Here is a 144,179-nt window from a genome sequence, read left to right on the forward strand (position 1 = left end):
ATCATATTTATTGAGTGCTTACTGTGTGCAGAGCACTGTACTAAGCGCTTGGGAAGTACAAGTTGGCAACATATAGAGACAGTCCCTACCCAACAGAGGGATCACAGTCTACTCAGAGAAGACCACTCCCTGACTAAGCCCCCCTTTCCTCTTCTCCTCCTCCCTTCTGCGTCACCCTGACTTGCTCCCTTTATTCTAGACTGTGAGCCCACTGTTCGGTAGGGACCGTCTCTATATGTTGCCAACTTGTACTTCCCAAGCGCATAGTACAGTGCTCTGCACACAGTAAGCACTCAATAAATACGATTGAATGAGTGAATGAATGAATGAATTCATCCCCCAACCCAAACCCCCAGCATTTATGTCCAGATCTCTCATTTATTGATTGCAATTAATGTCTGTCTCCCCCTCTATAATCAATCAATCAATCAATCAATCAATTGTATTTATTGAGTGCTTACTGTGTGCAGAGCACTGTACTAAGTGCTTGGGAAGTACAAGTTGGCAATAATAATAATAATGGCATTTATTAAGCAGTTACTATGTGCAAAGCACTGTTCTAAGTGCTGGGGGGGGGATACAAGGTGATCAGCTTGTCCCACATGGGGCTCACAGTCTTCATCCTCATTTTCCAGGTGAGGTAACTGAGGCCCAGAGAAGTTAAGTGACTTGCCCAAAGTCACACAGCTGACAAGTAGCGGATCCGGGATTTGACCCCACAACCTCTGACTCCAAAGCCCATGCTCTTTCCACTGAGCCATGCTGCTCTAGGTTGCAAGCTCATTGTGGGCAGGGAGTGTATCTATTTATAATAAAAATTGTGGTATTTATTAAGCACTTACTGTGTGCCAGGCACTGTACTAAGTGCTGGAGTGGATACAATCAAATTATTACCATTATTGTACCAGCATACCAGGACTATAATTATATCATATTATACCATAATAATTATGGTATTGTTAAGCACTTACTATGTGCCAAATACTGTTCTAAGTGCTGGGGTGGATACAAGGCAATCAGGCCAAACACAGTTACTGTCCGACATGGGGCTCACAGTCTCGATCCCATTTTATAAGGTAACTGAGGCACAGAGAAGTAAAGTAAAGTTACCCAAGGTCACACAACAGACAAGTGGCAGCGCCAGAATGAGAACCCAGATCCTTCTGACTCCCGGGCCTGGGATCTAGCCCCATTATTATTTATTTTTATGTTTATTGTATTCTCCCAAGTGCTTAGTACAGTGCTCTGCACACAGTGAGCACTCAATAAATACGATTGAATGAATGAATGAATAAATCCGATCAAATCAATCAATCAATGGTATTTATTGAACATTTTCTTTATTTATATTACTGTCTGTCTCCCCTTCTATACTGTAAGTTCACTGTGCGCAGGGAATGTGTCTGTTTTATTGTCTTACTGTACTCTCCCAAGTGCTTAGTACAGTGCTGTGCACACAGTAAGTGCTCAATGAATACGATTGACTGACTGTATGCAGAGCACTGTACTAAGCACTTGGGAGAGTACAGTATAACCCTAAACAGTCATATTCCCTGCCCACAATGAGCTGACAGTCGAGAGATATTTGAATTCAGATACCGTGGTCCCCTGGCAGACTTGGGGCTGGGGGAGGCGGGAGATTGAAGCCCCCATGGGCCCATAGGGAGAGTCAGGCGTGTTTTTGTTTTCTTTTAGCACTGCCTTCTTTTCTTTCGAGATCTGAGTTCTCTCCCCTTACGAGCTGGTGGTCTTGGGTTTCCCAGTCCCAATCTAACAGAGCCTGGGGTCGAGGAAACCTGGAATTTGGGGGCTCGGCAAGGTAGGATGCTGAATGTGACTGGAGGTGTGGAATCGGAATTGGGACCGAAGCTTTGAGGAGTCCCATGAGGGCTTAAGAATCCCAAAGGGGGCTTAAGAAATGACATACTTATTCCTAAGCTCTGCCATTTACCTTTTCTGCAATTTATTTCAATCAATCAATCAATGGTATTTGTTGAACACTTACTGTGTGCAGAGCACTGCATTAATCACTTGGGAGAGTATGATATAATAATATAGAAGACACACTTTCTGTGTCTCCCCCTCTGGACTGTAATTTTTCTCTTTTTTTGATGGCATTTGTTAAGTGCTCACTATATGCCAAGCACTGTTCTAAGTGCTGGGGGGGATACACGGTCATCAGGTTGTCCCACATGGGGCTCACAGTCTTGATCCCCATTTTACAGATGAGGTAACTGAGGCACACAGAAGTGAAGTGACTTGTCCAAAGGCACAGAGGTGACAAGTGGCGGAGTGGGCATTAGAACCTATGACCTCTGACTCCCAAACTCAGGCTCTTTCCACTGAGCCACAAATTTTTTGTGGACAGGGATCATGGAGCTAATAGTCCTATTAACAGCATGGCATAGAGGCTAGAGCCCAGGCCTGGGTATCAGAAGGTCACGGGTTCTAATCCCAGCTCCCCCGCTTGTCTGCTGTGTGGCCTTAGGAAAGTCACCTCCCTTCTCTGGCCCTCAGTTCCCTCCTCTGGAAAATGGGGATGGAGACTGTGAGCCCCATGTGGGACAGGGACTGTGTCCAACCCAATTTGCTTGAATCCACCTCAGCACTTACTACAGTGCCGGCAAATAGTAAGTGCTTAACAAATACCATCGAATGGGTATTGGATGCCCATTTGCCGGATGAGGAAGCTGAGGCACAGAGAATCCCCCCCTCCTCCAGTGGGGCAGTGGGGCTCTGTGTGCGCCATCCTCATACTTCATCTCATTCATTCATTAATTCATTCAATAGTATTTATTGAGCGCTTACTGTGTGCAAAGCACTGGACTAAGCGCTTGGGAAGTACAAGTTGGCAACATATAGAGTCGGTCCCTACCCAACAACAGGCTCACAGTCTAGAAGGGGGAGACAGACAACAAAACAAACTCTTTCTTGGGGTGCAGCTTGTCCCATCCAGCCCCGTTCCTTTCCCCCACACTCCCAGGGTGTCTCAGGGGGGGCCTGAAGCCAAAATGGCTTTGGAACCACCCATCCCAGGTGGATGTTCCTCCCTTCCAGGCCCTACTGAGAGCTCACCTCCTCCAGGAGGCCTTCCCAGACTGAGCCCCTTCCTTCCTCTCCCCCTCGTCCCCCTCTCCATCCCCCCATCTTACCTCCTTCCCTTCCCCACAGCACCTGTATATATGTATATATATGTTTGTACATATTTATTACTCAATTTATTTATTTATTTACTTTACTTGTACATATCTATTCTATTTATTTTATTTTGTTAGTATGTTTGGTTTTGTTCTGTCTCCCCCATTTAGACTGTGAGCCCACTGTTGGGTAGGGACTGTCTCTATATGTTGCCAACTTGTACTTCCCAAGCGCTTAGTACAGTGCTCTGCACACAGTAAGCGCTCAATAAATACGATTGATTGATTGATTGATGTGGGGTCCCAACCCATAGACCTCTCCAGGGAGACCCCCGAGAAATCAATCAATCAATCATATTTATTGAGCGCTTACTGTGTGCAGAGCACTGTACTGAGCGCTTGGGAAGTACAAGTTGGCAACATATAGAGACAGTCCCTACCCAACAGTGGGCTCACAGTCTAAAAGGGGGAGACAGAGAACAAAACCAAAACCAAACAACCGTTCCCATTGGCCATCTGAGACCCCCCGGCCTCCGGGTATCGTCCCCTCCTTGGTGCCATTAGGGGGATCCGAGCCAGTTTCTGGCCAAGATCTCTCCTGTCTCGCCGCCACTCCTTGGCCCTCATCCTTCCTTTTCATTCAATCGTATTCCTCTGGCCTGAAACACCCTCCCTCCTCAAATCCCACAGACAGTGACTCTCCCCCCTGCTTCAGAGCCCTACTGAAGGCCCACCTCCTCCTCCAAGAGGCCTTCCCAAACTAAACCCCACTTTTCCTCATCTCCCACAACCTTCTGCGTCACCCTGATTCGCTTCCTTTGCTGCTCCCCCGTCTCCCCACCCCTCAGCGCTTAGGTATATAGCTGCAATTTTATTTATTTATATTGATGTCTGTTTACTTGTATTGATGTCGGTCTCCTCCCCTTTAGACTGTGGGGTCGTTGTGGGCAGGGATTATCACTCTTTACTGCTGAACTTTTCCAAATGCTTAGTACAGTGCGCTGCACACAGTAAGCGTCCAATAAATGCCATTGAATGAATAAATGAATATTGTGTTTGGCTCTGAGTGGAGAGCAGCCTGAAACTCCACCAATAAGAATAATGATGGTATTTGTTAAACACTGACCCTGTGGCAAGCACTGTTCAAAATGCCAAGGTGCATACAAGCAAGTCGGGTTGGACTCAATCCCTGTCCCACTCTGGATTCACAGTCTCCACCCCCATTTTACAGAGGAGGTCACTGAGGCCCAGAGAAGTCAAGTGACTTGCCCAAAGTCACACGGCAGACAAGTGGTGGGGCCAGGATTCAAACCCATGACTTTATAACTCCCAGACCCGGGCTTTATCCAGGCAGGAGGACACTAGTAACAGTGCCTTCCTGCTCTCAATCAATCAATCAATCACTCACTGGTATCTATTTTTATGGTATTTGTTATGTGCTAATTATAATAATAATAATAATAATTAGGGTATTTGTTAAGTGCTTAACTATGTGCCAAGCACTGTTCTAAACACTGGGGTAGATACAAGGTGATCAGGTTTTTCCACGTGGGGCTCACAGTCTTAATCCCCATTTTACAGATGAGGGAACTGAGGCCCAGAGAATCAATCAATCAATCAATCAATCATATTTATTAAGCGCTTACTGTGTGCAGAGCACTGTACTAAGCGCTTGGGAAGTACAAGTTGGCAACATATAGAGACAGTCCCTACTCAACAGTGGGCTCACAGTCTAAAAGAGAGAGACAGAGAACAAAACCAAACACACTAACAAAATAAAATAAGTAGAATAGATATATACAGGTAAAATAAATAAATAAATAGAGTAATAAATATGTACAAACATATATACATATATACAGGTGCTGTGGGGAAGGGAAGGAGGTAAGATGAGGGGGATGGAGGGGGGAGGAGGGGGAGAGGAAGGAAGGGGCTCAGTCTGGGAAGGCCTCCTGGAGGAGGTGAGCTCTCAGTAGGGCCTTGAAGGGAAGTGAAGTGAAGTGACTTGCCCAAAGTCACATAGTTGATAAGTGGTGGAGCTGGGATTAGAACCCACAACCTCTGACTCCCAAGCCTGGGCTCTTTCCACTAAGCCACACTGCTTCTCATTATGCACCAGGTACTGTACTAAGCACTGGGGTAGATACAGGCCAGTCAAATGGACACAGTCCCTGCCCCTCATGAGGCTCACATTTTCCCCGTTTTCCAGAGGAGGAAACTGAAGCACAGAGAATTAAAGTGACTTGCCCAAAGTCACACAGCAGACAAGGGATGGAGCGGGGATTAGAACACAGGTCCTTCTGATTGAGCACTTATGGTGTGCAGAGCACTGTACCAAGTACTTGGGAGAGGACGGTGCAAGAGAGTTCGTGGACACACTCCCTACCCCCAGTAGGGAAGCAGCAGAGGGAAAGTAATCATAATAATTATGGAACTTGTTAAGCGCTTACTATGTGCCAAGCACTGTTCTAAGCGCTGGGGTGGATATAAGGTAATCAGGTTGTCCCTCGCGGAGCCCACAGTCTTTATCCCTATTTTCTAGATGAGGGAACTGAGGCACAGAGAAGTTAAGTTGCTTGCCCAAGGTCACACAGAAGACAAGTGGTGGCGCCGGGATTAGAAAGTAGTGAGGCCTAGAAAATTACACAGGCCTGGGAGTTAGAGGATTTGGGATTTAATCCCGGCTCTGCCAGTTGTCTTCTGTGTGACCTTGGCTTCAGTGACCTTGTCTAACAAGGATTAAATCCTACTCCTTTCTATTTAGACTGTGAATCCCAAGAACAGTGTTTTGCACATAGTAAGCGCTTAATAAATGCCATTATTATTATTATTATTATAAGTGGGGCCTAAATTAACTGTTGTTGGGTGGGGACCGTCTCTATATGTTGCCGACTTGTACTTCCCAAGCGCTTAGTACTGTGCTCTGTACACAGTAAGCGCTCAATAAATACGATTGAATGAATGAATGAATGAACTTGTATCTACCCCAGTGCTTACTTAGGATAGGACTTGGCACTTAGAAAGTACTTAGCAAGTACTATTAATAATGAGTTTACAGTCTTTTTACGTTGATCTGTGCCCTCTGCTTTTATCATGATTCCTGTGTGTTACCATTAAAAAATGAGCTTACGGTCTTGTGTTCATCTGTATCCTCTGCTTTTATTGTTGCTTGATTCCTATTTGTCTGACCCCACTCTCTTCTTCACACTTCGATTCTGAGTCCGGCCTCTAATTCTCACCTGGGTATTTTCAGAAGGACATGGGTTCTGCCTCTTGTCTGCTGGGTGACCTTGGGCAAGTCCCTTCACTTCTCTGGGCCTCGGTTACCTCATTGATAAAATGGGGGTTAATAATAATAATGATGGCATTTATTAAGCGCTTACTATGTGCAAAGCACTGTTCTAAGTGCTGGGGAGGTTACAAGGTAATCAGGTTGTCCCACGTGGGGCTCACAGTCTTCATCCCCATTTTACAGATGAGGTAACTGAGGCACAGAGAAGTTAAGTGACTTGCCCAAAGTCACACAGCTGACAATTGGCAGAGCCGGGATTTGAACCCATGACCTCTGACTCCAAAGCCTGTGCTCTTTTCCGTTGAGCCACGCTGCTTCTCTGGGTTAAGACTGTGAGCCCCGTGGAGGACAGGAATGGTGTCCAACCTGATTAACTTACATTTATCCTCATGCTTAGAACGGTGCTTGACACATAGTAAGTGCCTACGTACCATAATAATAAGTCATTTCACTGCCTTAGGCCTCAGTTCCCTCATCTGGAAAATGGGGATTAAGACTGTGAGCCCCATGTGGGACGGGGATTGTGTCCAACCTGATTTGTCTGTATTCCCCCCACCTACCCAGTGCTTAGTAGATTGCCTGGCACATAGTAAGCGATTAACAAATACTACAATTATTATTTTTTTCCCATTGCTTAGTCCAGTGCCGAGCACAAAGTAGGGGCCTAATCCACGCAATGATCAGCACTAAGCGCATGTGATGAATAGCCCATCAGCAAACGGGAAAGAACGTTTTCATTAAGGAGAAGCAGCGTGGCTCATCATCATCATCATCATCAATCGTATTTATTGAGCGCTTACTATGTGCAGAGCACTGTACTAAGCACTTGGGAAGTACAAATTGGCAACATATAGAGACAGTCCCTACCCAACAGTGGGCTCACAGTCTAAAAGGGGGAGACAGAGACCAAACATACTAACAAAATAAAATAAATAGAATAGATATGTACAAATAAATTAAATAAATAAATAAATAGAGTCAAAAAATATGTACAAACATATATACATATATACAGGTGCTGTGGGGAAGGGAGGGAGGTAAGATGGGGGGATGGAGAGGGGGACGAGGGGGAGAGGAAGGAAGGGGCTCAGTCTGGGAAGGCCTCCTGTAGGAGGTGAGCTCTCAGCAGGGCTCAGTGGAAAGAGCCCAGGCTTTGGAGTCAGAGATCACAGGTTCGAATTCCGGCTCCGCCACATGTCTGCTGTGTGACCTTGGGTAAGTCACTTAACTTCTCTGAGGCTCAGTTACCTCATCTGTAAAATGGGGATGAAGACTGTGAGCCCCACATGGGACAACCTCATTATCTTGTTTCCCCTCCCCAGCACTTAGAACAGTGCTTTGCACATAGTAAGTGCTTAACAAATGCCATTATTATTATTATTATTATTATCAACATTGACCCAAAGACCCTGCTTTTTCGTGTTACTGTTGCTTGAAAAGTTTCTGCTCTTCCCTCCCAGCTTAACGCCAGGAAGACCTGCAGAAGGCTTGCATTTTTATTGCTACCACATTGTGACCTCAACTCAAAATAACCGTCTGTGTTGCAAATGGGATCGGAGCGTGTAAATTTGGGAAACTGGAGCATGTCTGCTATGAAGGGAAAGAAGCTGGGTGGCTCCTTTGACTCACTCACTTTGTGAATGAAGTCGCCTAAGACCATGCATTTTCCCCGTTAAACCAGAAAACCGTTCATTTCTTTGCCCTGAAAGACTCTCAAGCACTTTCTACTCAAGCCCGATCTTGTCTTCTCGCCCTGGCTTTCGCAACAATCAATCATTCAATCAGTGGCATTTATCGTGCATTATGTGCAAAGCACTGTACTAAGCGCTTGGGAGAGTACAAAACAACGGAATTAGCAGACACATTCCTCACAGTCTAGAGTAACTGTTTTGTGTTATTTTCAGAGTCCGATAGATTCCGTTAGTGAAGACCAGACTTCTGAGTGAGCTATGGTAAAGATTAGTCAAATGAAGGACAATTGAGCCAATATTATTGCTTTTTTTTAAAATGGTACTTGCTAAGCGCTTACTATGTGTCAAACACTGCTGTAAGCGCTGGAGTAGATACAAGTTCATCATGTGGGATTCTCGGTTTGCAGCTGAATTTTTCTCTTCATCAGGGAAAATATGTTGGCTGAAAATATGTTTCACGTTATCATCAACCCGTCATCACTCAACCAGTGTTGGTTTAGTGCAGCAAAATCCCTTTCAGATGGGCTTGGCTGCCGTCTTCAGCTTATGTGTTTGTTCACTTGCTTGAATCAGTTTACCGGCAACTGTTCTTTCTCCAGTGGCTTCTTCCCCACTGCTTTCAAACATGCTCATTCATTCATTCATTCATTCATTCATTCATTCATTCACTCGTATTTATTGAATGCTTACTGTTTGCAGAGCACTGTACTAAGCGCTTGGGAAGTATAAGTTGGCAACATATAGAGACAGTCCCTACCCAACAACGGGCTCACAGTCTAGAAGGGGGAGACAGACAACAAAAGTGAAAAGAGCCCGGGCTTTGGAGTCAGAAGTCATGGGTTCAAATCCCAGCTCTGCCAATTGTCAGCTGTGTGACTTTGGGCAAGTCACTTAACTACTCTGTGCCTCAGTTCCCTTATCTGTAAAAGGGGATTAAAACTGTGAGCCCCCCATGGGACAACCTGATCACCTTGTAACCTCCCCAGCACTTAGAACAGTGCTTTTCACATAGTAAGTGCTTAACAAATCCATCATCATTATTATTATTATTACAGTTGTCAAGTCATCAGAATAAATAGAAGTAAAGCTAGATGCACATCATCCTCCAAAGCCTCCCTCGTCCCCTGGGGCTCAGGAAGGATGGATCCTCTCGTCCCGAGTGGTGGGCGGACCCGGATGGGTAGGGAGGCGTGGGGCCCACGGGGCGGCTGTGGGGTTCTTACTTTGAATCAAGGAACAAATCTGGCAAACTCCTAGTGCCATTTGTTGATGGTCAAGGTGGAGGAACTGATTAAGAAAGGACTCCAGATGTTCTCTCTCTCAGCCAGGTGTGCCATGTGCCCACTCTCCCCCTTCTAGATTGTGAGCCCACTATTGGGTAGGGACCGTCTCTATATGTTGCCAACTTGTACTTCCCAAGCGCTTAGTACAGTGCTCTTCACACAGTGAGCGCTCAATAAATACGATTGATTGATTGATTGATTGATTGTGCCCATGTCTCCCCTATCCTAAAAAATACCCTCCCCTGACCCCACGGGCCCCTTCAGTTATCACCCCATCTCCTTCCTACCCTTCCTCTCCAAATTCCTTGAGCAAATCGTCTCCACCCACTGTCTCAACTTCCTCTCCTCCGATTCTCTCCTTGAGCCCCTCCGATCTGGTTTCCGTCCCCTTTGCTCCACAGAAACCACCCTCTCGAAGGTCACCGATGATCTCCTTCTTGCCCAATCCAACAGCCTCTACTCCATCCTCATCCTCCTCAACCTCTCAGCTGCCTCTGACACTGTGGGCCACCCCCTGCTCCTGGAAACATTATCCAACTTTGGCTTCGCTGACACTGTCCTCTCCTGGTTCTCCTCCTATCTCTCTGGCCGCTCCTTCTCAGTTTCTTCCGCGGGCTCCTCCTTTCTCCCACCCCCTAACTGTTGAGGGCCCTCAAGGTTCAGTGTTGGGTCCCCTTCTATTCTCCGTCTACACCCACTCCCTTGGAGAATCCATTTGCTCCCATGGCTTTAATGCAGATACCCAAATCTACATCTCCAGCCCTGATCTCCTTCTCTGCATTTCCTCTCGCCTTCAAGACATTTCTACTTGGATGTCCTCCTATCGTCTCAAATTAACATATCCAAAACAGAGCTTATCTTCCCCCCAAGCCGTGTCCTTCCCCTGACTTTCCCATCACTGTAGACAGCAGTTCCTCCCCATCTCACAAGCTTGTTACCTTGGCATTATCCTCGACTTCTTTCTCTCATTCAACCCACATAATCGATCCATCACTAAATCCTGTCAGTTCAACTGCCACAACATCGCTAAAATCCATCTGTTCCTCTCCAACCAAACTGCTACCACATTAATCCAGGCATTTATCCTATCCTGGCTTGATTACTGTATCAGCCTCTTTGCTGACATCCCTGCCTCCTGTCTCTCCCCATTCCAGTCCATACTTCACTCTGCTGCCCGGATCATTTTTCTACAGAAATGTTCCATCCATATTTCCCCATTCCTCAAGAACCTCCCTTGGTTGCCCATCCACCTGGTTTTGACACCTATCAACGTGCTTTGTTTTGTTGTCTGTCTCTCCCTTCTAGACTGTGAGCCCATTGTTGGGTAGAGACCGTCTCTATGTGTTGGCGACTTGTACTTCCCAAGAACTTAGTACAGTGTTCTGTACACAGTAAGCGCTCAATAAATATGATTGAATGAATGAATGAATCCACCTCTGCATCAAAGAGAAACTCCTCACTATTAGCTCTAAAGCCCTCAATCCCCTTGTCCCCTCCTGCCTCACCTCACTACTCTCCTCTTCCAACCCAGCCTGCTCACTTAGCTCCTCTAAAGTTAACTTTCTCACTGGGCCTCCATCTCATCTATCTCACCACCGACCCCTCACCCACATCCTGCCTCTGGCCTGGAATGCCCTCCCTCCTCATATCCTACAGACAGTGACTTTCCCCTACTTTAAAGCCTTATTGAAAGCGCATCTCCTCCAAGAGGCCTTAACTGACTATATCCTCTTTTTCTTTTCTTCCACTCCCTTCTGCCTTACCTTGACTTGCTCCTCTTATTCTGTCTCCCCCTTTTAGACTGTGAGCCCGCTGTTGGGTAGGGACTGTCACTATATGTTGCCAATTTGTACTTCCCAAGCGCTTAGTACAGTGCTCTGCACAAAGTAAGCGCTCAAAAAATACGATTGATGATGATGATGATGATCCCTCCTCAGCCCCCAACACTTAAGTCCATAACTGTAATTTATTTATTTATATGAATGTCTGTCTAACCATCTAAACTGTAAGTTCGTCATGGGCAGGGAATGTGTCTGCTTTATTGTTCTATTGTACTCTCCTGAGCACTTAGTAATTCTGTTTGTTCTGATAATAATAATAATAATAATAATGGCATTTATTCATTCATTCTATCGTATTTATTAAGTGCTTACTGTGTGCAGAGCACTGTACTAAGCGTTTGGGAAGTACAAGTTGGCAACATATAGAGACGGTCCCTACCTAACAGTGGGCTCACAGTCTAGAAGATTAAGCATTTCCTATGTGCAAAGCACTGTTCTAAGTGCTGGGGAGGTTACAAGGTGATCAGATTGTCCCACGGGGGCTCACAGTCTTAATCCCCATTTTACAGATGAGGGAACTGAGGCACAGAGAAGTGAAGTGACTTGCCCAAAGTCACACAGCTGACAATTGGTGGAGCCGGGATTTGAACCCCTGATCTCAGACTCCAAAGCCCGGGCTCTTTCCACTGAGCCACACTTCTTCTGATGATATTGACACCTGTCTACTTGTTTTGTTTTGTTGTCTGTCTCCCCCTTCTAGACTGTGAGCCCGTTGATGGGTAGGGACCATCTCTATATGTTGCCAACTTGTACTTCCCAGGCACTTAGTACAGTGCTCTGCACACAGTAAGCACTCAATAAATACGACTGAATGAATTGAATGAATGAACTTAGTACAGTGTTCTGCACACAGTAAGTGTTCAAAAAGTGTGATTTATTTACTTATGCTGCATGAAGCAGCGTGACGTAGTGGATAGAACCCAGGCCTCGGTGTCAGAAGGTCATGGGTTCTACACCCAGCTCTGCCACTTGTCTGCTGTGTGACCTTGGGCAAATCACTTCACTTCTATTGGCCTCGGTTCCCTCATCTGTAAAATGGGGACTGAGGTTGGGACCCCCATGAGGGACAGGGACTGTGTACAACCTGATGTGCTTGTATCCACCCCAGTGCTTAGTACAGTGCCTGGCACACAGTAAGCATTTAACAAATACCATTATTATCATTATTATTATTGTTGTCATTATTTTCCAGTTTAATTCCACAGTCACGGTCCGGCATCTGCCTGCTTGTACTTTGAACAAAGTAAGCACTCAGTAAATACGATTGAGTGAATCAACGTCCAGTCCATTCCCTGCCTGGTTCAGATACGGGGCTGGATGCCCTTCTATTTTCCTTTCCAGCATCCAGCCACCCTCTAGACTGTCAGCTCGTTGTGGGCAGGGAATGTGTCTGTTATATTATTCTATCAGACTCTCCCAATCGCTTAGTGCATTGCTCTGCAACACAGTAAGTGCTCAATAAATACAACCGACTGACTGACTCCACCTCAACTCCAGTGTTCGAGTGCCGTGGCTCAGAAGCGGCATCTGTCTTTCCAGGGATCTTCCCCATAGGACACGGACCCTCGCTCTGATTCCCCAAGAGCATTGTTCGGGAATTCTGAGTCCTTCCTGACTCACCGGAATTCCAGAAAATAATTATAATAATAATGATAAGAATAATGGTATTTGTTAAGTGCTTACAGTGCCAAGCACTGTTCTAAGTACTGGGGTAGATACAAGGTAATCAGGTTGTCCCACATGGGTCTTACAGTTTTAATCCCCATTTTATTATTATTATTATTTTGGTATTTATTTACTGTGTGCCAAGCACTGTTCCAAGCACTGGGGTAGATACATGGTAATTGGGTTGTCCCTTGTGGGGCTCACAGTCTTAATCCCCATTTTACAGATGAGGTAACTGAGGCACAGAGAATAATAATAATAATAATAATGGCATTTATTAAGTGCTTACTATGTGCAAAGCACTATCCTAAGTGCTGGGGAGGTTACAAGGTGATCAGGTTGTCCCATGGGGGGCTCACAGTCTTAATACCCATTTTGCAGATGAGGTAACTGAGGCCCAGAGAAGTGAAGTGACTTGCCCAAAGTCACACAGCTGACATGCAGTAGAGCCAGGATTAGAACCCACGACCTCTGACTCCCAAGGCCATGCTCTTTCCAATGAGCCACCCTGCTTCTCTATCTGAAAAGCGGTTCCATTGATTTTTTTTAATAAAAGGTATTTGTTAAGCGCTTATTATGTTCCAAGCAATAAACTTAGCGCTGGGGTTAACACAAGATAATCAGGTTGGACACAGTCCATGTCCCACATGGGGCTCACAGTCATTCATTCAATTGTATTTATTGAGTGCTTACTGTGTGCAGAGCACTGTACTAAGCGCTTGGGAAGTACAAGTCTTAAATTCCATTTTACAGATGACACCTCTGAGGCCCAGAGAAGTGAAGTGACTCACCCAAGGTCACACAGCAGGTAAGTGGCAGAGCTGGGACTAGAACCCAGGTCCTTTGGACTCTCAAGCCCGGGCTCTATCCACTGGGCCTTTATGTTGGGGGACACTAGTCACCGGAGTAGGAAAGGTGTGGAAAAAGAAAGAGGTGCAGTTGGAGCACTATTTGAGTTAGAGAAATTGGGCAGCGGGCTGGTTTAATACCTAGGCCTAGGTTTCATCCTTTCATTCATCCATTCAATCGTATTTATTGAGCGCTTACTGTGTGCAGAGCATGTACTAAGCTCTTGGGAGAGTAGAATAGGGCAATAAACAGACACATTCCCTGCCCACCAGGAGCTGACACTCTATTATGTGTAGAGCACCACACTGAGTGCTTGGGAGAGGACAACTGAGTAGACACGATCCCCGCCCTCAAGGAGCTGGCAGTCTATTATGTGAAGAGCACTGTACTGAGCGCTTGAGAGGGAACAGTAGAATTTGTAGCCGTGATCCCTTTTCTTGAGTGTCTTCCAATCCTGCAAGGGAGACGGATGCGAAGCAATTTATAGGAAGAAAAATCGATGAGTGGGTAGTTAAAAAGAAGGTTGATGAGTTGGTATGGGCAGAAGTGCTCCAGGAGCACATGAGACCCTAAGTTCAGAGGTGGCGTAGATAAAAATGCATCAGGGAAGTCCTCTTGGAGGAGGCAACCAGTTTTTCAGGATAAAGTCGTTCAGTTTTCCAAGAGAGAGAACCAGTTTGGCTTAGTGAAAGAAGGCCTTGGATTCTAATTCTGACTCTGTCATTTGTCTGCTAGGTGAACTTGGACAAGTCACTTCACCTCTCTGTGCCTTAGTTACCGTATCTATAACATCAATCAATCAATTGATCGAATTTATTGAGCACTTACTGTTTGCAGAGTACTGTGCCAAGTGCTTGGGAGAGTGCAATATAATAGAATTGGTAGACACTTTCCCTGCCCACAGTGTGGGAATTAAAGTTGTGAGCCCCATATGGGACATGGACTGTGTCCGTCCCGATGATCTTGTATTTTTCCCAGCGCTTAGTGAAGTGCCCGGCACACTGTAAGCACTTATCAGATGTTATAAAAAGAATACATTTAATCCACTTTGTGCTTTAGTTCAGAGAAAGAATTATTACTAATTATTATTAAGAACCGTCAAGTCATTTCCAATTCATAGAAATTTCATGGACATACTTTCTCCAGAACGTCTTGTCCTCTGCCGTAATCTGCAATTTTTCTAATGGCTCTTCCATTATCGTTGTTACGATCTCTATCCATCTAGCTGCTGGTCTGCCTCTTCCACGTTATCCCTGGACTTTTCCTAGAATTAGTGTCTTCTCCAGAGATTTAGTCCTCCTCATGATGTGTCCAAACTATACTCATCTAAGTCGAGTGATTTGGCCTTCCAAAGACCACTTTGGCTTAATTTGCTAAAAGATCCATTTGCTTGCTTTTCAGGCACTTCATGGTATTCCGCAAAAAAAGAGCACCCCCAAATAAAAGGTTGAATCTGGGTCTGTGAAATCTCCTTCTCAATTTCAATAATAATGTTGGTGTTTGTTAAGCGCTTACTGTCTGCCAAGTACTAAGCGCTTAGTACAGTGCTGTGCACACAGTAAGTGCTCAGTAAATACGATTGAATGAAGTACTGTTCTAAGCACTAGGTAGATACAAGATAATCAGATTGGCCCACATGGGGCTCACTGTTTTAATCCCCACTTTACAGATGAGGGAACTGAGGCACGGAGAAGTGAAGTGACTTGCCCAAAGTCACACAGCCGACAAGTGGCGGAGCCGGGATTAGAACCCATGACCTCTGACTCCCAAGCCCGGGCTCTTTCATCATCATCATCAATCGTATTTATTGAGCGCTTACTGTGTGCAGAGCACTGTACTAAGCGCTTTCCACTGAGCCTCACTGCTTCAATCATACGGATAACCCAATGCATCACATTTTCCGAATTCAGATCGGTTTATTGGTGCACGAAGTAAAAACCTAAGGCCACAGAGAGACCAGGAAGCTTTCTAACACTTTCCTTTTTCCAGAGCATTTCCACATCAGTGATCTCATTTTAGCCTTATATCATCCGTGTGAGATAGGGAGAGGCAGATATTAATCAATGAATCCGTGATATGTATTGAGTGCTCACTGTGTGCGGCACACTGTACTAAGCGCTCGAGGAGAGTACTTTACAACAGAGCTGGTAGACGTTCCTTGGCCATAAGGAGCTGACAGTCTAGAGGATATTAAGAGAAGCAGCATGGCTCAGTGGAAAGAGTCCGGGCTTGGGAGTCAGAGGTCATGGGTTCAAATCCCGGCTCCACCAATTGTCAGCTGTGTGACTTTGGGCAAGTCACTTCACTTCTCCGTGCCTCAGTTCCCTCATCTGCAAAATGGGGATTAAGTCTTACTGCCATGGGACAACTTGATCACCTTGTAACCTCCCCAGCACTTAGAACAGTGCTTTGCATATAGTAAGTGCTTAATAAATGCCATTATTATTATTATTAAATGGGGATGAAGACTGTGAGCCCCACGTGGGACAACGTAATCACCTTGTATCTACCCCAGTGCTTAGAACAGTGCTTTGCACATAGTAAGCGCTTAACATCATTATTATTATTATTTCAATCCCCCTGTTTTTTCATATGAGGAAACTGAGGCCCAGAGAGGTTAAGTGACTTGCCTGAATCACACAGCAAGCCAGGGGTAGAGTTGGGATTGGAATCTAGGGCTTTTATGCCAAAACCTGTGCACTTCTGTGAGCCCATATTGCTGCCAATCAATGAACCAACATATTGCAGAAGCAGCGTGGTTTAGTGGAAAGATCCTGGGCCCGGGAGTCAGAGGTCATGGGTTCTAATCTCAACTCCGCTACTGATCAGCTGTGTGGCTTTGGGCAAGTCACTTGACTTCTCTATGCCTCAGTTACCTCATCTGGAAGATGGGGATTAAGACTGTGAGCCCCACATGAGACAACCTGATTACCTTGTATCTAGCCCAGTGCTTCAGCGCTTAGAACCGTGCTCAGCGCTTGGAACGGTGCTTGCCACATAGTAAGTGCTTAACAAATACCATCGTTATTATTATATTACAGTTCTGGGCATTTATTATTCACCCTACCTTCAACCCCTCACCCCGTAGGTGCATTCCTTTCAAAACTCCTTGAACGAGTCATCTACACGCGCTGCCTCGAATTCCTCAACACCCACTGTCTCCTCGACCCCCTCCAGTCTGGCTTCCGTCGCCTACATTCCACAGAAACTGCCCTCTTAAAGGTCACCAATGACCTCCTGCTTGACAAATCCAACGGCTCCTACTCTATCCTAATCCTCCTCGACCTCTCAGATGCCTTCGACATTGTGGACCACCCCCTTCTCCTCAACTCGCTATCCAACCTTGGCTTCACAGACTCCGTCCTCTTCTGGTTTTCCTCATCTTTCTGGCCGTTCATTCTCAGTCTCCTTTGCGGGCTCCTCCTCCCCCTCCCATCCCCTTACTGTAGGGGTTCCTCAAGGGTCAGTTCTTGGTCCCCTTCTGTTCTCGATCTACACGCACTCCCTTAGTGACCTCATTCGCTCCCATGGCTTCAACTATCATCTCTACGCTGATGACACCCAAATCTACAATTCCGCCCTGCTCTCTCTCCCTCCCTTCAGGCTCGGGTCTCCTCCTGCCATCAGGACATCTCCATCTGGATGTCTGCCGCCATCTAAAACTCAATATGTCCAAGATTGAACTCCTTATCTTCCCTCCCAAACCCTGCCCTCTCCCTGACTTTCCCGTCACTGTTGACGGCACTACCATCCTTCCCGTCTCACAAGCCCGCAACCTTGGTGTCATCCTCGACTCTGCTCTCTTGTTCACCCCTCACATCCAATCCGTCACCAAAATCTGCCGGTCTCACCTCCGCAACATCTCCAAGATCCGCCCTTTCCTCGCCATCCAAACCGCTACCCTGCTGGTTCAATCTCTCATCCTATCCCGACTGGATTGCTGCATCAGCCTCCTCTCTGATCTCCCATCCTCCTGTCTCTCCCCACTTCAGTCTATACTTCACGCCACTGCCCGAATCATCTTTGTGCAGAAACGCTCTGGGCATGTTACTCCCCTCCTCAAAAATCTCCTGTGGCTACCAGTCAACCTACGCATCAGGCAAAAACTCCTCACTCTGGGCTTCAAGGCTGTCCATCCCCTCGCCCCCTCCTACCTCACCTCCCTTCTCTCCTTCTCCAGCCCAGCCCGCACCCTCTGCTCCTCTGCTGCCGCTCACCTCCTCAATGGGCCTCGTCGCGCCTGTCCCACCATCGACCCCCCGCCCACATCCTCCCCCTGGCCCGGAATGCCCTTCCTCCGCACATCCGCCAAGCTCGCTCTCTTCCTCCCTTCAAAGCCCTACTGAGAGCTCACCTCCTCCAGGAAGCCTTCCCAGACTGAGCCTCCTCCTTCCCCTCCCCACAGCACCTATATATATGTTTGTACAGATTCATTACTCTATTTATTTCACTTGTACATATTTACTATTCTATTTATTTTATTTTGTTAATATGTTTTGTTTTGTTGTCTGTCTCCCCCTTCTAGACTGTAAGCCCGTTGTTGGGTAGGGATCATCTCTATATATTTTGCCAACTTGTACTTCCCAAGCGCTTAGTCCAGTGCTCTGCACACAGTAAGTGCTCAATAAATACGATTGAATGAATGAATGAATACTGGGGAATTTGTTGGTGCTCATTACATGCCAAGAACTGTACTAGACACTGGAGTAAGATACAAGATAATCAGGTCAGGCACTGTCGCTGTCCTACAAGAATCTCACAGTCTAAGGAGGAAGGAGAACAGGCATTGAATCTCCATTTTACAGAGGAGGAAACTGAGGCCCAGAGAGGTAAAGGGACTTTCCCGAGCTCACACAGCAGGAAAGTGGCGGAGCCGGGATTAGAATCCGAGTCTCCTGAATCCCAGGCCTGTGCTCTTTCCACTGGGCCACACTGCTTCTTTTACGATCAGGCAGCGATTATCACGGTCATTCTCTAATGTTCAATTAAATTGGGCGCTAATCTATCCTAATTGAGCTTAATAATAACAGTAATTATGGTATTTGTTAAGTGCTTACTATGCACCAGGTGCTGGGGTGGATACGAACAAATCAAGTTGGATACAGTCCCTGTCCCACATGGGGCTCACAGTCTTAATCCCCATTTAACAGATGAGATAACTGAGGCCCAGAGAACTCTTTGAGAGGCAGCATGTCTCAGTGGAAAAGAGCCCGGGCTTTGGAGTCAGAGGTCATGGGTTCAAATCCCAACTCTGCCACTTGTCAGCTGTGTGACTTTGGGCAAGGCACTTCATTTCTCTGGGCCTCAGTTCCCTCATCTGTAAAATGGGGATGAAGACTGTGAGCCCCCCGTGGGACAACCTGATCACCTTGTGACCTCCCCAGCGCTTAGAACAGTGCTGTGCACATAGTAAGCGCTTAATAAATGCCATCATTATTATTATTGTTATCATTTGCTATTCCGTTTGCTGTCACTGGAAACCACACGGATGCCAACGTCCCCCAGAGGATTTCGGGGCTGGAATTCCCAATTGCCCACGGAAAAGTCAGGCCTCCTCCTTCCACCCGAAATACCTGGAGGCCCCGGTCGCTTACCGGCCATGGCCTCCCTCCACGGTTTCTGTTAGCGTTGGTTGGGATTCAAGAGGAGGGTTGAATTCTCTCCTGGGCACCGCGTCCTGAAAGAGACAGACAAATTGAACGGAGTTCAGAGGGGAGCAGCAGAAATGATCAAAGGTTTGGAAAACCAGCCCTGCGAGGAACGGTTAAGAGAAGCAGACTTGGAAAAGAGAGGACTGAAAAAAGGCCGTAATAACCCTCCAAAATACATAAAAGGATGTTTTCAAGAGGAAAGGGACCAATTATCCTCATTAGTCAACAAGGACAGAGCCAGGAGTAATGGAACTTAAACTCCACCAGAGGAGGGGAGAGAAAAAAAAAAACAGTTAAATATTTTGAAAACCTTCGCTGCGGGGCTAGTCAGGGGCTACCTCTGTGGGCCCTTGCAGGGGAGCGGAAATCTGTCTCCTGGGGTGGACTCTCCCAAGCGCTTAGTACAGAGGGAAGCAGCGTGGCTCAGTGGAAGGAGCCCGGGCTTGGGAGTCAGCGGTCGTGGGTTCTAATCCCGGCTCCACCACTTGTCAGCTGTGTGACTTTGGGCAAGTCACTTAACTTCTCTGAACCTCAGTTCCCTCATCTGGAAAATGAAGACTGTGAGCCCCACGTGGGACAACCTGATCACCTTGTATCCCCCCCCCCCCAGCACTTAGAACAGTGCTTTGCACATAGTAAGTGCTTAACAAATGCTATCATTATTATTATTACAGTGCTCTGCACACAGTAAACACACTTCCCCCCTTCAAAGCCCTATTGAAAGCTCACCTCCTCCAGGAGGCTTTCCCAGACTCAGCCCCCTTTTCCTCTTCTCCTCCTTCCCTCCCCATCACCCCGACTCCCTCCCTCTGTTCTACCCCCCCTGCCCACCCCATGGCACTTGTGTATATTTGTACCTACTTATTACTCTATTTATTTTATTAATGGTGTGTATATATCTAGCGTGGCTCCGTGGAAAGATCCTGGGCTTTAGAGTCGGATGTCATGGGTTCAAATCCCACCTCCGCTGTGTGACTTTGGGGAAGTCACTTCACTTCTCTGGAACTCAGTTCCCTCATCTGTAAAATGGGGATTAAGATTGTGAGCCCCAAGTGGGACAACCTGATCAATCAATCAATCAATTGTATTTATTGAGCGCTTACTGTGTGCAGAGCACTGGACTAAGCGCTTGGGAAGTACAAGTTGGCAACATATAGAGACAGTCCCTACCCAACGGTGGGCTCACAGTCTAGAAGGGGGAGACAGAGAACAAAACCAAACATACTAACAAAATAAAATAAATAGAATAGATATGTACAAGTAAAATAAATAAATAAATAAATAGAGTAATAAATATGTACAAACATATATACATATATACAGGTGCTGTGGGGGAAGGGAAGGAGGTAAGATGGGGGGGATGGAGGGGGGATGAGGGGGAGAGGAAGGATCACCTTGTATTCCCCCAGTGCTTAGAACAGTGCTGGGCACATAGTAAGCGCTTAACAAATACCATCATTATTATTATTATCTATAATTCTATTGATCTATTTTGATGCTATTGATGCCTGTCTCCTTGTTTTGTTTCGTCGTCTGTCTCCCCCTTCTAGACTGTGAGCCCGTTGTGGGCAGGGATCATCTCTACCTGTTGCCGAATTGTACTTTCCAAGTGTTTAGTACAGTGCTGTGCACACAGTAAGCGCTCAAGTAATATGAATGGATGAATGAATGAATGAATGAATAAATGAATGAATGAATGAGGAGGGAAGACCTCGTGTAAGGCCCGCAGAAGTGGCGGACTTCCTTTTCCATTGCCTCAGGGATTCCTCAGCACAAAGTAGAAGTAGTAGGAATAATAATAATAATAATAATGGTATTTGTTAAGCGCTTACTATGTGCCAGGTACTGTTCTGAGCGCTGGGGTAGATACATCTCCCACTTCCACATCTCCCTCATCACCCACTCCCCTCTGCATCATCTTGACTGGCTCCCTTTGATCTTCTCCTTCTCCCCGCCCCACACCATTTATGACCATATCTGTCATTTTATTTATTTGTATTGATGTCTGTTTATTTGTATTAATGTCTGTCTCCCTGCTTCTAGACTGTAAGCTCATCATGGGCAGGGATGGTCACTCTTTACTGCTGTATTATACTTTCCCAAGCGCTTAGTACAGTGCTCTGCACACAGTAAGCGCTCAATAAATACGATTGAATGAACAGTAAGCGCTTTATAAATATGATTGAATGAATTAACAAATGAATGAATACCAGATAGTTGGGTTGGACACAGTCCCTGTCCCTCGTGGGGCTCACAGTCTTCATCCCCATTTTACAGATGAGGAAACTGAGGCCCAGAGAAGTGAAGTGACTTGCCCAAGGTCACACAGCAGACAAGTGCAGCGTGGCTCAGTGGAAAGAGCCCAGGCTTGGGAGTCAGAGGTCATGGGTTCGAATCCCAGCGCCGCCACATGTCTGCTGTGTGACCTTGGGCAAGTCACTTAACTTCTCTGAGCCTCAGTTACCTCATTTGTAAAATGGGGATTAAGACTGTGAGCCCCACGTGGGACAACCTGATCACCTTGTATCCTCCTGAGTGCTTAGAACAGTGCTTTGCACATAGTAAGCGCTTAACAAATACCATCATCATTATTATTATTAAGTGGTGGAGCCGGGATTAGAACCCATGACCTTCTGACTCCCAGGTCTGTGCTCTATCCACTAGTACATACTGAGTACCCCCGGGGTGAGTTGTACTGTACTGAGCGCTTGGGAGAGCACAACACAAGCAGCAGAGAAGCAGAGTGAGAAGCAGTGTGGTTTAGTGGTAAGAACCCAGGCTTGAGAGTCAGAGGATGTGGGTTCTAATCCTGGCTCCACCACTTGTCTGCTGTGTGACCTTGGGCAAGCCAATTACCTTCTCTGTGCCTCAGTTACCTCATCTGTAAAATGGGGATTAAGTCTGTGAGCCCCAAGAGGGACAACCTGATCACTTTGTATCCACTCTAGTGGCATTTGTTAAGCACTTACTATGTGCAAAGCACTGTTCTAAGCGCTGGGGGGATACAAAGTGATCAGTTTGTCCCACGGGGGGCTCACAGTCTTAATCCCCATTTTACAGATGAGGGAACTGAGGCTCAGAGAAGTTAAGTGACTTGCCCAAGGTCACACAGCAGACATGTGGTGGAGCTGGGATTCGAACCCATGACCTCTGACTCCAAAGCCCGGGCTCTTTCCACTGAGCCACGCTGCTTCTCCTTGAAAAGTGCTTGGCACATAGTAAGTGCTTAACAAATATCATTATTATTATTGTAACGCAAAGAAGTGGCACATTCCCTGTCCACAAGGAACTTCCACTCAAATGGGCTGACATGGGCAGGAAGGGATAGCGTGACTGAAGAAGCAGTGTGGCCTACTGGATAGAAGACAGGTTCAGGCTTCCGCAGACCTGGGTTCTAATCCCTCTTGCCTGCTGTGTGACTTGGGTAAATCGCTTTAACAACCCTGTGCCTCAGGTTCCTCATCTAGAAAATGGGTATTCAATATCAGCTCTCCCTTTTCCTTAGATTACTACTACTACTACTACTACTACTACTACTACTACTACTACTACCATTTGTTAAGTGCTTACTATGTGCCAGGTAGGGTTGGCACTAGACTGTGAGCCCACTGTTGGGTCGGGACCGTCTCTATATGTTGCCATCTTGTACTTCCCAAGCACTTAGTCCAGTGCTCTGCACACAGTAAGCGCTCAATAAATATGATTGAATGAAAGGTAGCGTACTAAGCGCTGGGGTAGATACAAGACAAGTCTATGTCTCACACAGGGCTCACAGTCTTAATCTGAGAAGCAGCGTGGCTTAGTGGAAAGAGCCCGGGCTTGGGAGTCAGAGGTCATGGGTTCGAATCCCAACTCCACCACTTGTCAGCTGTGTGACTTTGGGCAAGTCACATCACTTCTCTGGGCCTCAGTGACCTCATCTGTAAAGTGGGGACAAAGACTGTGAGCCTCCCATGGGACAACCTGATGTCCTTCTAATAATAATAATAATAATAATAATAACAATAATATTGTTATTTGCTAAGCGCTTACTATGTGCAAAGCACTGTTCTAAGCGCTGGGGAGGATACAAGGTGATCAGGTTGTCCCATGCGGGGCTCACAGTCTTCATCCTCATTTTACAGATGATGGAACTGAGGCACGGAGAAGTGAAGTGACTTGCCCAAAGTCACACAGCTGTGAAGTGGCAGAGCCGGGATTTGAACCCATGACCTCTGACTCCCAAGCCCGGGCTCTTTCCACTGACCCACACTGCTTCTCTATCTTCTATCTACCCCAGTGCTTAGAACAGTGCTCGGCATATAGAGAAGCAGCATGGCTCAGTGGAAAGAGCATGGGCTTTGGAGTCAGAGGTCATGGGTTCGAATCCCGGCTCTGCCAATTGTCAGCTGTGTGACTTTGGGCCAGTCACTTCACTTCTCTGTGCTTCAGTTACCTCATCTGTAAAATGGGGATCAGGACTGTGAGCCCCCCGTGGTATAACCTGATCACCTTGTAACCTCCCCAGCACTTAGAACAGTGCTTTGCACATAGTAAGTGCTTAATAAATGCCATCATTATTATAGAAAGCATTTATCAAATGCCATTATTATTATTAATCCTCATTTTACAGATGAGATAACTGAGGCACGGAGAAGTTAAGTGACGAGAAGCAGCGTGGCTCAGTGGAAAGAGCCCGGGCTTTGGAGTCAGAGGTTGTGGGTTCAAATCCTTGTTCCGCCACTTGTCAGCTCTGTAACTTTGGGCAAGTCACTTAACTTCTCTGGGCCTCAGTTACCTCATCTGTAAAATGGGGATTAAGACTGAGCCCCCCATGGGACAACCTGATCACCTTGTAACCTCCCCAGCACTTAGAACAGTGCTTTGCACATAGTAAGCGCTTAATAAAATGCCATTATTATTGTCCGTGGTCATCAAGAAGGCGCGTGGTGTAGCAGAATTAGAACCCACATCTTCCTGAATCCCAGGCCCGTGCTCTTCCCACTAGGTTACGCTGCTTCACCACTTTCTATAGACGCTCTTCATTTAGCTCTCTCTCCCGAGAGCATGAGTGAATGTTAATAGCAGGATTATTCACAGTGCGCTTAATGAGTCAATAAATCAGTGGCATTTACTGAGCGCTTATTGTGTACAGAGCACTGGACTAAAATCTTGAGAGAATACCAGCCCAAGAGAGTGGGTAGACAATCAATCAATCAATCAATCAATCGTATTTATTGAGCGCTTACTGTGTGCAGAGCACTGTACTAAGCGCTTAAAGATCCCGAGCCTGCAGTTGAGAGTCAGCCAAAGTGCACTTTGATTTAAGCCATTCCCTTCTGTTTAACGCATTTTGGACTAACTTGACAGGAGTGATTAAAACGAATTCCCATTGAGCACAAGATAATGACAGATCTATTCTGCACGCATCATGGCAGATCTCTTTCTGTCAGCACCAACTGACGTTTCTGATTAGGATGAGAAAGGTCATGCTGAAAAGGGAAATATTTACCTTGGTCCAAATAATAATAATAGTAACTGCGGTATTTGTCAAGTGCTTACTATGTGCCAGGCACTGTACTAAGTGCTGGGAGAGGTACAGGCAAATTGGATTGGACAAAGTCCCTGTCCCATGTGGGGCTCACAGTCTCAATCCCCATTTTCCAGATGAGGGAACTGAGGCCCAGAGAAATGAAGTGACTTTTCTAAGATCACACAGCTGACAATGTGGCGGAGCTGGGATTGGAACCCAGGACCTTTTGACTCCCAGGACATCCACTACTACATGCTGCTTCTTAAAACCCATCTAATTAAACCCTTAACACTTATAAACCATCTAATTGGAAAAGCTTTTAGTTCCTGGGATGTATTGACATTGCTATCTGATCCTGCAACGAACGGCACTTACGGATGTCTTGAATACATTTCTATTGTTTTCTTTTCATGGAATGGATCTCATGTACCTCCACCCAATCCTGTGGAAAATTTGACTTTATTAATAATAATAATGGCACTCGTTATGCGCTTACTATGTGCTGAGCAGTGTTCTAAGCGCTGGGGTAGATACGAGGTAATCAGGCTGTCCCACGTGGGGCTCACAGTCTTCATCCCCATTCTACAGATGAGGTCACTGAGGCCCAGAGAAGTCAAGTGACTTGCCTAAAGTCACACAGCTGATAAGTGGTGGAGCCGGGATTAGAACCCATGACCTCGGACTCCCAAGCCCGGGCTCTTTCCATTCTGCCACACTGCTTCTCATAAGCGTGCTTTCCCTGGATGGTCAGTTTTCGAGGATCCTAGGACAGATGCTGACCAAAAGAGAGAGTTGTCCAAGCAGAGAGAAAAAGCTAACGTAATTGTTGTCACCCAATGCCACTTTATTTTATTTTTTGGTATTTGTTAAGCGCTTACTATATGCCAGGCATTGTACTAAGCACTGGGGTAGGTACCAGCTAATGAGGTTGGACACAGCCCCTGTCCCTCATGGGGTTCCCTGACTTAATCTCCATTTTACAGACGAGGGAACTGAGGCCCAGAGAAGTGAAGTGACTTACCCAAGGTCCCACAGCAGACTCTGTCCTGAGAACGAGGACTGTCTGCTGTGTGACTTTGGGCAAGTCCCTTCACTTCTCTGGGCCTCAGTTCCCTCGTCTGTAAAATGGGAAGGAAATCTGTGAGCCCCATGTGGGATGCCCTGATTACCCTGTATCTACCCCAGCACTTAGAACAGTACTTTGCACTGAGTAAATGCTTAATAAATGCCATCATTACTCTATTTATTTATTTATTTATTTTACTTGTACATATCTATTCTATTTATTTTATTTTTATTTATTTATTTAATTATTTTATTTTGCTAGTATGTTTGGTTTTGTTCTAGGTCTCCCCCTTTTAGACTGTGAGCCCACTGTTGGGTAGCGACCGTCTCTCTATGTTGCCAACTTGTACTTCCCAAGTGCTTAGTACAGTGCTCTGCACACAGTAAGCGCTCAATAAATACGTTTGATTGATTGATTGATCATTATTATTATTGAGAATCTGTGCATGTTTTCACCCCTGCAACATTCATTCATTCAATCGTATTTATTGAGCGCTTACTGTGTGCAGAGCACTGGACTAAGCGCTTGGGAAGTACAAGTTGGCAACATATAGAAATGGTCCCTACCCAACAGAGGGCTCACAGTCTAGAAGAGTCCCTTGCCTACGGGGAGGTTAGAATGAGCATTTAAAGACCCTCTAATAATAATAATTGTGGTATTTGTTAAGTGCTTACTGTGTGCCAAGCACTGTACTAAGCGCTGGGGTGGATACAAGCAAATTGGGTACTAAGCGCAGGCCCATGCTGATTTGCCTGTATCTACTCCAGCGCTTAGTCCGGTGCCCGGCTCATGGTAAGCGCTTAACGAATGTCATAATTATTATGGTAAGTCCTCAATAAATACCAGTGATTGGTTGGATAAATCAGGGAAAACATCCTGGAGGAGGTGACTCTTCCAAAGCACGTCTAGAGACAGGGAAATACCTGGGTTTGCGGGCTTTTCCGGCTTGGGAATATCCGCGGCGTTAGAGCCCAGCGATGTCTGACACGTTTCTAATCCCGCCGGGAAATTCTGCTCCCTCCGAGCTATATTTAGGCCATTCGCGATGTTCAGCCGGTAGGATAACGAGAATTTTCATAAATTTGTCATGGAAGAGGTCGGGTTTTTTTTAGCCAAATCCATGTTGAGACTCCGTCAAAAGACAGATGGTTGTAAGCGTGTCTGCTCTGCTGAAAACATGGGTTTTTAGGAGTTGTTTAATCAAATCCGGCTGCTTCCACAACTTCTGAACCAATATTTGGTTGAAGTAAACTCCCTTAAATGAAAAACTTATTCATTTCCTTTTATTTGTACAATTGATGCCAAATTTTCCAAGCCGCTCTCCTGGTAGGGCTCTAATGACATCCAGGAGGGCTCGGGATGGTTTATTAAAACGGTCTGAAGACAATATGTGCGGGCTGAGAATCTGGTTTCTGTGCTGTGGGCTGATTCATTGAGCTGTAGGTGCTGACACAGCGACTGGAGCCCGGGCCTGGGAATCAGAAGGTCATGAGTTCTAATCCCGGCTCTGCCACTCGTCTGCTGTGTGGCCCTGGGCAAGTCGCTTCACTTCTCTGGGCCTCAGTTGCCTCATCTGGAAAATGGGGATTGAGACTGTGAGCTCCACGAGGGACGGGGACTGTGTCCAACCTGACTTGCTTGGATCCACCCCAGCGCTTAGTACAGTGACTGGCAAATAGTAATAATACTAATAATACTAATAATTAGTATTTATGGTAGGAGGCCTTCCCAGACTGAGCCCCTTCCTTCCTCTCCCCCTCATCCCCCTCTCCATCCCCCCATCTTATCTCCTTCCCTTCCCCACAGCACCTGTATATATGTATATATGTTTGTACATATTTATTACTCTATTTATTTATTTATTTATTTATTCTACTTGTACATATTTATTCTATTTATTTTATTTTGTTAGTACGTTTGGTTTTGTTCTCTGTCTCCCTCTTAGACTGTGAGCCCACTGTTGGGTAGGGACTGCCTCTATATGTTGCCAATTTGTACTTCCCAAGCGCTTAGTACAGTGCTCTGCACACAGTAAGTGCTCAATAAATACGATTGATGATGATGATGATTTGTTAAGCGCTTACTGTATTTCATTCATTCAATTCAATCGAATTTATTGAGCGCTTACTGGGTGCAGAGCACTGGACTAAGCGCTTGGGAAGTACAAGTTGTTAACATATAGAGACGGTCCCTACCCAACAGCGGGCTCACGGTCTAGAAGGGGGAGACAGACAACAAAACAACACATATTAACAAAATAAAATAAATGAATAAATATGTACAAATAAAATAGAGTAATAAATACGTACAAACATATATACATATCAACAGGTGCTGTGGGGAGGGGAAGGAGGTAAGGCGGGGGGGATGGGGATGGGGAGGAGGGGGAGGGGGGAGAGGGAGTATGCTAAGCGCCCTTGATAAAGCCCTTAATAGATGCCATCAGGCCAGACTCAGCCCCTTGCAGAGATTGGTGCCATTTTTGCAAGCCACCCGAACCCAGAAGGGCCTGGGACTTGTTGTTGTTAGGGATTATGTCCGTTATTGTTGTATCGTACTCTCCCAAGCGCTTAGTACAGTGTTCTGCACACAGCAAGCACTCAATAAATATGACCGAAGGAAAGAATGAATGAGTCAGAGTCTTCTCCCTGAAGCCCAAAGGCTCCTTCACCTTGTGAGAAGCAGCATGGCCTAGTGGAAAGAGAACGGGCCTGGGAACCAGAAGGACCTGGGTTCTAATCTCGGCCCTGCCAGTTGCTTGCTGTGTGACTTTGGGCAAGTCACTGCACTTCTCTGGGCCTCCGTTTCCTCAACCCTTAAATGAGGATTCAATCCCTGTTCTCCCTCCTACTTAGACGGTGTGCATTAGGGACAGGGTCCAACCTAATTAACTTGTACCTATCCCAGCGCTTAGAGCAGTGTTTAACACATAGTAAGCGCCTAAAAAATACCACTACTACAACTAGTCATGCTAGAAGCAGAATGGAGTAGTGACTAGAGCACAGGCCTCGGAGTCAGAAGGTCCCGACTCCGACACTTGTCTGCTGTGTGACCTTGGGTGAGTCACTTCACTTCTCTCTGCCTCAGGTCCTCATCTGTAAAAATGGGGATTGAGACTGTGAACCCCCATGTGGGACAATATTTATTTACTTTACTTGTACATATCTACTCTATTTATTTTATTTTGTTAGTATGTTTGGTTTTGTTCTCTGTCTCCCCCTTTTAGACTGTGAGCCCACTGTTGGGTAGGGACTGCCTCTATATGTTGCCAATTTGTACTTCCCAAGCGCTTAGTACAGTGCTCTGCACATAGTAAGCGTTCAATAAATACAATTGATGATGATGATGATGATGACAAGGACTGCATCCAACCTAATCTGCCTGTAACCCTCACAGTGCTTAGTACGGTTCCTGGCACATAGTTAAGCACTTAACAAAGACCATAATTAATATTATTATTATTATTCTCCGTGCCTCAGTTCCCTCATCTGTAAAAATGGGGATTGAGACTATGAGCCCCACGTGGGACAGGGACCGTGTCTAATCCAGTTTGCCTGTATCCAACCCAGCTGTCAGTAAAGTGTTTGGCTCATAGTAAACGCTTAACAAATACCACAATTATTATTATTACTACTACTAATGATGATAATATTAATAACCTTCCGGGCCGGGGAAAAGCCGGGGTTTGGGAGGGTTCAGATTTCTCTTTGCTTCTCCTGAGGTTCTCAGGGCAGCCGAGGGGAGTCACACAAACAGACGCTTCACAGTTCAGCCGTTTCTGGTCCAGATTTAAAGTCCGATGTGGGTGGCAGGGAGCAAGAGGAGGCCGCCTTTCAGAGGGTTGACCTAACCCAGTTCAGAAACTCCTTTATTCAGTCATTCAACTGTATTTACTGAGCGCTTACTATGTTCAGAGCTCTGGACTAAGTGCTTGGGAGAGGACAATGTTTACTTTGTATCCACCCCAGTGCTTACTGGGGTGCTTACTGGCAATAAGCTCCCCAGTGCTTATTAAACAGATAAATTCATCTGTTTAAACAATAAACAATAAACAGATACATTCCCGGCCCACACAAAGCTTACAGTCTAGAGTGGGGAGACAGACATTAATATCTGTAATTTATTTATTTCGATTAACATCCCTCTCCCCACCTTTACACTGTAAGCTCTTTATGGGCAGGGAATGTGTGTTTATTATTAATACTAATGTCTGTCTCTCCCCCTCTAAACTGTAAGCTCCCTGTGGGTGGGGAATGAGTCTGTTTACTGTTGTCCTCTCCCAAGTGCTTAGTAGAGTGCTCTGCACACAGTAAGCGCTCAATAAATATGATTGAATGAATGTGAGCTCGTCTTTCTGGACCATGAGCTCGTTGTGGGCAAGGATTGTCTCTCTATTGTTGTGTTTTCCCAAGTGCTTATTACACTGCTCTGCATACAGTACGTGCTTAATAAATACGAGTGAATGAATATAAATAAATCAATTATGCGAAATGACTGAGGAGCCTCCGTTAGCTCGGATTAGAGGCCCAGGAAGGCCTCTTTTTCCTCTTCCTTTCCTCCTCCTCACACTCCTCCTCCTCATCCTCCTCCTCCTCTAGCTCTTTCTCCTCCTCTTCCTCCTCCTCCTTTCCTCCTCCTCATCCACCTTCTCATCCTCCTCCTTCTCCTCATCCAACTCCTCCTCCTCCTCCTCCTCCTCTCCTCCTCCTTCTCTTCATCCAACTCCTCCTCCTCCTCCTCTTCTCCTCCTCCTCTTCTCCTCCTCCTCCTCCTCTTTTCCTCCTCCTCCCCTCCTTCTCCTCCCCTCCTCCTCCTCCTCTTCTCTTCTCCTCCTCCTCTTCTCCTCCTCCTCCTCCCCTCCATCTCCTCCCCTCCTCCTCCTCCTCCTCTCCTCCTTCTCCTCATTCTCCTATTCTCCTCCTTCTCCTTCTCTCCTCCTCCTGCTCCTCTCCTCCTCCTCCTCCTCCTCCTCCTCCTCTCCTCCTCCTCTTATTCCTCCTCCTCCTCATCCACCTTCTCATCCTCCTCCTCCTCATCCAACTCCTCCTCCTCCTCCTCTTCTCCTCCTCCTCCTCCTCCTCCTCTCTTCCTCCTTCTCCTCATCCAACTCCTCCTCTTCCTCTTCTCCTCCTCCTCCCCTCTTGTGCTTGTGAGTGTGCCATTGTGTGTGCATGTGTGTGAGACTGAGCCTGTGCTTGTGAGTGTGCTACTGTGTGTGTGTAAGTGTGTGTGTAAGCGTGAATGTGTGTGTGAGTGACTGAGCATGTGTGTGTGTGTGTATATATCTGTATATGAGTGTGTCACTTTGTGTCACTGGGTGTGTGGGAGGGAGCCTGGCTTGTATATATGTATGTGAGAGAGAGTGTGTGTGTGTGTGTGTGAGTGAGTGATTAAGCCTGTGCTTGTGAGTGTGCCACTGTGTCTGTGTGTGTGAGTGTGTATCTGTATGTGACTGAGCCTCTGCTTGTGAGTATGCCGTGTGTGTGTGTGTGTGCGTGTGTGTGTGTGTGTGTGTGTGTGTGTATCTGTACCCGCTGTTGAGTAGGGACTGTCTCTATGTGTTGCCGACTTGTACTTCCCAAGCGCTTGCACCCAGTAAGTGCTCAATAAATACGATTGATTGATTGATCTGTATGTGACCGAGCCTCTGCTTGTGAGTATGCCGTGTGTGTGTGTGTGTGTGTGTATCTGTGTGTGACTGAGCCTCTGCTTGTGAGTATGCCAAGTGTGTGTGGTGTGTGTGTGTGCGTGTGCGTGTAAGGTTTCCAGGGAGCTGGCAATGGGGCAGACTGTTGGCCAAAGTCCCTGAGGTTGGCTCATGTCTCCTCCACGGCCCCAACGCGGGGAGGGGGGCGAGGCCGGCCTCCCGTGCCCCGCAGGCCACCCACCCACCCGGACCCACCCGGACGGACGGACGGACGGATGGACGGTCGGTCGGACGGACCGCAGAGCCCAGCCGCCTGCTATTTCCAGAGCCGCTTCCCCTCGGGCCCGGGGCCTGGTTTGGAAGGCCCCGCTTACTGGGCCGGACTGGGCCCTCGCCCCTTCCCTGGGGTCTGGGCCCGGGCCCAGACCCGGCGGGTGGGTCCCTGGAGCGGGGGGGAGACGGGGGGACGGGCCGAAGGAGGAAGAAAGGGAATTTGGAGCCACCCGCCCTGCCCCGGCGGGACAACTTGCACGCCCCGGGAAGATTGGCAGAGCTCAGTCAGAGAGGGCAAGGCTGGCAGAGACTGAAAAACAGAGAGAGAGAGAGGGCAGCTGACCCTCCTTTGCCAAGGATGGTAATAATAGAACGACGGGGGGCATCCATTCGACCCCAACCCTGAGCCAAGCCCTGTGCCCAGGACCGGATCTCTCGCCCACATCCCGTCTCTGGCCTGGAATAATAATAATAATAATGATGGTATCCTGTCTCTGGCCTGGAATAATAATAACAATGATGGTATTTGATGATGATGGCATTTGTTAAGCGCTTACTATGTGCAAAGCACGGTTCTAAGCACTGGTGGGGGGATACAAGGTGATCAGGTTGTCCCACGGGGGGGTCACAGTCCCCATCCCCATTTTACAGATGAGGGAACGGAGGCGAAGAGAAGTGAAGTGACTTGCCCAAAGTCGCACAGCAGACAGTTGGGAGAGCTGCGATTTGAACCCATGACCTCTGGCTCCCAAGCCCAGGCTCTTTCCGCTGAGCCACGCTGCTTCTCTGTGTGTGAAAGAGAGAGAGAGAGAGTGCGTGTGTGTGTGTGTGTGTGTGTGAGTGAGTGATTGAGCCTGCGCTTGTGAGTGTGCCACTGTGTGTCTGTGTGTATCTGTATGTGACAGCCTCTGCTTGTGAGTATGCCAATTGTGTGTGTGTGTGTGTGTGTGTGTGTGTGTGTGTGTGTCCGTATGTGACTGAGCCTCTGCTTGTGAGTATGCCAAGTGTGTGTGTGTGTATCTGTATGGGACTGAGCCCCTGCTTGTGAGTATGCCAAGTGTGTGTGTGTGTGTGTGTATCTGTATGTGACTGAGCCTCTGCTTGTGAGTGTGCCAAGTGTGTGTGTGTGTGTATCTGTATGTGATTGAGCCTCTGCTTGTGAGTATGCCAAGTGTGTGTGTGAGTGTGTATCTGTATGCGATTGAAGCTCTGCTTGTGAGTATGCCGTGTGTGTGTGTGTGTGTGTGTGTGTGTGAAGAATTCCAGGGAGCTGGCAATGGGGCAGACTGCGGGCCAAAGTGCCTTATTTGTTAGGCGCTTACTATGTACAGAGCACCGTTCAAAATGCTGGGGAGGTTACAAGGTGATCAGGTTGTCAATCAATCAATCAATCGTATTTATTGAGCGCTTACTGTGTGCAGAGCACTGGGCTAAGCGCTTGGGAAGTACAAGTCGGCAACAGATAGAGACGGTCCCTACCCAACAGCGGGCTCAGTCTAGAAGGGAGAGACAGAGAACAAAACCAAACATATTAACAAAATAAAATAGGTAGAATAGATATGCACAAGTAAAATAAATAAATAAATAGAGTAATCAATATGTACAAACATATATACAGGTGCTGTGGGGAAGGGAAGGAGGTACGACGGCAAGGGGGTGGAGGGGGAGAGGACATTGACAGATGACAGATGAGGTGACTGAGGCCCAGAGAAGAGAAGTGACTTGCCCAAAGTCACACAGCTGACAGTTGGTGGAGCCGGGATTTGAACCCACGACCTCTGACTCCAAAGCCCGGGCTCTTTCCACCGAGCCACGGAAGGCCCTCCCTCTTCAGATGTGACAGACGGTCACTCTCCCCACCATCAAAGCCTTAATGAGGGCACATAATGGAGAAGCATCGTGGCTCAGTGGGAAAAGCCTGGGCTTTGGAGTCAGAGGTCATGGGTTCAAATCCGGGCTCTGCCACTTGTCAGCTGTGTGACTTTGGGCAAGTCACTTCACTTCTCTGCGCCTCAGTTACCTCATCTGTAAAATGGGGATGTAGACTGTAAGCCCCATGAGGGACAACCTGATCACCTTGTAACCTCCCCAGCGCTTAGAACAGTGCTTTGCACATAGTAAGTGCTTAACAAATGCCATCATTATTATTGTTATTATTATTATTATTATCATTATTATTATTATTATTAATTAGGGTATTTTAGCCCAGTGGAAAGATCCCAGGCTTGGGAGTCAGAGGTCATGGGTTCTAATCCCGGCTCTGCCACCTGCCTGCTGTGTGACCTTGGGCAAGTCACTTGACTTCTCTGGAACTCAGTTCTCTCATCTGGAAAATGGGGATGAAGACTGTGAGCCCTACGTGGGACAACCTGTTCACCTTGTATCCCCCCCAGCGCTTAGAACAGTGCTTTGCACATAGTAAGCGCTTAACAAATCAATCAATCAATTATATTTATTGAGCGCTTACTGTGTGCAGAGCACTGTACTAAGCGCTTGGGAAGTACACGTTGGCAACATCTAGAGACAGTCCCTACCCAACAGTGGGCTCACAGTCTAAAAGGGGGATTAAAATGATAATCCCATTATAATAAGGAACTGTGACCAACCAGATTATCTTCTCCCTCTAGATGGTTAACTCCTTGTGGGCAGGGAATGTGTCTGTTTATTATCATCATCATCATCATCAATCGTATTTATTGAGCGCTTACTATGTGCAGAGCACTGTACTAAGCGCTTGGGAAGTACAAATTGGCAACATATAGAGACAGTCCCTACCCACCAGTGGGCTCACAGTCTAAAAGGGGGAGACAGAGAACAAAACCAAACATACTAACAAAATAAAATAGAATAGATATGTACAAGTAAAATAAATAAATAAATACATTTATTGTTGTATTGTACTCTCCCAAGCGCTTAGTACAGTGCTCTGCACACGTAAGCTCTCGGTAACAGTAGCAGGATGGCGTAATGGTTAGATGCTGGGCCTGGGAACCAGAAGTTCATGGTTCGAATCCCGGCTCTGCTGCTTCATTCATTCTTCAATCGTATTTATTGGGTGCTTACGGTGTGCAGAGCACTGTACTAAGCGCTTGGGAAGTACAATTCATCCACAAATAGAGACGGTCCCTGCCCACAACGGGCTCACAGTCTAGAAGGGGGGGAGACAGACATCACGTGCCCCAGTGCTTAGTACAGTGCCTAGCACATAGTTAAGCGCTTAACAAATACCATAATTATTATTAACACAAATAAACAGGCATCAGTATAATTCATTCAATTGTATTTATTGAGCGCTTACTGTGTGCAGAGCACTGTACTAAGCGTTTGTTATGTGTGGCCTTGGGCAAGTCACTTCACTTCTCTGGGCCTCAGTTACCTCATCTGTAAAACGAGGATGGAGACCGTGAGCCCCACGTGGGACAGAGACTGTGTCCAATCCGATTTAATGATGATAGCTTTTATTAAGCGCTTACTATGTGCAAAGCACTGTTCTAAGCACTGGGGAGGTTACAAGGTGATTAAGTTGTCCCACGGGGGCTCACTGTCTTCATCCCCATTTTACAGATGAAGGAACTGAGGCCCAGAGAAGTGAAGTGACTTGCCCAGAGTCAACCAGCTGACAATTGGCGGAGCCGGAATTTGAACCCATGACCTCTGACTCCCAAGCCCGGGCTCTTTCCACTGAGCCATGCTGCTTCTCTTGCTTGTATCCACCCCAGGCACTTCTCTGTGCCTCAGTTACCTCATCTGTAAAATGGGGATTAAAAGCGTGAGCCCCACGTGGGACAACCTGATTACCTTGTATCTACCCCAGTGCTTAGAAGAGTGCTCGGGACATAGTAAGCGCTTAACAAATTCCATTATTACTATTATTACAGTGCCTGGAACATATTAAGCCCTTAACAAATGCTGCGATTATTATTACTAATAAGTAATTGGTAATTATTATAAAATTAAATGCATATTTTATATATAATATATTTAATATGTAAGTTAATATATATTTAATATTGTATATTATCATATATGATGCCATAATTCTATATGATATTATTATCATTATACTTTGCAATGATATATAATAATATATTCTATATTTAATAATTCTCTGTTTGATATGTATAATATATTTACCATGATATGTTTAATATATTTACAAATAAAAAAATTAAATATAATTTTAAAATATAAATTTAGATATAAATCACAGAATTTTAATATAAAAGTATACCGTTTAAACGATTATTAATATTAACCCCCTTCTAGACTGTGAGCCCGTTTTTGGGTAGGGACCGTCTCTATATGTTGCTGACTTGTACTTCCCAAGCGCTTAGTCCAGTGCTCTGCACACAGTAAGCGCTCAATAAATACGATTGAATGAATGAATGAATTAACGACGATGATTATTAATTGATTAATAGAGAAGCAGAACAGAGAAGCAGCGGGGCTCAGTGGAAAGAGCCCGGGCTTTGGAGTCAGAGGTCACGGGTTCGAATTCCAGCTCCGCCACATATCTGCTGTGTGACCTTGGGCAAGTCACTTCACTTCTCTGAGCCTCAGTTCCCTCATCTGTAAAATGGGGATTAAGACTGTGAGCCCCATGTGGGACAACTTGATCTAATTGTATCCCCCCCAGCGCTTAGAACGGTGCTTTGCACGTAGTAAGCGCTTAACAAATGCCATTATAAAAAACAGTTGCTAATAACTTATGATCGATAATACTAATAATTGTTATTGCTAATAATGCGAATACTAATAATTGTTATTGCTAACAATAGTAACTGCTATTATTAGCACTAAAAATAATAATTACAGGTACGATCAAATTACCTCCTTCCCTTCCCCACAGCACCTGTATATATGTATATATGTTTGTACGGATTTATTACTCTATTTATTTATTTTACTTGTACATATCTATTCTATTTATTTTATTCTATTAATATGTTTTGTTTTGTTCTCCGTCTCCCCCTTCTAGACTGTGAGCCCACTGTTGGGTAGGGACGGTCTCTATATGTTGCCAACTAGGATTTCCCAAGCGCTTAGTGCAGTGCTCTGCACACAGTAAGCGCTCAATAAATACGATTGATTGATTGATTGATTGATTGTTGGGTAGGGACCGTCTCTATATGTTGCCAACTTGGACTTCCCAAGCGCTTAGTACAGTGCTCTGCACACAGTAAGCGCTCTATAAATACGATTGAATGAATGAATGAATGATTAATAGGTCAAGTCACTGTCTTTCCCTCCGTCTCAGCGCCGATCTGTAAAACAGAGATTTCGTAGCGTTGTAAGAGAATGCGGTGGGTCAGCGGCGCCATCTAGTGGCCATACACCACTAATAATAATAATAATAATAATAATAGCATTTATTAAGCACTTACTATGTGCAAAGCACTCTTCTAAGCGCTGAACAAGGCCCCTGTTTGGCCTTGCTGAGCTCCTGCTGTCAGATAATAATAAAATAATGATGGCATTTATTAATCAATCAATCAATCGTATTTATTGAGTGCTTACTGTGTGCAGAGCACTGGACTAAGCGCTTGGGAAGTACAAGGTGGCAACATGTTGAGACGGTCCCTCCCCAACAGTGGGCTCACAGGCTAGAAGGGGGAGACAGAGAACAAAACCAAACATATTAACAAAGTAAAATAAATAGAATAGATATGTACAAGTAAAATAAATAAATAGAGTAATAAATATGTACAAACATATATACATATATACATTTATTAAGCGCTTGCTACGTGCAAAGCCCTGTTCTAAGCACTGGGGAGGTTACAAGGTGATCAGGTTGCCCCACGGGGGGCTCACAGTCTTCATCCCCAATTTACAGATGAGGGAACTGAGACCCAGAGAAGTGAAGTGACTTCCCCAGAGTCACCCAGCTGACAGTTGGTGGGGCCGGGATTTGAACCCATGACCTCTAACTCCAAAGCCCGGCCTCTTTCCACTGAGACACGCTGCTTCTTCATCCCATTCCCCTTCATCCAATCGTATTTAGTGAGCGCTTGCTGTGTGCAGAACACTGGACTAAGCGCTTGGGAGAGCCCCACAGAACAATAAACAGACACAGTCCCTGCCCACAACGAGCTGACAGTCCAGCGGGGGGGACAGACAGGAATAAATAGGAATAAATTTTGTACATATTTATTCTATTTATTTTATTTTGTTAATATGCTTTGTTTTGTTCTCTTTCTCCCCCTTCTAGACTGTGAACCCACTGTTGGGTAGGGACCGTCTCTAGATGTTGCCGATTTGTACTTCCCAAGCGCTTAGTCCAGTGCTCTGCACACAGTAAGCGCTCAATAAATACGATTGAATGAATGAATGCAGTGCTCTGCGCACACACAGTAAGCGCTCAATAAATACGACTGAATGAATGAATGAATGAGGCTCACAGTCTCCATCCCCATTTTACAGAGGAGGGAACTGAGGCCCAGAGAAGTGAAGCGACTTGCCCAGGGTCACACAGCAGACATGTGGCAGAGTTGGGATTAGAATCCACGACCTTTGGCGCCCAGGCCTCTGCACTCCCGGGTATATCATGCTGCTTCTAAAATTGTGCTATTTGTTAAATGCTTACTATGTGTCAGGCACTGAACTATGCGCTGGGGTGGATGCAAGCAAATCAGGCTGGAAACTGTCCCCATTCCATATCGTCCTCTCCCAAACACTCAGTACAGTGCTCTGAACCCAGTAAGTGCTCAATAAATATGATTGACTGACTGAATGACTTTTTATGGCATTTGTTTAGTGCTTTACTATGTGCCAGGGACTGTACTAAGCACTGAGGTAGATGCACGCTAATCAGGTTGGAGACACTCCGTGCCCCACATGGGGCTCACTGTCTTAATCCCCATTTTACAGATGAGGGAACTGAGGCCCAGGAAAGTGCGATGATAATAATAATAATGGTATTTGTTAAGCGCTTACTATGTATCAAGCACTGTTCTAAGCGCTGGAGTGGATACAAGGTAACCAGGTTGTCCCACGTGGGGCTCACAGTCTTTAATCCCCATTTTACGGGTGAGAGAACTGAGGCCCAGAGAAGTGAAGTGTCTTGTCCAAGGTCACACAGCAGACAAATGGTGGAGCTGGGATTATAAGCCACATCTCCTCCCCCTCTCCATGTTTGTATATACAAACATATATAAATATATGCAGGTGCTGTGGGGAAGGGAAGGAGGTAAGATGGGGGGGATGGAGAGGGGGACGAGGGGATTGTGAGCCCAATTTTGGGTAGGGACCGTCTCTATATGTTACCAACCTGTACTTCCCAAGCGCTTAGTACAGTGCTCTGCACACAGTAAGCGCTCAATAAATACGATTGATTGATTGATTGACTAGTGGAGGAGCTGGGATTTGAACCCATGACCTCTGATTCCAAAGCCCGGGCTCTTTCCACTGAGCCACGCTGCTCCTCTCTATTAAGTGTCAGGGAGAGGACAATAGAACAGAGTTAGCGGATACGTTCCCTGCCCACAGCGAGCTTACAGTCTAGAGGGGGAGAAAGATATCACTGTGAATATGAATATCGTAAATTCAATTCAATTCAATCGTATTTCTTGAGCACTTACTGTGTGCAGAGCACTGTACTAAGCGCTTGGAAAGTACAATTCGGCAACAGTTAGAGACAGTCCCTACCCAACAACGGGCTCACGGTCTAGAAAGTAATGGTCCGGTGGGCAAAGCGTGGCTGTGGGAATCAGGACCCCAGGGTTCTTGTTGCGGTTCTGCCTGGAGCTGGCTGATGTGGCTAAAGATGGCACGGGATCTGGGATTGGGATTCCGGCTTGGATGACTGCAGCAGCCTCCTTGCTGACCTCCCAATCTCCTGCCTCTCCTCACTGCAGTCCAGACTTCACTCCGCTGACCGGATCATCTTTCTACAGAAACGTGCAGGACGTGTCACCCCCCTCCTCAAAAATCTCCAGGGACCCATCCACTTCTGAATCAAACAAAAACTCCTCACCATTGGCTTTAAAGCCATCCATCCCCTCGCCCCCTCCTACCTCACCTCCCTTCTCTCCATCTCCATCCCAGCCCGCACCCTCCGCTCCTCTGCTGCCGCTAACCTCCTCCCTGGGCCTCCATCTCCCCTGTCCCGCCGCTGACCCGTGGCCCACATCCTGCTTCTGGCCTGGAACGCCCTCCCTCCTCAAATCCCGAAAAACAACCACTCTCCCCCATTTCAAAGCCTTATCAAAGACCCATCTCCTCCCAGAGGCCTTCCCATCATCATCATCATCAATCGTATTTATTGAGCGCTTACTGTGTGCAGAGCACTGGACTAAGCACTTGGGAAATACAAGTTGGCAACATATTCCCAGACTAACATGTTCCCAGACTAAACCCCAGTTTTCCTCATCTTCCTCTCCTTTCCGTGTCTCCCTAATTCGCTCCCTTTGCTCTTCGGCCCTGCCCCACACCACTTAAATCCACATCTGTCCTTCTAGACTGTGAGCTCACTGTTGGATAGGGACCATCTTTATGTGTTGCCAACTTGTACTTTCCAAGCGCTTAGTATAGTGCTCTGCACACAGTAAGCGCTCGATAAATACGATTGAATGAATGAATCTGTCATTTTATTTATTTGTATAAATAACTTCTCTGTGCCTCAGTTACCTCATCTGTAAAATGGGGATTGACTGTGAGCCCTCCGTGGGACAACCTGATCACTTTGTAGCCTCCCCAGCGCTTAGAACAGTACTTTGCACATAGTAAGCACTTAATAAATGGTATCATTATTATTATTATTACTAAGCCCCCCCCTTTCCACAGCTCCCCCACTCTTCCACATCACCTCGACTAGCTTTCCTTGCTCTTCCCCCTCGCTGCCCCACAACACTTATGTATATATGTCTATATCTATAATTCTATTTACTTATATTGATGCCCTTTTACTTATTTGGATGTCCGTCTCCCCCGCTCTAGACTGTAAACCCACTGTGAGCAGGGATTATCTTTCTTTATTGCTGAATTGTACTTTTCAAACTCTTAAGTGTTCTGCCCAAGGTAATGGTTCAATAAATACGATGGAATGAATGAGTGAACTTGCTATATACATCATCATCATCATCAATCGTATTTATTGAGCGCTTACTGTGTGCAGAGCACTGTACACCCCAGCGCTTAACACAACACTTGGCACATAGTAAGCACTTAATGCATATCATTATTATTATTAATAATAAAAAGTACAGGCCCTGTTGCCTTCCTGCTTTTCTAGGTGGAATCACGATTGGCATGGAGTGGTTGGACGACTCTCCTCCCCTCTCCCATCCCTATTCCAATTCCCTCCAGCTGGGATTTCATCCCAATCCCTTTTCCCATGTCCCCCTACCCCCCGCCCCGTCCGGCCATCCCAGAGCCCGACCTGTCGGCGCGGAAGGGGGGACACCAAACCCTCCTCTGGTTCCTCACCCCAAGACTTCTGCCAAAACTGCATCAGCCACACAGAGTGCTAAGGAAACTTTAAAAACTTAATTAAGGGAAAAAAGCAAACAAAATAATGCCAGGGTGTATTGACTTAGCCCCCGGAGGCCTTCCAGGCGGACCACAGACTCACAAGTTAAATGTTTCTCCTCGAAGACATACCTAATTAAAACAGGAGACAGAATGAGAGGCTTCCAGTAAATTCATTTAAATACATGTTTACGCTGGGTTTGAGATTCCCTTCGGGTTAATGGAAAGCCGAACTGAAAACCAGAAAGCAATTTAGATTAGGCTGCTATTCGAACCAGGCTGGGATTCTGGGGATCTTGAGGGTTTCGGATCGTTTGGGGGTTTTTTAAGACGTCCGAATGAACTCTTTACCTCGGCTCGGTTCAGTCGGAAACTCTCGGGAAAAAAAAGAAATCTCTCGGGGGAGAGGGAGAGAAAAACAATCCCTTGGGAATTGCGCTGAGTTTTGTCTGGACTCTTGGGGTTCCCTGTGACTCTGGAGGGGTTCTGAGCTTGGAGAGGCCCATTTTTGGGGGGGTGAGGAGGAAATCTGTCACTTCTGGGAAGGAGGCGGGGGATTTATTCTTTCAGTATTTATTGAGCACTTACTGTGTGCACAGCACTGTACTAAGCGCTTGGGAAGTAAAAGTTGGTAGCATCTAGAGATGGTCCCCACCCAACAACGGGCTCACCGTCTAGAAGGGGGAGACAGACGACAAAACAAAACAAGTAGATGGACATCAATAGCATCAATAGCCCACTGTTGAGTAGGGACTGTCTCTACATGTTGCCAACTTGTACTTCCCAAGCGCTTAGTACAGTGCTCTGCACACAGTAAGCGCTCAATAAATACGACTGATGGCTGCTATTCGAACCAGGCTGGGATTCTGGGGATCTTGAGGGTTTCAGATCGTTTGGGGGCTTTTTAATACGTCCGAATGAACTCTTTACCTCGGCTCGGTTCAGTCGGAAACTCTCGGGAAAAAAAAGAAATCTCTCGGGGGAGAGGGAGAGAAAAACAATCCCTTGGGAATTGGGCTGAGTTTTGTCTGGACTCTTGGGGTTCCCTGTGACTCTGGAGGGGTTCTGAGCTTGGAGAGGCCCATTTTTGGGGGGGTGAGGTGGAAATCTGTCACTTCTGGGAAAGAGGTGGGGGATTTATTCATTCAGTATTTATTGAGCACTTACTGTGTGCACAGCACTGTACTAAGCGCTTGGGAAGTACAAGGCGGCAACATCTAGAGACGGTCCCCACCCAACAACGGGCTCATCGTCTAGAAGCGGGAGACAGACGACAAAACAAAACAAGTAGATGGACATCAATAGCATCAATAGCCCATTGTTGAGTAGGGACCGTCTCTATGTGTTGCCAACTTGTACTTCCCAAGCGCTTAGTACAGTGCTCTGCACACAGTAAGCGCTCAATAAATACAACTGATGGCTGCTATTCGAACCAGGCTGGGATTCTGGGGATCTTGAGGGTTTCAGATCGTTTGGGGGCTTTTTAATACGTCCGAATGAACTCTTTACCTCGGCTCGGTTCAGTCGGAAATTCTCGGGAAAAAAAAGAAATCTCTCGGGGGAGAGGGAGAGAAAAACAATCCCTTGGGAATTGGGCTGAGTTTTGTCTGGACTCTTGGGGTTCCCTGTGACTCTGGAGGGGTTCTGAGCTTGGAGAGGCCCATTTTTTGGGGGGTGAGGCAGAAATCTGTCACTTCTGGGAAAGAGGTGGGGGATTTATTCATTCAGTATTTATTGAGCACTTACTGTGTGCACAGCACTGTACTAAGCGCTTGGGAAGTACAAGTCGGCAACATCTAGAGACGGTCCCCACCCAACAACGGGCTCATCGTCCAGAAGCGGGAGACAGACGACAAAACAAAACAAGTAGATGGACATCAATAGCATCAATAGCCCATTGTTGAGTAGGGACCGTCTCTATGTGTTGCCAACTTGTACTTCCCAAGCGCTTAGTACAGTGCTCTGCACACAGTAAGCGCTCAATAAATACGACTGATGGCTGCTATTCGAACCAGGCTGGGATTCTGGGGATCTTGAGGGTTTCAGATCGTTTGGGGGCTTTTTAATACGTCCGAATGAACTCTTTACCTCGGCTCGGTTCAGTCGGAAACTCTCGGGAAAAAAAAGAAATCTCTCGGGGGAGAGGGAGAGAAAAACAATCCCTTGGGAATTGCGCTGAGTTTTGTCTGGACTCTTGGGGTTCCCTGTGACTCTGGAGGGGTTCTGAGCTTGGAGAGGCCCATATTTGGGGGGGTGAGGCGGAAATCTGTCACTTCTGGGAAAGAGGTGGGGGATTTATTCATTCAGTATTTATTGAGCACTTACTGTGTGCACAGCACTGTACTAAGCGCTTGGGAAGTACAAGGCGGCAACATCTAGAGACGGTCCCTACCCAACAACGGGCTCACCGTCTAGAAGGGGGAGACAGACAAAAAAACAAAACAAGTAGATGGACATCAATAGCCCACCATTGAGTAGGGACCGTCTCTATGTGTTGCCAACTTGTACTTCCCAAGCGCTTAGTACAGTGCTCTGCACACAGTAAGCGCTCAATAAATATGATTGATTCATCAATAGCTTCACTTCTCGGGGCCTCATTTATTCATTCAATCATATTTCTTGAGCGCTTACCGTGTGCAGACACTTCGAGGAAAAAGCACAGGCTTGGGAGTCGGAAGATGTGGTTTATAATCCCAGCTCCGCCATTTGTCTGCTGTGTGACCTTGGGCAAGACACTTCACTTCTCTGGGCCTCAGTTCTCTCACCTGTAAAATGGGGATTAAAGACTGTGAGCCCCAAGTGGGACAACCTGGTTACCTTGTATCCACTCCAGCGCTTAGAACAATGCTCGGTACATAGTAAGCAGATCGATCATTGCTGTCTGTTGAGCGCTTATCACGGGTAGAGCACTGAACTAAGCGCTTGGGAGAGTACAGAGTTGGTTCCAGGCTAAAGGGAGAGACAGACATTAAAATAAATTAGGGATAGGAGAAATAGTAGAATGTGAGGGTATTACCTAAGTATTGTGGGAATCGGTCAAATCTCAAAGTATTGTGAGCCCCATGCTTAGTACTGTCACCTGTATATATGTTTGTACATATTTATTACTCTGTTTATTTATTTATTTATTTTACTTGTACATATCTATTCTATTTATTTTATTTTGTTAGTATGCTTGGTTTTGTTCTCTGTCTCCCCTTTTAGACTGTGAGCCCACTGTTGGGTAGGGACTGTCTCTATATGTTGCCAATTTGTACTTCCCAAGCGCTTAGTACAGTGCTCTGCACATAGCAAGCGCTCAATAAATACGATTGATGATGATGGAAAGTACAATTCGACAACCGATAGAGACAATGCCTATCCAACAACGGGCTCACAGTCTAGAAGGGGAGAGACGGACAACAAAACAAAGCAAAACAAGTTGGTCAGTCCTGTAGAGTGGTCCCTCACACATGGCCCCCAAAAGCCTGTGGTTTCGGGGTCTGATTTGTCTCAGGGCGCTGTATTTCATTCATTCATTCATTCATTCATTCAATCGTACTTATTGAGCGCTTACTGTATGCAGAGTACTGTACTAAGCACTTGGGAAGTACAAGTTGGCAACATATAGAGACGGTCCCTACCCAACAGTGGGCTCACAGTCTAGAAGGGGGAAACAGAGAACAAAACCAAACATATTAACAAAATAAAATAAATAGAATATGTACAAGTAGAATAAATAAATAAATAGAGTAATAAATACATACAAACATAGCACTTCTTTTATTTAGGGTATTTGCTAAGCGCTTACCATGTGCCCGACACTGTTCTAAACCCTGGGTAGATACAAGGTCATCATGTTGGGCAAAGTTCCTGTCCCACACGGGGGCTCAGGATCTTAATCGTGGCTTAGTGGAAAAAGCCCGGACTTGGGAGTCAGAGGTCATGGGTTCGAATCCCGGCTCCGCCACTTGTCAGCTGTGTGACTTTGGTCATGTCAATTCACTTCTCTGGGCCTCAGTTCCCTCATCTGTAAAATGGGGATCAAGGCAGTGAGCCCCAAGTGGGACGACCTAATAACCTTGTATCTATCCCAGCCCTTAGGACAGTGCTTGGCACATAGTAAGTGCTAAACAAATACCAACATTATTATTATTACTATTATTAATCCCCATTGAGCCCACTGTTGGGTACATGTTGCCAACTTGTACTTCCCAAGCGCTTAGTCCAGTGCTCTGCACACAGTAAGCGCTCAATAAATACGATCGATTGACTGATTGATTTTACAGACGAGGGAACTGAGGCCCAGAGGAGCGAAGGGGTCAAACAGCAAAGTGGCTGAGCCGGGATTTGAATAATAATAATAATAGTGGCATTTATTAAGCGCTTAGTATGTGCAAAGCACTGTTCTAAGAACTGAGGAGGTTACAAGCTGATTAAATTGTCTCTCCCAAACGCTCAATACAGTGTTCTGTGCACAGTAACTCCTCAATGCATACCATCAATCACTCCATTAATCGTTTTTATTGAGCACTTATTATGTGCAGAGCACTGTACCAAGCACTGTGTAGCACAACAGAGTTGGTAAAAATAATAATAATAATGGCATTTATTAAGCACTTCCTATGTGCAAAGCACTGTTCTAAGCGCTGAGGAGGTTACAAGGTGATCAAGTTGTCCCACGGGGGGCTCACAATCTTAATCCCCATTTTCCAGATGAGGTCACTGAGGCCCAGAGAAGTGAAGTGACTTGCCCAAAGTCACACAGCTGACAATTGGCAGAGCCGGGATTTGAACCCACGACCTTCTCACTCCCAGGCTCAGGTTCTAACCACTAGGGCCATGCCGTTTCTCATCTCACTGGGGAGAGTACAATATGACAGAGTTTGTAGGAATGTTCCCTGCCCAAAGCTTACAGTCGGGAGGGGAAGACGGACATTACTCGTGGCTCAGTGGAAAAAGCCCGGGCTTTGGAGTCAGAGGTCCTGAGTTCTAATCCCGGCTCTGCCACCTGTCTGCTGTGTGACCTTGGGCAAGTCACTTCACTTCTCTGTGCCTCAGTTCCCTCATCTGTAAAATGGGGATGAAGACTGTGAGCCCCAGGTGGGACAACCTGATTACCTTGCATCTACCCCAGTGCTTAGAACAGTGCTGGGTATATAGTAAGCGCTTAGCAAATACCATTATTATTAGTATTATTATAACATGATAGAGTAGGTAGACAGGAACCCTGCCTATGAGGCGCTTACAGTTTACTATGTATAGAGGACTGTACTGAGCACTTGGGAGAGGATTATACAGTAGAGCAGGTAGACATGATCCCTGCCTAAAAGAAGGTTACAGTTGACTGCATACTGAGGACTGTACTGAGCGCTGGGGAGTGGAAAATACTATAGAGTAATAATAATAATAACAATGAAGGTATTTGTTAAGCGCTTACTATGTGCCAAGCACCGTTTTACGCACTGGGGTAGATACAGGGTAATCGGGTTGTCCCACATGGGGCTCGCACTGTGAATCCCCATTTTACAGATGACGGAACTGAGGCACAGAGAAGTGAAGTGACTTGTCCAAAGTCACACAGCAGACAAATGGCGGAGGCGGGATTAGAACCCACGATCTCTGACTCCCAGTGTAAGGAGCTTACTGGTCCAGCTGCCCCAGGAGAGACGGGGAAGAGCCCAACCGATGTGAAGATGTCTGGGGGGGCTCCAGGTTAGAGAATAATAATAATAATAATAATGATAATAGCATTTGTTAAGAGCTTACTACATGCCAAGCACTGTTCTAAGTGCTGGGGGAAATACAAGTTAATCAGGTTGTCCCATATGGGGCTCACAGTCTTCATTCCCATTTGACAGATGAGGTCACCGAGGCTCAGAGAAGTGAAATCAATCAATCAATCAATCAATCGTATTTATTGAGCACTTACTGTATGCAGAGCACTGTACTAAGCGCTTGGGAAGTACAAGATGGCAACATATAGAGACAGTCCCTACCCAACAGTGGACTCACAGTCTAAAAGTGGAAAATACTATAGAGTAATAATAATAATAACAATGAAGGTATTTGTAAAGCGCTTACTATGTGCCATATGTACTATACTATGTGCCCTGTATATATGTATATATGTTTGTACATATTTATTACTCTATTTCTTTATTTATTTATTTTACTTGTACATATCTATTCTATTTATTTTATTTTGTTAGTATGTTTGGTTTTGTTCTCTGTCTCCCCCTTTTAGACTGTGAGCCCATTGTTGGGTAGGGACCGTCTCTATATGTTGCCGACTTGTACTTCCCAAGCGCTTAGTACAGTGCCCTGCACACAGTGAGTGCTCAATAAATGTGATTGATGATGCCAAGCACGGTTCTACGCACTGGGGTAGATACAGGGTAATCAGGTTGTCCCACATGGGGCTCGCGCTTTGAATCCCCATTTTCCAGATGAGGGAACTGAGGCCCAGAGAAGTGAAGTGACTTGCCCGAAGTCACACAGCAGACAAGTGGCGGGGCCGGGATTAGAACCCATGACCTCTGACTCCTAAGCTCATGCTCTTCCCACTGAGCCACGCTGCTTCTCAAGGGAAGCCCCCACCAAAGCGCTCCGCCGGTTTCCAACATCCTGTGTCTTCCTCCTTCAGAAACTTTGATCCTCCTCCTTGGCCGCTCCAGACCCGATTAAAATCCTCCCAAACCCAGAGGACGGAAGAGCCACGGAAGCTCTTCGGGAAAGGCTCCAGAGATTCCCTCTGATTTAATTTCCACTGGGGCAGGAGCTGGACGTGAAATCTAATTGGCTTCATTTTCGATAAGAGGAAGATATTTTGATCCAATGATAGCGAGCACGAAATTCCTTGGAGAACCTAGGGCTCTCAGGAAGACAAAACAATTCTCCAGGAATGCCACGAACCCCGGGATTTTTTGGACAAGGAAAAACTGGGTAGTCTCCCCCTTCTAGACTGTGAACCCGCTGTTGGGTAGGGACCGTCTCTATATGTTGCCAACTTGGACTTCCCGAGCGCTTAGTACAGTGCTCTGCACATAGTAAGCGCTCAATAAATACGATTGATGATGATGAAGTGACGGCAGCTGGCTCAATTTCTCCAGGAATACCACGAACCCGGGGATTTTTTGGACAAGGAAAAACTGGGTAGTCTCCCCCTTGTAGACTGTGAGCCCGCTGTTGGGTAGGGACCGTCTCTATATGTTGCCAACTTGGACTTCCCAAGCGCTTAGTACAGTGCTCTGCACACAAGAAGCGCTCCATAAATACGATTGAGTGAGTGAGTGAGTAGGGACCGTCTCTATATGTTGCCAACTTGTACTTCCCAAGCGCTTAGTACAGTGCTCTGCACATAGTAAGCGCTCAATAAATACGATTGATGATGATGAAGTGACTGCAGCTGGCTCAATTTCTCTTGAGAAATTTAGTACAGTGCTCTGCACACACAGTCTTTTAGACTGTGAGCCCTTTCAGACTGTGAGCCCACTGTTGGGTAGGGACTGTCTCTATGTGTTGCCAATTTGTACTTTCCAAGCGCTTAGTACAGTGCTCTGCACATAGTAAGCGCTCAATAAATACGATTGATTGATTGATTGATTGATTGAGAAGGCTCAAGTCAGGTGAGCAGACATTTCGTTTGGGCAGAACCGTCACACTTTCTGAAATTCTGGCCTACCGCCCCAACAAGATTACGGCCTGAGGTTCTGTAACATGGTTTCCCGCTGCACATCATAATAATCGTAATAATGATGGCATTTGTTAAGCGCTTACTATGTGCCAAGCACTGTTCTAAGGGCTGGGGAGGATATAAGGTGATCAGATTCTAGAGTGTGAGCCCACTGTTGGGTAGGGACTGTCTCTATATGTTGCCAACTTGTACTTCCCAAGCGCTTAGTACAGTGCTCTGCACACAGTAAGCGCTCAATAAATATGATTGATTGATTGATTGATTGATTGTCTGATTGATTGTCCCGTGGGGGGCTCACGGTCTTCATCCCCATTTCACAGATGAGGCAGCTGAGGCCCCGAGAAGTGTTAGAGAAGCAGCTTGGCTCCGTGGAAAGGGCCCAGGCTTTGGAGTCAGAGGTCATGGGTTCAAATCCCTGCTCCGCCAACTGTCAGCTGTGTGACTTTGGGCAAGACACTTAACTTCTCTGGGCCTCAGTTACCTCATCTGTAAAATGGGGGTTAAGACTGGGAGCCCCCCGTGAGACAACCCGATCACCTTGTAGCCTCTCCAGCGCTTAGAACAGTGCTTTGCACATAGTAAGCGCTTAATAAATGCCATTTAAAAAATCCCCACAGTCAATTGTATATATGTTTGTACATATTTTTTACTCTATTTTACTTGTACTTTACTCTCCCCCTTCTAGACTGTGAGCCCACTGTTGGGTAGGGACTGTCTCTATATGTTGCCAACTTGTACTTCCCAAGCGCTTAGTACAGCGCTCTGCACACAGTAAGCGCTCAATAAATACGATTGATTGATTGATTGATAAGGTGATTAGATTGTCCCACGGGGGGCTCATGGTCTTCATCCCCATTTCCCAGATGAGGCAACTGAGGCCCCGAGAAGTGTTAGAGAAGCAGCTTGGCTCAGTGGAAAGAGCACAGGCTTTGGAGTCAGAGGTCATGGGTTCGAATCCCGACTCTGCCACATGTCTGCTGTGTGACCTTGGGCAAGTCACCTAACTTCTCTGAGCCTCAGTGACCTCGTCTGTAAAATGGAGATTAAGACTGGGAGCCCCACGTGGGACAACCTGCTCACCTTGTACCCCCCCAGCACTTAGAACAGTGCTTTGCACATAGTAAGCGCTTAACAAATGCCATCATTATTATTATTATTACACAGCTGACAAGTGGCAGAGCCAGGATGAGAACCCACGACCTCTGACTCCCAAGCCTGGGCTCTTCCATTCATTCATTCAATCGCATTTATTGAGTGCTTACTGTGTGCAGAGCACTGGACTAAGCGCTTGGGAAGTCCAAGTTGGCAACATATAGAGATGGTCCCTACCCAACAGCAGGCTCACAGTCTAGAAGGGGGAGACAGACAACAAAGCAACACGTATTAACGAAATAAAATAAATAGAATAGAGATGTAGAAGCAAAATAAAGAAATAAATAGACGGTCCCCACTAAGCCACGCTGCTTCTCTGCACATAGAAAGTGCTTATCAAATACCAGAATTATCATCAATATTATTACTACTCCTACTCTTATACTAACCCCCTCCCAACCTCCCTCTAGGTTTCAAATGAGAAGCAGCGTGGCTTACTAGAAAGAGCCGGGCTTAGGAATCAGAGGTCATGGGTTCTAATCCCGGCTCCGCCACTTGTCAGCTGTGTGACTTTGGGCAAGTCCCTTCACTTCTCTGGGCCTCAGTCACCTCATCTGCAAAATGGGGGTGAAGACTGTGAGCCCCAAGTGGGACAACATGCCTGATAACCTTGTATCTACCACGGCGCCTAGAATAGTACCTACCCAAGGATGTGCTCTTCTTGTCACAAGATTCAAGAAGTGATGGCAGCTGGCTCAAATTCTCTTGAGAATGCTCAAGTCAGGTGACCAGACATCTCTTTTGGGCAGAACCATCACATTTTTGGGAGTTCGGGCCTACAGTCCCAACAAGATTACGGCCTGAGGGTCTGTAACACAATTTCAATCAATCAGTCAATCGTATTTATTGAGCGCTTACTGCGTGCAGAGAACTGTACTAAGCTCTTGGGAAGTCCAAGTTGGCAACAGATAGAGACAGTCCCTACCCAACAGCGGGCTCACAGTCTAGTAGGGGGAGACAGACAACAAAGCAGCACGTATTAACGAAATAAAATAAATAGAATAGAGATGTAGAAGCAAAATAAAGAAATAGATGGTCCCCACTAAGCCACGCTGCTTCTCTGCACATAGAAAGTGCTTAACAAATACCAGAATTATCATCATTATTATTACTACTCCTACTCTTATACTAACCCCCTCCCAACCTCCCTCTAAGTTTCAAATGAGAAGCAGCGTGGCTTAGTAGAAAGAGCCGGGCTTAGGAATCAGAGGTGATGGTTCTAATCCCGGCTCCACCACTTGTCAGCTGTGTGACTTTGGGCAAGTCCCTTCACTTCTCTGGGCCTCAGTCACCTCATCTGCAAAATGGGGGTGAAGACTGTGAGCCCCACAGGGGACAACCTGCCCGATAACCTTGTATCTACCACAGCGCTCAGAACAGTACCTACCCAAGGATGTGCTCTTCTTGTCACAATATTCAAGAAGTGATGGCAGCTGGCTCAAATTCTCTTGAAAATGCTCGTCAGGTGACCAGACATCTCTTTGGGGTAGAACCATCACACTTTGGGGAGTTTGGGCCTACAGTCCCAACAAGATTACGGCCGGAGGGTCTGTAACACAATTTCAATCAATCAATCAATCGTATTTCTTGAGCGCTTACTGCATGCAGAGAACTGTACTAAGCTCTTGGGAAGTCCAAGTTAGCAACATCAAGAGACGGTCCCTACCCAACAGCGGGCTCACAGTCTAGAAGGGGGAGACAGACAACAAAGCAGCACGTATAAATGAAATAAAATAAATAGAATAGAGATGTAGAAGCAAAATAAAGAAATAAATAGACGGTCCCCACTAAGCCACGCTGCTTCTATGCACATAGAAAGTGCTTATCAAATACCCGAATTATCATCAACATTATTACTACTCCTACTCTTATACTAACCCCCTCCCAACCTCCCTCTAAGTTTCAAATGAGAAGCAGCGTGGCTTAGTAGAAAGAGCCGGGCTTAGGAATCAGAGTTCATGGGTTCTAATCCCGGCTCCGCCACTTGTCAGCTGTGTGACTTTGGGCAAGTCCCTTCACTTCTCTGGGCCTCAGTCACCTCATCTGCAAAATGGGGGTGAAGACTGTGAGCCCCAAGTGGGACAACATGCCTGATAACCTTGTATCTACCACGGCGCCTAGAATAGTACCTACCCAAGGATGTGCTCTTCTTGTCACAAGATTCAAGAAGTGATGGCAGCTGGCTCAAATTCTCTTGAGAATGCTCAAGTCAGGTGACCAGACATCTCTTTTGGGCAGAACCATCACATTTTTGGGAGTTCGGGCCTACAGTCCCAACAAGATTACGGCCTGAGGGTCTGTAGCACAATTTCAATCAATCAATCATATTTATTGAGCACTTACTGTGTGCAGAGCACTGTACTAAGCACTTGGGAAGTGCAAGTCGGCAACAGATAAAGATGGTCCCTACCCACCAGTGGGCTCACAGTCTAGAAGGGGGAGATAGAGAACAAAACCAAACATATTAACAGAATAAAATAAATAGAATAGATATGTACAAGTAAAATAAATAGAGTAATAAATATGTACAATCATATATACATATATACAGATGCTGCGGGGAAGGGAAGGAGGAAAGACAGGGGGGATGGAGAGGGGGGCGAGGGGGAGAGGAAGGAGGGGGCTCAGTCTGGGAAGGCCTCCTGGGGGAATTTCCCCCTGCACATAGTAGGCACTTAACAAATACCATAATCATTATTATTATTACTACTCAATCAATCAATCGTATTTATTGAGCGCTTACTGTGTGCAGAGCACTGTACTAAGCGCTTGGGAAGTACAAGTTGGCAACATATACAGACAGTCCCTACCCAACAGTGGGCTCACAGTCTACTCCTACTCTTAGAACAGTGCTTGGCACATAGCAAGGGCTTAACAAATACCATTATTATTATTATTATTCATTCATTTGTTCTGCACTGTACCGTTAGTGCACTGTACTAAGCGCTTGGGAAGTACAAGTTGGCAACATCTAGAGACGGTCCCTACCCAACAGCGGGCTCACAGTCTAGAAGGGGGAGACAGACAACAAAACAAAGCATGTAGACAGGTGTTAAAATCGTCAGAACAAATATTATTATTATTATTACTCCTTCTAGACTGTGAGCCCACTGTTGGGTAGGGACCGTCTCTATATGTTGCCAACTTGTACTTCCCAAGCGCTTAGTACAGTGCTCTGCACACACTAAGTGCTCAATAAATACGATTGATTGACTGATTGATTATGCTTACCCTCTCCCACCCTCCCTCTAGGTTTCAAATGAGAAGCAACGTGGCTTAGTGGAAAGAGCCTGGGCTTGGGACTCAGAGGTCATGGGTTCTAATCACCGCTCCGCCACTCATCAGCTGTGTGACTTTGGCCTAATTCCTCTGTGCCTCAGCTCACTCATCTGTAAAATGGGGATTAAGACTTTGAGCTCCACGTGGGACAACCTGATCACCTTGCATCTACAGAAGCAGCGTGGCTCAGTGGAAAGAGCTCAGGCTGTGGAGTCAGAGGTCATGGGTTCAAATCCCTGCTCTGCCAATTGTCAGCTGTGTGACTTTGGGCAAGTCACTTCACTTCTCTGTGCCTCAGTGACTTCATCTGTAAAATGGGGATTAAGACTGTGAGCCCCCCCATGGGACAACCTGATCACCTTGTAACCTCCTAGAGCTTAGAACAGTGCTTTGCACATAGTAAGTGCTTAATAAATGCCATTATTATTATTATTACTACCCTAGCACTTAGAGCAGCATGGCTTAGTGGAAAGAATCCAGGCTTGGGAGTCAGAGGTTGTGGGTTTGAATCCAGATCTGCCACTTGTCCGCTGTGTGACTTTGGGCAAGTCACTTTACTTCTCTGTGCCTCAGTTACCTCATCTGTAAAATGGGGATGAAAACTGTGAGCCCCCTGTGGGACAACCTAATTACCTTGTAACACCCCCAGCGCTTAGAACAGTGCTTTGCACATAGTAAGCGTTTAACAAATACCATCATTATTATTATTATTCTCTGGTCCTCATTGACCTCATCTGTAAAATGGGGATGAAGACTGTGAGCCCCACGTGGGACAACCTGATGACCTTGTGTCTACCCCAGTGCTTAGAACAGTGCTTGGCATGTAGTAAGTGCCTGGCAAATACCATTAAAAGCGCTTAGTACAGCACTCTGCACACAGTAAGCGCTCAATAAGTACGACTGAATGATGAACAGTGCTTTGCACATAGTAAGCACTTGACAAATCCCATCATCTTCTGTCTACTTGTTTTGTTTTGTTGTCTGTCTCCCCCTTCTAGACTGTGAGCCCGTTGTTGGGGAGGAATTGTCTCTGTTGCCAATATGTACTTTCCAAGAGCACAGTCAGTGCTCAATAAATTGTACATATTAACTATCCTATTTATTTTATTTTGTTAATGATGAGCATCTAGCTTTACTTCTGTTTATTCTGATGACTTGTCACCTGTCCACTTGTTTTGTTTTGTTGTCTGTCTCCCGCCGTCTAGACTGTGAGCCCGTTGTTGGGTAGGGACTGTTTCTACATGTTGCTGACCTGGACTTCACAAGTGCTGAGTCCAGTGCTCTGCACATGGTAAGCGCTCAATAAATATGATTGAATGAATAAGCCTGCTGTTGGGTAGGGACCGTCTCTATATGTTGCAAACGTGTCCCTCCCAAGCGCTTAGTACAGTGTTCTGCACACGGTAAGCGCTCAATAAATACGATTGAATGAATGAATGAATGAATGAGTGAATGAGTGAAGCAGCGTGGCTCAGTGGAAAGAGCACAGGCTTTGGAGTCAGAGGTCATGGGTTCAAATCCCGGCTCTGCAAATTGCCAGCTGTGTGACTTTGGGCAAGTCACTTAACTTCTCTGTGCCTCAGTTACCTCATCTGTAAAATGGGGATTAAGACTGTGAGCCCCCCTTGGGACAACCTCATCACCTTGGAACTTCCCCAGCACTTAGAACAGTGCTTTGCACATAGTAAGCGCTTAATAAATGCTATTTAAAAAATTAATGAATGAGTGAATGAATGAATGAACGAATGAATGAATAAATGAGTGAGTGAGTGAGTGAGTGAATGATGAATGAATGAATGAGTGAGTGAGTGAGTGAGTGAATGATGAATGAATGAATGAATGAATGATGAATGAAGTCTTTTAGACTGTGAGCCCACTGTTGAGTAGGGACTGTCTCTATATGTTGCCAACTTGTACTTCCCAAGCGCTTAGTACAGTGCTCTGCACACAGTAAGCACTCAATAAATACAATTGATTGATTGATTGATTGAATGATGAATGAATGATGAATGAATGAATGAATGAGTGAGTGAGTGAATGAATGAATGAGTGAATGAGCGAATGAATGAATGAGTGAATGAGTGAATGAATGATGAATGAATGATGAATGAGTGAGTGAGTGAGTGAGTGAATGAATGAGTGAATGAGTGAATGAATGATGAATGAATTATTCAGTGAGTGAGTGAATGAGTGAATGAATGAAGAAAGAAAGGAAGAAAGAAAGAAAGAAAGAAAGAAAGAATGAATGAATGAATGAATGAATGAATGAATGAATGAATGAATGAACGAATGAACGAACGAACTTACGAACGAACGAACGAACGAACGAACGAATGAATGAATGTGGAAAGGATGTGGGGAAAGGTGGGAGAACGGAACCACTTCGTCTAGACGGCTGCGTTTCCGGCCGGAGCGCCTTTCCCCGCGCGCCCCTTACCGGAAGTAGGTCTTCCGCCCGGCGTCCGTCCGACCTTCAGTCCCCGTCCCCGCGCCCACTTCCGCTCCCCCGGGGCGGGGCCGCGCATGCGCGGGGCCGTGGGCCTGGTCGGACACGATGGCGGCGCGGCCCTTGCCCGGGCACGTGGGGCGCGTGCGCGTCCTCTACCGGCGCCTGCTGGTGCTGCACCGCGGGCTGCCCGACGCCCTGAAGGCCTTGGGCGACCAGTACGTCCGGGAAGAGTTTAGACGCCACCGGACGGTGGGGCCTGACCGAGCCCAGAGCTTCCTCCAAGAATGGGAGGCAAGTGGCCACCCCCTCATCCTCCTCCCCTTTCCCCCCCAAACTCTCATCCCCTGTCTGCTGGCTGGGTGACCTTGGGTAAGTCACTTCCCTTCTCTAGGCCTCAGTTCCCTCACCTGTAAAATGGGGATTCATTCATCCCATCGTATCCATCGTAATCATCATAATCAATCAATCAATCGTATTTATTGAGCGCTTACTATGTGCAGAGCACTGTACTAAGCGCTTGGGAAGTACAAATTGGCAACACGTAGAGACAGTCCCTACCCAACAGTGGGCTCACAGTCTAAAAGGGGGAGACAGAGAACAGAACCAAACATACCAACAAAATAAAATAAATAGGATAGAAATGTACAAGTAAAATAAATAAATGAATAAATAAATAGAGTAATAAATATGTGCAACCATATATACATATATACAGGTGCTGTGGGGAAGGGAAGGAGGTAAGATGGGGGGATGGAGAGGGGGACGAGGGGGAGAATAATCACAGTAGTCATAATAATTATGATATCTGTTTGTAAGTGCTTACTATGTGCCAAGCACTGTACTAAGCGCTGGGGTGGATCCAAGTAAATAATAATAATGACATTTGTTAAGCGCTTACTATGTGCAAAGCACTGTTCTAAGCGCTGGGGGGGATACAAGGTGATCCCACATGGGGCTCACAGTCTTAATCCCCATTTTCCAGATGAGGTAACTGAGGCTCAGAGAAGTGACTTGCCCAAGGTCACGCAGCAGACGTGTGGCAGAGTGGGATTCGAACCCATGACCTCTGACTCCAAAGCCCGGGCTCTTTCCACTGAGCCACGCCGCTTCTCCAGGTGGGACACAGTCCCTGTCCCACGTGGGGCCACATTCTCAATCCCCCCATTTTACAGATGAGGGAACCGAGGCACAGAGAAGGAAAGCGACTTGCCTAAAGCCACACAGCGGACCAGGGGTGGGAAGCAGCGTGGCTCAGTGGAAAAGAGCCCGGGCTTTGGAGTCAGAGGTCATGGGTTCAAATCCCGGCTCTGCCGATTGTCAGCTGTGTGACTTTGGGCAAGTCACTTCACTTCTCTGGGCCTCAGTGACCTCATCTGGAAAATGGGGATGAAGACTGTGAGTCCCATGTGGGACAACCTGATCACCTTGTAACCTCCCCAGCGCTTAGAACAGTGCTTTGCACATAGTAAGCGCTTAATAAATGCCATCATTAAGGGATGGAGGCAGGATTACTCTATTTATTCTATTTATTTATTACTCTATTTATTTTACTTGTACATATCTATTCTATTTATTTTTTGTTAGTATGTTTGGTTTTGTTCTCTGTCTCCCCCTTTTAGACTGAGCCCACTGTTGGGTAGGGACTGTCTCTATATGTTGCCAATTTGTACTTCCCAAGCGCTTAGTACAGTGCTCTGCACATAGTAAGCGCTCAATAAATACGATTGATGATGATTACTCTATTTTACTTGTACATATCTATTCTATTTATTTTATTTTGTTAATATGTTTGGTTTTGTTCTCTGTCTCCCCCTTTTAGACTGTGAGCCCACTGGTGGGTAGGGACTGTCTCTATATGTTGCCAACTTGGACTTCCCAAGCGCTTAGTACAGTGCTCTGCACACAGTAAGTGCTCAATAAATACGATTGATGATGATGATGATTAGAACCCACGACCTCCGACTCCCAAGCCCGTGCGTTAACAGCCTTGGAAGGCTGGTGGCCTGGGTTCTAATCCCCCCTCTGCTATGAGAGTTTAAAAAAAACGACTGTAAATACACTGGAGAGTTTAGACTAAATCACTTAGAAGTACTGCGATAAAAATTTTCAGCGCTTAGAACAGTGCTGTGCACATAGTAAGCGCTTAACAAACGCCATCATTATTATTGTTATTATTGAGAAGCAGCGTGGCTCAGTGGAAAGAGCCCAGGCTTTGGAGTCAGAGGTCATGGGTTCAAATGCCGGCCCTGCCGCTTGTCAGCTGTGTGACTTTGGGCAAGTCACTTCTCTGGGCCTCAGTTCCCTCATCTGGAAAATGGGGACTAAGACTGTGACCCCCTCCCCGTGGGGCGACCTCATCACCTTGTAACCTCCCCAGTGCTTAGAACAGTGCTTTGCATATAGTAAGCGCTTAATAAACACTATCAAGCTCACTCTCTTCCTCCCTTCAAGGCCCTGCTGAGAGCTCACCTCCTCCAGGAGGCCTTCCCAGACTGAGCCCCTTCCTTCCTCTCCCCCTCGTCCCCCTCTTCATCCCCCCCCATCTTACCTCCTTCCCCACAGCGCCTGTATATATGGATATATATTTGTACATATTTATTACTCTATTTATTTTACTTGTACATATCTATTCGATTTATTTTATTTTGTTAGTATGTTTGGTTTTGTCTCCCCCTTTTAGACTGTGAGCCCACTGTTGGGTAGGGACTGTATCTATATGTTGCCAATTTGCACTTCCCAAGCGCTGCACACAGTAAGCACTCAATAAATACGATTGATCATGATGATTATTATTATTATTATCCACTACGCCTTGCTACTTCTCTAAATGGACCTGATTTTAAATAGATCCGGTAAAATAATGATGGTACTTGTTAATGATGGTATTTGTTAAGCGCTTACTATGTGCAAAGCACTGTTTTAAGCGCTGGGGAGGATACAGGGTAATCAGGTTGTCCCACGTGGGGCTCACAGTCTCAGTCCCCATTTCCCAGATGAGGGAACTGAGGCACAGCGAATCATCATCATCATCAATCGTATTTATTGAGCGCTTACTATGTGCAGAGCACTGTACTAAGCGCTTGGGAAGTACAAATTGGCAACATATAGAGACAGTCCCTACCCAACAGTGGGCTCACAGTCTAAAAGGGGGAGACAGAGAACAAAACCAAACATACTAACAAAAAATAAATAGAATAGATATGTACAAGTAAAATAAATAAATAGAGTAATAAATAAATAGAATAAATAAATAGAGTAATCCTGCCTCCATCCCTTAATGATGGCATTTATTAAGCGCTTACTATGTGCAAAGCACTGTTCCAAGCGCTGGGGAGGTCACAAGGTGATCAGGTTGTCCCACATGGGACTCACAGTCTTCATCCCCATTTTCGAATCAATCAATCATATTTATTGAGCACTTACTGTGTGCAAAGGACTGTTCTAAGCGCTGGGGCAGATATAAGGTGATCAGGTTGTCCCAAGCGGGGCTCACAGTCTCAGTCCCCATTTTCCAGATGAGGGAACTGAGGCCCACCGAATCAATCAATCAATCGTATTTATTGAGCACTTACTGTGTGCAAAGCACTGTTCTAAGCGCTTGGGTAGATATAAGGTGATCAGGTTGTCCCACGCGGGGCTCACAGTCTCAGTCCCCATTTTCCAGATGAGGGAACTGAGGCCCAGCGAATCAATCAATCAATCGTATTTATGGAGCGCTTACTGTGTGCAGAGCACTGTACTAAGCGCTTGGGAGGTCCAAGTTGGCAACATATAGAGACGGTCCCTACCCAACAGTGGGCTCACAGTCTAAAAGTGACTTGTCCAAAGCCACCCAGCTGACAAGTGGCAGAGTCGGGATTCGAACCCAGGACCTCGGACTCCAAAGCCCGGGCTCTTTCCACTGAGCCACGCTGCTTCTAAGGGGGCGTCGTGCAGTACAGTGTGAGGCTGATTTTAAAAATTTCAGTTGGTGAGGTTTCCACAGGATGGCAGAGTATGTACAGTTCAGTGTGGTATCCGGGTGCGAAAAAGCTTGGAGGAAAATTGAGAAAATTTCAGCTTTTAATTCATTCATTCATTCCTTCAATCGTATTTATTGAGCGCTTACTGTGTGCAGAGCACTGTACTAAGCGCTTGGGAAGTACAAGTTGGCAACATCTAGAGACGGTCCCTACCCAACAGCGGGCTCACAGCCTAGAAGGGGGAGACAGACAACAAAACCAAACATATTAACAAAATAATCCCTGTGGTTTGCACAGAAGTCAGCATTCCGTGCTTGTTTTCATGCTAAGCGCTTAGTACAGTGCCCTACACATAGAAAAGTAATTGCTCATCATTCATTCAATCGTATTTATTGAGCACTTACTGTGTCCTGTGTGTATCAATCAATCAATCGTATTTATTGAGCGCTTACTGTGTGCAGAGCACTGTACTAGGTGCTTGGGAAGTACAAGTTGGCAACCTATATATGTATATTGATTTTATTTGTACATATTTATTGTATTTATTTTATTTTGTTAATATGTTTTGTTTTATTGTCTGTCTCCCCCTTCTAGACTGTGAGCCCGCTGTTGGGTAGGGACCGTCTCTGTATGTTGCCGACTTGGACTTCCCAAGCGCTTAGTACAGTGCTCTGCACACAGTAAGCGCTCAATAAATACAATTGAATGAATGAATAATAATAATAATGATGGCATTTGTTAAGCGCTTACTATGTGCAAAGCACTGTTCTAAGCTCTGGGGGGTGATACAAGGTGATCAGGTTGTCCCACGTAGGGCTCACAGTCAATCCCCATTTCACAGCTGAGGGAACTGAGGCTCAGGGAAGTGAAGTGACTTGCCCAAGGTCACACAGCAGACATGTGGCGGAGCTGGGATTCGAACCCATGACTTCTGACTCCAAAGCCCAGGCTCGTTCCCACTGAGCCACGCTACTTCCGTAGAAATAATAATGATGCCATTTATTAAGCGCTTACTACGTGCAAAGCACTGTTCTAAGCGCTGTTGCGGTTACAGGGTGATCAGGTCCCACAAGGGGCTCACAGTCTTAATCCCCATTTTACAGATGAGGGAACTGAGGCCCAGAGAAGTGAAGTGACTTGCCCAAAGTCACACAGCTGACAGCGGAGCTGGGATTTGAACTCATGACCTCTGACTCCAAAGCCCTGGCTCTTCCCACTGAGCCATCATCGCTTCAAGCCCGGGCTCTTCCCACTGAGCCCCCCATGTCCCACGTGGGGCTCAGTCTTAATCCCCATTTTACAGATGAGGCAACTGAGGCCCAGAGAAGTTGTGACTTGCCCAAGGTCACACAGCAGATATGTGGCAGCGCCGGGATTAGAACCCATGACCTCTGACTTCTGCACCTGTATATACGTATATATGTTTGTACATATTTATTACTCTATTTATCCTACTTGTACATATCTATTCTATTTATTTTAGTTTGTTAGTATGTTTGGTTTTGTTGTCTGTCTCCCCCTTCTAGACTGTGAGCCCACTGTTGGGTAGGGACCGTCTCTATATGTTGCCAACTTGGACTTCCCAAGCGCTTAGTACAGTGCTCTGCACACAGTAAGCGCTCAATAAATGCGATTGATTGATTGATTGATTGATTGATTGACTCCCAAGCCCATGCTCTTTCCACCGAGCCACACTGCTACGCTTCCTCTCCCCAGGCCTCGGTCCACGGCAAGATCTCGATGCTCACCTCCTCCAGGAGGCCTTCCCAGACTGAGCCCCTTCCTTCCTCTCCCCCTCGTCCCCCTCTCCATCCCCCCATCTTACCTCCTTCCCTTCCCCACAGCACCTGTATATATGTATATATGTTTGTACATATTTATTACTCTATTTATTTTACTTGTACATATCTATTCTATTTATTTTATTTTGTAAGTATGTTTGGTTTTGTTCTCTGTCTCCCCCTTTTAGACTGTGAGCCCACTGTTGGGTAGGGACTGTCTCTAGATGTTGCCAATTTGTACTTCCCAAGCGCTTAGTACAGTGCTCTGCACATAGTAAGCGCTCAATAAATACGATTGATGATGATGATGATGCGGACCCGCCGGCCGGTCAGATGGGACGCTTCAAGAGTTGTCTCTGAAAACCTCCGTCCCGCCCTGAGCGATTCCGTCCCTGTCCCCTCGCTCCGGGAATTCATTCATTCAATCGTATTTATTGAGCGCTTACTGTGTGCAGAGCACTGGACTAAGCGCTTGGGAAGTCCAAGTCGGCAACATCTAGAGACGGCCCCTACCCAACAGCGGGCTCACAGTCTACAAGGGGGAGACAGACAACAAAACAAAACTTATTAACAAAATAAATAGAATAAATATGTACAAATAAAATAAATAAATAAATATACATCTACACAGGACACAGTAAGCGCTCAATAAATTCATTCATTCATTCAATCGTATTTATGGAGCGCCTACTGTGTGCAGAGCACTGGACTAAGCGCTTGGGAAGTCCAAGTTGGCAACATCTAGAGACGGTCCCTGCCCAACAGCGGGCTCACAGTCTAGAAGGGGGAGACAGACAACAAAACAAAACTTATTAACAAAATAAATAGAATAAATATGTACGAATAAAATAAATAAATAAATATACATATGCACAGGACACAGTAAGCGCTCAATAAACTCATTCATTCATTCAGTCGTATTTATGGAGCGCCTACTGTGTGCAGAGCACTGGACTAAGCGCTTGGGAAGTACAAGTTGGCAACACCTAGAGACGGTCCCTACCCAACAGTGGGCTCACAGTCTAGAAGGGGGAGACAGAGAACAAAACAAAACTTATTACCAAAATAAATAGAATAAATATGTACGAATACAATAAATAAATAAATATACATATGCACAGGACACAGTAAGCTCTCAATAAATTCGTTCATTCATTCAATCGTAGTTATGGAGCGCCTACTGTGTGCAGAGCACTGAACTAAGCGCTTGGGAAGTCCAAGTTGGCAACATCTAGAGACGGTCCCTGCCCAGCAGCGGGCTCACAGTCTAGAAGGGGGAGACAGACAACAAAACAAAACTTATTAACAAAATAAATAGAATAAATATGTACGAATAAAATAAATATACATATACACAGGACACAGGAAGCGCTCAATAAATTCATTCATTCATTCAATCGTATTTATGGAGCGCCTACTGTGTGCAGAGCACTGGACTAAGTGCTTGGGAAGTCCAAGTTGGCAACAGACAGAGACTGAATGATGATACGATGGAATGAATGAATCCCCATTTTACAGGTGAGGGAACTGAGGCCTAGAGAAGGGAAGTGACTTACCCAAGGTCACCCATCCAGCAGACAGGGGATGAGAGTTTGGGGGGGCCCAGGGGGGAAGGGGGAGGAGGATTTGGGGGTGGCCACTTGCCTCCCATTCTTGGAGGAAGCGCTGGGCTCAGTCAAGCCCGACCGGCCGGTGGCGTCTAAACTCGTCCCGGACGTACTGGTCGCCCAAGGCCTTGGAAATGGGGCTTGGAGGCCTGCGAAATGGCATTTTTAGACTGTGAGCCCACTGTTGGGTAGGGACTGTCTCTATAGGTTGCCAGCTTGTACTTCCCAAGCGCTTAGTCCAGTGCTCTGCACACAGTAAGCACTCAATAAATGTGATTGATTGAATGATTGATTTGGGAGGTGACTTCCCAAAGTGGAAGTAAGGGTAGTGCTTAAAGCCTGGGCCTGAGCGTCAGAAGAGCCACCGCCAGTCTCGTGTACTTGGCTCATGTACTAAGCGCTCAGTACAGTGTTCTGCACCCAGTAAGCACTCAATAAATACGATTGAATAAGTGTGTGACCTAGGGCAAGTCACCAATTTCTGTGCCTCAGTTGCCTCATCTGTAAAAGGGGGATTAAGACTGTGAACCCCCGGTGGCGCAGGGACTGTGTCCAACCTGATAGGCTTGCACCTACCCAGTGCTTAGTAATAATAATAATAATAATAATACTACTACTAATAATAATAATAATGGCATTTATTAAGCGCTTACTATGTGCAAAGCACTGTTCTGAGGGCTGGGCAAGTCACCAATTTCTGTGCCTCAGTTGCCTCATCTGTAAAAGGGGGATTAAGACTGTGAACCCCAGGTGGGACAGGGACTGTGTCCAACCTGATAGGCTTGCACCTACCCAGCGCTTAGTAATAATAATAATAATAATAATGGCATTTATTAAGTGCTTACTATGTGCAAAGCACTGTTCTGAGCGCTGGGGAGGTTACAAGGTAATCAGGTTGTCCCACGGGGGACTCACAGTCTCAATGCCCATTTTACAGATGAGGTAACTGAGGCCCAGAGAAGTTAAGTGACTTGCCCAAAGTCACACAGTTGTACAGTGCCTGGCACCTAGTAAGAGCCTAACAAATGCCATTTGAAAGAAAAAGGAGGCTTGGCGGTTCTTAGACACAGGCTTGGAAAACAAAGCTAATTCTCACTGTGAAATATTAGAATAATAATTCACTGCAATCTTGCTTTATGGAGAATAGGCAGCTCCTGAAATTAATTTCTGCATAATAAAACATGACCTTAATAAGAAGATTTTTAATCTTGGGATATTAGCACGTGGGGGCTGTGTAGGGAGGCTTTTAAGCATGTGTCAATATTCTCGTTTTATTGTTTTTCTTCGGAAGGACAGCGATAGCTCTCTCAGATTTGCATTCCTTAGGGTGAGCAGGGGACTGTAGGCCGGGGCCCGGAATTTGGAATTATCCGAGTCAGTTAAATTGGATAGTATGGGAAATGTCTTTTTAATTTGAAAGTGGAACCCGAAAAAGAGGTTCCAGCAGTGATTCCGTTGCAGAAGGCCAAGCAAGAGAGTGCTTTCTCTTTCTTAATGGAAAGGGCATTTTTCACTGACTTTTTGGAAACACCGTTATTACACATAAAATAGAGAAGGGGCCACACGTTCCGTATCAAGTTATTTTTGCAGGCTAAAAGCCGTTGTGTGTTTTCTTGTTTGAAAGCAGATCATGTACAGGCAAGACACTTTTTGGGTGATTACTGGGTGATTTTTTTCGGCAGTGGTTGGTTATAAAATGGAATTTCCCATCCCACCCCCATCCACAAAAGTTCCCATCATTAGGATCAAGTTGTGCCTGGAAAAAGGGAAGTCAGGGAAAATGTCCAGAGCCATTCCAAAGTGCAGTTCTCCGCAGACTCTCACCCCCTGCGACGTTTTCCTGCAGCGGGACTGGATTGGAAGCTCGTTTCGGGCCGGGGACGGATCCATCAGCTCGCTTATACTGGACTCCCCCGAGCGCTCAGTACAGTGCTCGGCGCACAGTCAGCAACGGAGCACGTTGCACTGAGAAGCAGCGTGACTTGGTGGCTAGAGCCCGGGCGTCAGGAGGTCCCGGGTTCAAATCCCGGCTCTGCCACTTCATCATCATCATCATCAACTGTATTTATTGAGTGCTTACTGTGTGCACAGCACTGTACTAAGCGCTTGGGAAGTACAAGTTGGCAACATATAGAGACAGTCCCTACCCAGCAGTGGGCTCACTTGTCTGCTGGGTGACCTTGGGCCAGTCGCTTCACTTCTCTGGGCCTCAGTTCCCTCATCTGGAAAATGGGGGTGGAGACTGCGAGGCCCACGTGAGACAGGGACTGAGTCCACCTCGATTTGCTCGTATCCCACCCCAGCGCCTAGTTCGGGGCCTGGCACAAAGTAAGCGCTTAACAAATACCTTCATTACTATTATTTTTAGACTGTGAGCCCACTGTTGGGCAGGGACCATCTCTATATGTTGCCAATTTGTACTTCCCAAGCGCTTAGTCCAGTGCTCTGCACACAGTAAGCGCTCAATAAATACGATTGATGATGATGATATTATTGTTATTCTCCGGTGGTCGGCCGGACGTGATGGGGGAGAGCGTCCTTATCGGTTCTGGCATTCGCGTTCCCGAAATGGAGAATGAACCGAAAAGGAGGGTCTTCCCAGTCCAAGCCCCCCTTTCCTCTTTTCCCACTCCTGTCTTCCCGGCCCCGTTGGCCGGGTCCGTTTCTCCCCGCAGGAGGTCCGGAGGGTCTCCCCCAGTGTCCTCCTCCTCCTCTTCCTCTCTTGAAGGCCTCAGCCCTCCAGTTCCCCTCCTTGCTGGAAGACTCTGGCCACCTGCACAGAGACGGGACCCCCCCGCTTTCCAAGGCACAGTGAAACCATTCATCATCATCATCATCAATCGTATTTATTGAGCGCTTACTATGTGCAGAGCACTGTACTAAGTGCTTGGGAAGTACAAATTGGCAACATATAGAGAAAGTCCCTACTCAACAGCGGGCTCGCAGACTAAAAGGGGGAGACAGAGAACAAAACCAAACATACTAACAAATTCCTTCCATTCATTCATTATGTTGCCAACTTGTACTTCCCAGGCGCTTAGTACAGTGCTCTGCACACAGTAAGCGCTCAATAAATACGATTGAATGAATGAATGAAATTCAGTCGGTAGTATTCATTGAGCACCTCAGAGCACTGTTCTAAGCTCATGGGAGAGGACAGTGAGCCCAGTGTTGGTAGGGACCGTCTCTATATGTTGCCAACTTGTGCTTCCCAAGCGCTTACTACAGTGCTCTGCACACAGTAAGCGCTCAATAAATACGATTGAATGAATGAATGAAATTCAGTCGATAGTATTCATTGAGCACCTCAGAGCACTGTTCTAAGCTCATGGGAGAGGACAGTGAGCCCACTGTTGGGTAGGGACTGTCTCTATATGTTGCCAACTTGTACTTCCCAAGCGCTTAGTACAGTGCTCTGCACACAGTAAGCGCTCAATAAATACGATTGAATGAATGAATGAAATTCAGTCGATAGTATTCATTGAGCACCTCAGAGCACTGTTCTAAGCTCATGGGAGAGGACAGTGAGCCCACTGTTGGGTAGGGACCGTCTCTATATGTTGCCAACTTGTGCTTCCCAAGCGCTTAGTACAGTGCTCTGCACACAGTAAGCGCTCAATAAATATGATCGACGATGATGACAGTCGAACAGTAAACAGACACATCCCCTGCCCACAACGAGCCGATAGTCTAAAGGCGGAGACGGACATGAATAGAAATCTGTAAGTGACAGATACGGAAGTAAGTGCTGTGGGGCTGGGAGGGGGGATTCATTCATTCAGTCGTATTTATTGAGCGCCTGCTGTGTGCGGAGCACTGTACTAAGCGCTTGGAAAGTACAAGACGGTAATAAAGAGAGACTATCCCTGCCCACAACGGGCTTACAGTCTAGGGGGGGGCGGTGAATAAAGGGAGCAAGTCGGGGCGACGACGCAGAAGGAAGAGGGAGAAGAGGAAAGGGGGGCTTAGGGAAGAGAAGCAGCATGGCTCAATGGAAAGAGCCCGGACTTTGGAGTCGGAGGTCATGGGTTCGAATCCCGGCTCTGACCGTTGTCAGCTGTGTGACTTTGGGCAAGTCACTTAACTTCTCTGGGCCTCAGTGACCTCATCTGTATAATGGGGATTAAGGCTGTGAGCCCCCCGTGGGACAACCTGATCGCCTTGTAACCTCCCCAGCGCTTAGAACAGTGCTTTGTACATAGTAAGCGCTTAATAAATGCCGTTATTATTAGGGAAGGCCCTTCCGACGGACAGTGGTCGGCCCCACTTGCCAGGAGGCAACAAAGAAACCAAAGTCAATTCCCTGGGGATATTTCAAATCGTAGTATCCTAGTATTTCCACCCTGCGGGAGCCCCACACCAAAACGTGGCTAAAAATAATGTTTCTCTAGTGGCCGGCAGATTATTCTCCTGAAAAATAAATCCGCAATTAGACTGAAAAAGGAAGGCTAGGAGAGGTGGAAGTTTTAATTGTTCCCCGGATGCCCCTTCCCCAAATAATAACTGTTCTCTAATTGGCAAAGAGAGCGAACATACCATGAGAAAGAGAGAGACCCATCCTACGGCAGAAATAATTGCTTAAAAGTGATCCCACCTGACCCTGGGGAATCGATCGGTGGTATTTATTGAGCATTAACTGGGTGCAGAGTACTGTACTGAGCACTTGGGTGAGCATAGTACAGTAAAGTCGGTCGACCCGTTCCCTGTCTACAAGGAGCTTCCAGTCTGGAGCGTTTCTAGACTGTGAGCCCACTGTTGGGTAGGGACCGTCTCTATATGTTGCCAACTTGTACTTCCCAAGCGCTTAGTACAGTGCTCTGCACACAGTAAGCGCTCAATAAATACGATCGATTGATTTGAGAACATGAGCCCACTGTTGGGTAGGGACTGTCTCTATATGGTGCCAATTTGTACTTCCCAAGCGCTTAGTACAGTGCTCTGCACATAGTAAGCGCTCAATAAATACGATTGATGATGATGATGGTGTCTAGCATTGAGAATCAGGTCTCGAGTTGGAGCGTGACCTTGTCAGGGAACAATTGTCCAGAATCAATCAATCAGAAGTATTGAACACTCATTCATTCATTCGGTTGTATTTATTGAGTGCTTACTGTGTGCAGGGCACTGTACTAAGCGCTTGGGAGAGCACAATACTGTACTTAGCGCTTGGGAGCGTATTACAGAGTTGGTAGATATGTTCCCTGCCCAGCTCTGCTCTTTGTCTGCTGTGTGACCTTGGGTAAATCACTTCACTGTGCCTCAGTTCCCTCTTCTGTAAAATGGGGGTTAAGACAGTGAGCCCCACATGGGACAGGGTCCAACCTGTTTAACCTGTCTCTACCCCAGTGCTTAGAACAGGGCTTGACACCTAAGCGCTTTACAAATACTATCATTATTAATAATGATAATAATTACCATCCCCCCATCTTACCTCCTTCCCTTCCCCACAGCACCTGTATATATGTATATATGTTTGTACATATTTATTACTCTATTTATTTATTTTTCTTGTACATATCTATCCTATTTATTTTATTTTGTTAGTGTGTTTGGTTTTGTTCTCTGTCTCCCCCTTTTAAACTGTGAGCCCACTGCTGGGTAGGGACTGTCTCTATATGTTGCCAATTTGTACTTTCCAAGCGCTTAGTACAGTGCTCTGCACATAGTAAGCGCTCAATAAATACGATTGATGATGATGATGATGATAATTATTACCATCTTGAGAATCAGCTTGTGAAGACTGGCTTCGGGGCGGAAGAGTAAGTTTCCTGCGACCCCGCATCCCGGGCGGTTTTCAGGGGTGAAAGAAGCCAACCAGAGGTGAAGGGCCACTTGGTTAGCCGCCGGGCCAGTGAAGCAGTCAGTGGTATTTATTGAGCGCTTACTGTGTGCAGAGCACCATATTAAGCGCTTAATATGGCCGGGCCCGGGCTATTTCCACTAAATCAGCCCGCTTCTCCATGCCACACTTAGGTAAAGTGATTTTATTGTCATGTTCGTGTCAATTTGTCATCCGTTCCAGGGGTGGTTGGGAATTTAAGTTTGTAATTAAAGCGAAATTTTATTTGCCCTCATCTAAACTCATAAAACCCGGCTGGAGATTATTTCTCAGCGAGCTGAAAAGGCACACTGTAATTAATGGGTGTCATTTTCCTAATTGTAATGTATGTATTTATCCGGTCGATTAGTGTGCATGGAAAAATGCTAATTAAATATTTAAAATGGGATGCTCCATTTGGAGTTTCCGACCGAGCCGAAACATTCTCCGGTGGGGTGTTGCTGTGATAGCCCCCTTCCCCGCCCCCGACCCTAAAAACCCTCAGGACCCTTGGACAGAATTCAGTCCGTTCATCCCCCCAACCCCACAGCACTTATGTCCACATTTGTCATTTATTTACTTCAATTAAAAAATTGAAATAGACGGTCAGCTCGTTATGGGCAGGGGAGATGTCTGTTCTATTGTTCTATTGTCCTTTCCCAAGCGCTTAGTACAGCGAGCCACACATAGTAAACACTCAATAAATACGAGTTAATGACTATTGAGCGCCTGTCAGTCAGTTGTATATATTGAGCACTTAACTGTGTGCAGACCACTGTACTAAGCACTTGGGTGAGTAGAATGTAGCAGACACATTCCCTGCTCACAACGAGCTTCCATTCTGGAGGGGGAGACAGATCATCATCATCAATCGTATTGAGCGCTTACTATGTGCAGAGCACTGTACTAAGCGCTTGGGAAGTACACATTGGCAACATATAGAGACAGTCCCTACCCAACAGATAGGAGTAGATATGGGCATAAGGGCTGTGGGGCTGGGAGAGGGGATGAATAAAGGGAACTTAATACAGAGCAGTGTACTAAGCGCTTGGGAGAATAGGCCTCAACAGAATCAGTGGCCACATTCCCCGCCCATACCAAGTTTACACTCTTAAGTGGGGAGACGGACATGAGTAGAAATCAGTAATTTAGAATGTAAAGTGATGTTTCTAGGCATTGTAGGGTTGGCGGGGGACGATGACTAGCCAATCATCATCATCAATCGTATTTATTGAGCGCTTACTGTGTGCAGAGCACTGTACTAAGCGCTTGGGAAGTCCAAGTTGGCAACATATAGAGACAGTCCCTACCCAACAGTGGGCTCACAGTCTGAAAGGGGGAGACAGAGAACAAAACCAAACATACTAACAAAATAAAATAAATAGAATAGATATGTACAAGTAAAATAAATAAATAAATAGAGTAATAAATCTGTACAAACATATATACATATATACAGGTGCTGTGGGGAAGGGAAGGAGGTAAGATGGGGGGATGGAGAGGGGGACGAGGGGGATGGAGAGGGGGACGAGGGGGATGGAGAGGGGGACGAGGGGGAGAGGAAGGAAGGGGCTCAATCTGGGAAGGCCTCCTGGAGTAGGTGAGCTCTCAGTAGGGCCAATGTCCAAAGGTCAGAGATTGCAGGGCCATCTCCTCCAAGAGGCCTTCCCTGACCGCGCCCTCCTTTCCTCTTCTCCCGCTCCCTTCAGCGTCGCCCTGACTGGCTCCCTTTCTTCATCCCCTCTCCCAGCCCCGCAACACTTATGTCCACATCAGTCATTTATTGATTTCTGTTCATGTCCGTGCCTCCTGCCTCTCGACTGTGTGCTCGCTGTGGGCAGAGGAGATGTCTGCTCTCTCGTTCTATCGTCCTCTTCCAACCATCTGTCAGCCGCCCTGGGTCCCCGAGTGGGTGGCCTTGGGCGGGGGGGGTTGGAGATAGAGGAGGAGGGGGAGGAGGAGATGGGCAGCCAGGACTGGAAAATGAGCTCCAGGGCTCCCACTCTCCTCCCCACTCTCTCCCTCTCCCTTTCCCAATCCCTGTCTCTCTCTCTCTCTCATTCTCTCTCCCTGTCTCTCTCTCTCACTGTCTTCTCCTCTCTATCTCTCCCTGCCTCTCCCTCCCCATCTCTCCCTCTCCCTATCACTCCCTGCCTCTTCCTGTCTCTCTCCCTCTCTCCCTTATCCTGGCTCTCCCTATTTCTCCCTTCCTCTCTCCCTTCTCTCTCTCTCTCTCTCTCTCTCTCTCTCTCTCTCTCTCTCTCTCTCTCTCTCACTGTCTCTCCCTCTCCGTCTCTCCCTCTCCCTATCACTCCCTGCTTCTTCCTGTCTCTCTCCCTCTCTCCCTTATCCTGGCTCTCCCTATTTCTCCCTTCCTCTCTCCCTTCCTCTCTCTCTCTCTCTCTCTCTCACTCTCTCTCTCTCTCTCTCCCCCTTCCTTTCCCTCTCTCTCTCTCTCTCTCACTGTCTCTCCCTCTCCCTATCACTCCCTGCCTCTTCCTGTCTCTCTCCCTCTCTCCCTTATCCTGGCTCTCCCTATTTCTCCCTTCCTCTCTCCCTTCCTCTCTCTCTCTCTCTCTCTCTCTCTCTCTCTCTCTCTCTCTCTCTCTCTCCCTCTCTCCCTCTCTCTCTCTCTCCCTCTCCCTCCCTCTCTCCCTTTTATTGTCTCTCCCTCTTCCTTCCTCTCCCTCTCTCCCTCTCTCGCCCCCTGTCTCTCCCTATCTCTCTCCCTGTCTCTCCCTCTCCCTATCTCTCCCTGCCTCTCCCCTCTCCCCCTGCCTCTCCCTCTCTCCCTCCCTCTCTCCCTTTTCTTGTCTCTCCATCTTCCTTCCTCTCCCTCTCTCCCTCCCCCACTCTGTCTCCCTGTCTCTCTCTCTCCCTGCCCCTCCCTCTCTCCCTCCCTCTCTCCGTTTTCTTGTCTCTCCCTCTTTCTTCCTCTCTCTCTCCCTCCCTCTCTCCCTTTTCCTCTCTCTCCCTCTCCGTTCCTCTCCCTCTCTCCCTCTCCCTACCTCTCCCTGTCTCCCTGTCTCTCCCTCTCCCTGTCTCCTCCAGCCTGTCTCTCCCTCTCGCTTCTCCCATGTCTCCCTCTCTCTCTCCTCAGAAGGCCCTCAGCCCCACTCCGCGGTGGGCAGTGGGCCACGGGCAATGCTGAGGGAATGATTGTCTGTGTCCAACAGCCCCTGCCCACCTGCTTCCCTCACCACCAATACTGCATCGCTCCCCAAATCCTCCCTTTCATAGGCCCCCCAAAACACAAACACATACACACATACACCCCCCCCCAACCCCGCATCCCCACTAAAGGAGACAACTCTGTCCCCGCTCAGCTCTGACCTCCGCCCCGGTCAGTAGCCGTGTCACCTCCGAATGGACGGGTCCAGCCCTGCGGCCCCTGAATTATTGATATACATGGAGCACTACCCTGTGCAGAGCATTATATGAAGCGCTTTCACTCATTTGTTCATTCAGTTGGATTTATTGAGCACTTACTGTGTGCCAAGCACTGTACCAAGCGTTTGGGAGAGGGTAGTAGAGCAATAAACAGATACATTCTATGCCCACAGCGAGCTTACAGTCTAGAGGGGGAGGGAGACGTTAATAGAAATCGATCAATAAATTTAAAAAATTACAGATATATACATAAGTGTTGTGGGGCTACTTGGGAGAGGATATTATAACAGAATTGATTGATACGTTCCCAGGAGCATGGCCTAGTGGGTAGAGCCGAGGCCTGGGATTCAGAAGGACCTGGGTTCTAATCCGGCTCCATCACACATTGGCCGTAGGAAAGTCATTTCCCTTCTCTGGGCCTCAGTTCCTTCATCTGGAAAATGGGAATTAAAAGTGCAAGCCCATGTGGGACAGGAACTGTGTCCAACCTGATTAGCTCGTATCCACCCCGGCGCTTAGAACAGTGCTTGGCACATAGTAGGCGCTTAAGAAATACCATAATTATTATTATTATTACATCTCATCGCAGAGGGATTAGAGGAAGGGGACAGGGTGAAGTCTGATTGATGAAATTTCGCGGGCAGTATTAGAGCTACGAATAATAATAATAATAATGATGGCATTTTTAAGCGCTTACTATGTGCCAAGCACTGTTCTAAGCAGTGAAGTCAATGAGCGACTCCAATGAGAAATTGGCCCGCTCACTGTATCTTTAAGATGGAAAAGTGGAATGATTTGGACTCCAATCTGAAAAACAATAAGCGGGCTGGTTGTTAATTTGACTAATGCATTCCTCCCGATACCGCGCATGAGCTTAATTAGGTATCTCGCGAAAGAGGCAAAGATAGAGAGTGGTTTTAATTGCAGAGAGAATAAGAACTTTACATTTGGATTGATTTTTTTTTTTAATGTTTTACGTCTTTGTTCTTCCCCCTTCGACTCGTGCATTAGTGTGCGTTTGAATGACCTTCCTCTAATGATCGGATTCCATTTGTTGATTAAAACCTGTCAGGAGGTCAAATATATCATGGGTCTTCGCCGCTCCCGGCTCCGTTCCTCTGGCTCGGAGTGCCCTCCCTCCTCACATCTAATAATAATAATAATGATGGCATTTATTAAGCGCTTATTATGTGCAAAGCACTGTTCTAAGCGCTGTCTGCCAAGCTAGCTCTCTTGAAAGCCCTACTGAGAGCTCACCTCCTCCAGGAGGCCTTCCCAGACTGAGCCCTCTGCTCCCCCTCCCCATCGCCCCTACTCTCTCCCTCTGCTCTACCCCCTTCCCCGCCCCACAGCACTTTTTTTTAAAATAGCATTTGTTAAGCGCTTACTATGTGCAGAGCACTGTTCTAAGCGCTGGGGGGGAGACAAGGTGATCAAGTTGTCCCACGTGGGGCTCACAGTTTTAATCCCCATTTTACAGATGAGGGAACGGAGGCTAAGAGAAGTTAAGTGACTTGCCCAAGGTCACCCAGAAGCCGTGTGGCGGAGCGGAATTCGAACCCATGACCTCTGACTCCAAAGCCCGTGCTCTTTCCCCTGAGCCACGCTGCTTCCCTTGTGTATATTCCTTCGTATTTATTATTCTATTGATTTTATTAATAGAATTTTACAGATTACAGATGAGATGTCCCCACGTGGGACAACCTGATCAACTTGTATGCTCCCCAGCGTTTAGAACAGTGCTTGGCACATAGTAAGCGCTTAATAAATGCCATCATTATTATTATTATTACAATGCAGTAGTGTCAGGAGGCACGCTCCCCGCCCTCGCCGTCTCTGTCTTGCAAGATCATTCACCTGGCTGACAGTATCGGGGGTGTTTTTGGCTACCTTTTAGCCAGTGGTATTTATTCATCATCGTCAATCGCATTTATTGAGCGCTTACTGTGTGCAGAGCACTGTACTAAGCGCTTGGGAAGTACAAGTTGGCAACATATTTATTGAGCGCTCTCTGAGTGCGGAACACTGTATTGAGCGCTTGGGAGTGTTCAGTGCAGCTTAGTTGGTAAGCCTCTTCGCCCCCCTCAACAAGCACGTAAATTTCAGAGGAAGATTTTAAGTACACCTGAATTCAGGGCATTCTCTCCCCGTTATTAATCACCCCTTCGGTTGCATTTATTGAGCGTGTACTGTGCGCACAACACTGTGCAAAGCGTTTGGGAGGGTACACTACAGCAATAAACAGCTGTTGGGTAGGGACCGTCTCTGTATGTTGTCAACTTGTACTTCCCAAGCGCCTAGTACAGTGCTCTGCACACCGTAAGTGCTCAATAAATTCGATTGAATGAATGAATAAACAGACACATTCTCTGCTCACAGCGAGCTGACAGTCTAGAGGAGGAGAAGGACATGAACAGAAAACAATCAATGATCAATCAATCGTATTTATTGAGCGCTTACTGTGTGCAGAGCACTGTACTAAGCGCTTGGGAAGTACAAGTTGGCAACATATAGAGACAGTCCCTACCCAACAGTGGGCTTACAGTCTAAAAGGGGGAGACAGAGAACAAAACCAAACATACTAACAAAATAAAATAAATAGAATAGATATGTACAAGTAAAATAAATAAATAGAGTAATAAATATGTACAAACATATATACATATATACAGGTGCTGTGGGAAAGGGAAGGAGGTAAGATGGGGGGGGATGGAGAGGGGGACGAATGATGACAGACAGTCTCCCCCTTCTAGACTGTGAGCCCGCTGTTGGGTAGGGACCGTCTCTCGATGTTGCCAACTTGTACTTCCCAAGCGTTTAGTACAGTGCTCTGCACACAGTAATCAGTCAATCGTATTTATTGAGTGCTTACTGTGTGCAGAGCACCGTACAAAGCGCTTATATTATTATTCTTCATTCATTCAATAGTATTTATTGAGCGCTTACTGTGTGCAGAGCATCGGACTGGGCGCTTGGGAAAGTACAAGCACAAAGTATAAGTAGAAGCAGTGTGGCCTGGTGGCAAGAGCCCGGGCTTGGGTTCTAATCCCAGCTCTGCCCCTTGTCTGCTGTGTGACCTTGGGCAAGTCACTTCATTCATTCATTCATTCAGTCATATTTATTGAGCACTTACTGTGTGCAGAGCACTGTACTAAGCGCTTGGGAAGTACAAGCTGACAACATGTAGAGACAGTCCCTACCCAACAGCGGGTTCATCATCATCATCATCAACCGTATTTATTGAGTGCTTACTATGTGCAGAGCACTGTACTAAGCGCTTGGGAAGTACAAATTGGCAACATATTGAGACAGTCCCTACCCAACAGTGGGCTCACAGTCTAAAAGGGTTCACTTCTCTGGGCCTCAGTTCTCTCATCTGGAAGATGGGGATTAAGACGGTGAGCCCCAGGTAGGACAACCTCATTACTTTGTATCTCCCCCAGTGCTTAGAACGGTGCTCGGCACATAGTAAGCGCTTAACAAATGCCATTATTGTTATTATGCATTCATTCATTCAATCGTATTTATTGAGCGCTTACTGTGTGCAAAGCACTGTACTAAAAGCGCTTGGGAAGTACAAGTTGGCCACATATTAAGCGTGGAGAGGGAAGGAGGGGAAGGGAAGAGTGGTGTGTGTCGCCTCTGTCTGAGGCACTGCCCCCAGCCCTCACAGGCCGAGGCGTCCAGCACACTCCTCCGCCGCCCGCCCCCTACCACCTGGTGCGCTCAATAAATACAATTGAATGAATGAACAGGGACATGAGCGGTGTGGGACTGTAGGTGAGGTAGGATTGGGGTTGGGACAGTGGTGGGAGGAGTGGGAAGCTGTGATGTTTGTCCATATTTATTACTCTATTTATTTATTTATTTTACTTGTACATATCTATTCTATTTATTTTATCATCAGTCGTATTTATTGAGCGCTTACTATGTGCAGAGCACTGTACTAGCATTTTATTTTGTTAGTATGTTTGGTTTTGTTCTCTGTCTCCCCCTTTTAGACTGTGAGCCCACTGTTGGGTAGGGACCGTCTCTAGATGTTGCCAATTTGTACTTCCCAAGCGCTCAGTACAGTGCTCTGCACACAGTAAGCGCTCAATAAATACGATTGATGATGATGATGATTAAATATCTCCCCCCCATCCCCAAGACCACCTGCCCTCTCCGGGGCTCTGAGCCACCGCGGCCGACACACCGCACCTGGTCTCACTTAAATCCACAAGACGCAAATCCTCTGATCGACAGCGACCACTACAATCGATTTTCATTTTCAGCCCCCAAGTTTTCCATACCTTCGTTCCTGGAGGAGCCGCGTCGTGGAATAATCTAATAATAACCCTCTCCCAGTAACGTCATCCAGGTCTTCAAGCCCAAATGTAAAATAGCTGTCAGGGCAGATGCAGTTTTTTTTTTTTTTTTAAGAAGTGATTTAATTTCATTTAGCTTTTAATAGGTTGCTTTAAAGTGTTTCTGGGAATATACGACCTGCTTTGGGATTTATAGATGAAGCAAAAAGTTGACTGTCAATTAACAATTCATTTGACTCACATACGGGGAGCAGAGTTTTCCATATGCCGTCCTGGCAGGAAACGTTGCCCATTAATGGTAGAGTGGGGAGGAAATTGAGGTAGAGTGGAGAGGAAATTGAGATGGAGTGGGTTTTTGAGGCGCCTGGGTGATTTGGGGGTGTGAAAGAAGAAGGTCCCGTCAATCAATCAATCAATCATATTTATTGAGCGCTTACTATGTGCAGAGCACTGTACTAAGCGCTTGGGAAGTACAAATTGGCAACATATAGAGACAGTCCCTACCCAACATTGGGCTCCCATGTTTCACCTACATTTCATCTACGTTTCAGTCATCCCCTGGTGGCTCTGGATACTTTTGTTTATTAATAATAATAATACTAATGATAAATGTGATGTACGTTAAGCACTTACGAGGCACCAGGCACTGTACTAAGCGCTGCAGTAGATCCAAGTTGATCAAGTCGGTCACAGTCCCCGTTCCCCATGGGGCTCACAGTCTTAATCCCCATTTTACAGATGGGGGAACGGAGGCCCAGAGAATTCATTCATTCTGTCATTTTTAAATGAAGTGAAGTGACTTGCCCAAGGCCATACAGCAGACAAGTGGCAGAGCCGAGATTAGGGTCTCATTCATTCATTCAATCGTATTTATTGAGTGCTTACTGTGTGCAGAGCACTGTACTAAGCGCTTGGGAAGTCCAAGTTGGCAACATATAGAGACGGTCCCTACCCAACAGTGGGCTCACAGTCTAGAAGGCTCACAGTCCTAATCCCCATTTTACAGATGCGGGAACTGAGGCCCAGATCATTCATTCGTTCTGTCATTTTTAAGTGAAGTGATTTGCCCAAGACCATACAGCAGACAAGTGGCAGAGCCGAGATTAGGGTCTCATTCATTCATTCATTCATTCAATCGTATTTATTGAGCGCTTACTGTGTGCAGAGCACTGTACTAAGCGCTTGGGAAGTCCAAGTTGGCAACATAGAGAGACGGTCCCTACCCAACAGTGGGCTCACAGTCTAGAAGGCTCACAGTCCTAATCCCCATTTTACAGATGCGGGAACTGAGGCCCAGATCATTCATTCGTTCTGTCATTTTTAAGTGATTTGCCCAAGACCATACAGCAGACAAGTGGCAGAGCTGAGATTAGGGTCTCATTCATTCATTCAATCGTATTTATTGAGCGCTTACTGTGTGCAGAGCACTGTACTAAGCGCTTGGGAAGTCCAAGTTGGCAACATAGACGGTCCCTACCCAGCAGTGGGCTCACAGTCTAGAAGGCTCACAGTCCTAATCCCCATTTTACAGATGCGGGAACTGAGGCCCAGATCATTCATTCATTCTGTCATTTTTAAGTGAAGTGATTTGCCCATGCAGCAGTGGGTAGGGACCGTCTCTATATGTTGCCAACTTGTACTTCCCAAGAACTTAGTCCAGTGCTCTGCACACAGTAAGCGCTCAATAAATACGATTGATTGATTGATTGAAGTGGCAGAGCCGGGATTAGAACCCAGGTCCTTCTCACTCCCCGGCCTGAGCTCAATCCACTAGGCCGTGCTCGGCTGGTTGGGTCGCAGTCCTTCTGCCACCGTGGACTCCTTTCTTGTCTGCTGTGTGACCTTGGGCAAGTCACTTCACTTCTCTGGGCCTCAGTGACCTCACCTGTAAAATGGGGGTGGAGACGGTGAGCCCCCCGTGGGACAGGGACTGTGTCCAACCCCATTTGCTTGTTTCCATCCCAACGCTTAGAACGGTGCCTGGCACGTAGGAAGCGCTTAACAAATACCGGAATAATTATTGCTATTGCCCAGTGGCTGGGCTGCTAGTAGGGAGGCTCTGATCTGGGGAGAAGGCAGAGTGAGTTTGGGAAATTCCCCGGAGCAGGTGGGCTTTCCGAAGCATCGCGAAGCATTGCCAACTTGTACTTCCCAAGCGCTTAGTACAGTGCTCTGCACACAGTAAGCGCTCAATAAATAGGATTGAATGAATGAATGAATGAAAGAGGTGAGGGGCGTAGTGGATAGAGCCCCCTTTTTCCTCTCCTCCTCCCCATCCCCTCCGCCTTACCTCCTTCCCCTCCCCACAGCACCTGTATATAGGTTTGTACAGATTTATTATTCTATTTTACTTTTACATATTTACTATTCTATTTATTTTGTTAATGATGTGCATCTGCACACAGTAAGTGCTCAATAAATACGATTGATTGATTGATCTAGCTTTAATTCTATTTGATCTGACGACTTGACACCTGTCCACATGTTTTATTTTGGTGTCTGTCTCCCCCTTCTAGACTGTGAGCCCGTTGTTGGGTAGGGGCCGTCTCTATATGTTGCCGACTTGTACTTCCCAAGCGCTTAGTACAGTGCTCTGCACACAGTAAGCGCTCAATAAATACGATTGATTGATTGATTGATTGATTCTAATTCCGGCTCTGCCCCTTGTCTGCTGCGAGACCCCAGGCAAGTCACTTCACTTCTCTGGACCTCTGTTCCCTCGTCTGTAAAATGGGAGTTAAGACCGTGAGCCCCATCTGGGACCGGGAACTGTATATATGTTTGTACATATTTATTACTCTATTTATTTTACTTGTACTTATTTATTCTATTTATTTTATTTGGTTTATATGTTTTGTTTTGTTGTCTGTCTCCCCCTTCTAGACTGTGAGCCCGCTGTTGGGTAGGGACCGTCTCTAGATGTTGCCAACTTGGACTTCCCAAGCGCTTAGTACAGTGCTCTGCACACAGTAAGCGCTCAGTAAATACGATTGAATGAATGAATGAAAGGGAATTATTAGCTTGTATCTACCCCAGCGCTTAGTACGGTGCCCAGCACCTAGTAAGCGTGTAACAGATGTCATAAAAAAGCCAAAAAGCAGAGGAAGCGGGGAGTGAGAAATGTGCGTCTTGCTGTGTGTGGAAATAGGTGAGTTACCCAACTGATATCAAACTAGATGATGATAATGGTATTTGTTAGGCGCTTACTATGTGCCAAGCACTGTTCTAATGATGATGGCATTTATTAAGCGCTTACTATGTGCAAAGCACCGTTCTAAGCGCTGGGGAGTTTACAAGGCGATCAGGTTGTCCCACGGGGGGCTCACAGTCTTAATCCCCATTTTGCAGATGAGGGAACTGAGGCCCAGAGAAGTGAAGTCACTTGCCCAAAGTCACACAGCTGACATTTGGTGGAGCCGAGATTTGAACCCATGACCTCTGACTCCAAAGTCCGGGCTCTATCCATTGAGCCACGCTGCTTCTCTAAGCACTGGGGTAGATCAAGGTGATCAGGTTGTCCCACTTGGGGCTCCCAGTCTTAATGCCCATTTTACAGATGAGGGAACTGAGACACAGTCATTCATTCATTCAATCGTATTTATTGAGCGCTTACTGTGTGCAGAGCACTGTACTAAGCGCTTGGGAAGTACAAGTTGGCAACATATAGAGACAGTCCCTTCCCAACAGCGGGCTCAGTCTAGAAGGGGGAGACACAGAGAAGTTAAGCGGCTTGCCCAAGGTCACACAGCAGAGAAGTGGCGGAGCCAGGATTAGAACGGGATTAGGTCCTCCCACTGCCAAGCCTCTTGCTTCTAAACCACGCTGCTTCATTATCATTAAAGAACGATTATTAAAGAACAATCATTAAAGATCATTAAAGAACCCATGATTCAGAGAGCTTTCTGTTCCCATTAAAAGACAGGTGAACCACCAACAGCGAGGTGGGGAAGAGAAAATAATTCCAACTGCAGTTCCCATTCATTCAGTCGTATTTATTGGGCGCTTACTGTGTGCAAAGCACTGTACTAAGCGCTTGGGAAGTACAAGTCGGCAACGTATAGAGACGGTCCCTACCCAGCAGCGGGCTCACAGTCTGGAATCAATCAATCAATCGTATTTATTGGGCGCTTACTGTGTGCAAAGCACTGTACTAAGCGCTTGGGAAGTACAAGTTGGCAACATATAGAGACGGTCCCTACCCAACAGCGGGCTCACAGTCTAGAATCAATCAATCAATCGTATTTATTGAGCGCTTACTGTGTGCAGAGCACTGTACTAAGCGCTTAGAAGGGGGAAGGGGGATGATTCGAACTCATCTTCGGGCTGTAGGCCCAGATCCTCGGAGAGGAGTGAATATGTAGCCCCGCTCTAAGGAGGCTTAGGAGTGTGTAGTCGTTGGTCCTTTCAGAGGTGGAAACTTTAGGAAGAACGGCGAACCACGAGCTTGAGGTTACAGTGATGATTATTATGGTAATTTACTGAGCGCTTACCGTGGATAAAAATATTCTAAGCACTGGGGTAAGTGAACGTTCATTCATTCATTCAGTCAGTCATATTTATTGAGCGCCGACTTGTGCAGAGCACTGCACGAAGCGCTTGGAAAGTACAATTAGGCCACAGATTCATTCATTCAGTCGTATTTATCGAGCGCTGACTTTGTGCAGAGCACTGTACTAGGCTCTTGGAAAGTCCAGTTTGGCAACAGATAGAGACAATCCCTGCCCAACAACGGGCTCACGGTCTAGAAGCGGGGAGACAGAAAACAAGTCCCTGCCCAAGCAAAATGGCCTAGCAGACAGAGTCCGGCCCTGGGAGGCAGAAGGACCTGAGTTCTAATCCCGGCTCCGCCACTTCCCCACTGTGTGACCTTGGGAAAGTCACTTCACCGCTTGGTGCCTCAGTTCCCTGATCTTTAAAATGGGGATTAAGACGGCGAGCCCAGTACGGGACTGGGACTGTGTCCAACCAGGTTAGCCTGTATCTTGTATAGAGAAGCAGCGTGGCTCAGTGGAAAGAGCCCGGGCTTTGGAGTCAGAGGTCATGGGTTCAAATCCCGGCTCCACCAATTGTCAGCTGTGTGGCTTTGGGCAAGTCACTTCGCTTCTCTGTGCCTCAGTTACCTCATCTGTAAAATGGGGATGAAGACTGTGAGCCCCCCGTGGGACAACCTGATCACCTTGTAACCTCCCCAGCACTTAGAACAGTGCTTTGCACATAGTAAGCGCTTAATAAATGCCATTATTATTATTATTATTATTATTATTATTATCCACCTCAGTGCTTAGAACAGTGCTTCATTCATTCATTCAGTCGTATTTATTGAGCGCTTACTGTGTGCAGAGCACTGCTTGGGAAGTACAAGTTGGCCACATATAGAGACGGTCCCTACCCAACAACGGGCTCACGGTGCTTAACACATAATAAGCGCTCAACAAATACCGTTATCATTAGTATTCTCATTATTACTGTCTAGAGACGAGCTTCCAGTCTGGAGCAATGCGATTTGAAGGTGACGGGGGAAAAACACTTTGTCTTGAAGAGAATCGGAAGGAGTTTCGGGGCGTCCCAAATGGACCTTATACCTGTATATATGTATATATGTTTGTACGTATTTATTACTGTATTTATTTATTTTACTTGTACATATCTATTCTATTTATTTTATTTTGTTAGTATGTTTGGTTTCATTCTCTGTCTCCCCCTTTTAGACTGTGAGCCCACTTTTGGGTAGGGACCGTCTCTATATGTTGCCAACTTGGACTTCCCAAGCGCGTAGTACAGTGCTCTGCATACAGTAAGCGCCCAATAAATACGATTGATTGATTGATTAGGGACCGTCTCTATATGTTGCCAACTTGTACTTCCCAAGCGCATAGTACAGTGCTCTGCACACAGTAAGCGCTCAATAAATACGATTGATTGATTGATTGATTAGGGACCGTCTCTATATGTTGCCAACTTGTACTTCCCAAGCGCACAGTGCTGTGCCCACAGTAAGCGCTCAATAAATACGATTGATTGATTGATTGATTGATTGATTAGGGACCGTCTCTATATGTTGCCAACTTGTACTTCCCAAGCGCGTAGTACAGTGCTCTGCCCACAGTAAGCGCTCAATAAATACGATTGATTGATTGACCTTAATATTCTAAAATCACTTGCTCCGATTTGCCTGGATTGATCGTCGTCTGGAAGAGACATCATCCTCATCATCATCGATCGTATTTATTGAGCGCTTACTATGTGCAGAGCACTGGACTAAGCGCTTGGGATGTACAAATTGGCAACATATAGAGACAGAGGGCGAGGGAGTCCGACCCGAAACCCAAGCGAAAGCCTTCCCCGTGAGCTTTCCCAAACGGATCCCGGGGAGCCGACCGCAAGTTTTCCCCCCGAAACCGTGAGGGAAACTCATTCCCCCCACACCCTCGTCTCACATCTGGGGCTTTGAAAACGCCCGGCCGACGTCTAAGCCCCCGTTGGAAAGGAAAGAATCGAATCCCGCTTGTTTATGCAGCCGAAGGGTCGTGCTTTTGGGAGTGGGCGGGCTCCTGCTGGACCTTTGGCCGGCGCTTATTGTCGCGAAAGTCGCCGGGGACGGGACTCACGCTGGCCCACCTGAAAACTCATCAGCCGGGAGCGGGCGGCCCGGGGTCGGGAGATTCCCAGCCCCGCTCTTTTGTGTCCGCGTCGGAGGATGGGATGACACCACCGGCAGACGGGAGACCTCCAAACCCCAATCCCCCTCCTCAGCGCCCGGCCCCGTCTACAGCGGAGGCGTGAGGGTCGCCGTCGTGATGGCAACGGACCTGTCTTGGCCCCGTGCGTCAGTTGGGGGCAAGGAATATGTCCATTTATTATCGTTTTGTCCTCTCCCAAGCACTCAGTACATCAATCATCATCATCAGCAATCGTATTTATTGAGCGCTTACTGTGTGCAGAGCGCTGTACTAAGCGCTTGGGAAGTACAAGTTGGCAACATATAGAGACGGTCCCTACCCAACAGTGGGCTCACAGTCTAAAAGGGGGAGACAGAGAACAAAACCAAACATACTAACAAAATAAAATAAATAGAATAGATATGTACAAGTACAGCGTCCTCGGGCTGGGCCCTGCCAACTGTACTAAATAATTTATTTTATTTATTTTACTTGTGTAGATCTATCCTATTTATTTTATTTTGTTAGTATGTTTGGTTTTGTTCTCTGTCTCCCCCTTTTAGACTGAGCCCACTGGTGGGTAGGGACTGTCTCTAGATGTTGCCAATTTGTACTTCCCAAGCGCTTAGTACAGTGCTCTGCACATAGTAAGCGCTCAATAAATACGATTGATGATGATGATGATGATAAATGCTTGGGAGAATACATTACACAGACTCGGTAGGCATGTTGTGGTTTCTCTTCAGAGCGTAAAAAATCTTTCGCCTTTTACTGAAGATTTCCGTGGAAGGGAACAATTATGAGTTTGTAACTCATTTTTTGAGGCCCCGTTCTGCGGTAAGAGAAGCAGTGTGGGCTCAGTGGAAAGAGCCCGGGCTTTGGAGTCAGAGGGCATGGGTTCAAATCCCGGCTCCACCAATTGTTAGCTGGGTGACTTTGGACAAGTCACTTCACTTCTCTGGGCCTCAGTGACCTCATCTGGAAAATGGGGATGAAGACTGTGAGCCCACAGGTGGGACAACCTGATCACCTTGTAACCTCCCCAGTGCTTAGAACAGTGCTTTGCACATAGTAAGCGCTTAGTAAATATCATCATTATTATTATTATGTTTGGGAGGGGGTTATGGCATTTATTAAGGACTCAGTGCCTCTAGACTGTGAGCCCCCCGTGGGACAACCTGATCACCTTGTAACCTCCCCAGCGCTTAGAACAGTGCTTTGCACATAGTAAGCGCTTAATAAATGTCATCATTATTATTATTATGTTTTGGGGGGGTGGTATGGCATTTATTAAGGACTCAGTGCCTCTAGGCTGTGAGCTCGTTGTGGGCAGGAATGTGTCCGTTATTGTTATATTGTTATATTGTACTGTCCCAAGGATTTAGTATATATATGTATATACAGTATGTATGTATATATAGTATATATATATATGTATATATGTTTGTACATATTTATTACTCCATTTATTTATTTTACTTGACATATCTATTCTATTTGTTTTATTTTGTTAGTATGTTTGGTTTTGTTCTCTGTCTCCCCCTTCTAGACTGTGAGCCCACTGTTGGGTAGGGACTGTCTCTATATGTTGCCAACTTGTACTTCCCAAGCGCTTAGTACAGTGCTCTGCACACAGCGCTCAATAAATACAATTGATTGATTGATTGATTGATTTAGTAATAATAATAATAAAAATAGCATTTGTTAAGCACTTACTGTAAGTAAGCTCCCAATAAATACACAGCAAGCTCTCAATAAATACAACTGAATGAATGAATGAAGTGCCAGACACTGTATTGAGCTCTGGGGTACATCCAAGCTAATTAGATTGGACACAGTCCATGCTCCACACGAGGCTCAGCGCTTAGAACAGTGCTTTGCACATAGTAAGCGCTTAACAAATGCCATCATTAGTATTATTATTATTATTATTAATCCCCATTTTCCCCCCCAGACTGTCTCCCCCTCTAGGCTGTAAGCTTGTTGTGGACAGGGAATGTCTGTTTATTGTCTTACCGTCCTCTCCCAAGCGCTTAGTACAGTGCTCTGCGCACAATAAGCGCTCCATAAATACGACTGAACTATTGCCGTGTTGGCCACGGGGCCAACCGGAGAGAGAGGCGATCTCTCTTCCAGATAGGCTGTATTCCTTCATCCCGGCGCTTAGTCCAGTGCTCTGCACACAGTAAGCGCTCAATAAATATGATTGAATAAATGAATGAATCTTGGGACGTGGCTTGCGCCACTAGGTCACCGCCAAGCAGCACGGCCTAGTGGGTAGAGCCCGGGCCCGAGAGTCAGAAGGACCTGAGTTCTAATCCCGGCTCTGCCACCTGTCTGCTGGGTGGCCTTGGGCAAGTCACTTCACTTCCCCGGGCCTCAGTTCCCTCATCTGTAAAATGGGGATGGAGACTGTGAGCCCCATGTGGGACAGGGACTGTGTCTGACCCGATTTGCTTGTATCCACCCCAGCGCTTAGTACGGTGCCTGCCACGTAGCAAGCGCTTAACAAATACTACGATTACTATTATTAATTATTATTAGAAGTAGAATCACCGGTCCCTTGGCCGGAAGGACGTTCAGTCCATGTCTCCCCCTTCAGTCATTCATTCATTCAATTGTATTCATTGAGCGCTTACTGTGTGCAGAGCACTGGACTAAGCGCTTGGGAAGTACAAGTTGGCGACATATTCATTCATTCATTCAATCGTATTCATTGAGCGCTTACTGTGTGCAGAGCAGTGTACTAAGCGCTTGGGAAGTACAAGTTGGCGACATATTCATTCATTCATTCAATCGTATTCATTGAGCGCTTACTGTGTGCAGAGCACTGTACTAAGCGCTTGGGAAGTCCAAGTTGGCAACATATAGAGACAGTCCCTCCCCGACAGCGGACTCACAGTCTAGAAGGGGGAGCCAGAGAACAAAACAAAACATATTACCAAAATAAAATGAATAGAATAAATATGTACAAGTAAAATCAATAGAGTAATAAATTCGTACAAACATATATACATATATACAGGTGCTGTAGGGAGGGGAAGGAGGTAAGGTGAGGAGGATGGGGAGGAGGGGGAGAGGAAGGAGGGGGCTCAGTCTTAAGAGCCTCCAGTGGTTGCCCATCCCCTCTGTATCAAACAGAAACTCGTCACCGTCGACTTTCTAGACTGTGAGCCCACTGTTGGGTAGGGACCGTCTCTATATGTTGCCAACTTGGACTTCCCAAGCGCTTAGTGCAGTGCTCTGCACACAGTAAGCGCTCAATAAATACGATTGATTGATTGATTCAAGCCGTCCATCCCCTGGCCCCCTCCTACCTCACCTGGCTGCTGTCCTCCTCCAGCGCAGCCCGCACAGTTCGCTCCTCTCATGCCAAACTTCTCCCTGTCCCTCCATCTCGTCTATCTCACCGCCCTCATCTCGCCCCTGTCCTCCCTCTGACCTAGGGCAACCTAACGATGACTCTCCCCACCTTCAAAGCCTTACTGAAGGCCCGTCTCCTCCAAGAGGCCTTCCCTGACTGCGCCCTCCTTTCCTCTTCTCCCGCTCCCTTCTGCGTCACCCCGACTTGCTCCCTTTATCCGTCCCCCCTCCCAGCCCCACCGCTTAATGTCCTATAAGTCATTTTATTTCTTTCTATTCATGTCTATTCACGGGGAAGCAGCGTGGCTCAGTGGAAAGAGCCCGGGCTTTGGAGTCAGAGGTCGCGGGTTCAAATCCTGGCTCTGCCAACTGTCAGCGGTGTGACTTTGGGCAAGTCACTTCACTTCTCTGGGCCTCAGTTACCTCATCTGGAAAATGGGGATTAAGACTGTGAGCCCTCCATGGGACAACCTGATCACCTTGTAACCTCCCCAGCGCTTAGAACAGTGCTTTGCACATAGTAAGCGCTTAATAAATACCATTATTATTATTATTATTATGTCTCCGCCTCTAGTCTCTAAACTCCTTGGGGGCAGGGAATGTGTCTGTCACTTGTCTTTAGTGTGACCTTGGGCGAGACGCTTAATAAGAATAATAATAATGATGGCATTCATTCATTCATTCATTCATTCAATCGTATTTATTGAGCGCTTACTGTGTGCAGAGCACTGAACTAAGCACTTGGGAAGTTCAAGTTGGCAACATACAGAGATGGTCCCTACCCAACAACGGGCTCACAGTCTAGAGCGCTTACTATGTGCAAAGCACTGTTCTAAGCGCTGGGGAGGTTACAAGGCGATCAGGTCGTCCCACGGGGGGCTCACAGCCTTAGTCCCCATTTTACAGAGGAGGTAACTGAGCCCCAGAGAAGTGAAGTGACTTGCCCAAAGTCACACAGCTGACAGTTGGCAGAGCGGGGATTTGAACCCACGACCTCTGACCCCAAAGCCCGGGCTCTTTCCACTGAGCCTTGCTGCTTCTCTGTTAACGCCTAACCTCTCTGTGCCTCAGTTACCTCATCTGTAAAATGGAGATTAAAACTGTTCTATTGTACTCTCCCAAGCACTTAGTACAGTGCTCTGCACGCGGTAAGCGCTCAATAAATGCAGCTGACTGAGTGAGGGATACGCAGGCTTTTTCACCAAAAAGACTAAGATTTGAAACTGCCGATCGGGCTCAGGTATTTTGAAACATTTGGGGCTGATCATTGACAGTTCCCAAAAGTGAAAGAGAGAGAGAGAGACGGGCGGGGGAGGGAAAGAGAGAGAAATAGAGACAGAGAGAAATAGAGAGGGTTCATAAATAGCTTAAATCGTCATCACGAGCTGGGGAACAGAATTATCTGCCTCTCACCTCTCATTCGAGTGGAACTCACCAGGCAGCAGCAGTCACTAAACCGCCCCATTTTCCGGGTGTCGATAAGAGAAATGGGGCCCTAATTTAGATCATTCGCTACCCATTAACTTATCCGCGTCCCCTCTCCTGGAGCTGCGGGCTTTGAGATGGAAAAGCCGCGGCGGTGTCTGCATCCATCAAACTCACATCTCTGTCAGGCAGCGTGGAGCAGAGCGAGCCCCCTTGAAAACGTTTACCGTACAGCAACCGGCCAAAGGAAGGACCGATTTAATAATAATAACAAAAGTAATTATTGTGGTATCTATTAAGCATTCATTCATTCAACCGTATTTATTGAGCGCTAACTGTGCGCACAGCACTGTACTAAGCGCTTGGGAAGTACAAGTTGGCAACATAGACAGCCCCTACCCAACAGCGGGCTCACGGTCTAGAAGGGGGAGACAGACAACAAAACGAAAGATATTAACAAAATAAATAGAAGAAATATGTACAAATAAAATAAATATGCACAGGACACAGTAGGCACTCAATAAATTCATTCATTCATTCAATCGTATTTATTGAGCGCTTACTGTGCACACAGCACTGTACTAAGCACTTGGGAAGTACAAGTTGGCAACATAGAGAGACGGCCCCTACCCAGCAGCGGGCTCACAGTCTAGAAGGGGGAGACAGACAACAAAACAAAGCATATTAACAAAATAAATAGAATATGTACAAATCAAATAAATAAATATACACAGGACACAGTAAGCACTCAATAAATTCATTCATTCATTCATTGTCGTATTTATTGAGTGCCTACTGTGTGCAGAGCACTGTACCAAGTGCTTGGGAAGTCCAAGTTGGCAACAGACAGAGACTGAATGATGATACGATGGATACGATGGAATGAATGAATCCCCATTTTACAGGTGAGGGAACTGAGGCCTAGAGAAGGGAAGTGACTTACCCAAGGTCACCCATCCAGCAGACAGGGGATGAGAGTTTGGGGGGGAAGGGGGAGGAGGATTAGGGGGTGGGCACTTGCCTCCCATTCTTGGAGGAAGCGCTGGGCTCGGTCAGCTATGGACACTGTACTAAGCGCAGTCCCCGTCCCATGCCGAATCCCTGTCTGACAGATGGAAAGACCGAGGCCCAGAGAAGTAAAGTGACTTGCCCAAGGTCAGGCAACAGACAAGTGGCGGAACCGGCATTGGAACCCAGGTCCTAGGCCACACTGCTTCTCGGTAGGCACGGCCCCTGCCCACAACGAACTTTCAGTCTAGAGATTCTGGGAATGTTTCGCAATTTGGGACAGGAAGCCCAGTTTAACAGGAGAATCCTGGTTGCAGTCAATATACTGAAAATCAATCAATCAATTGTATTTATTGAGCACTTACTGTGTGCAGAGCACTGTACTAAGCGCTTGGGAAGTACAAGTTGGCAACATATAGAGAGTCCCTACCCAACAGTGGGCTCACAGTCTAAAAGGGGGAGACAGAGAACAAAACCAAACATACTAACAAAATAAAATGAATAGAATAGATATGTACAAGTTAAATAAATAGAGTAGTAAATATGTACAAACATGTATACATATATTCAGGTGCTGTGGGGAAGGGAAGGAGGTAAGATGGGATGGAAAGGGGGACGAGGGGGAGAGGAAGGAAGGGGCTCAGTCTGTGAAGGCCTCCTGGAGGAGGTGAGCTCTCAATAGGGCCTTGAAGGGAGGAAGAGAGCTAGCTTGGCGGATGGGCAGAGGGAGGGCATTCCAGGCCCCGGGGAGGACGTGGGCCGGGGGTCGATGGCGGGACAGGCGACAACGAGGCCTAATGGTGAGGAGATTAGTGGCAGTGGAGCGGAGGGTGCGGGCTGGGCTGGAGAAGGACAGAAGGGAGGTGAGGTAGGAGGGGGCCAGGGGATGGACAGCCTGGAAGCCCAGGGTGAGGAGTTTTTGCCTGATGTGCAGATTGATTGGTAGCCACTGGAGATTTTTGAGGAGGGGAGTAACATGCCCAGAGCGTTTCTGGGCAAAGACAATCCGGGCAGTAGCATGAAGTATGGATTGAAGCAGGGAGAGACAGGAGGATGGGAGATCAGAGAGAAGGCTGATACAGTAGTCCAGACGGGATAGGATGAGAGCTTGAACGAGCAGGGTAGCGGTTTGGATGGAGAGGAAAGGGCGGATCTTGGCAATGTTGCGGAGCTGAGACCGGCAGGTTTTGGTGACGGCTTGGATGTGAGGGGTGAACGAGAGAACGGAGTCGAGGATGACACCAAGGTTGCAGGCTTGTGAGACGGGAAGGATGGTAGTGCCGTCAACAGAGATGGGAAAGTCAGGGAGAGGGCAGGGTTTGGGAGGGAAGACAAGGAGTTCAGTCTTTGACATGTTGAGTTTTAGGTGGCGGGCGGACATCCAGATGGAGATGTCCTGAAGGCAGGAGGAGATGCGAGCCTGGAGAGAGGGGGAGAGAGCAGGGGCGGAGATGTAGATCTGGGTGTCATCAGTGTAGAGATGAAAGTTGAAGCCGTGGGAGCGAATGAAGTCACCGAGGGAGTGCGTGTAGATCGAGAACAGAAGGGGACCAAGCACTGAACCTTGGGGAACCCCCACAGTAAGGGGATGGGAGGGGGAGGAGGAGCCCATAAAAGAGACTGAGAATGAACGACCGGAGAGATGAGGAGAACCAGGAGAGGACAGAGTCTGTGAAGCCAAGGTCGGATAGCGTGTTGAGAAGAAGGGGGTGGTCCACAGTGTCAAAGGCAGCCGAGAGGTCGAGGAGGATTAGGATAGAGTAGGAGCCGTTGGATTTGGCAAGCAGGAGGTCATCGGTGACCTTTGAGAGGGCAGTTTCCGTGGAATGTAGGGGACGGAAGCCAGACTGGAGGGGGTCGAGGAGAGAATAGGTGTTGAGGAATTCGAGGCAGCGCGTGTAGACAACTCGTTCAAGGAGTTTGGAAAGGAATGGTAGGAGGGATATGGGGCGATAACTAGAAGGTGAGGTGGGGTCAAGAGAGGGTTTATTTAGGATGGGAGAGACATGGGCATGTTTGAAGGCAGAGGGGAAGGAACCAGTGGAGAGTGAGCGGTTGAAGATGGAAGTTAAGGAGGGGAGAAGGGATGGAGAAAGAGATTTCATGAGATGAGAGGGAATGGGGTCAGAAGCACAGGTGGCCGGAGTAGCACTTGAGAGGAGGGAGGAGAGCTCCCCTGAAGATACTGCTGGGAAGGATGGGAGAGTAGCAGAGAGTGTTGAGAGCCAGGGGGTTGGAGAAGGGGCGGGGAGTGACTTTGGAGAGGTCGGACCTGATGGATTTAATTTTGTTCATGAAGTAGGAGGCCAGATTGTTGGGGTGAGGGAAGGAGGAGGGGGAGGAACCGGGGGCCTGAGAAGGGAGTTAAATGTACGAAGGATAACACCAAGGTTGCAGGCTTGTGAGACAGGAAGGATGGGGGTGCCGTCTACAGTGACAGGAAAGTCAGGGGGAGGATGGGGTTTGGGTGGGAAGATAAGAAGCTCTGTTTTAGACATATTAAGTTTGAGGTGATGGGAGGACATCCGAGTAGAGATGTCTCGAAGGCTGGAGGAGAAGCGAGCCTGGAGAGAGGGAGAGAGATCAGGGCTGGGGAGGGAGATTTGGGAATCATCCGCACAGAGGTGGGAGTTGAAGCTGTGGGAGCAAATGAGTCCTCCAAGGGAGTGGGGGGAGATGGAGAAGAGAAGGGGACCCAGAACTAAACCTTGAGGGATCCCCACAATTAGGGGGTGGGAGGCAGAGGAGGAGCCCATGAAGGAGACTGAGAGTGAAAGGCCAGAGGGATGAGAAGCAGCGTGGCTCAGTGGAAAGAGCCCGGGCTTTGGAGTCAGGGATCATGGGTTCGAATTCCGGCTCTGCCAACTGTCAGCTGTGTGACTTTGGGCAAGTCACTTAACTTCTCTGGGCCTCATCTGTAAAATGGGGATTAAGATTGTGAGCCCCCCGTGGGACAACCTGATCTCCTTGTAACCTCCCCAACGTTTAGAACAGTGCTTTGCACATAGTAAGTGCTTAATAAATGCCATTATTGTTATATCATTTTTTTTTTTTGAGAAGCAACGTGGCTCAGTGGAAAGAGCACGGGCTTTGGAGCCAGAAGTCATGGGTTCAAATCCCGACTCCACTTGTCAGCCGTGTGACTTTGGGCAAGTCACTTGACTTCTCTGTGCCTCAGTGACCTCATCTGTAAAATGGGGATTAAGACTGTGATCCCCACGTGGAACAACCTGATCACCTTGTAACCTCCCCAGTGCTTTGCACATAGTAAGCACTTAATAAGTGCCATCATTATTATTATTATTATTATCATTATTATTATAAGAGGAGAACCAGGAGAAGACATTCAATCCCTGTCCTCCCTCTCATTTCACCGTGAGCCCCGCGTGGGAAGGGCTCTGTGCCCGACATGATTAACCGGAGCTACCTGGGAGCTTAGAACGGCGCATGATAATAATAATAATAATAATAATGGCATTTATTAAGCGCTTACTATGTGCAAAGCACTGTCCTAAGCGCTGGGGAGGTTACAAGGTGATCAGGTTGTCCCACGGGGGGCTCACAGTCTTAATCCCCATTTTACAGATGAGGCAACTGAGGCACAGAGAAGTGAAGTGACTTGCCCAAAGTCACACAGCTGACAATTGGCGGAGCCGGGATTTGAACCCGTGACCTCTGACTCCAATACCCGGGCTCTTTCCACTGAGCCATGCTGCCTCTCCATAGTAAGATGCATAGTAAGTGCTGAACAAACACCATTATTAACATTAGAGGGGAATTTCCCTCAAACAAAAGTATCTTTCAAGACCGAGCGAAGGGATGGGCATCAGATTAGCTCATCTCCTAGGTAGGTGGAAGCGTTCTCATCTTACAATGAATGAATAAGGGCTTAGTACAGTGCTCTGCACACAGTAAGCGCTCAATAAATACGATTGAAGGAATGAATGAATAAATAAAAGGACAGCAGGCACACTAACATATCCATTTATTTATATTACTCTCCCTCTTTAGACTAAGAGCTTGTTGAGAGCAGGGAATGAGTCTACCAACTCTGCTGTTTTGTACTCTCCCAAGTCCACACAGTGAGCGCTCAATAAGTACGATTGATGACGGCTCCGCGGTTGCCTGCAAACTTCCTCTCTGACTAAAGCCCTTTCCGCTACCATGATCGGGTGGGTCTTTGGCATATGACAAGCCCCTCTCATCTCCCCCCTATAGACTGTAAGCTCCTTATGGGCAATCAAATAATCAATTGCATTTATTGAGCGCTTGCTGTATGCAGAGCACTGTACTAATCACTTGGGAGAGTACAATAGAACAATATAGTAGACACAGTCCCTGCCCACCACAAGCCGACGGTCTAGAGGGGGAGACACATTTAATATGAACATTACTAGAATGTAAACTCGTTGCGGGACATCAATCGATCGTATTTATTAAGCGCTTAATGTATGCAGAGCACTGTACTAAGCACTTGGGAGAGTACAATAGACCGGACACATTCCCCTCCCACAACGAGTTGACAGTCTAGAGGGGGAGGCAGACATTTAATATTATTATTATTATGGTATTTTGTGCCTAGCACTGTTCTAAGCGCTGGGGCAGATACAAAGTAATCATGTTGTCCCACTTGGGGCTCACAGTCTTAATCCCCATTTTACAGATGAGGTAACTGAGGCACAGAGAAGTTAGGTGCCTTACCCGAGGTTACACAGCAGACAAGTGGCGGAGCTGGGATTTGAACCGAAGTCTTGACTTGACTCCCAAGCCCGGGCTCTTTCCACTGAGCTATGCTGAAGCACTTAATAAATACCATCATTATTTGAATTCATTCATTCATTCATTCAATCATATTTATTGAGCGCTTACTGTGTGCAGAGCACTGTACTAAGTGCTTGGGAAGTACAAGTTCATTCATTCATTCAATCGTATTTATTGAGCGCTTACTGTGTGCAGAGCACTGTACTAAGCACTTGGGAAGTACAAGTTGGCAACATCTAGAGACGGTCCCTACCCCACAGCGGGCTCACAGTCTACAAGGGGGAGACAGACAGACAACCAAACAAAACAAATTAACAAAATAAAATAAATAGAATAAATATGTACAAGTAAAATAAATAGAGTAATAAATATGTTGCCAACCTGTACTTCCCAAGCGCCCAGTACAGTGCTCTGCACACAGCAAGCACCCAACAAATACGATTGAATGAATGAATAATAAATATGTACAAACATCTATGCATTCATTCATTCAATTGTATGTATTGAGCGCTCACTGTGTGCAGAGCACTGTACGAAGCGCTTGGGAAGTCCAAGTTAGCAACATATAGAGACGATCCCTACCCAACAGCGGGCTCACAGTCTAGAAGGGGGAGACAGAGAACAAAACCAAACATATTAACAGAATAAAATAAATAGAATAAATATGTACAAGTAAAATAAATAGAGTAATAAATATGTTGCCAACCTGTACTTCCCAAGCGCCCAGTACAGTGCTCTGCACACAGCAAGCGCCCAACACATACGATTGAATGAATGAATAATAAATATGTACAAACATCTAAACATTCATTCATTCAATCGTATTTATTGAGCACTCACTATGTGCAGAGCACTGTACGAAGCGCTTGGGAAGTCCAAGTTGGCAACATATAGAGATGGTCCTTACCCAACAGCGGGCTCACAGTCTAGAAGGGGGAGACAGAGAACAAAACCAAACATATTAACAAAATAAAATAAATAGAATAATAAATATGTACAAGTAAAATCAATAGAGTAATAAATCTGTCCAAACATATATATAGGGGCTGTTGGGGAGGGGGAGAGGAAGGAGGGGGCTCAGTCTGGGAAAACCTAACATGAATATGCCTAACAGTAATATGAACATTACGAGACCGTAAACTCATTGCGGGCCATCAGTTGACCGTATTTATTGAAGAAGCCGCGTGGCTCAGTGGAAAGCGCCCGGGCTTTGGAGTTAGAGGTCATGGGTTAGAATCCTGGCTCCACCACTTATCAATCAATCAATCAATCGTATTTATTGAGCGCTTACTGTGTGCAGAGCACTGTACGAAGCGCTTGGGAAGTACAAGTTGGCAACATATAGAGATGGTCTCTACCCAACAGTGGGCTTACAGTCTAGAAGGGGGAGACAGACAACAAAACATATTAACAAAATAAAATAAATAGAATAGTAAATATGTACAAGTGAAATCAATAGAGTAATAAATCTGTCCAAACATATATATAGGGGCTGTTGGGGAGGGGGAGAGGAAGGAGGGGGCTCAGTCTGGGAAAGCCTAACATGAATATGCCTAACAGTAATATGAATATTACGAGACCGTAAACTCATTGCGGGCCATCAGTTGACCGTATTTATTGAAGAAGCCGCGTGGCTCAGTGGAAAGCGCCCGGGCTTTGGAGTTAGAGGTCATGGGTTAGAATCCTGGCTCCACCACTTATCAATCAATCAATCAATCGTATTTATTGAGCACTTACTGTGTGCAGAGCACTGTACGAAGCGCTTGAGAAGTCCAAGTTGGCAACATATAGAGATGGTCCTTACCCAACAGTGGGCTCACAGTCTAGGAGGGGGAGACAGAGAACAAAACCAAACATATTAACAAAATAAAATAAATAGAATAGTAAATATGTACAAGTGAAATCAATAGAGTAATAAATCTGTCCAAACATATATATAGGGGCTGTTGGGGAGGGGGAGAGGAACGAGGGGGCTCAGTCTGGGAAAGCCTGACATGAATATGCCTAACAGTAATATGAATATTACGAGACCGTAAACTCATTGCGGGCCATCAGTTGACCGTATTTATTGAAGAAGCCGCGTGGCTCAGTGGAAAGAGCCTGGGCTTTGGAGTTGAGGTCATGGGTTCGAATCCTGACTCCACCACTTATCAATCAATCAATCGTATTGATTGAGCGCTTACTGTGTGCAGAGCACTGTACGAAGCGCTTGGGAAGTCCAAGTTGGCGACATATAGAGACATATATAGGTCCCTACCCAACAGGGGGCTCACAGTCTAGAAGGGGGAGACAGAGAACAAAACAAACCGTATTAACAAAATAAAAAATAAATAGAGTAATAAATATGTACAAACATATGTACATATATACAAACATATATATATATAAACCCATCATTGTCTCCTGGGGCTGTGAGCCCGTTGTGGGCAGGGATTGCCTCTCTTTATTGCTGTACTGTGCTTTCCAAGCACGTGTCAGCTGTGTGACTTTGGGCAAGTCACTTCACTTCTCTGGGCCTCCGTTCCCTCATCTGTAAAATGGGGGTGCCCCCCGTGGGACAACTTGATCACCTTGTAACCTCCCCAGAGGTTCAAACAGTGCTTTGCACATAGTAAGCACCTAATAAGTGCCATTATTATTATTATTGAGCGCTTAATGTATGCAGAGCACTGTACTAAGCACTGGGGAGAGGACAACAGAACAGACACATTCCCTGCCCACAACAAGCGGACAGTCTAGAGGGGGAGACAGACATGAAGCAGCGTGGCTCAGTGGAAAGAGCCCGGGCTTTGGAGTCAGAGGTCATGGGTTCGAATTCCGACTCCACCACATGTCTGCTGTGTGATATTGGGCAAGTCACTTCACTTCTCGGGGCCTCAGTTCCCTCATCTGTAAAATGGGGATGAAGACTGTGAGCCCCACGTGGGACAACCTGATCACCCTGTATCCTCCCCAGCGCTTAGAACAGTGCTTTGCACATAGTAAGCGCTTAACAAATGCCAATTATTATTATTAATCTGAACCTTACTAGACCGTCAGCTCGTAGGCGGGCAATGTGTCTGTTCCGTTGTGCTATCGGACTCTCCCGAGCGCTTTGTACAGCGCTCAGTCAATCAATCAATCAGTCGTATTTATTGAGCGCTTACTGTGTGCAGAGCACTGTACTAAGCGCTTGGGAAGTCCAAGTTGGCAACATATAGAGACGGTCCCTACCCGACAGTGGGCTCACAGTCTACTCTATTTATTTATTTATTTATTTATTTTACTTGTACATTTCTATCCTATTTAGTTTATTCTGTTGGTATGTTTGGTTCTGTTCTCTGTCTCCCCCTTTTAGACTGTGAGCCCACTGTTGGGTAGGGACTGTCTCTATGTGTTGCCAATTTGTACTTCCCAAGCGCTTAGTACAGTGCTCTGCACATAGTAAGCGCTCAATAAATACGGTTGATTGATTGATTGATTAAAAGGGGGGATACACTGGACTGCCCGCCTGACTGACAGCTGACGGATGGGTTTTCTCTCCGCCCCGTCCCGCAGGAGTACGCCCAGGTGCTGGAGCAGCAAATGGGTGGCAACCGCCCGCGATTCGGCGCTCAGCTCAGCCACGCCAAGCTGGACGACTTCCGGGCAGAGCAGATCGGGCAGCTGCAGGAACTCATGCGCGAAGCCACCAAAGCCAACGGACGCTTCGACGGCGCCGACCCCGCCGCCCCGAAATCCTAGGAGGAATCAATCAATCGTATTTATTGAGCGCTTCCTGTGTGCAGAGCACTGTACTGAGCGCTTGGGAAGTACAAGTTGGCAACGGAAGGCCGACGACCCCCCGGCAAAGCCGCTTCAACCTCGGCCTCCGTGGGCAGAGAGGGGTGGGCTCTCCCTCCATGGACTCCACGCTTTCAATCAACCGTATTTGTTGAGCGCTTACTGTGTGCAGAGCACTGTACTAAGCGCTTCGGAAGTACAAGTTGGCAACGTAACTTTCCCCTCCCCTGGCACCGTTTGGTGGTCAGGCCTGCTGGCCTTTATTTTTGATCCTTGAAGCTTTCTGAGGATCGAATTATAAAATGTCTTTCTCAAAGCAATAATAAGAATAACTGTGGTATTTTCCCCCTCCCCATCCCCCCCGCCTTACCTCCTTCCCTTCCCCACAGCACCTGTATATATGTATAGATGTTTGTACATATTTATTACTCTATTTCATTTGTACATATTCTATTTATTTTATTTTGTTAATATTCCCCCTCCCCATCCCCCCTGCCTTACCTCCTTCCCTTCCCCAAGCACCTGTATATATGTATATATGTTTGTACATATTTATTACTCTATGTCATTTGTACATATTCTATTTATCTTATTTTGTTAATATTCCCCCTCCCCATCCCCCCCGCCTTACCTCCTTCCCCTCCCCACAGCACCTGTATATATGTATATATGTTTGTACGGATTTATTACTCTATTTCATTTGTACATATTCTATTTATTTTATTTTGTTAATACGTTTTGTCTGTCTCCCCCTTCTAGACCGTGAGCCCACTGTTGGGTAGGGACCGTCTCTATATGTTGCCAACATGTGCTTCCCAAGCGCTTAATACAGTGCTCTGCACACAGTAAGCGCTCAATAAATACGATTGAATGAATGAATGAATGAATTTGTTTAGCGTTTACTAGGTGCCAGGCACTGTACTAAGCCCTGGGGCGGATACAAGCCAATCGGGTTGGACACAGTCCCTGTCAATCATTCATTCAGTTGTATTTAGTTCATTTAGTTGTATTCATTTTATTCTGTGTATTTGTATTGAAGCAGCATGGCTCAGTGGAAGGAGCACAGGCTTTGGAGTCAGAGGTCATGGGTTCAAATCCCGGCTCCGCCACTTGTCAGCTGTGTGACTTTGGGCAAGTCCCTTCTCTGTGCCTCAGTTCCCTCATCTGTAAAATAAGGATGAAGACTGTGAGCTCCCCGTGGGACAACCTGATCACCTTGTATCTCCCCCAGTGCTTAAAACAGTGCTTTGCACATAGTAAGCACTTAACAAATGCAATCATTATTATTATTATTATTTATCGAACTCTTGCTTCGTGCAAAGCACTGTACTAAGCGCTTGTACTAATACAACAGTGAGCATTCATTCACTCATTCAGTAGTATTTATTGAGCGCTTACTGTGCGCAGAGCACTGTACTAAGCGCTTGGGAAGTACAAGTTGGCAACATGTAGAGATGGTCCCTACCCAACAGTGGGCTCACAGTCGAGAAGGGGGAGACAGAGAACAAAACAAAACATATTAACAAAATAAAATAAATAGAATAAATATGTACAAATAAAAGAAGTAAGTAGAGTAATAAATACATAGAATAATAAATAAATAAATAAATAAATAAATAAATAAATAAATACAAGCATATATACATATATACAGGTGCTGTGGGGAGGGGAAGGAGGTAAGGTGAGGGGGAGAGGAAGGAGGGGGCTCAGTGTGGGAAGGCCTCCTGGAGGAGGTGAGCTCTCAGTAGGGCCTTGAAGGGAGGAAGAGAGCAGACGCATTCCCTGCCCACAACAAGCTTACTGTCCCCCATGGGGCTCACGGTCTTAATCCCCATTTGACAGATGGGGTAACTGAGGCACAGAGAAGTGAAACGACTTGCCCAAGGTCACACAGCAGACGAGCGGCAGAGCCGGGATGAGAGCCCAGGTCCTCCTGACACCCAGGCCCGGGCACCATCTACAAGGCCGCACGGCTTCTCTCCCTGGGAAGACACTCGCTGTCGCGTAACAATGAAAACAACTATTCCGTTTTCCTCTCCACCCATGCCGCTGAGGGCCCAGGAGACCCCCTAGAATACAGAAGCCCCCCCCTTAACCTTCCCCTACCCGAGGAGGGGTTGCCCCCTTCCCACCCCTCAATCCAGCCTCATCAGCACCATCAGGGCGTTTGACAATTACCACCCAGTGAGTCTCTCGGCGTACAATGGGCGCGCTGAATCATTTCATCCCTTACAATTAAAACCAAAAGAGGCTTAAAAGCTCCGAAGCGTCCCCCCGGCCCTCATCCTCCTGGCCTTCCACAAACCCAATCAGCCTGACAATAAAAAAAAAAAAACGCCCTTTTCATTTCTGGTCGGAACCCACCGCGAATCTCCCTTTCTCTGGGGCCGTCGTGTGTGGGGGAGGTTGGCGGGGGCGACCCAGCCCTTATTCTGCTCCAACTTCAGCCGCCCTTTCTTGCCCAGAATTAAAACACGATAATAAGCTTTACAAATGCAGGTGCGCTTTAGTTTTCTCCCGCTCAGCAGAGGATTGTGGGCCGTGGGCTTATTTTTCCCTTAACCGATCAGATTTATTGAGCACTTATGGTGTGCAGAGCACTGTGCTACTACTACTAATAATAATGATGGCATTTATTAAGCGCTTACTATGGGCAAAGCACTGTTCTAAGCGCTGGGGAGGTTACAAGGTGATCAGGTGGTCCCACAGGGGGCTCACAGTCTTAATCCCCATTTTACAAATGAGGTAACTGAGGCCCAGAGAAGTGAAGTGACTTGCCCAAAGTCACCCAGCTGACAATTGGCGGAGCCGGGATTTGAATCCATGATCTCTGACTCCAAAGCCCGGGCTCTTTCCACGGAGCCACGCTGCTTCTCTTCTTCTCTCTACTAAGCTCTTGGGGAAGTACAATACGACACTAAACAGACACGTTCCTTGCCCACATTGAGCTTACAGTCTAGAGGGGGAGGCAGTAAAATAAATAAGTGACCGATGTGGACGTAAGTGGTGTGGGGCTGGGATGGGGGATAAATAAAGGGAGCAAGTCAGGGCGATGCAGAAGGGAGTGGGAGAAGAGGAAAAGAGGGTGCAGTCTGGAGGAGATGGGCCTTCAATAAGGCTTTGAAGGGATTGAGGAGGGTACTTGTCTGTCAGATATAATAATAATGATGGCATTTATTAAGTGCTTACTATGTGCAAAGCACTGTTCTAAGCGCTGGGGAGGTTGCAAGGTGATCGGGTCATCCACATAGTAAGCGCTTAATAAATGCCATCATTATTATCCCACGGGGGGCTCACAGTCTTAATCCCCATTTTCCAGATGAGGGAACCGAGGCCCAGAGAAGTCAAGTGACTTGCCCAAAGTCACCCAGCTGACAATTGGCAGAGCCAGAATTTGAACCCATGACCTCTGCCTCCGAAGCCCGGGCTCTTTCAATTGAGCCACGCTGCTTGTCTCTACTGATGCCTGTCTACTTGTTTTGTTGTCTGTCTCCCCCTTCTAGACTGCGAACCCATTGTTGGGTAGGGACCGTCTCTATGTGTTGCCCAATTGGACTTTCCAAGCGCTTAGTACAGTGCTCTGCACACAGTAAGCGCTCAATAAATACGATTGAATGAACGAAAGAATGAAGGGAGCCAGGATTAGAAGCCAGGTCCTTCTGATTCCCGGCCCCGGGCACTACCCATTAGGCCACACTGCCGGAAGCTCAGAGGCTCCGACCCGGCCACAGCCCCAAACCCTCCACACACGCGAGTCGGGAGGAGTCACGGATGTTCACGTGTTCAATGAGAAGCAGCGTGGTTCAGTGGAAAGAGCCCGGGCTTTGGGGTCAAAAGTCATGGGTTCAAATCCCAACTCCGCCACTTCATTCATTCATTCAATTGTATTTATTGAACGCTTACTGTGTGCAGAGCACTGTACTAAGCACTTGGGAAGTACAAGTTGGCAACATATAGAGACGGTCCCTACCCAACAGTGGGCTCAGTCAGCTGTGCGACTTCGGGCAAGTCACTTCACTTCTCTGTGCCTCAGTTCCCTCATCTGGAAAACGGGGATTAAGACTGTGAGCCCCACATGGGACAACCTGATCACCCTGTAACCTCCCCAGCACTTAGAACAGTACTTTGCACATAGTAAGCGCTTAATAAGTGCCATCATTATTATTATTATTATTATTATTATTATTATTATTATTATTATTCCAGCACTTAGTATGGTGTCTGGCACAGAGGAAGGGCTGTGTGGCTCAATGGAAAGAGCATAGGCTTTGGAGTCAGAGGTCATGGGTTCAAATCCCTGCTCTGCCAATTGTCAGCTGTGTGACTTCGGACAAGTCACATAACTTCTCTGTGCCTCAGTTCCCTCATCTGTAAAATGAGGATGAAGACTGTGAGCCCCACATGGGACAACCTGATCACCTTGTAACCTCCCCAGCGCTTAAAACAGTGCTTTGCATATAGTAAATTGCTTAATAAGTGCCATTATTATTATCATTATTATTATTATTCACATGTGAAGGCCTGCAGGGAGCCTCACCTGCCCACTGTCCGCCCGGCTAATAAACTCGGCCTGTCCGGAGGGAAGGACGGAACCTCCTTTCTGAGCCCTTCAGGTGATTAAACCCTCTTCAATCCCCAGCATCTCTGTTTCTCCCCTCAGGGCTCCTGATATTCCAGGGAAATGTTGCTAAGTAACCGTCCAAATAGATGGCATGTGCATTCTGCCGAGGAGACTAGCCACTCATCACTCACTCTGGGGAAAAGCGAGACTGCCACGTCTAAAGAAAGAAAAAAGGGGGGAAAAAAGCTCCTGGAGGAGGAAGAGTTGCAATACGATGGGGAATCGGTAACGCAAAAACGGGAAGTTAATTAAGTGAAAGCTGAAGCGGTTTTCAATCCCTACTTCACTCTACTGCCCAGGTTGGTTTTCTACCAAAACTTTTGGTCTTTCTTCTGGAGAACTGCCAGTGATGCCCGTCCGCCTCTGCATCAAATAGAAACTCTAGTAAGAAGCCGTCCGTCCCCTGGTCCTCTCCTACCTCACCTGGCTGCTCTCCTCCTCCAACCCAGCCCGCACACTTGGCTCCTCTAATGCCAACCTTCTCACCGGGCCTCCATCACGTCTGTCTCGCTGCCAACCCCCGGTCCATGTCCTCCCTTAGGTCTGGACCTCCGTCCCCCTCTGTATGTGACACACCATTCATTCGATCGTATTTATTGAGCGCTTACTGTGTGCAGCGCACTGTACTAAGCGCTTGGGAAGTACAAGTCGGCAACACGTAGAGGCGGTCCCTACCCAACAACGGACTCACAGTCTAGAAGGGGGAGACAGACAACAAAACAAAACATGTAGACAGGTGTCAAAGTCATCAGAACTTCATCATGTCATCAAAGTCATGACAAAGTCATCAAAGTCATGTCACCAATGACCTCCTGCTTGCCAAATCCAACGGCTCATACTCTATCCTAATCCTCCTCGACCTCTCAGCTGCCTTCGACACTGTGGACCACCCCCTTCTCCTCAACGCGCTATCCGACCTTGGCTTCACAGACTCCGTCCTCTCCTGGTTCTGCTCTTACCTCTCCGGTCCTTCATTCTCAGTCTCTTTTATGGGCTCCTCCTCCCCCTCCCATCCCCTTACTGTGGGGGTTCCTCAAGGTTCAGTTCTTGGTCCCCTTCTGTTCTCGATCTACACTCACTCACTTGGTGATCTCATTTGCTCCCACGGCTTCAACTATCATCTCTATGCTGGTGACACCCAGATCTACACCTCTGCCCCTGCTCTCTCTCCCTCCCTCCAGGCTCTCATCTCCTGCCTTCAGGACATCTCCATCTGGATGTCTGCCCATTACCTAAAACTCAACATGTCCAAGACTGAACTCCTTGTCTTCCCTCCCAAACCCTGCCCTCTCCCTGACTTTCCCATCTCTGTTGACAGCACTACCATCCTTCCCGTCTCACAAGCCCGCAACTGTGGTGTCATCCTCAACTCCGCTCTCTCGTTCACCCCTCACGTCCAAGCCGTCACCAAAACCTGCCGGTCTCAGCTCCGCAACATCGCCAAGATCCGCCCTTTCCTCTCCATCCAAACCGCTACCCTGCTCATTCAAGCTCTCATCCTATCCCATCTGGACTACTGTATCAGCCTCCTCTCCGATCTCCCATCCTCGTGTCTCTCTCCACTTCAATCCATACTTCATGCTGCTGCCCGGATTATCTTTGTCCAGAAACGCTCTGGGCATATTACTCCCCTCCTCAAAAATCTCCAGTGGCTACCAATCAACCTACGCATCAGGTAGAGACTCCTCACCCCGGGCTTCAAGGCTGTCCATCCCCTGGCCCCCTCCTACCTCACCTCCCTTCTCTCCTTCTCCAGCCCAGCCCGCACCCTCCACTCCTCTGCCGCTAATCTCCTCACCGTTAGGCATCATTCTCTCCTGTCCCGCCGTCGACCCCCGGCCCACATCATCCCCCTGGCCTGGAACGCCCTCCCTCCGCAGTTCTCTGGACCTCAGTTCCCTCATCTGGAAAATGGGACTTGAGACCGAGAGCCCCATGTGGCACAGGGACTGTGTTCAATCCAATTTTCTTCTATCCACCCTAGCGCTTAGTACAGTGCCTGGCACATGATTCTAATCCTGCCTCTGCCACTTGTCAGTTGTGTGACTTTGGGCAAGTCACTTAACTTCTCTGTGCCTCAGTTACCTCATCTGTAAAATGGGGATTAAGACTGTGAGCCCCACATGGGACAGCCTGATTATCTTGTATCTACCCCACCACTTAAAACGGAGCTCGGGACATAATAATAATAATAATGTTGGTATTTGTTAAGCATTTACTATGTACCAAGCACTGTTCTAAGCGCTGGGATAGATACAAGGTGATCAGGTTGTCCCACACGGGGCTCACAGTCTTCATCCCCATTTTCCAGATGAGGGAACTGAGGCCCAGAGAAGTGAAGTGACTTGCCCAAGGTCACACAGCTGACAAGTGGCAGAGCCGGGATTAGAACCCACGAGCTCTGGCTTCCCAGCCCGGGCTCTTTCCACTGAGCCACGCTGCTTAAGCGCTTAACAAATACCACAATTATTATTATTATTGACTACCATAATTATTATTGTTATTATTAACAATTACCATTATTATTATTATCAGCGTGGCTCAGTGGAAAAGAGCCCGGGCTTTGGAGTTAGAGGTCATGGGTTCAAATTCCGGCTCTGCCAATTGTCAGCTGTGTGACTTTGGGCAAGTCACTTGACTTCTCTTTGCCTCAGTTTCCTCATCTGTAAAATGGGATGAAGACTGTGAGCCCCCTGTGGAACAACCTGATCACCTTGTAACCTCTCCAGCGCTTAGAACAGTGCTTTGCACATAGCAAGCACTTAATAAATGCCATTATTATTATTATTATTATTATTATTATTATATTATTCTCCCCACCTTCAAAGCCTTTATTTCACACCTCCTCCAAGAGGCCTTCCCCAACTAAGCCCTCTTTTCCCCTACTCCCTCTCCCTTCTGTATCACCTACGTGTTTGGATCTGTCCCCTTTAAACACGTGATATTCACCCCAATCAATCAATCAATCAATCAGTCGTATTTATTGAACGCTTACTGTGTGCAGAGCACTGTACTAAGCGCTTGGGAAGTACAAGTTGGCAACATATAGAGACGGTCCCTACCCAACAGTGGGCTCACAGTCTAGAAAACACCTGGGCCCAGTCATTCCTTCATTCATTCATTCAATTGTATTTATTGAGCGCTTACTGTGTGCAGAGCACTGTACTAAGCGCTTGGGAAGTACGATTCAAGTCACTTCACTTCTCTGGACCTCAGTTACCGCATCTTTCAGATGGGGATTGAGACCGTGAGCCCCACGTGGGACAGGGACTGCGTCCAACCCGCTTTACTTGCATCCACTCCAGCGCTTAGTACAGTGCCTGGCACATAGTAAGTGCTTAACAAATCCCACGAATATTCATTCAATCGTATTTACTGAGAGCTTACTGTGTGCAGAGCACTGTACTAAACGCTTGGGAAGTACAAGTCGACAACATATAGAAACGGTCCAACAGCGGGCTCACAGTCTAGAAGGGGGAGACACACAACAAAACAAAACATGGAGACAGGTGTCAAAATCTTCAGAACAAATCGAGTTATAGCTCTATGCACATCATTAATTTCCAGTCCTGTTGTATTGTACAAGTTGTGTTGCCAACTTGTACTTCCCAGGCGCTTAGTACAGTGCTCTGCATACAGTAAGCGCTCGATAAATACGATTGATGATGATGATGATGATAATGATGATAAATATGATTGATTGATTGATTGTACTCTCCCAACTGTGCAATGCACAGAGAAAGCACTCAATTCATTCATTCAGTTGTATTTATTGAGCGCTTACTGTGTGCAGGGCACTGTACAAAGCGCTCAATAAGTACCACATCAAAACCTGGAAACACAACTCCCTCCAGGAAGCGTTCCCTCTGTTTCTCATCCTCTCCCAAATGCCAGGTCAGAATTTCCACATGGTCTTTTGCACTTGGGGCAACAATCTTCCTACAAATTAATTCGTGTCTTATTCAAGCGCTTAGTACAGTGCTTTGCGCACAGTAAGCGCTCAATAAATACCACCGATGGATTGCTCGAGTAGGCGCTCGGGAAATACTGTTCATCAAATCGACCGCTTTAATGCGGATTAGATCCGTTCGGACAAGAGCACTGGTGTTGATTGAGTACTGACTGCCGAGCACTGTACTAAGCGCTCAGGAGAGGAAACTACAACAGAGAAGCTATAGGTGGCAAGTGTTCGTCTAGGGCGGTTTCCAAGAGATTTTAGCTGTGTATTTCGGGAGAGATGGAGCAGAGAGTTCTCCAGGGGACAGGAATGCGTAATGCTCCGCTCTCTTTAGGCGCTCAATAAATACCCCTGCTGGATGTCAGGATTGCATGAACAAGCAGCACATGTCAGAGAAACAATGTGGCTCAGTGGAAAGAACCTGGGCTTTGGAGTCAGAGGTCATGGGTTCAAATCCCTGCTCCGCCAACTGTCAGCTGTGTGACTTTGGGCAAGTCACTTCATTTCTCTGGGCCTCAGTTACCTCATCTGTAAAATGGGGATGAAGACTGTGAGCCCCCCCGTGGGACAACCTGATCACCTTGTAACCTCCCCCGCGCTTAGAACAGTGCTTTGCACATAGTAAGTGCTTAATAAATATCATTATTATTATTATTATTATTATTATTATTATTATTATTCTCTGGGCCTCAGTTACCTCATCTGTAAAATGGGGATGAAGACTGTGAGCCCCCCCGTGGGACAACCTGATCACCTTGTAACCTCCCCAGCGCTTAGAAGAGTGCTTTGCACATAGTAAGTGCTTAATAAATACCATTATTATTATTATTATTATTATTATTATTATTATTATTCTCTGTGCCTCAGTTACCTCATCTGTAAAATGGGGATGAAGACTGTGAGCCCCCCCGTGGGACAACCTGATCACCTTGTAACCTCCCCAGCGCTTAGAACAGTGCTTTGCACATAGTAAGTGCTTAATAAATACCATTATTATTATTATTCTCTGTGCCTCAGTTACCTCATCTGTAAAATGGGGATGAAGACTGTGAGCCCCCCCATGGGACCACCTGATCACCTTGTAACCTCCCCCGCGCTTAGAACAGTGCTTTGCACATAGTAAGTGCTTAATAAATACCATTATTATTATTATTCTCTGTGCCTCAGTTACCTCATCTGTAAAATAGGGATGAAGACTGTGAGCCCCCCCGCGGGACAACCTGATCACCTTGTAACCTCCCCAGCGCTTAGAACAGTGCTTTGCACATAGTAAGTGCTTAATAAATACCATTATTATTATTATTATTATTATTCTCTGTGCCTCAGTTACCTCATCTGTAAAATAAGGATGAAGACTGTGAGCCCACCGCGGGACAACCTGATCACCTTGTAACCTCTCCAGCGCTTAGAACAGTGCTTTACACAGAGTAAGCGCTTAATAAATACCATTATTATTGTTTTTGTGACATCACACAGCCAAGGGCAAATTCCAAAGTTTCTCCCAACCTTAACCTGCATGGATCGCTGGAAAACTCCGGTCTAAAAGCCCTCGTGAGAGTTCGAAGAGACTGAATTAGCCGCAGTCAGCTCCATTTTTACTCATCTTTAGCACAAAAATAGCCTCAATTCATCTGCATTTTTCATGTGGGGTTCTTTTCTCTGCGGAAAAGTGCCACGCATAGCAAAGCTTCCAAATTAGACCCTGATGGCGAACCGTCCAGGACCATATATATCTATAATTTATTTATTTATTATTATTATAATGGCATTTATTAAGCGCTTACTATGTGCGGAGCACTGTTCTAAGCGCTGGGGAATTTACAAGGTGATCAGGTTGTCCCATGTGGGGCTCACAGTCTTCATCCCCATTTTACAGATGAGGTAACTGAGGCCCAGAGAAGCTAAGTGACTTGCCCAAAGTCACACAGCTGACGAGTGGTGGAGCCGGGATTTGAACCCATGACCTCTGACTCCAAAGCCCGGGCTCTTTCCACTGAGCCACACTGCTCCTATTTAATGTCTGCCTCCCCCTCTAGACTGTGAGCTCGCTGTGGGCAGGAATATGTCTGTTTTTGTTGTTTTATTGTCCTCTCCCAAGTGCTTAGTACAGTGTTTTCCCCCCGCCTTACCTCCTTCCCTTCCCCACAGCACCTGTATATATGTATATATGTTTGGACGGATTTATTACTCTATTTATTTATTTTACTTGTACATATCTATCCTATTTATTTTATTTTGTTAGTATGTTTGGTTTTGTTCTCTGTCTCCCCCTCTTAGACTGTGAGCCCACTGTTGGGTAAGGACTGTATATGTTGCCAATTTGTACTTCCCAAGCGCTTAGTACAGTGCTCTACACATAGTAAGTGCTCAATAAATACGATTGATGATGATGATGATGATTTATTCTATTTATTTTATTCTGTTAATATGTTTTGTTTTGTTCTCTGTCTCCCCCTTCTAGACCGTGAGCCCACTGTTGGGTAGGGACCGTCTCTCTATGTTGCCAACTTGTACTTCCCAAGCGCTTAGTCCAGTGCTCTGCACACAGTAAGCGCTCAATAAATACGATTGAATGAATGAATGAATATGTTTGGACGGATTAATTACTCTATTTATTTTACTTGTACATATTTATTCTATTTATTTTATTCTGTTAATATGTTTAGTTTTGTTCTCTGTCTCCCCCTTCTAGACTGTGAGCCCGCTGTTGGGTAGGGACCGTCTCTAGATGTTGCCAACTTGTACTTCCCAAGCGCTTAGTACAGTGCTCTGCACACAGTAAGCGCTCAATAAATACGATTGAATGAATGAATGTTTTCACACAGTAAGTGCTCAATAAATACGATGGAATGAATGAATGAGTATCTGTAATTTATTTATCTATTTACTTCTATTAATGTCTGTCTCCCATCTAGACTGTGAGCTCGCTGTGGGCTGGACTGTGTCTGTTTGTTGTTTTATTGTCCTCTCCCAAGTACTTAGTACAGTGTTTTGCACACAGTAAGTGCTCAATAAATACGATGGAATGAATGAATTTCTATAATTTATTTATTTATCTGTGTATTTAATTCATTATTATAAATTTTATTTAAATATAAATTTATATATAAATATATAAATTTAAATTCATTATAAATTCATTCATTCAACCGTATTTATTGAGCGCTTACTGTGTGCAGAGCACTGTACTAAGCGCTTGGGAAGTCCAAGTTGGCAACATCTAGAGACGGTCCCTACCCAACGGCGGGCTCACAGTCTAGAAGGGGGAGACAGAGAACACGACATATTAACAAAATAAAACAAATAGAATATGTACAAGTAAAATAAATAAATAAATAGAGTAATAAATACGTAAAAACACATATACAGGCACTGTACTAAGCGCAGGGGTGGATACAAGCAAATCAGGTTGGACACAGTCCCTGTCCCATGTGGGGCTCACAGTCTTATTCCCCATTTTCCAGATGAGGGAACTGAGGCCCAGAGAAGTGAGACGACTTGCCCAGGGTCTCACAGCAGACAAGTGGTGATGATGGCATTTGTTAATAATAATAATAATAGCATTTATTAAGCGCTTACTATGTGCAAAGCACTGTTCTAAGCGCTGGGGAGGTTACAAGGTGATCAGGTTGTCCCACGGGGGGCTCACAGTCTTAATCCCCATTTTACAGATGAGGGAATTGAGGCCCAGAGAAGTGACTTGCCCAGAGTCACCCAGCTGACAAGTGGCGGAGCCAGGATTTGAACCCACGACCTCTGACTCCAAAGCCCAGGCTCTTTTCCACTGAGCCACGCTGCTTCTCTTCTGTGTTAAGTGCTTACTATGTGCCAAGCACTGTTCTCAGTCATCAGGCTGTCCCACGTGGGGCTCACGGTCTTAATCCCCATTTTACAGATGCACAGGTGTAACTGAGGCCCAGAGCAGTGAAGCGACTTGGCCAAAGTCACAAAGGTGACGAGCGGTGGAGCTGGGATTAGAACCCACATCCTTCCGACTTCTCGATTTGCTTGTGCCCACGCCAGCGCTTGGAACTTAATCAGTGCTTAATCAGTGCTTAATCAAGCGCTTAGTACAGTGCTCTGCACACAGTAAGCGCTCAATAAGTACGATTGAATGAATGAATAAAGCCCATCATCAGTGTTCTAAGCGCAGAGGTAGAGAGCAAGTTATTCAGGTGGGTCCCAGGCCTTGTCCCACGAGGGGATCACGATCGGAGTAAATTTTGCTCCTCTCCCAAAATACGCCAGCCCACAAAATGCATTGCTCTCCGTCCAACCTCCTCTCTGCGCCTTGTTGTCTCTCCTTACCGTGCTCACCGTCCTGAGTGCGAATCCCTCCCCCTTCACATCTGGCAGACCCCCTCCTCTCTCCATCTGCAGAGCCCTTCTATAATAATAATAATAATGACGGTATTTGTTAAGCGCTGACTATGTGCCAAGCACTGTTCTAAGCGCTGGGGGGGGATAACAATAATAATAATAATAATAATGATGGCATTTATTAAGCGCTTACTATGTGCAAAGCACTGTTCTAAGCGCTGGGGAGTTTACAAGGTGATCAGGTTGTCCCATGGGGAGCTCACAGTCTTCATCCCCATTTGACAGATGAGGGAACTGAGGCCCAGAGAAGTGAAGTGACTTGCCCAAAGTCACACAGCTGACAATTGGCGGAGCCGGGATTAGAACCCATGACCTCTGACTCCAAAGCCCGGGCTCTTTCCAGTGAGCCATGCTGCTTCTCCATAATAATGGCATTTATTAAGCGCTTACTATGTGCAAAGCACTGTTCTAAGCGCTGGGGTAGATACAAGGTAATCAAATTGTCCCACGTGGGGCTCACAGACTTGATCCCCATTTTCCAGATGAGGTAACTGAGGCCCAGCGAAGTGAAGTGACTTGCCCAAAGTCACCCAGCTGACAAGTGGCGGAGCCGGGATTTGAACCCGTGACCTCTGACTCCAAAGCCCGGGCTCTTTCCACTGAGCCACGCTGGATACAAGGTGATCGGGTTGTCTCACGGGGGGCTCACGGTCTCCATCCCCATTTTACAGATGAGGGAACTGAGGCACAGAGAAGTTAGGTGGCTTGCCCAAGGTCACACAGCAGACAAGTGGCGGAGCTGAGATTAGAACCCGCATCCTCTGACTCCCAAGTCTGGGATCTTCCCACTAAGCCATGCTGCAGTGCGCCCTCCAGGTCTGTCCTTGGGAATTGGCTCCCGGTTTTCAGCTGGAATTACAAAATAATAATAATAATGGTATTTAATAATGATGGCATTTATTAAGCGCTTACTATGTGCAAAGCACTGATCTAAGTGCTGAAAATAATAGTGGCATATGTGCTTACTATGTACTATTATTTATTAAGCACTTACTATGTGCAGGGCACTGATCTAAGCGCTGAAAATAATAGTGGCATATGTGCTTACTATGTACTATTATTTATAAAGCACTTACTATGTGCAAAGCACTGATCTAAGCGTGAAAATAATAGTGGCATATGAGCTTACTATGTACTATTATTTATTAAGCACTTACTATGTGCAAAGCACTGATCTAACCGCTGAAAATAATAGTGGCATATGCGCTTACTATGTACTATTAAGCGCTTACTATGTGCAAAGCACTGATCTAAGCACTGAAAATAATAGTGGCATATGTGCTTGCTATGTACTATTATTTATTAAGCACTTACTATGTGCAAAGCACTGACCTAAGCGCTGAAAATAATAGTGGCATATGTGCTTACTATGTGCTCTCAAGCACTTACTATGTGCAAAGCACTGATCTAAGTGCTGAAAATAATAGTGGCATATGTGCTTACTATGTACTATTATTTATTAAGCGCTTACTATGTGCAAAGCACTGATCTAAGTGCTGAAAATAATAGTTGCATATGTGCTTACTATGTGCTATTAAGCGCTTACTATGTGCAAAGCACTGATCTAAGCACTGAAAATAATAGTGGCATATGTGCTTACTATGTACTATTATTTATTAAGCGTTACTATGCGCAAAGCACTGATCTAAGCGCTGAAAATAATAGTGGCATATGTGCTTACTATGTACTATTATTTATTAAGCACTTACTATGTGCAAAGCACTGACCTAAGCGCTGAAAATAATAGTGGCATATGTGCTTACTATGTGCTCTCAAGCACTTACTATGTGCAAAGCACTGATCTAAGTGCTGAAAATAATAGTGGCATATGTGCTTACTATGTACTATTATTTATTAAGCGCCTACTATGTGCAAAGCACTGATCTAAGTGCTGAAAATAATAGTGGCATATGTGCTTACTATGTGCTATTAAGCGCTTACTATGTGCAAAGCACTGATCTAAGCACTGAAAATAATAGTGGCATATGTGCTTACTATGTACTATTATTTATTAAGCGCTACTATGTGCAAAGCACTGATCTAAGCGCTGAAAATAATAGTGGCATATGTGCTTACTATGTACTATTATTTATTAAGCACTTACTATGTGCAAAGCACTGATCTAAGCGCTGAAAATAATAGTGGCATATGTGCTTACTATGTGCTCTCAAGCACTTACTATGTGCAAGCACTGATCTAAGCGCTGAAAATAATAGTGGCATATGTGCTTACTATGTACTATTATTTATTAAGCGCTTACTATGTGCAAAGCACTGATCTAAGCGCTGAAAATAATAGTGGCATATGTGCTTTGTACTATTATTTATAAAGTGCTTACTATGTGCAAAGCACTGATCTAAGTGCTGAAAATAATAGTGGCATATGTGCTTACTATGTACTATTATTTATAAGGAACTTACTATGTGCAAAACACTGATCTAAACGCTGAAAATAATAGTGGCATATGTGCTTACTATGTACTATTATTTATTAAGCACTTACTATGTGCAAAGCACTGATCTAAGCACTGAAAATAATAGTGGCATATGCGCTTACTATGTGCTATTAAGTGCTTACTATATGCAAAGCACTGATCTAAGTGCTGAAAATAATAATGGCATGTGTGCTTACTATGTACTATTATTTATTAAGCACTTACTATGTGCAAAGCACTGATCTAAGCGCTGAAAATAATAGTGGCATATGTGCTTACTATGTACTATTATTTATTAAGCGCTACTATGTGCAAAGCACTGATCTAAGCACTGAAAATAATAGTGGCATATGTGCTTACTATGTACTATTATTTATTAAGTGCTTACTATGTGCGAAGCACTGATCTAAGTGCTGAAAATAGTAGTGGCATATGCGCTTACTATGTACTATTAAGTGCTTACTATGCACAAAGCACTGATCTAAGCTCTGAAAATAATAGTGGCATATGTGCTTACTATGTACTATTAAGCGCTTACTATGTGCAAAGCACTGATCTAAGCACTGAAAATAATAGTGGCATATGCGCTTACTATGTGCAAAGCACTGTTCTAAGCGCTGGGGAGGTTACAAGGTGATCAGGTTGTCCCATGGGGGGCTCACAGTCTTCATCCCCATTTTACAGATAAGGCAACTGAGGCCCAGAGAAGGGAAGTGACTTGCCCAAAGTCACCCAGCTGCCAAGTGGCGGAGCCGGAATTTGAACCCGTGACCTCTGACTCCAAAGCCCGGGCTCTTTCCACTGAGCCACGCTGCTTTCCTATTTGTTAAGCATTTACTACGTGTCAAACACAGAACTAAGCGCTGGGGTAGATACAAGCTAATCAGGTTGGACACAGTCCCTGTCAATCAATCAATCGTATTTATTGAGCGCTTACTGTGTGCAGAGCACTGTACTAAGCACTTGGGAAGTACAAGTTGACAACATATAGAGACGGTCCCTACCCAACAGTGGGCTCCCAGTCTTGGGGCTCCCAGTCTTCATCCCCATTTGACAGATGAGGCAACTGAAGCCCAGAGAAGTCAAGTGACTTACCCAAGGTCACACAGCAGACCAGGGGCAGAGCAGTGTGGCTCAGTGGAAAAGAGCCCGGGCTTTGGAGTCAGAGGTCATGGGTTCAAACCCCGGCTCTGCCAATTGTCAGCTGTGTGACTTTGGGCAAGTCACCTCACTTCTCTGGGCCTCAGTTACCTCATCTGTAAAATGGGGATGAAGACTGTGAGCCCCCCGTGGGACAACCTGATCACCTTGTAACCTCCCCAGCGCTTAGAACAGTGCTTTGCACGTAGTAAGCGCTTAATAAATGCCATCATTATTATTATTAATAATAATAGTAATAATAGTGGTGGTTGTTAAGCACTTACTATGTGCCAGACACTGTACTAAGCACAGGGCTGGATACAAGCAAATCGGGTTGGACACAGTCCCTGTCCCACATGGGGCTCCCTGTCTCCATCCCCATTTTACAGAGGATGATGATGATGATGGCATTTGTTAAGCGCTTACTATGTGCCAAGCACTGTTCTAAGCGCTGGGAAGTATACAAGGTGATCAGGGTGTCCCACGTGAGGCTCACAGTAATCCCCATTTTACTGATGAGGTAACTGAGGCCCAGAGAAGTAAAGTGACTTGCCCAAGGTCACACAGCAGACAAGTGGCGGAGCCGGGATGGGAACCCAGATCCTTCTGACCCCCAGGCCGGGGCTCTAACCACTAGGCCACACTGCTTCAGCGCTTAGTACAGTGCTCTGCACACAGTAAGCGCTCAATAAATACGATTGATTGATTGCTTCTCCTGGCATGGAAGTTCTGTTTGCCTCAACGCCGTTCTGTCCAGTGGGAAAGGTGAGGAGAAGAAGCCCAAACAGGAGATCCACTCCTTCATTCATTCAGTCGTATTTATTGAGCGCTTACTGTGTGCAGAGCACTGTACTGGTCTGGTCATGGGTTCGAATTCCGGCTCCACCACAAGTCTGCTGAGTGACCTTGGGCAAGTCGCTTAACTTCTCTGAGCCTCAGTTCCCTCATCTGTAAAAAGGGGGATTAAGACTGGGAGCCCCACGTGGGACAACTTGATCACCTTGTATCCCCCCCCAGCGCTTAGAACAGTGCTTTGCACATAGTAAGCGCTTAACAAATGCCATTATTATTATTATTACTAAGCGCTTTGTTAATGATGTGCATTCAGCTTTAATTCTATTTATTCTGACGACTTGACACCTGTCCACGTGTTTTGTTTTGTTGTCTGCCTCCCCCTTCTAGACTGTGAGCCCGTTGTTGGGTAGGGACCGTCTCTATTATGTCGCCAGCTTATACTTCCCAAGCGCTTAGTACAGTGCTCTGCACACAGTAAGCGCTCAATAAATGCGATTGAATGAGTGAAAGAATTGGAAGGTACAAGTAGCGACATAAGAGAAGCAGCGTGGCTCAGTGGAAAGAGCCCGGGCTTTGGAGTCAGAGGTCATGGGTTCAAATCCCGGCTCTGCCAATTGTCAGCTGTGTGACTTTGGGCAAGTCGCTTCACTTCTCTGTGCCTGTTACCTCATCTGCAAAACGGGGATTAAGACTGTGAGCCCCCCGTGGGACCACCTCATCACCTTGTAACCTCCCCAGCGCTTAGAACAGTGCTTTGCACATAGTAAGCGCTTAATAAATGCCATTATTATTATTATTATTATATAGGGACGGTCCCTACCCACACGCTCTGTGGAGAGTTGAAAACCGAAGGCCGAGAGGGCAGAGGCGGCGTTTCATCGCTGCATCAGGGAAGCGGCGTGGCCTGATGGCTAGAGCCCGGGCTTGGGTTCTAATCCTGGCCCCGCCTCTTGTGTGCTGAGTCCCCTTGGGCGAGTCACTTAGCTTCTCTGGGCTTCAGTTCCCTCATCTGTAAAATGGGGAGAAAGACTGGGAGCCCCATTTGGGGCAGGAACTGGGGCCAGCCTGATTAGCTTGGATCTCCCACAGTGCTTGGTACAATCAATCAATCAATCAATCGTATTTATTGAGCGCTTACTGTGTGCAGAGCACTGTACTAAGCGCTACCTGACACACAGTAAGCGCTTAACAAATACCTTTTTTTTTTCAATTCCAGCTGAGAACTGGGAGCTAATTCCTGAGGATAGGGGAAAAAAAGCTTAGGGTTTTAGGGGATTAGGACTGTGACAGGACAAAAAAGACAGGACAAAAAAGCTTCCTAATGAAAGAGAGACAAGGAGGTAAAAGAGGAAACAGAACCGGGAGCTGCAAACAGTCAATATTGATTCATTCATTCCTATTTATTGAGCACTAACTGTGTGCAGAGCACTGTACTAAGCGCTTGGGAGAGGACAATACAACAATAAACAGGCACATTCCCTGCCAAGGAATTCCCTGCCAAGCTTACAGGCTAGAGGGGGGGAGACAGACATCGATACAAATAAATTACAATACATCAGCACAACAACACAATACAACAACACAACAAAGGACGGCCCTTTAGTGTGCCCAGTTTGGCTGGGACTGTGCGTCCCGCGTTGGCCTTTTCAGTCAATCAAGCAATCAGTGGTATTTATTGAACGCTTACTGGGTGCAGAGCACTGTACTAAGTGCTTGGGAGAGAACAGTGTTGCGGAGTTGATAATAATAATAATGGCACTTATTAAGCGCTTACTATGTGCCAAGCGCTGTGGAGATTACAAAGTGATCAGGTTGTCCCACGTGGGGCTCACAGTTTTAAGCCCCATTTTACAGATGAGGGAACTGAGGCCCAGAGAAGTGAAGTGACTTGCCCAAAGTCACACAGCTGACAATTGGTGGAGCCAGGATTTGAACCCATGTCCTCTGACTCCAAAGCCCAGACTCTTGTCCACTGAGCCACGCTGCTTCTCTAGACATGTTCCCTGCCGACCAGGAGCTAAGCAACGTGGCCTGGTGTCAAGATCCCGGGCTTGGGAGTCAGAGGACGTGAGTTCTAATCCCAGCTCCACCAATTGTCTGCTGTGTGACTTTGGGCAAGTCACTTCACTTCTCTGGGCCTCAGTTCCCTCATCTGGAAAATGGGGATGAAGACTGTGAGCCCCACGTGGGACAACCTGATCACCTTGTAACCTCCCCAGCGCTTAGAACAGTGCTTTGCACACAGTAAGTGCTTAATAAAATGCCATTATTATTATTATTATTATTATTTTTATTATTAAATACCATAAAAACCAGAAAGCGCATTCATAATGCTCCATTTGTCTGGCAGCTTTCACCTCCAGGTCTTGCTTAAAGCCTCTGTATCTATTCCGGAATTTTCTGCCAGCCATACTTAGAGAAATGGGGCTAAAAAAAAAAGCAAAACACTCCTGACAGAGATGGTGACACACAAATTACAGCAATGACGGGGGTATTCAGAGGCTTTCGTCAAACAACCTGATGTAACACAAAAAACGCAAACTGCAAATGAGCGGTTAAAACAGAAATGCCCGTTGCCATGCATCAAAAATCTCTGAAGGGCCATCTACTAAGGACAACTTTCTTTTTTAATGGTATTTTCTAAGCATTTACTATGTGCCAGGCATTGTACAAAGCGCTGGGTTAGATTTAAGAATCATTCATTCATTCAGTCGTATTTATTGAGCGCTTACTGTGTGCAGAGCTCTGTACTAAGCTCTTGGAAAGTGCAATTCGGCCACAGAGAGAGACAATCCCTACCCAACAACGGGCTCACAGTCTATAAGAGGGGAGACAGACATCAAAACCAACCAAAACAAGTAGACGGGCATCAATAGCATCAAAGATCATTGGGTTGGACACCATTCCTGTCCTACGTGGGGCTCAAAGTCTTAATCCCCATTTTCCAGATGAGGGAACTGAGGCCCAGAGAAGTGAAGTGACTTACCCAAGGTCACACAGCAGACAAAGGGCGGAGCAGGGATTAGAACCCGGGTCCTTCTGACTCTCGGTCCCAGGCTCAAGCCATTAACGCATGCCAGGCATGCTTTGCACATTGTAAGTGCTTAACAAATACCATCATTATTATTATTGTTATTATTACTAAGTGTGGGGCAGACACAAGATAGTCGGGTTGAATGCAGTCCCTGTCCCACATGGTGCTCGTCATCTTTAACCCCATTTTACAGATGAGGCAACTGAGGCCCAGAGAAGTGAAGTGACTTCCCCAAGGTCCCAGAGCAGACGAGTGTGAGAGTCGGGATTAGAATCCAGGTCCTCTGATTCCCAGGTCCGGGCTCTTTCCGACCGACCATGCTGCTTCACTGGAAAACAACGACCTGTGTTAAATTAATCAATCAATCAATCAATCATATTTATTGAGCGCTTACTGTGTGCAGAGCACTGTACTGAGCGCTTGGGAAGCACTTGAGCGCTTTATTTATTTTACTTGTACTTATCTATCCTATTTATTTTATTTTGTTAGTATGTTTGGTTTTGTTCTCTGTCTCCCCTTTTAGACTGTGAGCCCACTGTTGGGTAGGGACTGCCTCTATATGTTGCCAATTTGTACTTCCCAAGCGCTTAGTACAGTGCTCTGCACATAGTAAGCGCTCAATAAATATGATTGATGATGATGATGATGATGGGAAGTCCAAGTTGGCAACATCTAGAGATGGTCCCTACCCAACAGTGGACTCACAGTCTAGAAGGGGGAGAATTGAAACGCAATTCTCCCTGCTTGTGAAAGAAAAGGTTTTCCTGTAATAATAAAAATAGTATCATTGTGTAGCCTAGTGGCTAGAGCCCAGGACTGGGAGTCAGGAGGACTTGGTGCTTGGCATCATCATCATCAATCGCATTTATTGAGCGCTAACTGTGTGCAGAGCACTGTACTAAGCGCTTGGGAAGTACAAGTTGGCAACATATAGAGGCAGTCCCTACCCATTAAGCCCTCAACAAGTACCATTATTATTATTATTATTATTATTATTATTATTATTATTATTAATTATTGCTTGGGTTCTAATCACGGCTCTGACACTTGTCCGCCATGTGTTGGTCTTTCAGGCAGTCAGTCAGTGGTACTTCTCTCCTTCTCCAACCCAGCCCCCACACTTGGCTCCTCTGATGACGCTAACCTTCTCCCTGTCCCTGCTTGGTGAAGCAGCGTGGCTCAGTGGAAAGAGCCCGGGCATTCGAGGCAGAGGTCATGGGTTCAAATCCCGCCTCCGCCACTTGTCAGCTGTGTGACTTTGGGCAGAACTTCTCTGTGCCTCAGTGACCTCATCTGTAAAATGGGGATTAAGACTGTGAGTCCCATGTGGGACAACCCGATCACCTTGTAAAGTCCCCAGTGCTTAGAACAGTGCTTTGCACATAGTAAGCGCTTAATAAATGCCATCATTCTTATTATTATTATTATTATTATCTCATCTAGTTGGCCTCTGACCTCTCACCCCCATCCTGCCTCTGGTCTGGAATGCCCTCCCTCCTCAAATCCCCCAAATAATCCCTCTTCCCCCTCCCCTTCAAAGCCTTACCGAAGGCCCACCTCCTCCCAGAGGCCTTCCCAGACTAAGCCCGCCTTTTTCTCTTCTCCCACTCCCTTCTGCATCACTCTGCCTTGCTCCCTTTGCTCTTCGCCCCCGTCCAGCCCCACACCGCTTATGTCCACATCTGTTATTTTATTTATTTGTCCGTCTCCCCCTCTCTAGACTGTGAGCTCCTTGTGGGCAGGGATCATCACTGTTTATGATGGTATTGTTCTTTCCCAAGTGCTTAGTACCCTGCTTGGCACACAGTAAGTGCTTAATAGACTGTGCTTTTAGACTGTAAGCCCACTGTTGGGTAGGGACCGTCTCTAGATGTTGCCAACTTGTACTTCCCAAGCGCTTAGTACAGTGCTCTGCACACAGTAAGCGCTCAATAAATACGATTGATTGATTAATAGAGCATCGTAATAAAGCACTTGAAAAGCAGCGTGGCTTAGTGGAAAGAGCCCGAGCTTGGGAGTCAGAGGTCGTGGTTTCTAATCCCAGCTCTGCCACTTGTCAGCTGTGTGACTTTGGGCAAGTCACTTCACTTCTCTGTGCCTCAGTGACCTCATCTGTAAAATGGGGATTAAGACTGTGAGCCCCCCGTGGGACAACCTCATCACCTTGTAACCTCCCCAGAGCTTAGAACAGTGCTTTGCACATAGTAAGCACTTATAAATGTCATCATTATTCTTCTAGACTGTGAGCCAGCTGTTGGGTAGGGACCGTCTCTATATGTTGCCAACTTGTACTTCCCAAGCACTTAGTACAGTGTTCTGCACACAGTAAGCGCTCAATAAATGCCATCATTATTCTTCTAGACTGTGAGCCCGCTGTTGGGTAGGGACCGTCTCTATATGTTGCCAACTCGTACTTCCCAAGCACTTAGTCCAGTGCTCTGCACACAGTAAGCGCTCAATAAATACGATTGAATGAATGAATGAAAGTCACTTCACTTCTCTGGGCCTCATTTACTTCATCTGTAAAATGGAGATTAAGAGGGTGAGCCCCACGTGGGACAACCTGATTACCTTGTATCTACCCCAGCACTTCGGACAGTGCTTGGCATAGAGTAAGCCCTTAACAAATGCCATTATTATTATTATTATTATTATTATTATTATTATTATTATTATAAATTCGATTGAATGAATGAATGAATGAACAATAAACAGTCACATTCCCTGCCCACAGCAAGCTTACAAGCAGGCAGATGCCAGAAGGGATTTCAAGGGTTCCGGGGGCTGGGGGAGGTAGGGTCCATCTGTCAAATTAATCAATTTAATCTGGGGGTGGTACCAGAGGGTGGGGGGGAGGGGGTTCTCCAAACTGGACTTCATCTGGAAAATGGGGATGAAGACTGTGAGCCCCATGAGGGACAGGGACTGTGTCTGACTGGATTATCTTGTATCTACCCCAGTGTCAGGCACATAGTAAGTCCTTAAATGCTACAGTTATTATTATTATTATTATTATTGTTACAGAGGGCAGGGGCTGGGGGCTGGAAGCTTAGGGGAAGGGGCTGTCAGAGCTGGGAGTGGGGGTTCTGGGAATTGGGGTTCAGGGATTTGGGAGCTGGGTCTGGGGGGCTGCAGAAACTGGAGCTGGGGGGAATCTGGGAGTTAAGGGGGTGGGCGGAGGCTGCAGGAACTGGAACTGGGAAAGGGGGGGTCTAGGAGCTGGGGGGCTTTGGAGCTAGGAGATTGCCACCCACCCTTTGCAAAGATTGGGGTGACTCAGTGCACACTGCCAGTCAAGGAGACAGGCTGTGGGCGAGGGGGAGTCCCAGGGGGGCCCCGGTCTGCCCACGGGGGAGGGGGGGGACCAGCCAAAGGAGGGGACGAAGGGTGGAAGACAAAAGGGGCTGGGGGGGAGGCAGAGGAGGGGAGAGGGGCCAGGGCAAGGAGGGAGAAAGGGAGGAGGAAATGGTGGGGGGCGAGACAGAGAGGGATAATCCTGGCATGGATAAAGGGGGTGCAGTCTCCTGGTGATCATAATGATAATAATAATAATGATGGTATTTGTTCTCCTTGTGATAATAATGATAATAATAATAATGATGGTGTTTGTTAAGCGCTTGCTATGTGCCCAGGCACTGCACTAAGCGCTGGGGTAGACACAAGATAATGAGGTTGGACACAGTCCCTAGCCCACATTGGCCTCGCTGTCCAAGTAGGAGGAAGTAGTTTAGTACTTTAATTAATTGGGTTGGTCCTAGTCCCTGTCCCACAGAGGGCTCACAGTCTTAACCCCCATTTTCCAGATGAGGTCACGGAGGCCCAGAGAAGTGAAGTGGCTCTCCCAGGGCCACACAGCAGACAAGTGGCAGAGCGGGGATGAGAACCCATGACCTTCTGACTCCCACGCCCGGCTGTAGTCACGACTCTATTGCTGCTTCTATTGTGGGCCACCTCCGCTTGGACTGTCCGTTAAGTTCTGCTGACCGTCCCCCTTTTTATAATAATAATAATAATAATAATAATGGCATTTGTTAAGCACTTACTATGTGCAAAACACTGTTCTAAGCGCTGGGGAGGATACAAGGTGATCAGATTGCCCCACGTGGGGCTCACAGTCTTCATCCCCATTTTACAGATGAGGGAACTGAGGCACAGAGAAGTTAAGTGGCTTGCCCAAAGTCACACAGCTGACAATGAGGAGAGCTGGGATTTGAACCCATAACCTCTGACTCCCAAGCCCATGCTCTTTCCATTATTCCATGCTGCTTCTCATGATGTTCGTTAAGCACTTACTATATGCCAGGAGCTGTACTAAGTGCCTTGGTAGATAGAAGCTAATCAGGTTGGACACAGTCCCTGTCCCACATGGGGCTCACCGTCTTTAATCCCCATTTTGTGGATGAGGGAACTGAGGCCCAGAGAAGTGAAGTGACTCCCCTGAGGTCACATAGCAGGCAGGTGGCAGGGCCAAGATTAATTATGGTATTTATTAAGCACTCACTATGTGTCAGGCACTGTACTAAGCGTGGGGGTGGATAAAGGCAAATCGGGTTGGACACGGTCCCTGTCCCACATGGGGCTCACGGTCTTTCATTCCCATTTAATGGGTGAGGGAACTGAGGCCCAGAGAAGTGAGGCGACTCGCCCAAAGTCACACAGAAGACATGTGGCAGAGCCGGGATTAATTATGATATTTGTTAAGCGCTTACTACGTGCCGGGCACTGTACTAAGCGCTGGGGTGGATACAAGCAAATAGGGTTGGACTCAGTCCCTGTCCCATATGGGGCTCCCCGTCTCCATCCCCCTTTTACAGATGAGGGATCTGAGACACAGAGAAGTGAAGTGACTAGCCCCAGGTCACACAGCTGGCAGGGGGCAGAGCCGGGATTAGAACCCAGGACCTCGGACTCCCAGTCTCGGGCTCTATCCTCTAGGCTGTGCTCCTGACGGCCAGCCCCTAGGCCGGCCGTGTGGCTGTGATGGATGGCATCGTGGCCGGGGGAATTGGTTAATATGATTTGTTTTGTTGTCTGTCTCCCCTTTCTAGACCGTGAGCCCGTTGTTGGGTAGGGACCGTTTCTATATGTTGCCAACTGGTACTTCCCAAGCGCTTAGTCCAGTGCTCTGCACACAGTAAGCGCTCAATAAATATGATTGAATGAATGAATGAGTGGTTTGTAGGAGAGGGGATGCCGGCTGGACCCCTTGCGAAGCGAAGACCCTGGAGACAGTCATCCGAAGAGGATTCCGTTAGCTTCCCGGCACCCAGAGCGGGGCACGCTAATTCCCGTTAAGTGGTCTCAAAACATTTCCAGTCAAGTGGTTGCAAGAAAATGAAGCGGGGATTTAGGAATGAATAAGCAAGTGAAACCAGAATAAAAGAATTCAAGGAGAATTTTCCAAAGAATTTGGAGATGCCTCGTGGCCTAGAGGATTGAGCACGGACCTGGGTGACGGGGGACCTCGGTTCTAATCCTGGCTCTGCCACTTGTCAGCTGTGTGACCCTGGGCAAGTCTCTTAACTTCTCTGTGCCTCAGTTACCTCGTCTGTAAAATGGGGATGAAGACTGTGAGCCCCACGTGGGACAACCTGGTTACCTTGTATCTACCCCAGTGCTTAGAACAGTGCTTGGCACACAGTAAGGACTTAACAAATGCCATAATTATTATTATTTTATTATTATTTCCCCCTTTTAGACTGTGAGCCCACTGTTGGGTAGGGACTGTCTCTACGTGTTGCCAATTTGTACTTCCCAAGCACTTAGTACAGTGCTCTGCACATAGTAAGCACTCAATAAATATGATTGATGATGATGATGATGATTATTATTATTAATAGTGGCTCCACTCCTTACTCTGCCCTTTGGATAAATCACTTTATTGCTTTGTGCCTCAGATTCCTCATCTGGAAATTGGGGGATAAATGTTCTCCCTTCTATTTAGATTGTGAGCCCCGTGTGGGACAATAATAATAATGATGGTATTTGTTAAGTGCTTACTCTGTGCCAAGCACTGCTCTAAGCACTGGAGGGGGGGGGAATACGAAGTAATCAGGTTGTCCCACGTGGGACTTACATTTATTTATCTTACTTGTACATATCTATTCTATTTATTTTATTTTGTTAATATGTTTTGTTTTGTTCTCTGTCTCCCCCTTCTAGAATATGAGCCCACTGTTGGGTAGGGACCTTCTCTATGTGTTGCCAACTTGTACTTCCCAAGCGCTTAGTACAGTGCTCTGCACACAGTAAGCGCTCAATAAATATGATTGATTGATTGATTAATCCCCATTTTGCAGATGAAGTAACTGAGGCCCAGAGAAGTTAAGTAACTTGCCCAAGGTCACACAGCAGACGTGTGGTGGAGCCGGGATTAGAACCCATGACCTCTGACTCCTAAACCCATGCTCTTTCCACTGAACCACGCAAGTGCTTAGTACAATGCTCTGCACACAGTAAGCGCTCAATAAATACAATTGAATGAATGAATGACTGAATCTGACTCGATAATCTTTTATCTTCTCCAGCGTTTAGTACGGTGCTAAACTACAAAATAATAAAATGCAAAAGTCTTGGTCAACATGATCCCTGCCCATAAAGAGCTCATAAACTAGAGTTTTTTTGAGGTTTTGTTTTGTTTTTAACCACATTTGTTAAGCATATAGGCTAGTACATAGAGCCCAGGCTTGGGTGTCAGAGGTCGTGGGTTCTAATCCCGGCTCCGCCACATTCATTCATTCATTCAGTTGTATTTATTGAGTGCTTACTGTGTGCAGAGCACTGTACTAAGTGCTTGGGAAGTACAAGTTGGCAACATATAGAGACAGTCCCTACCCAACAATAATAATGATAATAATGATGGCATTTATTAAGCGCTTACTATGTGCAAAGCACTGTTCTAAGCACTGGGGGGATACAAGGTGATCAGGTTGTCCCACGGGGGGCTCACAGTCAACCCCCATTTTCCAGATGAGGTAACTGAGGCCCAGAGAAGTTAAGTGACTTGCCCAAGGTCACACAGCTGACAATTGGCGGAGCCAGGATTTGAACCCACAACCACTGACTCCAAAGCCCGTGCTCTTTCCACTGAGCCACGCTGCTTCTCTTAGAGACACTGCTTCTCTTGTGAGACAATGGTCTCACAGTCTAGAAGGGGGAGACAGACAACAAAACAAAACATGTGGACAGGTGTCAGGACATCAGAATAAATAAAAATAAAGCTAGATGCACATTAACAAAATAAATAGAATAGTAAATATGTACAAGTAAAATAAATAGAGTAATAAATCTGTACAAACATATATACAGGTGCCGTGGGGAGGGGAAGGAGGTAGGGCGGGGGATGGGGAAAAGGAAAGAAAAAAGGGGGCTCAGTGTGGGAAGGCCTCCTGGAGGAGGTGAGCTCTCAGTAGGGATTTGAAGGGAGGAAGAGAGCGAGCTTGGCGGATGTGTGGAGGGATTGGGGGCATTCCAGGACAGGGAGAGGACGTGGGCAAGGGGTCGATGGCGGGACAGGTGAGAATGAGGCCCAGTGAGGAGATTAGCAGTTGAGGAGCGGAGGGTGTGGGCTGGGCTGGAGAAGGACAGAAGAGAGGTGAGGGAGGAGGGGGCCAGGGGATGGACAGCCTGGAAGCCCAGGGGGAGGAGTTTTTGCTTGAGGCATAGGTTGACTGGCAGCCACTGGAGATTTCTGAGGAGGGGAGTAACATGGCCAGAGCGTTTCTGCACAGAGATGATCCGGGCAGTGGCGTGAAGTATAGACTGAAGCGGGGAGAGACAGGAGGATGGGGGATCAGAGAGGAGGCTGATGCAGTCATCCAGTCGGGATAGGATGAGAGATTGAACCAGCAAGGTAGCAGTTTGGATGGAGAGGAAAGGGCAGATCTTGAAAAATATGGAACGCTTTGGAAATTTGCATGTCATGTCTGCTGTGTGTTGCCTTGGGCAAGTCACTTCACTTCTATGGACCTCATTTCCGTCATCTGTAATATGGGGGTTAAGGTTGTGAGCCCCACGTGGGACAGGGACTGTGTCCAACCTGATGACCTTGCATCTACCCCAGTGCTTAGAACAGTGTCTGTCACATAGTAAGTGATTGGCAAATACCAGAAAAAGAAACCTGGCTCCCCTCACCCCTCCGAGGCATCAAGGCTGCCCTGCCCTTGCCCTACTGTCCCCCCACTCCTCCCTCTGCAATGGTGAGCTGAGAATATATATATCCTGTATATATGTATATATGTTTGTACATATTTGTTACTCTATTTATTTATTTTACTTGTACATATCTATTCTATTTATTTTATTTTGTTAGTATGTTTGGTTTTGTTCTCTGTCTCCCCCTTTTAGACTGTGAGCCCACTGTTGGGTAGGGACTGTCTCTATATGTTGCCAACTTGTACTTCCCAAGTGCTTAGTACAGTGCTCTGCACACAGTAAGCGCTCAATAAATATGATTGATGAGGAGGAGGAGGAGGAGGGGGCCACCTTGGGGACTAAGACTAAGCCCCCTTTTCCTCATCTCCCACTCCCTTCTGCGTCATCCTGACTCGCTCCCTTTGTTCTTAATAATGACAGCATTTATTAAGCACTTACTATGTTCAAAGCACTGTTCTAAGCACTGGGGAGGTTACAAGGTGATCAGGTTGCCCCACGTGGGGCTCGCAGTCTTTATCCCCATTTTACAGTTGAGGGAACTGAGGCCCAGAGAAGTTAAGTGACTTGCCCAAAGTCACCCAGCTGACAAGTGGTGGAGCCGGGATTTGAACCCATGACCTCTGACTCCAAAGCCCGGGCTCTTTCCACTGAGCCATGCTGCTTCACTGTGAAGCAGTTCTTCCCCACCTCCCACACCGCTTATGTCCAGATCTGTCATTTGATTTATTTCTATTGATATCTGTTTATTTGTGTCGATGTCTGTCTCCCCCCCTGTAGAATGTGAGCTCACTGTGGGCAGGGATTGTCTCTATCACTGTATTGTAATAATAATACTAATGATGATGGCATTTATTAAGCGCTTACTCTGTGCAAAGCACTGTTCTAAGCACTGGAGAGGTTACAAGGTGATCAGGTTGTCCCACAGGGCGCTCGCAGTCTTCATCCCCAATTTCCAGATGAGGGAACTGAGGCCCAGAGAATCAACCAATCAATCGTATTTATTGAGCGTTTACTGTGTGCAGAGCACTGGACTAAGCGCTTGCAGAGAAGTGAAGTAACTTGCCCAAAGTCACACAGCTAAGTGGCGGGGCCGGGATTTGAACACATGAACTATGACTCCAAAGCCCGTGCTCTTTCCACTGAGCCACGCTGCTTCTCCTGCTTCACGCTGCTATTGTACTTTCTCAAGCGCTTAGTACAGTGCTCTGCACACAGTAAGCGCTCCATAAATACGATTGAATGAATAAATGAAGGATTGACCTCTGACCGATGCCCGCTGGACTACCTGCCAGGAGGCAGTGATGGGGCAAGGCCAGGGGGATCATCATCATCATCATCATCATCAATCGTATTTATTGAGCGCTTACTGTGTGCAGAGCACTGTACTAAGCTCTTGGGAAGTACAAGTTGGCAACATATAGAGACAGTCCCTACCCAACAGTGGGCTCACAGTCTACAGCCGCGTGCCTCAATTCCCTCATCTGTAAAATGGTAAAATGGGGATTAAGACTGTGAGCCCCACGAGGGACAACCTGATCACCTTGTAACCTCCCCAGCGCTTAGAACCATGCTTTGCATATAGTAAGCGCTTAATAAATGCCATTATTATTATTTGCTGAGCGCTGACTGCGTGCAGAGCGCTTGGAAAGCACAGTTCAGCAACAGAGAGAGGCCGTCTCTAATAGCTGGCACACCGCTGCTAATAATAATAACGATGGCATTTGTTAAGCACTTCCTATTCACTCAACCGTATTTATTAAGCGCTTACTGTGTGCAGAGCACTGCAGTAAGCGCTTGGGGATGGGGGTCCATCCCCTTCGTCCACACCCCGCCCCCAGACCACTTTCACGCACACCCTCCCTTCTGCATCGCCCGGACTCACTCCCTTTATAGAGAAGCAGCGTGGCTCAGTGGGAAAGAGCCCGGGCTTTGGAGTCAGGGGTCATGGGTTCAAATCCCGGCTCCACCACTTGTCAGCTGTGTGACTTCGGGCAAGTCACTTCACTTCTCTGGGCCTCAGTTCCCTCATCTGTAAAATGGGGATGAAGACTGTGAGCCCCCCGGGGGACAACCTGATCACCTTGTATCCCCCCCCACAGCGCTTAGAATAGTGCAAGCACTGTTCTAGACTGTGAGCCCACTGTTGGGTAGGGACCGTCTCTATATGTTGCCAACTTGTACTTCCCAAGCGCTTAGTCCAGTGCTCTGCACACAGTAAGCACTCAATAAATACAATTGATTGATTAACAAATACCATCATTATTATTATTATTATTTATTTACTTGCCCAAAGTCACACAGCTGACTAGTAGTGGAACCGGGATAAGAACCCACGACCTCCGACTCACAACCCCGGGCTTATCTACCATTCATTCATTCATTCATTCATTCATTCAATCGTATTTAATGAGTGCTTCCTGTGTGCAGAGCATCATCATCATCATCAATCGTATTTATTGAGCGCTTACTATGTGCAGATGGGGGGATGGAGAGGGGGAGAGGAAGGAAGGGGCTCAGTCTGGGAAGGCCTCCTATGCCTGCTCACAGCAGACAAGTGTCAGAGGCAGGATTAGAACTCATGACCTTTTAGACTGTGAGCCAACTGTTGGGTAGGGACTGTCTCTATATGTTGCCAATTTGTACTAAGCGCTTGGGAGAGGACAATACAGCCACATTCCCTGCCCTAGGGCCACCTCTTCCCCTTGGATGGGACACACACTCCCGGGGAAGAGAACCTCTCGTCACCCCAAAGAGGGGGATCCCCTTTTCTGGGGGAGGAAGGCCCGCGGGGGAGGTGGGAGATGCCATCTTCCTTCTTCCCGGGCAACCCCCTAATCAAGCTGTCTGCCAGGAGGGCTGGGGAAGCTTGGGAAACACCTCCCAACTCAAACGCACCCTGCAATTACTTTCAATCTCCTCCCAGAACGTCTCCCACAGCACCGAGCTTTGAAGCCGTGTGTGTCCTGAAAATGGCAATCATCGTGTGCCAGCACTGGGCTAAGCACTGGGTTGGAAACAAGATAATCAGGTCAGACGCGGTCCCTGTCCATCTTGGGGTTCACAGTCTAAGGGGGAGAGAGAACAACCATTTAGTCCCCCTTTCCAATGCACAGAGAAGTGACTTCCCCAAGGTCACACAGGCTAAGGGGGAGTGAGAAGAAGCAACTATTTATATTGATGCTATTGATGCCTGTCTACTTTTGTTTTGTTTTGTTTTGTTGTCTGTCTCCCCTCTTCTAGGCTGTGAGCCCGTTGTTGGGTAGGGATTGTCTCTATTTGTTGCCGAATTGTACTTTCCAAGTGCTTAGTACAGTGCTCTGCACACAGTAAGCGCTCAATAAACATGATTGACTGAATGAATGAATTTAATCCCCATTTTACAGATTACATCCCCATTTTACAGATCCCCAGTCTTTTAGACTGTGAGCCCCCTTTTAGACTGTGAGCCCACTGTTGAGTAGGGACTGTCTCTGTATGTTGCCAACTTGTACTTCCCAAGCGCTTAGTACAGTGCTCTGCACACAGTAAGCGCTCAATAAATACGATTGATTGATTTTGCAGATGAAAAAGACGAGGCAAAGAGAAGTGAAGTGACGTACTCAGGGTCACACGACAGGCTAGTAGGAGAACGGGGATTAGAACCCAGGTCTTACTATTTAAACTACTTCCTCCCACTTGTGGGACCAGGACTGTGTCCAACCTCATTATCTTGTATCTACCACAGCGCTTAGTAGTGTTTGGCACACAGTAAGCGCTTAATGAGTACCATTTTTTTAAAAAAAGAACCAAAAAAGTTCCTTTGACTCCCCAGGCCCATACTCACACGGCTTCCTCTGCCCCCTTGCCTGTTTGTACTTTTTTATTTAGGCCTAGCCTCAGTCAATGGCATTTATGTTTATTTCATGGAATAATTCCATTTCACTCGTATTCCCGCTGCTTTGGAAGAGTTCTCTATCTTCCCATTAGACTGTAAGCTCCTTGCGAGCAGGAAAAGTGTCCTCCCAAGCGCTTAGAAGGGCACACTGCATCCAGGAGGTGTCCAGAAAAATACCACTGCTACTACTAATAGCGATAAGTAACGATAATTGTGGTATTCGTTAAGCACTTTCTATGTGCCGGACCCTACTACTATTTGATGATGATGATGGTATTTGTTAAGCGCTTACTATGTGCAAAGCACTGGGAGGATACAAGGTGATCAGGTTGTCCCACGTGGGGCTCGCAGTCTTCATCCCCATTTTACAGATGAGGTAACTGAGGCACAGAGAAGTGAAGTGACTTGCCCAAAGTCACACAGCTGACAATTGGCGGAGCTGGGATTTGAACCCGTGACCTCTGACTCCAAAGCCCAGGTTCTTTCCACTGAGCCATGCTGTTTCTCTATTTCTTCACTATTTCTTGAGCACCCCTCTCCATCAACCGGTTGGAGCACTTCCGAGAGGCCAATCCCAGCCTGGATGTTCGGTTTGTTTGTTTGTTTTATGGTACTTGTTAAGCGCTTACTATGTGTCAAACAATGCTCAAAGCGCTGCCGGAGGTATGAGAAAGTTAGGACAGACACAGTCCCTGTCCCTCATGGGGGCTCAGAGTCTTAAGCGGGAGGAAGAACTGAGAAGTATGGCTCAGTGGAAAGAGCACAGGCTTTGGAGTCAGAGGTCATGGGTTCAAATCCCTGCTCTGCCAATTGTCATTCATTCATCATCATCATCATCATCAATCGTATTTATTGAGCGCTTACTATGTGCAGAGCACTGTACTAAGCGCTTGGGAAGTACAAATTGGCAACATATAGAGACGGTCCCTACCCAACAGTGGGCTCACAGTCTAAAAGGGGGAGACAGAGAACAAAACCAAACATACTAACAAAATAAAATAAAATAAATAGAATAGATTTAATAGAATAGAATAGATTCATGCATAGATTCATTCATTCATTCATTCAATTGTATTTATTGAGCGCTTACTGTGTGCAGAGCACTGTACTAAGCACTTGGGAAGTACAAGTTGGCAGCATATAGAGACGGTCCCTACCCAACAGCGGGCTCACTTGTCGGCTGTGTGACTTTGGACAAGTCATTTAACTTCTCTGTGCCTCAGTTACCTCATCTGTAAAATGGAAATGAAGACTGTGAGCCCCCCATGGAACAACCTGATCACCTTGTAACCTCCCCAGCACCTAGAACAGTGCTTTGTACATAGTAAGCACTTAATAAATGTCATTATTGTTATTATTATTATTATTATTATTGAATCCCCATCTTACAGTTGAGGAAACTGAGGCCCAGAGAAGTGAAGTGCCTTGGCCTAGGTCACATAGAAAGCAACTGGCAGAGCCAGGATTAATAATAATAATAATAATGATGATGGTATATGTTAAGCGCTTACTATGTGCGAAGCACTGCTCTAAGGTCTGGGGGGGATACAAGGTGATCAGGTTGTCCCACAGTCTTAATCCCCATTATAATAATAATAATAATAATAATAATAATAATAATAATAATGATTATGGCATTTATTAAGCGCTTACTATGTGCAAAGCACTGTTCTAAGCGCTGGGGAGTTTACAAGGTGATCAGGTTGTCCCACGTGGGGCTCACAGTCTTAATCCCCATTTTACAGATGAGGGAACTGAGGCCCAGAGAAGTGAAGTGACTTGCCCAAAGTCACACAGCTGACGGCTGGCAGAGCCGGGATTTTTACCCATGACCTCTGACTCCAAAGCCCGGGCTCTTTCCACTGAGCCACGCTGCTTCCCCTAATATACCTAAGGGGGAACTGAGGCACGGAGAAGTTAAGCGACTTGCCCAAAGTCACACGGCTGACAAGTGGCGGAGGAGGGATTAGAACCCATGACCTCTGACTCCCAAGCCAGGGCTCTTTCCACTGAGCCACGCTGCTTCTCTGATGGGTCTGCGGGGCTCTGAGGAGTCCTGAGGGGTCTAAGGGGTGCTTTGTTTGTATCAGTTTCTCCTCACCAGCCCCCTCCCCACTGCCCCTCCCTCTAGGCCCGGGAGTCAGAAGGACGTGGGTTCTAATCCTGACGCTTCCACTTGTCTGCATTGTGACCTTGGGCAAGCCACATCACTTCTCTGTGCCTCAGTTACATCATCTGCAAAACAGGGATTAAGACTGTGCGCCCCATTTGGGACAACCCGATGACCTTGTATCTACCCCAGCGCTTAGAACAGTGCTTGACTCATGGTAAACGCTTAAAAAATACCATCATCATCATCATTATTAAGCAGCGTGGCTCAGTGGAAAGAGCCCGGGCTTTGGAGTCAGAGGTCATGGGTTCAAATCCCGGCTCTGCCAATTGTCAGCTGTGCGACTTTGGGCAAGTCACTTCACTTCTCTGTGTCTCAGTTCCCTCATCTGGAAAATGGGGATTAAGACTGTGAGCCCCATATGGGACAACCTGATCACCTTGTAACCCCCCCCCAGCGCTTAGAACAGTGCTTTGCACATAGTACGTGCTTAATAAATGACATCATTATTATTGTTGTTATTATTACCCCTAGTGCTTAGAACAGTGCCTGACACAGAGTAGAGTGTGAGCTCGTTGTGGGCAGGAATGTGTCTGCTGTTATAGTGTACTCGCCCAAGAGCTTACTACAGTGCTTTGCACACAGTAAGCACTCAATAATAATAATAATAATAATAATAATGATAATAATAATAATAATAGCATTTGTAAGCGCTTACTATGTGCCAAGCACTGTTCTAAGCACTGAAGTAGATACAAGGTAATTGAGTTATCCCACGTGGGGCTCACAGTCTTACTCCCCATTTTACAGATGAGGTAACTGAGGCCCAGAGAAGTTAAGCGACTTGCCCAAAGTCACACAGCTGACAAGTGGCAGAGGAGGGATTAGAACCCACGACCTCTGACTCCCAAGCCCTGGGTCTTCCCACTAAGCCACGCTGTTTCTCATTCATTCATTCATTCATTCATTCATTCATTCATTCAATCGTATTTATTGAGCGCTTACTGTGTGCAGAGCACTGTACTAAGCACTTGGGGAGTACAAGTTGGCAACATATAGAGACGGTCCCTACCCAACAGCGGGCTCACAGTCTAGAACTTCCCAAGCGCTTAGTACAGTGCTCTGCACACAGTAAGCGCTCAATAAATATGATTGATTGATTGATTGATTGATAGAAGGGGGAGACAGAGAATAAAACAAAGCATATTAACAAAATAAAATAAATAGAATAAATAGGTACAAATAAAATAAGTAAATAAATAGAGTAATAAATCCATATAAACATATATACATATATACAGGTGCTGTGGAGAGGGGAAGGAGGTAAGGTGGTGGGGAGGAGGGGGAATGAATGAATAGTGAGCATATATACTCACTATATATATGTTTGTACATATTTATTACTCTATTTATTTTACTTGTACATACCTATTCTATTTATTTCCATTTTGTTAATATGTTTGGTTTCGTTCTCCGTCTCCCCCTTCTAGACTGGGAGCCCACTGTTGGGTAGGGACCGTCTCTGTATGTTGCCAACTTGGACTTCCCAAGCGCTTAGTACAGTGCTCTGCACACAGTAAGCACTCAATAAATACGATTGATGATGATATCAACAAAATAAAATAAATAGAATAGGTACAAATAAAATAAGTAAATAAATAGAGTAATAAATCCGTACAAACATATATACATATATACAGGTGCTGTGGAGAGGGGAAGGAGGTAAGGTGGGGGGGAGGAGGGGGAATGAATAAATAGTGAGTATATATACTCACTATATATATGTTTGTACATATTTATTACTCTATTTATTTTGCTTGTACATATCTATTCTATTTATTTCCATTTTGTTAATATGTTTGGTTTCGTTCCCCGTCTCCCCCTTCTAGACTGTAAGCCCACTGTTGGGTAGGGACCGTCTCTAGATGTTGCCAACTTCCCAAGCACTTAGTACAGTGCTCTGCGCCCAGTAAGCGCTCAACAAATACGACTGACTGATTGATTGATTGATCATTATTATTATTATTATCCCCCCACCAACCTAGGCCCGGACTCCTGCATCAGCCTCCTCCCTGCCCTCCCAGCCTCCTGCCTCTGAGCCTCGCTGCGGCCCCCACTTCGCTCTGCCGCCCGGATCATTTTTCGGGAACGTGGTTCTGCGCGCATCTCCCCGCTCCTCCAAAGCCTCCACTCATTGTCCATCCACCCCCGCGTCGAACAAAAATTCCTCACTGGCAGTTTGAAAGCGTTCAGTCAACTCGCCCCCTCCTACCTCATCTCTCTGCTCTCCTCCTCCAACCCAGCCCGCACACCTGCCTCCATCTCATCTCTCTCGCCGCCGGCCTGTCGCCCCTGTCCTGCCTCTGGCCCTCCCCTTCCAGAATCTCCGGACCACCACTCTCCCCACCTTTTTTTATTTATTAAATGGTATTTGTTAAGCGCTTACTTTGTGCCAGACACTGTAATAATAATAATAATAGAATTTATTAAACACTTACTATGTGCCAAGCACTGTTCTAAGTGCTGGGCACTTGTATATATGTATATATACCTGTATATATGTTTGTACATATTTATTCCCCCTTTTAGACTGTGAGCCCACTGTTGGGTAAGGACTGTCTCTATATGTTGCCAATTTGTACTTCCCAAGCGCTTAGTACAGTGCTGTGCACACAGTAAGCACTCAATAAATACGATTGATGATGATGATGATGATTACCCTATTTATTTATTTATTTTACCCGTACATATCCATTCTATTTATTTTATTTTGTTAGTATGTTTGGTTTTGTTCTCTGTCTCCCCCTTTTAGACTGTGAGCCCACTGTTGGGTAGGGACTGTCTCTATATGTTGCCAATTTGTACTTCCCAAGTGCTTAGTACAGTGCTCTGCACACAGTGAGCGCTCAATAAATACGATTGATGATGATGATGATGATTACCCTATTTGTTTATTTATTTTACCTGTACATATCTATTCTATTTATTTTACTTTGTTAGTATGTTTGGTTTGGTTCTCTGTCTCCCCCTTTTAGACTGTGAGCCCACTGTTGGGTAGGGACCGTCTCTATATGTTGCCAATTTGTACTTCCCAAGCGCTTAGTACCGTGCTCTGCACACAGTGAGCGCTCAATAAATACGATTGATGATGATGATGATGATGATTACCCTATTTATTTATTTATTTTACCTGTACATACCTATTCTATTTATTTTACTTTGTTAGTGTGTTTGGTTTGGTTCTCTGTATCCCCCTTTTAGACTGTGAGCCCACTGTTGGGTAGGGACTGTCTCTATATGTTGCCAATTTGTACTTCCCAAGCGCTTAGTACAGTGCTCTGCACATAGTAAGCGCTCAATAAATACGATTGATGGTGATGATGATGCTGGGGAGGTTACAAGGTGATCAGGTTGTCCCATGGGGGGCTCCCAGTCTTAACCCCCGTTTTACAGATGAGGTATCTGAGGCCCAGAGAAGTGAAGTGACTTGCCCAAAGTCACACAGCTGACAGTTGGCGGAGCCGGGATTCGAACCCATGAACTCTGACTCCAAAGCCCGGGCTCTTTCCACTGAGCCACGCTGCTTCCCAACTAAGCGCTGGGGTTGATATGAGTCAATCAGTTTGGACAAGTCAATTTGGACAAGTCGATCAGTAAGGAGCAGCGTGGCTCAGTGGAAAGAGCCCGGGCTTTGGAGTCAGAGGTCACGGGTTCAAATCCCAGCTCCACCAACTGTCAGCTGTGTGACTTTGGGCAACTCACTTAACTTCTCTGTGCCTCAGTGACCTCCTCTGTAAAATGGGGATTAAAACCGTGAGCCCTCCGTGGGACAACGTGATCACTTTGTAACTTCCCCAGCACTTAGAACAGTGCTTTGCACATAGTAAGCGCTTAACAAATACCATTATTATTATTATCTTTTAGACTGTGAGCCCACTGTTGGGTAGGGACTGTCTCTATATGTTGCCAACTTGTACTTTCCAAGCGCTTAGTACAGTGCTCTGCACACAGTAAGCGCTCAATAAATACGATTGATGATGATGATGACACAATCCCTGTCCCACAGAGGAGACTGACCCGAGGAACTGAGGTGAATTAAAGCTAAATAAGGTTGGATTACAGTCCCAAGTGCGGCTCCCTGTTTTAATCCCCATTTTCCAGATGAGGGAACTGAGGCCCAGAGAAGTGAAGTGACTTGCCCAAGGTCACACAGGAGACAAGTGGCGGAGCTGGGATTAGAACCCAGATCCCTCTGACTCCCACAGGCCACGATGCTTCCCTGTCCTTTAGGAGTTCCAGATTGCAGAACCAGTGGGAAAAACCCCAGACTGAGAGTCAGAAGACCTGGGTTCGTTCATTCATTTTTTCATTCAATTGCATTTATTGGGTGCTTACTATGTGCACAGCACTGGACTAAGCGCTTGGAAAGTACAATACAGCAATAAAGAGAGGCAATCCCTGCCCTCAAAGAGCTCACAGGCTGGGGCCGGGGGAAGACGGATATTGGCACAAATAAACAGACATTAATATTCATTCATTCATTTAATCATATTTATGGAGTGCTTACTGTGTGCAGAGCACTGTACTAAGCGCTTGGAAAGTACAATACAGCAATAAAGAGAGACAATCCCGGCCCACAACCGGTTTACAGGTTTCAGTCCCAGCTCTTTCCCTGGCCTGCTAGGCAACCTTAGGCAAGTCACTTTAATCTCTCAACCTGAGCTTCCTCCTCCGTGAAATGGGGATCAGCTCTCTGCCCTCCCTCCCTGTCCGCATAGGCCTGGGACTCAGAGGTCGTGGGTTCTAATCCCAGCTCTGCCACTTGTCCGTGGGGAGACTTTGAGCGAGTCACTTCACTTCCCAGGGCCTCAGTGACCTCATCTGTAAAATGGGGATTAAGACTGGGAGCCCCATGTGGGACATGGACTGTGTCCAACCTGATTACCTTGTATTTACTTCAGTGCCTAATAATCAATCAATCAATCAATCAATCGTATTTATTGAGCATTTACTGGGTGCGGAGCACTGTATTAAGCGCTTGGGAAGTACAAGTTGGCAACATATAGAGACAGTCCCTACCCAACAGTGGGCTCACAGTCTAGAAGGGGGAGACAGAGAACAAAACCAAACATATTAACAAAATAAAATAGAATAGATATGTACAAGTAAAATAAATAAATAAATAGAGTAATAAATATGTACAAACATCTATACATATATCATCAATCATATTTATTGAGCGCCTACTATGTGCAGAGCACTGTACTAAGCGCTTGGGAAGTACAAGCTGGCAACCTATAGAGACAGTCCCTACCCAACAGTGGGCTCACAGTCTAAAAGGGGGAGACAGAGAACAAAACCAAACATACTAACAAAATAAAATAAATAGAATAGATATGTACAAGTAAAATAAATAAATAGAGTAATAAATATGTACAAACATATATACATATATACAGGTGCTGTGGGGAAGGGAAGGAGATAAGATGGGGGGGATGGAGAGGGGGAGAGGAAGGAAGGGGCTCAGTCTGGGAAGGCCTCCTAGGCCTGCTCACAGCAGACAAGTGTCAGAGGCAGGATTAGAACTCATGACCTTTTAGACTGTGAGCCCACTGTTGGGTAGGGACTGTCTCTATATGTTGCCAATTTGTACTTCCCAAGCGCTTAGTACAGTGCTCTGCACATAGTAAGCGCTCAATAAATACGATTGCTGATGATGATGACCTTCTGACTTCCAGGCTTGTGCTGTAGTCACTACACCGTGAAGAGAGAGAGAGAAAGAGAGGGAGGGAGGAAGGAAGAGAGGGCGAGAGAGAGAAGAACGGGGGATATTTTTCCGAGAGCATCCCACGTCGTCCTCTGTCAGGAAACCAAGTCTCCAGGGGTTCTGCTTCTCTTCTAAGAATCCCATTAGACGCACGACGACGAACGATGCTGCCTTTCCTGAGTGGCAATTCTCTCTCTTCTCAGAAAAGGGCCCTGCTGGTTCCTCTCCCTTCATCGGGCCCAGACGGCTCCGAAGCCTCGCCTGTCACGTCCGAGAGCCGGGCCGCCCACGCCAGTCTCTTCCCCGATGGGCTCTGCCCTCCCACTCTCGGCCCTGTGGTCCCCTCCGCTGGTGGGGAGACTCTCCTCTCTGGGTATCCAGCGATAGATTGTCGGCTGTGTGACCGTGGACAAGTTGCTTCGCTTCTCTGGGCCTCAGTTCCCTCATAACAATAATAATTGCTATGTGCAAAGCACCGTTCTAAGCGCTGGGAAGGTTACAAGGTGATCAGGTTGTCCCACGGGGGGCTCACGGTCTTCATCCCCATTTTACAGATGAGCTGAGGCACAGAGAAGTGAAGTCTTCTAGACTGTGAGCCCACTGTTGGGTAGGGACCGTCTCTATATGTTGCCCACTTGGACTTCCCAAGCGCTTAGCACAGTGCTCTGCACACAGTAAGCGCTCAATAAATGCGATTGAATGAATGAAGTGACTTGCCCAAAGTCACACAGCTGACAACTGGGAGAGCCGGGATTTGAACCCTTGACCTCTGACTCCAAAGCCCGGGCTCTTTCCACTGAGCCGCGCTGCTTCTCCTCATCCGTAAAATGGGGATTGAGATGGTGAGCCCCACTTGGGACAGGGACTGTGTCCAACTCAGAGAAGCAGCGTGGCTCAGTGGAAAAGAGCCCGGGCTTTGGAGTCAGAGGTCATGGGTTCAAATCCCGGCTCCGCCAATTGTCAGCTGTGTGACTTTGGGCAAGTCACTTCACTTCTCTGTGACTCAGTTACCTCATCTGTAAAATGGGGATGAAGACTGTCAGCCCCACGTGGGACAACCTGACCATCCTGTAACCTCCCCAATGCTTAGAACAGTGCTCTGCACATAGTAAGTGCTTAATAAATGCCATCATTTTATTATTATTATTATTATTATTATTATTATTATTAACTCCATTCACTTGTCTCCACCCCAGTGCTTAGTCCAGTGCCTGGCACATTATAAGCCCACTGTTGGGTAGGGACCGTCTCTATATGTTGCCAACTTGTACTTCCCAAGTGCTTAGTACAGTGCTCTGCACACAGTAAGCACTCAATAAATATGATTGAATGAATAAGCAGTCAACAAAGATGGTAATTATTATTATTATTATTATATTGTGGTTTTCATTCATTCATTGAATTGTATTTATTGAGCACTTACTGTGTGCAGAGCGCTGGACTAAACTCTTGGGAAAGGGCAGTACAACAATAAACAGACACATTTTTGGCCCACAACGAGCTCACGGTCTAGAGCGGGGGAGACGGACATAATAATAATAATAATGATGGCATTTGTTCATTCATTCATTCAGTCGTATGCAGAGCACTGTACTAAGCGCTTGGAAGCCCACTGTTGGGGAGGGACTGTCTCTACATGTTGCCAACTTGTACTTCCCAAGCACCTAGTACAGTGCTCTGCACACAGTAAGCGCTCAATAAATATGATTGATTGATTGAAGTACAAGTTGGCAACATATAGAGACAGTCCCTACTCAACAGTGAGCTCACAGTCTAGAAGTGACTGATTTTTTTTCTATAATGGCATTTATTAAGCACTTACTATGTGCAAAGCACTGTTCTAAGCGCTGGGTAGGTTACAAGGTGACGAGGTTGTCCCACGGGGGGCTCACAGTCATAATCCCCATTTTACAGATGAGGTAACGGAGGCCCAGAGAAGTTAAGTGACTTGCCCAAAGTAACACAGTTGACAACTGGGGGAGCCGGGACTGTTAAGCGCTTACTATGCGCAAAGCACTGTTCTAAGCAGTGGGGAGGATACAAGGTGATGAATAGAAATAATAAATGAGAGATAATGGACATAAGTGCCGTGGGACGGGAGGAGGGATGAATAAAGGGACCGAGTCAGGGTGACGCAGAAGGGAGCGGGAGAAGAGGAGAGGAGGACTTAGGGAAGGCCTCTTGGAGGAGGCGGGCCTTCAGTAATAATAATAATAATGATGGCATTTATTAAGCGCTTACTATGTGCAAAGCACTAAGCCTTTGAAGTTGGGGGAGAGGAATTGTCGGTTGGATATGAAGAGGGAGAGATTTCCAGACCAGAGGCAGGACGTGGGAGAGGGGTCAGCAGCGAGATAGACGAGATGGAGGTCCAGTGAGAAGGTTGGCACCAGAGGAGGGAAGCGCATGGGCTGGAGGAGGAGAGCAGCCCGGTGAGGTAGGAGCTCTGCACACAGTCAGCGCTCAATAAATACGATTAAATGAATGAATGAATGAATGAACGCTCTTCTACTAGGCCACATTGCTTCTTATTTCACCTCTCCGGGCCCCATTTTTCTAATCAGTCTTCTAGACTGTGAGCCCACTGTTGGGTAGGGACCGTCTCTATATGTTGCCAACTGGTACTTCCCAAGCGCTTAGTACAGTGCTCTGCACACAGTAAGTGCTCAATAAATACAATTGAATGAATTGGATTGGATTGGATTGGTTTGGATTGGCTCTACCCCAGTGCTTAGTACAGTACCGAGTACTGAGAAGCAGCATGGCTCAGTGGAAAGATCCCGGGCTTGGAAGTCTGAGGTCATGGGTTCTAATCCTGGCTCCGCCGCTTGTCAGTTGTGTGACTTTGGGCAAGTCATTTCACTTCTCTGGGCCTCAGTTACCTCATCTGTAAAATGGAGATTAAGACTGTGAGCCCCCCCGGGGGATAACCTGATAATCTTGTATCTACCCCAGCGCTTAGAACTGTGCTTGGCACATAGTAAGCGCTTAACAAATACCATCATCATCATTATTATTATTACTTGGCACAAAGGAATCGCTTAACAAATACCACAGTTACTATTATTATCATAATTCTGAATTTTCTTGCTGGGCGACCTTGGGCAAGTCGTTTCACTTCTCTGGGCCTGTTACCTCATCTGTAAAATGGGGATTAAGACTGAGCCCTATGTGGGATAGGGACTGTTTTAAACCCGATTTCCTTGTATTCATTCAGTTGTATTTATCGAGTGCTTACTGTGTGCAGAGCACTGTACTAAGCACTTGAGAGAGTACAATATAACAGTAAGTCGACACAAGCCCTGCCCACAGTGAGCAGCACATAGTAAGCACTTATCAAATACCATTATCAAAACTTGCCAAGCACATAGCACAGCTCAACTAGTGGGCACTCAATAAGGAGCACCGCTTCTAGAGGCCTCAGTTGTGTATCGATCTGCATGGATGAGTCCCCGATCCCCAGATCCCAGCGTGAGGTGGGTGATAATAATAATAATAATGGTATTTGTTAAGCACCTACTATGTGCAAAGCACTATTCTAAGCGCTGGGGAGGTTACAAGGTGATCAGGTTGTCCCACGGGGGGCTCACAGTCTTAATCCCCATTTTACAGATGAGGTCACTGAGGTACAGAGAATTTAAGTGACTTGCCCAAAGTCACACAGCAGACAAGTGGTGGAGCCGGGATTTGAACCCATGACCTCTGGCTCCAAAGCCCGGGCTCTTTCCACTGAACCACACTGCTTTTCTATGTCAGCTCCTCCGCACAGCCTTGGGCAGGTCCCGCCCGGACCGACGAGAGCTCATCTAATTTGATGAGCGGCAGGCACCCAGAAGCGAGTAGGAGGCCGAAATGCTTCTGGGAGAAATCAAATTTCACCCTGGTTTCCAATTCGATTTGGGAGAAGTTTCCCCCGCACGCTCCCCCTCCGCCTTTAATGGTCGAGCATTTGGTCCATAGGCATCTGCTGGCCAGATCCCGAAATGGGGGAGGCTGAGTCTCTTCAGCCAGACTCTGGTCTCCATGGCAACCATTACTAGGGTCTCTGGGATGGGGGGGACCACTGTAGGGATGCTGAAGAGCCAGGGGAACCGGGGGGTACGGCCTAATAATAATAACAGTAATAACGATAGCATTTATTAAGCGCTTACTATGTGCACTGTTCTAAGCACTGGGGAGGTTACAAGGTGATCAGGTTGTCCCACGGGTGGCTCACAGTCTTCATCCCCATTTTACAGATGAGGGAACTGAGGCCCAGAGAAGTGAAGTGACTCACCCAAAGTCACACAGCTGACAAGTGGCGGAGCGGGAATCTGAACCCATGACTTCTGACTCCAAAGCCCGGGCTCTTTCTGCTGAGCCACGCTGCTTCTCTAATGGATAGAGCACGGGCCCATGAGGTCGTGGGTTCTAATCCTGGCTCTGCCGTTTGTCTGCTGTGTGACCTTGGGCAAGTCACTTCACTTCTCTGGGCCTCAGTTGCCTCATCTGTTCAATGGAAATGAAGAGCGTGAGCCCCATGTGGGGCAGGGACTGTGTCTAACTCGATTGGCTTGTATCCATCCCAGTGCTTAGTACAGTGCCCCGCACATAGTAAGTGCTTAACAAACGTCATTATTACTATTATATAATTAAGAATAATTATGGTATTTGTTAAGTGCTTACTATTAGATGGGGCACCCTCCCCTCTTGGGGGAAGGAGGGCACCCTACAAACCCGGGACTGCCACGGGGCACTGCCTCCCACAGACCCAAGCCCAGCCCAAGGACTCAGTCACCAAGGACCGACCGGATTATGGATGGAGTCTGAGCTGGAGAAAAATAAAATTATTCATTCATTCAGTTGTATTTATTGAGCGCTTACTATGTGCAGAGCACTAAAATTATGGTTTTTGTTAAGCTCTTTCTACATGCCGGGCACTGTGAGCTCCATATGGGACATGGATTGTGTCCAGCTTGATTAGCCCATATCTACCCCAGTGCTGAGTACAGTGCCTGGCACATAGTAAGTGCTTAACAAACACCACTCTTATTAATAATAATAATATTAATGACATTTATTAAGCACTTACTATTTACAACTTGTACTTCCCAAGTGCTTAGTACAGTGCTCTGCACACAGTAAGCGCTCAATAAATACGATTGAATGAATGAATACCAAGCACTGTTCTAAGTGCTGGGGAGGTTACAAGGTGATCAGGTTGTCCCACAGGGGGCTCACAGTCTTAATCCCCATTTTACAGATGAGGTAACTGAGGCACAGAGAAGTTAAGTGACTTGCCCAAAGTCGCACAGCTGACAGTTGGCAGAGCCGGGATTTGAACCCATGACCTCTGACTCCAAAGCCCGGGCTCTTTCCACTGAGCCACGTTGCTTATTATTATTGTTATTATCGATAATAATAAAATGGGAATTAATACTGTGATCTCCATATAGGATATGGACTGGGTCCAACCCTGATTAGCCCATATCTATCCCAGCATTTAGTACAGTGCCTGGCACCTAGTAAATGCTTAACAAATACCATTTTTTTAAAAGCCTTCAGATTCTCAGGCCTAGGCACACTTCATCTCAATGAGTACCATTGATTGACTGATTGATTGATTGATTGATTGATCTAGTCCCCTCCTGGACATCCAGTACGCCCAACCCAGCCAACTCTCTCTATTTCACAGGCAGAAGGAAGCTGAGTCAATTTGACTTTTTCAGCCTCGAAGGAAATAACCCTTCAGTTAGAGAAAACTCAATTAGGAAATGAATTGAGACGGAGCCTCCAGGAACATCTAGGCACGAGAGAAGCCGCCACGAATAACTTAAGAGGAACTTCCAGTGCGTAAGAGATTGGAAATTCACTCTCCCGGGCTATACCTCTACTCCCCGGCTACCGGGCTACTGTTTAACTGCCAAAACTCTAGCCTTCCACCGGCTTTCCCTTTCCATACCTCTGCTCCGGAATCACATTTGGTAGAGAAATTGGGATGGTTTCTGTTCAGTGCACATCTCCCCTCACCTCAATCAATCAATCAATCGTATTTATTGAGCGCTTACTGTGTGCAGAGCACTGTACTAAACGCTTGGGAAGTACAAGTTGGCAACATATCGAGACAATCCCTACCCAACAGTGGGCTCACAGTCTAAAA

General features: G+C 46.6%; 1 protein-coding gene and 1 non-coding gene across 2 annotated transcripts; both read left to right on the plus strand.

The window, feature by feature from the left end:
- Positions 1-56,035: 56,035 nt before the first annotated feature.
- Positions 56,036-98,129, plus strand: SDHAF3 (succinate dehydrogenase complex assembly factor 3). The gene is made up of 2 exons (XM_038742632.1): positions 56,036-56,221; positions 97,549-98,129. Exons 1-2 carry the CDS (start codon positions 56,036-56,038, stop codon positions 97,732-97,734), a joined length of 372 nt encoding a protein of 123 aa, XP_038598560.1. The 3' UTR covers positions 97,735-98,129.
- Positions 84,181-84,296, plus strand: LOC119924288. The gene has a single exon (XR_005449092.1). It is a non-coding gene; the product is annotated as a U5 spliceosomal RNA (small nuclear RNA).
- Positions 98,130-144,179: the final 46,050 nt, after the last annotated feature.

This window comes from Tachyglossus aculeatus, chromosome 2 (assembly GCF_015852505.1).
Source record: "Tachyglossus aculeatus isolate mTacAcu1 chromosome 2, mTacAcu1.pri, whole genome shotgun sequence".
Classification (NCBI taxonomy): Eukaryota; Metazoa; Chordata; class Mammalia; order Monotremata; family Tachyglossidae; genus Tachyglossus; species Tachyglossus aculeatus.

Bases quoted from the DNA above. Each gene is read 5' to 3' on its own strand.
- SDHAF3 (XM_038742632.1), top strand. From the start codon at position 56,036: ATGGCGGCGCGGCCCTTGCCCGGGCACGTGGGGCGCGTGCGCGTCCTC. The intron at 56,222-97,548 runs GCAAGTGGCCAC...CCCGTCCCGCAG, and splicing joins GCTTCCTCCAAGAATGGGAG to GAGTACGCCCAGGTGCTGGA.